The 122,607-nt window shown below is 42.4% G+C and overlaps 4 protein-coding genes and 1 long non-coding RNA gene across 9 annotated transcripts; 2 read left to right on the top strand and 3 right to left on the bottom strand.

Moving 5' to 3' along the window:
* Window positions 1-1,202: 1,202 nt before the first annotated feature.
* Window positions 1,203-26,299, bottom strand: KATNA1 (katanin catalytic subunit A1). The gene is made up of 11 exons (XM_084827818.1): window positions 26,222-26,299; window positions 17,673-17,846; window positions 16,027-16,184; window positions 15,316-15,499; window positions 13,624-13,745; window positions 11,489-11,594; window positions 9,060-9,218; window positions 6,183-6,309; window positions 4,151-4,285; window positions 3,615-3,741; window positions 1,203-1,551 (listed from the first exon to the last, which is right to left on the bottom strand). The coding sequence occupies exons 2-11, from the start codon at window positions 17,841-17,843 to the stop codon at window positions 1,353-1,355; spliced, it is 1,488 nt and encodes a 495-aa protein (XP_084683944.1). The 5' UTR covers window positions 17,844-17,846; window positions 26,222-26,299; the 3' UTR covers window positions 1,203-1,352.
* Window positions 26,300-26,438: 139 nt separating this feature from the next.
* Window positions 26,439-59,707, top strand: LOC146359642 (uncharacterized). 2 transcript variants are annotated; one of them, XR_014786735.1, is made up of 6 exons: window positions 26,439-26,615; window positions 26,935-27,130; window positions 31,257-31,379; window positions 41,573-41,644; window positions 42,767-42,803; window positions 59,626-59,707. It is a non-coding gene; the product is annotated as an uncharacterized LOC146359642 (long non-coding RNA). The 2 variants fall into 2 exon arrangements; XR_014786734.1 differs by lacking the exons at window positions 42,767-42,803; window positions 59,626-59,707 and having other exon boundaries at window positions 41,573-42,128.
* On the bottom strand, window positions 32,701-60,300 carry LATS1 (large tumor suppressor kinase 1). 2 transcript variants are annotated; one of them, XM_084827813.1, is made up of 8 exons: window positions 60,094-60,300; window positions 53,796-54,276; window positions 50,906-51,056; window positions 47,188-48,689; window positions 43,526-44,108; window positions 41,597-41,779; window positions 39,974-40,080; window positions 32,701-34,703 (listed from the first exon to the last, which is right to left on the bottom strand). In XM_084827813.1, exons 2-8 carry the CDS (start codon window positions 54,144-54,146, stop codon window positions 34,197-34,199), a joined length of 3,384 nt encoding a protein of 1,127 aa, XP_084683939.1. In that variant the 5' UTR covers window positions 54,147-54,276; window positions 60,094-60,300; the 3' UTR covers window positions 32,701-34,196. The 2 variants fall into 2 exon arrangements, with proteins under 2 accessions (XP_084683939.1, XP_084683940.1); XM_084827814.1 differs by lacking the exon at window positions 32,701-34,703 and adding an exon at window positions 39,071-39,185 and having other exon boundaries at window positions 60,094-60,288.
* A 3,289-nt stretch (window positions 60,301-63,589) lies between these two features.
* NUP43 (nucleoporin 43) lies at window positions 63,590-74,857 on the bottom strand. The gene is made up of 8 exons (XM_084827819.1): window positions 74,728-74,857; window positions 73,705-73,827; window positions 71,654-71,731; window positions 69,154-69,322; window positions 67,990-68,125; window positions 67,697-67,848; window positions 65,808-65,930; window positions 63,590-65,021 (listed from the first exon to the last, which is right to left on the bottom strand). Exons 1-8 carry the CDS (start codon window positions 74,845-74,847, stop codon window positions 64,807-64,809), a joined length of 1,116 nt encoding a protein of 371 aa, XP_084683945.1. The 5' UTR covers window positions 74,848-74,857; the 3' UTR covers window positions 63,590-64,806.
* Window positions 74,858-77,956: 3,099 nt separating this feature from the next.
* On the top strand, window positions 77,957-104,986 carry PCMT1 (protein-L-isoaspartate (D-aspartate) O-methyltransferase). Of its 3 annotated transcripts, XM_084827820.1 has the most exons (9): window positions 77,964-78,284; window positions 85,734-85,838; window positions 90,121-90,152; window positions 93,070-93,174; window positions 94,470-94,590; window positions 97,194-97,279; window positions 97,786-97,955; window positions 100,292-100,449; window positions 103,255-104,986. In XM_084827820.1, exons 1-8 carry the CDS (start codon window positions 78,020-78,022, stop codon window positions 100,416-100,418), a joined length of 1,011 nt encoding a protein of 336 aa, XP_084683946.1. In that variant the 5' UTR covers window positions 77,964-78,019; the 3' UTR covers window positions 100,419-100,449; window positions 103,255-104,986. The 3 variants fall into 3 exon arrangements, with proteins under 3 accessions (XP_084683948.1, XP_084683947.1, XP_084683946.1); XM_084827822.1 differs by lacking the exon at window positions 100,292-100,449 and having other exon boundaries at window positions 77,957-78,284; window positions 97,786-98,008; XM_084827821.1 differs by lacking the exon at window positions 100,292-100,449 and having other exon boundaries at window positions 77,959-78,284.
* Window positions 104,987-122,607: the final 17,621 nt, after the last annotated feature.

The following is a 122,607-nucleotide window of genomic DNA, read 5'->3' on the forward strand; positions in this document are numbered from 1 at the left end:
TAGTACATCAATCATTACACTGTAGCCTATTCTTTGTCATTTCCTCACTTGGGAATATCGAATAACCACACTTTGTCATCAGATAAACAAAAAGCAAGGACAAATTTTCTAAGCTTGAATACAAAAGAAGTGCAGAGTCTGTATTAACTCTTAATTGTGGATCACCATTAAAATATTTTGTCCTATCATCTGTAAATGGGTGTCTATGACACCAACCATGCACTCTTAGTTGCAATTAATGTGCTAGCTGCATAGGGGAGGATAATTTTTCCCCATAACAAAAGACAGTAATTTCCCACTGCGGACCAGGTAATAAGGTGAAAGATATTTTGATTCCCTGCAAAAACTGAACTATATGTTTACATGTAAAAAAATTTCTAAAATGGCTCTTGGAAGTAACCAAAGAATGAAAGGGAAAATTGTGGCACATGTTGATATTTGACAAAACCAGCAAATAGAAATAAGGCTGGTTTGCCAAGAAATAAGGTTCGGGTGTTTCCAGACAAGGCTTTTATCACATCATTGTCCTGCCTCATTTACAGATGACATCTTCTGCTTATAATGCTTCTGTGTTTTCCCACCACTTCTTCCACCTTTTTTCTTATTGTAGAAAATCCATTAAGGAAGAAAAGACTAATTAGGAGCCCTCTGTCTGGAAGTAGCTTAAGGCTACTAGAACTCACTGAATTTGGGTGCAATCCTATTGAGATAGGCGGCCGCCTCTGAACTCAGAGGTGGCCCCCTATCCTAAGCAGGGCAGGAGAAGCACAGAGGGGATCATTTGCTCTGTGCTTCCCCTGCCCCGCTTTTTTGGCTAGACAGCCAATTGCAGCTATCTAGCAGCAGGAGCACGGAGCGGGGAAGGAGGCTGCTGCACGACACATTGGACAGGAACGCTGCTGTACGACACACGGTCTTGCGAGCACGGAGAACGGGACTGTTCCGCGCTGCCTCCGGGGCAGCATGGAAGTGGAGGGAGGTCAGTTTTATGGGAACCGATCTCGGAGCGCAGGCTCTGAGGTCGGTTCCCAAAAAACGGCATATCCTATGGCTGTCTAGTTGCTGTCTAGTGGCCATAGGATTGCTCTCTTTTTTCAAATACCTTTAAAAGTTGTCTTTTACAAGAAAACATTCAGTTAACATTTTAAAATGGAAACTATACAGAATGGACACTGGTCCAAGATGAAAAAAATGAGCTGCAGTTTAAAAAACTAACTTTATTATTAAGTGTATTGCTGTTATGTGTAATTACAAAAGTTAAAAAAATAGTACTCAGTGCCCTGGAGCACTACTTTTTCATTACTTCTGGAATTGTTTGAAGACTTAAGGCAGATTTCTCAAGCTAGGAAGGCTTAGCATGATCCAAATTCGAATATCCATTTCTCATATTTCTCAATGTCCACAGCAGAAACCGACTTTGAAACCTTCTTTAAAGCCATTTCAAAATCTTCCATTGTTGTTGGCATGTGCATTTCATCTCTGGAAAGATTTCTGATTTCTTCTGGTGTCAAGCCTTCAATTCGCCTTCTCATAGCCATCAGTGAAGCATCCCTGTTGATATGCAAGCATGGTTTTAATTAAATACACAATGCCAAACAACTGCCACTAAATTACAGTTTAATAATAGCCCTAGATGAACACTGGAATGCTTAAAAGATCAACAGGGCCAGTTAGGGAAGTCATTGTTTTGACTTTCAGTACACAACTGGAAAAATATTTGAAGACTTCATATACAGAAGGGGTGAATCTCATTCAGCTAAGTCTAATGCAGTAATTAAATTTGAACAGCAGGCACAACACTCTTTCTTTCCTTCTATACTGCCCCAAAACTGAGGCTCTCTGGGCAGTTCACAACATTTCACAAAGAAATACAAAACTACAACATTACAGACATTATAATAAAACAAGGTCTATTTTAAGGTACAAAATCTAAAACCATTACATAGCTAAAACAATTTCAGTACACAATTTCAGTAACAGACCTGTTCATGACAGCTAACATAAGTGCCCCATCTTATGCCATTAAATGCATGGGAGTAAAGGGCAGTCTTAACCTAGTGTCGAAAAGTGTTGGCGCCAGGCAGACCTGAGTGGGGAGCTCATTCCACAGTTGGGGGGCCATCACTGAGAAGGCCTTCTCTCTTGTTGCCACCTTCCAAGCCTCCCTCACATAACTCCAGTTTGCAGAAACTATTTTCACTCTCCCCTCTCTCTAATCATGTCTTATTCTTTGTCTCTGTAGGAAATGTTACAGGTTTCTGGGGTCTTCTTTATTTAGTACAATCAGTACAAAGTCAAAACTGCCTTCAGGGAGGAAACTCTGAAATTTAGGACTTTGAAATCTGCTAGTCCTTTGAGCAAAATGCAGAAGACTGGGGGGGGGGGGAGGCAGTGTGGGTGTGGAGCAAGCTGCACTGGATACATTTCACATTGCCTGAGGGGCTGATCTGGACTGCCCCTTAACTCTCCCAGGATAAAGATACAAGATGTGTAGATGAGAAGGGCCAGGAGGCAGAAAATGAGGTAGTGAGAGGGACAGGAAAACAATGAAGAGGAGGAAGATAAAAGTGGAAGAAAGAAGGGTGAGAAGATAATTGAGGTGGATGAGGGGAGGAAAGAGTGAATGTAGCCAAGGGAAAGGTTGAAGTAGAAGGGAGAGGAAAAATATACTAGAGAGAGGTATGAATCAAAAAGGAAAACGTGGCAGAGAATGAAGACTAGAGGGAAAACTGAACACATGAGAAGAGGGGGAAGTGGATGAAGGAGGCAAAAGAACAGAAGAAGAAAGACAGAAAATGGGGAGCAGATGGTGTCCTCACGATGGGCAAATTAAGAAATCATAGAATCATAGGGTTGGAAGGGGCCTACAAGACCATCGAGTCCAACCCCCTGCTCAGTGCAGGAAGTCTGATTCCCAGGCAGTCTCCCATCCAAGAACTAACCAGGGCTGACACTCCTTAGCTTCTGAGATCAGATGAGATCAGGCACATTCAGCCCTTTGCTCATCAATGAGCAGGTGGGAAAGAAATTAAACTGGGCAGGAAAACAAGTAGGATAGAGAAGTGAATGAGCAGCAGAGGGGAGTGAATGAAACCACCAGGGAAGGTTGGCAGAGCACCAAAGAAAGACGAGAGGTGGCTTGGAACATGTGGCTGCTTCCCTACACAGAAGAGAACAGGAAGCACCAGGGCTAACCAGCTGAGCAGTCTCCACTACTGGCTGAGGATGGTGGCTGGGGACAACGCCCTGCCAAAGGAGTGCAGCTTTTGGGTTAGGTGGCTTTCCAGGCAGGCAACCTCCTCCATCTTGCCACTTCTTCAGTTTACCAGCCAGGGTACAGCTGATCTGCCTGCTTTGCTAGATGTATGGGAGAGTGAACAGGGAGAAGAATGAAGGTATCTGGCTGGGAAGTTGTTTCACTATAAAATTATAAAATTCAAGTGGCAGCAGTGCTAGCGTATGCCAGTGGTCAAACACCAGTGGTGTAGCAACTTTAAAGCCTCTACATAAACAGAGTTTGGATTGTGAAAGACATCCCAATTAAATGAAATTTCCAAGTATAAGAACTGAGGCTTTAATAAACATTATGTGAAAGTGTTGCAGCTATAATGTACCTGCACACATTCGTAATGTCAGCCCCAGAATAACCTTCCATATTCTGTGCTATAGTGGCAAGGTCGACATCGTCAGCAAGCTCCAACTCTCGTAGGTTTATTCTTAGAAGTTCCTCTCTGCCTTTGGCTAAACAACAAAAATATCCAAAATGTAACACACACACACACCACAGAATATGAAGACTTTTACAAAATGGAAACTTTTTGAATCATGTAAATTATTCATTTTAATTAAAATACTGAGGCTTTAAAAATGGGCTCCTAAACATGCACTTGGTTTTTTTCTTTGCTATCCTAGAATCAATATACATGCCAACATTTACCTGCAGTTTAAGGCTTTGCATGTAAGCCCTATAGGACATCTTGACAGTTCCATTAACTGGGAGTGTATTTTGCCCAGATCCCACTAGGAAGAATTCCTCCCCCATAACCCCCATCGCTGTCCTCCCATAAATGGTAGTTATCAGTACAGGCTCAGTATTCAGAACTCAGGTTATGCAAAAATGCTGGGTTTTCCTGAAATGAAGTCTTTATACCTGATGGTAAAGGAATATAAATTCTCTTCTCCAGCCGACGTCGTAAGGCCTCATCAATATCCCATGGAAAATTAGTAGCAGCCAGTACCATAACCATTTTGGAAGGATCATCATTTTCAGAAGCCCCTCCAACACCTAAAACAGAAGGTAAGAAGAAGAAATTAAGGGAAGAACAGAAGGTTACATGTTCAAGTCCACAATTCTGGAAGTAATCCCAAGCCATTAAAAGTAATGTTTCACCCACATTCATGGCAACACGCTTGCACTTGATAAAGCGTCCCTTGAATACTGAGGCTGCGCCCCTGCTGCTACATTTAATTACTTTTTAAAAAGCAGGAACAGAATTATTACGACAGCTCTGCAAAGAAGGGAACACTTATGAGAAGCCTACCAACCAGTCCGCAAACTTGGCAAACGGTTTAATGATTCCGAGATCAGAGTGATTCAAACACTGATTGTTCATGGGAGCATATTTAACTGCACAAGCATGTGCGTGGAATCTGAAATCTTGGATGTCTAGCTTTGTATACTCAGCATCCTGACAAGTGTAGGTGAGTGGACAAAAAACTGCTGCTTACAAAACATTAAACCTTCTTCTAAGCATTCTAGTGTAGAAATGTGTAACATCTGAAGTGGCCCTGAGACTTGTGGATGGCCACATTTTTGCTGGATAAAATGCCCCAAGATGCATGTCTTGTTGATTGATTGGGCTTCGTTTAGCACTTCCCTGACACATTTCCAGAATACAAGAAAGAAAATGTAATGTCGGAAGTGACCCTTCAGACCAGGGATGTTGAAACTCTTTCAGCCCAAAGGCTGCAATCCATTGAAGAGGTGCTCAGGAGAGGGGAAGGGGTGCATCCCAGTGGTGCGCGGGGCCAAAGGCAAAAGGACTGGGGCCAAAATACCAGCATGCTGTAGGTTCAAGCTCTTCCTGCCAGTTGCTAGGGAACTCAACCTTTTAGAATGGGGAAAAAACTGCACAACAGTTGAAACACTACCAAATGAGTGGTGGTTCGGGAAAGGGCGTGGGGCCAGGGGAAGGGGCATGGCCATCTGGGGAACCCTGGAGGCCAGGACTGGGACCCCAGGCTTGAGGTTCGGCACCCCTATTTTAGACAGGGGATAGGAAACCTAGATGTATATACTAAGGGTGCTGCAGAATTTAGTTTAGCCCATAAACCAACCTAACCCTTACTTCTTAGACTAATATGTGGAACAGATTGGAACTCGGTTGTTCTTTGGATTTCACACTTCTGTGAATTTTGCGATGCAGTTCTCAGCTCAAAAACTGCATACAAAAATATGATTACGGAAAGATACGTACAAAATTGCAGATGTTAGGGGAAGCTGCATATGAAAAGAAATGCTAATTTTCTTTTTTAAAAACACAGAATGATGCCAAAATTGGATAGAATTATGATTGAATACATGCGAAATTGACACTGAGCAGGTACAGATTGATTCATACAGAGTGTATACAGAGTGGGGGTTCCAATAACTAAGTCCTAAGAACTGCTGTATTATTTCTTTAAAATTAAAATGTCATTTAACTTGCACACACAAAAACTGTGTAAAACTTTAATTTTAGTAAAATTGGGAAGTGGAGGGGCAATGAATGACCTGTCCAAGATGCTGATCCCTGCCTCTTCACCTTTGCTTACATCATCTTCTATTTATGAGTTCTACTTTGCTGTACCAATCCATATTCTGGTTCAATGAAAAGTAAATACATATTCTACATTATGCAGGTCAAAGCATATAAATAGGCCACATCTCCATAAATGGGACCCAAGTACAGGAATCAGCGCTAACTAGGCGGCTTTGGGCAACACCATCTCTCAGCCTAATCTAACTTTATGGGGCTAACTGGTCACTGAGCTGGAACAATGGCAAGGTACAAATTCAACACACATGTGGAATTTAGATATTTTAGTGATCAAAGCAAGGCTTTTAACACAGAACTGCTGCTATAATGTGACATCAAAGTTCCTACTTTTCCCTTAAGACATTTCCAGCTAAGCTCGTTTACCATCCATCTGAACGAGTAATTCTGCCTTCACCCTTCGACTGGCTTCATGCTCCTCAGACGTTCCTCGGCGGCTACAGATAGAGTCTATCTCATCTATAAATATTGTTGTTGGTGCATAGAATCGAGCCTGGAAATATGAGAAAGTGAAGGACTATTAGTACTAACCCCAGTTTAGGACACTGGAAGTAAATTGTGCTATACTGAAGAGGGCACTTTGTCAAAAAATGTAATTTAACTTTGAAAATCCATAAAACATATTCAATTTATCCATCTAAGTGAACAGACATGGACTATTTTAATTATTTAATGCATTTCCTAGCATCCTTTCAAGACTGCAGGGTGGTATAAATTAAGGGAAAACAGCAGATTGCTGACGTGCAGCTACTGGCTCTTGGAGGGACCACACACTACCACTGTTCCATAGTCATCATTGACAGTACATATTTTCTGAGTTCACATCTAACCCAAATAAGTCAGTAGGGATAATTATTCAGAAGGAGTGCTCAGCATGATATTAGGTTCAGTACTATGTTTGGTGCAAAAAGTATAAAGAAGCCAGCGCAGACCAAACTGCGTGTTTTTTAAACAGTGTGCTTAGAACCTGCCATGACCCTTTTTAAACCCAAAAAAGCTACTGGGGATGGGAGACAATCTAGACTGGGACCACAACATGGGGAGAGTTAACCCTTCCCCCACTGACATTTTCTCTTTGAAAATCATCCCCCAAAAGGTGTTACATGCAGCAAATAGAGTCTCCCCTCAGGGGTGATTTTCAGCAGGAAAAGGTTAATTCCTTCACCCTGCATCACAGTCCCAACCTGGATTAGGCTCCTCTACAGCTGCTTTTTGGTAAAGGGGAGAAAAAAGAAAGAAGGTGTAGCAGGTTCTAAGTGTGCTATTTAGGGAAAACATAATCAACGCAATGTGTAGTTTAACCTGAGATTTCCTGAGTAGTGTATACAACTTATCACATTGAAATAAACTTTACAAGGCAGCATAAAATGCCAAATGTTAACTTTGTCTGCCAAGCACTCTGCAGTGCCCTAAGGCAGCTTCCATAATGGACAGAATTTTTAAATACAGTTTAGGGAAGGGGTGAAAAAGAGCTTTTGGGGGCTTCATTAACAAAAAATTATAGCAGTTCTAGATTAATTTAGAAGTTATGGAGTTCCTGATTAGAGATTTCACTTCAAACACTTCATTCTATTTGGAGCTGAAAGTCTACTTATATGTAGTAAGTGTGGCTTTGGTTTACTCAAAGTACTGACTTTGCTAAACCAAGGCAGATATTACTATGCATTTCATTCGGTTAAAGCGCTAAGCAACCCATGCTGGCTGGGAGGTGATGAAAGTTGTAGTCCAATACATCTGGAGGGCAGCAGGTTAAGGAAGGCTGCTATAAGGCCAGAGTGGGAGTGAGGCGGAATACACGAGGCCAGATTTTGCAATACAACTGCATCACGCCACGCTGCGAAAGGGGCACAGCATATTGCAGCAAGACAGATTGGTAGTGTATTAAAATGGATACGGCTATGTCAGCAGGAGTCCTGTCCACACTGGTCTAACGCAGGTAAGACTTCAGATTCAGGCCTGCTCACATGAAGCAAAGACCTGTTGATTGAACATGGCAACGATCCCACCAGAGAGTAGGCATGTGCACACCAGATGAAACAGTACAGCAGATTGGGCCTGGAGCCCCTTGACAATCTTGCTACCTGTTGGTAGACAGATGTCTGATAGAGGAGGGGAATGATATCCCTGTGGCATTTCTGTTTATTGCATATTCTGTCCACATACCCCTCAAGTGTCTGAATTCTGCAACTACATTGAGTCACAGGTGGAAAACTTGTCACCTGGGTGTCTGAAAGATTTTTGGCACCTAGGAACTGACCTTTCCTCAGCCCCAATCTTGGATCAGGGCTGCCTCCTAGACTTTTTTTTAAGCCAAGGTTTTTCCCCCTTCAGTCACTGTCCTCAGGAAAGGTGATTTACAGGGTAACCACCGGGTTATGCTAGTGAACAGGGACAGGTGACAGGGCCCCCTGATGTGTTACATTAATCACATTTCTTTGAAAGTATGGTCAATGCTGCCAGTTTCTCAAGTATCCACTGGCAGCACTGAAGTACTGGCAAATAACCAAACCCGTACAATACTCCTAATCTGAGCTGGGGATAACATGGCTATTTTCCACCCCAAATCCCCTCCCCTGGCTACTATTTGCCCCCCAAAGGTGCTGTTTACAGTAAACAGCACCTTAACAGTGGGGGAAAGTTTTGGGAAGAAAGTCCAATCATGGCACCAGATCAGGGCCACGTGGCTCCATTTCCGTCAATAAAAGTGGCAGTGTTTGTCATACATAAAAAAACATGATTAATTTAACACAGGGAGCTGAAATATCAGTTTAAGGTGCAACCCTATGCATGTTTAGAAAGAAAAAAAGTCCTACAACTCTTAGTATTCCCCAGCCAGCACTGGGGAATGCTGGGAGTTGTAGGACATTTTTTCTGTCTAAACATGCATAGGATTGTGCCCTTAAGGAGTGCAGCAGGGTTTCTTAAAATGCAAAAATATGAGTCCATGCAAAAGAAAATTTGTTAACATCAATTATTATACAATGAAGTTATACATCTTGTGCTGAATATCAGCATCCAAGAAGCATAGAGGCAGCAAGGTTCTATGCATCCTTCCCTAGGGCCAGCATACAATAACTTTATATTTTATTTATTTACATACAGCATTTGTATACTGCTCTACATCTAGACAGATTCTGGAGCAGTGAATTCACAAGTTTTAGGATCACTAAAACTAAAGTACCACTGTGCCAGAGTTATATACCTATTATTCCTCTAAAAAAAATAAAAGAACTGCTAAATCACCATTTCAAATAATAGACGAACAAGTTTTTCAGATTCTCCTCTGTACTTTGAAGTAAGTGTTGATGAGGATATGTTGAAAAAGGTTGTCTTGCATTCGGTAGCTACAGCTTTTGCAAGGAGTGTTTTTCCAGTGCCAGGAGGACCAACCATCAGTACACCCTATTAAAAAAAGATAAAAAAGAAGCACTTAGAAAGCCACCTATTTAAAATATCCAGAATATATTTGACATCACAGATAAGAGGTGTTTAGAACTTTTTCTTCAAAAGCATTTTTTCAGTACCATAGTTAAGAAAAACGTATTCCGATTCTTAATGCTAGGACAGCAGACATTCAGCACCTCCAAGTAGGGATGTCGGAGGAGTCCATCTGAGGGTGGAGCTCAGCGAGTTTTCGCCTGCTTGGCCCCTTGGACTCCGGTCAGACATCCACCGGCTGGCCCGACTCGGTGCACAGCAAGGAGGGCCAGCTGGCAGATTTTCCGCCTTTGCACAGTGGCAGGGAGGGTACAGCCCGCCCGCCCTGCCACCACCACCATTGCCGCCGCCATGCAACCCTCCCCCTCTCCCTGCTGGGGTTGGCACTGGCAGGGAAAGTGGGAGGGTTGCGGATGGTGGGTCCACTATCGCCACGCACAACCCTGTCTCTCTTCCTGCCCTCCTCCTCTCTCTCTTCCGGCCCTCCCCCCCTCCATCGCCATGCACAACCGTCTCTTCCTGCACTTCCTCCCACTATCACCACGCACAACCCTCTCTCTGCTCCTGCTCTCTTCCCCCCCTCTCTCCCTGCCCTCCCTCCCTCACAACCCTCTCTCTCTTCTTGCCGGTGCCATGACACACAACCTTCCTTCTCTCCCTGCCAGTGCCAACACCGACAAATGGAGTGGGAGGGTTGCACGGGGCAGTGGCAGGAAGGGTGTTGGCACTGGCGGGGAAAGAGGGATGGTTGTGCACAGCGATGGTGGGAAGTTCTTCTCCCCCAATTACAGCTATAATTTGCAGAAATTGGGGGTTATGGGGATGGGTGGAAGACAACAAGTTCCTGGATTTTAGGAGCAAACCCCCGGTTCGGCTTGCAAAGGCAAGCCAAGTAGGGAGTGGCATGGAAGTCCAATGGGCCCTAGAAGGGCCAGATTCTTGCACAAGAGACATCCCTGCCTTCAGGGCAGTTTCGGGGGTGGGGGTGAACAGGGCAATTGCCTTGGGCATCAATTTCTGGGGCTAGCAAAAGTCCCCCTGAAGGTAGCACTGGCAGCACTCCGGGTCCTCTTAGCCAGTGCCGGGAGCTGCAACCACATGCCCCTCTGCTGCCAGGAAGACCACGCATGGAGTGGCGGGCCAATGCCCAGCTTTGAGGGGCTCTCCTGCTGGAAAATGGCCAGCACAACTCTCCAGAGCGCCACCCCCCCATACCACTCTGAGAACCCCTCAGAGCTAGGTATGGGGCGGGGTACACTCTCTGCGAAGCCCCACCAGCCGCTTTCCTGCTGCAGCAAACTCTGTAGCAGAAAAGCAGCCGGTGAGGCTCTCCAAAGAGCCCACCCATCCAGCAGTAGCAGCCCAAATGCCTCACTGTGAGGGGTCCTTCCTCATAGTGAGGTATTATGGGTGAGGTGACCTTGCAGATTGCCTGTGCTGCTGTGGCACAGGCAATCTCCAGGGCCACCTCAGTCATAATGCCTCTCTAGGAAAATCCTTCACAGTGAGTGAGGCATTCAGGCAGTGGCTGCCGGGGGAACGCTGGAATAGCGGAGGATGGTGGTGGCCAGGGAGCTGGGGAGAAGGGAAAGCAAAGAGGAGATGAGGAGGAGGAGGAGATGGCGGCGGTGGCGGCAGCCAGAATGGATGGGGAACAGAAAGGGAAGAGGAGGCGGCGACAGTACCGGTGCTGCCACGAGTTAGTTGGGTAGAAAGAAAGGGGGATGGGGGATGGTGGTGGCAGCAGCTGGGCGGGGGTGGGGGTGGGAGAAGGCAAGGAAGAGGAGGGCAGTGGTGGTGGCAGCCGCCAGACTGGACAAGAGAGAAGAAAGGGTGACAGTGTGTGGGGTGCCAAAATATCACCTTGCCCAGTTGAGACAGCCCTGAGTACCTCTTACATAACAATTCCTTTTTAATCCAGAGCACTACCTTGAAGCCGCCTCTTGCTAAAATAAAATCTTAAAAATAAAGAGATGAAGGCCATTATAATAAAAGGTCCCCTTGCCAACATATCACATCTACAGAGCTAGAAGTGATTTTACTAACCACTATAGGCAGCAGCCTCATGAAGAACTAACCGCCTTGTTTCAGGCTCATAGCAAACAGTCAACAAGTGAAAAAATCTAGCCTTGAGGTTTTGGATTAACATGAACTCATCTGCCTATCATAAAGTATGTATTCAGTTAAAACATAGGAAAGCCACACTTTCATTGAGGTAACTGAGGTGACCTTACCTTCCAGGGCCTTCTAATCCCCTTAAAGAATTCTGGCATCCACATGGGTAGAACTACTGCTTCTTTGAGTAACTTTTTAGCATCCACCAAGTCAGCTATATCATCCCTGATTAGAAAGAAAAGACGAAGACATTAAACGATGAATGACTTGCCAGAAGCAATGCTGGGCGAGTTCACACGTCATGCTAAGCCACCCAGAAGAAAAACCACGGAGGGGTTTTTTTGGCTCGATAAACCACATTACTCCCAACAGATGATTGGGCACATTCTCCCCACCTTACCTATTCCCAACTAGGGAAAGGAGAGGGGAAAGCCAAGCCAACTGAGCCGTGGCCTCAAGAAATGCTCCTATAGGCAGAGGCTCAGTCGAAAACCACTTTCCCCCACCCTTCTCTGAGGAGGGGCCTCACCTGAGATCTTTGCAGGATGGATGGGCAAGGTACATCATGTATTTATAATGCAAATTATGAATATTTAAATAAACAGCATGGCCATTTACACTGTGTCATGGAGAAACACTGTTCTTACCCACTATGTACAGTCCTTGTTTTTGGAACATCTGAACATGCGTAGGCCAATCCTAGCATTATTTACTCAGAAGTAAGTCCCATTTCATTAAATAGGGCTTACTCCCAGTATTTGGCAAGAATCAAGCACTTCAGCATTTAAGACTAAAGAAGTACTTCTTCAGAAAAGAACAGTAACTATCCAGCTGGTTATGTGTGGCAAGTAATATAGATGATTATTAGCTAGCAAGCCATGTTCAGGGTTTTGCTGTTGACCTACAAAGCCCTAAATGACTCTGGACCAGGGATACCTAGCTGACCATCTTCCCTTATACAAACCCAATTGCCCCCCGAGGAGGCCTTACTGGTCATTCTGTGGCTAATGGAATATTGGCAAGTAGTGGTATGTAAGTGAGCCTTCTTATTGGTGGCACCCCACCCCTCCCGGTACACTCTCCTGTGTGTGGTTTGAGAGGCAGAAACAGTGGCACATCTTCAGCGCCTCTTGAAAACACACCGCTTTGCATCCGACCTGTGCGTAGCAACGGGTGAACGAGCCATGTTCGAGATAGCCAGGAATCTCCGAACATAGGCTTGCTGCTCATCTCTGGCCCGATTCCTGTTCGCATTTGCGATTGCCGCTCGCTCTCTGCTAATGGGAAACTTGTGCAAATCCAGTAGCGACTGAACATGAGATTTGAGCAACTTTCCCCTACTCAATTTGTGCAAATTTCTTCCATAAACTAAAGTGAGGCTGATTCAATCTATGGGGGAAATTTGTGCAAATTGAACGTGAACAGACATCTGTCAAAAATGTTCAGAAATTGTCAAACATGTACTCACATTTGAAGTTGTGAACAAATTTTTTTTTTATCATACATCCCTACTGCGAAGAACTCTGTTTGGTCTCTTAGTCTCTTTTAGTCTCTTGGACTAGTTTCCAAGAAAACATTAGCAAGATGCCATATTCCTAGCTTAGGCATAAAAAGAAGGCCTTATTCAGGTAATTAGCACCCCTAATTACTGTTGGCTAAAATCACATCCTGTGCATGGCAAATGAGGTAGATATCCTGTAAACAGCCACTCTGCTGGTTTTGTATGGTAAATGAGGATCTCTTCCAGGCAACAGTAATCTTATCTTTTTTCTTTTCAGGCCATTTGTGTGTCAAAAATGACTAACATAGATAAGTGTGAATGGGTAGACAGGTAGGCTAATGTAAGTTTTGCAGACAGTTAATTATTGTGGACTTATTTGCAAGGCTGCTTTATGCGCTTTTGATAAGCAATGTACCACTATGTTGCTGTTCCTAGCTGCAGGTTAGATAAATAGCTCATGCTGCCCCTGTTCCCTCCCTATAGCATCAGCTGAACTCTGCAGAGGCTGCCACATCCCAGCAGACAAGATATCCCATTGAACTAAGCCTGCTACTCTGGATCCCATGAGTTGTTACCTTACAATCAAGCCATATGTTCACTGAAAAAGGTTTCTTTATGCAAATCATGTAATCTGTTGTTCAGACTTAATTTACTTTTTACCAAAGTGTTAGATCTTCCTCCTAAAAGCCTCTGAAGCTTATACACAGACCTCCCAAGTTAAACAAAAAGAAGATAGAAATGGCTTACACTTACCATCGAACATTGGGATTTTGGGAAATGATGTCTCTTTCCAAAGCTTCTACTAAGTCTTTATCATACCCAGTACTATCAAATTTCTTTGGCTCAGGTTCTGAAATGTCAGGTGAGGACTTATTCTGCATTACAAACAAAATGAGCATATTAAACATGTGCATTATTTTAATACACACATGTAACCACAATAAACCCAGTTTAATACTTGTATAATTTCAATGAAAGTGGGAGTCCTGCAGGCAAACATGGCCATAGTTTATACAACTTACAGCCATATAAGGAGGATGCAAACTCCAGAAATAACTTATTCAAGATAGAAAATGGCATTGTACAGAACTACTAAAATCCATGATGTTCTTTTGCAAAATAAGTATCCTGAATCATCTTTATGGTGCAGAGAAGGCCAGAACAGAAGGGGACCAGATCGGCCCCTTTTCAAAACCTGAGGATAACTTTGCTAAGGGGCTGATCTGGTCCCTTTTCCTCGCCGATCTGTCAGCTGTCAAAGACTGTCAATAGCTGTCAAACTAGCCTATATGCAATCCCATCTTGTCAATTACCTTGTATGTTTCCTAGTACACTGTTTCCTTTGACAGATGAAACTTACAAGGCAAGGCTATATATAGTTTGACAGCCTTAAGTGTGCACTTTTGCAACTGTGAAAAACTGTGAAAAACTACTACTAATTAAAAAATAATAATGAGGACATTTGCACAAATTCCTGGGGCCCAAAAAATAATATATATTTTTTTACAGACCCATTTGAGCAGATGTTAGGGCCCCCCAAAATAATTTTTAAAAAAGATTGGTGAATGAGTGACAGCCCCTCCAAAGTGCCGTTCAGGCATTGGTGAAGGGGCTGCCACTGCGGCATGGGCGAGATCGCTCAAGAAGAGCAGCACGGGGGTTTGCTGCTCTTGCCGAACAGCTTGCTCGCTGCTTCCTGCAACCCATGATGGGTTGGCTGTCCTGGGTCTGGACATGCCAACCCATCATGGGTTAAACAACCTCAAGAACAAACCATGGGTTGTTACTCTGCGGGAAGCAGTCTTAGTTCTGATGATACGACAACATACCGTGGCTTATTATCCATGATGGGTTGTTGTGTTGTGCAAACCCAGTCAATGTGGGTCACACCATGCCTATTGACATGACGGAGTGTGAATAATACAGTATTTCAACATCTGTTTGTCGCTTTTCCACAGTAAACTCTGTCCAGCATGATCAACTTAGTTATGATAAAAGCAAATTCCTGGATTTCATCTTTTAGTCATATCCCAGTGTGACCAAGAAATGGACTCCATGGTAGGACCGCACAGGTTCAGTTCTAAAGTTCATATGTTCTATGGGAAAAAATAATGGACTGCAGGCAATAAGTTTTGAGGGAGGGAAGAACCCACCTTACCCCCCCCCCCAATGTAGGGCCCCCAGCAAAGACATCACACTTGTAGGTCTGTTAAGACAGGAATTCTATACTGGCCTACCTGGGTATGGGAACTTATTTCTGAGTACACACATATAGCACTGCATAGTTAGTTATGTTTTTCTCTTAGTGAATCTTACCTTAAGCCTTTCACTTCCTGTCTGTTGAGAATAGTAATTAGTGCAGGGCCCAATATTGAGAGACCCGAACAGTGATGAGAGGGGCACCATTAAGAATTGAAATGCTGGGCTCACATGGGTAAAACTTACTTTTTCCTCTTTTCCCTTATTTTGTGGATCCTTCTTTTCCCGGCCACGGACTGCTTTGCCTTTATCATTAGTGTTTCTGGATGAGGGACGGTGAGGGGCTCTAGCTGCTGCACTTGCTCGGTTATTTTGGCCCTTGCAATCACTGCACTGAGCAGACTGACGTTTCCTGGGTCCTGGTGAAGATCTGGTTAGTTAGAAAACGTAAGAGAAAACTGTAAATTCGCTAAGATGTTCATAATTAATTCTAAATTAAGTATTACTTGGAATTCATTATTAATTACATGACTAATTCTAAAACACAGAAGCTTCTCAAATATGGCCCCGTGCACAGTCTTTTTCTTTGGACCTATGAGTATCTGAATAATTTGCATTACGGGGCACTAGATCTCTTGGGAAATTTCCCCCCAACCCAATGATTCTAGGCATCTGCACATTTGCCCCAAGATTCTATAAAGTTGATCTTGCACATAAACTTGTTTCCAACGGAAGGGGCCTGCCAACTATTTACAGTTGAAGACACACCACTGAGTTGTGGCTCTCACATGTGGGCTGCCAGCATGCCAAGTTGTATTCATGGGAGACAGTGCAGAGTGCTTCTCTTCTGGTTTAGGAACTGGAACCATGCACTGTCCGCACAGACAGTATTTAATAGGTGCTTCCCTTTAATATGTTTGGGCTCCCCTGATCTACTTTACCCTCAGTCTCTCTTACCTACGTTCAGCAGGTACAGGCAGTGACCAGACTTCTCCGTCATGAGCTGGTAATTCTTGCTGTGAAGCTTTCAAAGGAGTGCTGTCTAATTTAAAGCTTTCTAGTGTTTTCATGATATCCTTCACATGCTTAGCTTCTACGCTTATCTCCTGCCTAACCTGATTGAAAACATAAAATACAAACACACGTACTGTTAACTTGTAGAAACTTGTCAACTTGGGATGTGAATCTATTCAAATGACTAAATGTACCTGAAGAAATGTTCTGGGGCTTCTTTATATGTGCTAGCGATTGACTTCAAATCACTCTGTAGGAAGTTGAAGAAGTCTACAATAGTTTTTTATTTCCCAGTGGAGAACAAAAGCACTGTAATACTCTTGACCTTTAAACCAATGGGACTTACAAGCAAATTTTATAGCACGAGCTTATCCCAGAAAAAAAAAATCTTCAGTGTTCAGAAACTTAATTGCTTTGAAAGTGTGTTTGCATGTACCCTTCCATATTACTGTGTCTTTTAATAATTACTTCTTTGTTGTAATAATTACTTATTTGCTGTAGCATGAGAGGTGAGCAACCTGTGCCTCTCCAGATATTGTTGGACTTCAACTCCCAGCAGCCCTAGCCAGCATGGCCAATGGTCAGGGATGATGGGAGCTGTAGTCCAAAAACATGTGGCAGGCCACAGTTTGCCCTTGCCTGTAGTTACTTCTTAAAGATCATCCATGTGCTAGATCTCCTCTCATGTAGTTATTCCAGAACAGATCTCTGAAATCAAAAGTTCATAGCAGGAGTGATCATGTATGGCAGGAGGCCTCACTTTGATGTTACCACAGACTTCTGAAGGTGAATGCTTCACCTAATAGTGAAGTATTATTATGTTTATATCCCACCTTTCCTCCAGAGGCATAGGGTTCCCAGGTGGTCTCCCATCCATGCACTGACCAGAACCTGCTTAACTTCAGCAAGGCTGCTACATCATGTGCCTTTGGACAATGATTCCTAGTACTGAGGAAAATGCAGGCCCTAACAAGGTAGGAAGAATTCCTCTGACAATTCCTGCAATAAATTCCTAATGATATACACACATGAAACAATCATATGACCTGACAGAAGGCTTATGTTTTTCTATGAGCAAGGTTGTGTTTTTTAAAAGCAAAGCAAAGGAGAGCCTTCAAAAATACAACTCCACATCTGTAGTCTGAAGCAGCATGCTCCAGGAAGGGCTCAAATATTTATATGGTATTTACAAGAGAACTAAGATGGATTAACAGAGCAGTACTTTTTAGAGCAATCAACTAAAGTTTTAGTTAAGTAGTGGCAACAGATTTAAATTAAAGTGGGGCTGTGAGTTAGGGCACATGTGTTTTTGTACGGCTATTCTAGTGTTACTGTAATAAGTAATAAAAATTTTAGAGATAGCCCTCTCTCCAAGAATGAGTAACAGCTTCTCTTTATTATATGTAAATTATTGTAAGCTCCCTTCAATAATTTAAAAGTGTGCCCACAGGATGTTTTAATAATATGAATATTTATTAAATGAAATTTATTTGTTAAAAGACAAACGATAACCAACAAAAAAATTATTCAGTTCATGGCCGTATGGAATAACTGAAAGTAAGAAAATCAGTGGGAATAGGGTAACCCACCTGCTGCCATTTCTGCTGGAGATAAGCATCTTTGACAGAAGAGAGGTATTTGTTCATTTGATCAAGTACTCCTTGGTAGTAGACCATTGCAGAATCATAATTTCCCAGCAAGGCATATTCACGGGCCAGCTTCACATTCTCGCTTATCATGACAAGACTCATGGTCAACATAAGCTGTGGAGGGGGAAAAGAAGACATGCTGCAACTACAAGATACAAATACTGCTAGGCTAAAAAGCAAACCTGTAAAATACATAGGGTGGCACAATAATGGAAAGGTTAGAAGAAAGGGCGTTTAATATTTTAAAAAATACTGGAAGAGGAAGACTGATTTTATTTTTAAACCAGTCTGGGTCTTCTGCTCTATTTTAGTCTTATGCTGTATGTTAGTTTAACATACAATAGGTAGTAATCTTATCAGCACAGAACAGTTACGTTCTGCCACAGAGCCATATCTCCTCAAGACAAGACGTTCCAAGTTGACAAAATCGATAGCGAACAGAGCAGTTGTTAAACAGGCATGATACATCTATTACACAATTTAGTTTTAACATGTTCCTCAAACTGCTTGACCCTCTAAAACAGGGGTAGGCAATGTACACAACCCAGAGGGTGGCATGCGGTGTTGGGTGGGTGGCCGAGGGCTGCGCACATGAGCACGCAGACACACTTCCCCACATCTGTGTTCAGATTGGTGGGGTGGGGAGGCTTTAACCTTGCCCTCATCCTGGTGCTGCTGAGTGGGGAACAACAGGCCCAGGGTCCAAATCTGGCCCTCTGGAGTTCCCCAGATGGCCACCCCCCCGACTGCCAATCTTTTGGTAGTTTTCCAGGTATTGCACATCCCCCCCCCCAATCTAAATGGCTGAAATGCCTCTCCGAAGGCTTAGCTACCGGCAGTAAAAGCCTTAAGCTAAAATATGCAGGCATTTGGGCCCTATCCACCACTGGAACACGGCCTCCAAGAGCTTCTCTGAAACTGAATTCGGCTCCTGGGCTGAAAGAGTTCTGCCCCCTGGGTTATAGCCTGCCCTCCACCCCAGAGATTCTGCTAATGATTACTGGGAGGAGGGAATGGCTCTAAGCTTGCCCTCCCTGCAGCGATCCTGCTCGGACAGGTGGCCCACAGGGATGACTCTCCTTGCACACCTTCTTTCTCAGCTGTCTCAGCTCTGCTCAGAATGAGGCTGCATATGGAGACTCATATTCACGCACCTGTCCCCCAGCAGATTTGGGTTTCTGCCAGCCCACCAGTTTGGTGGGCTCTCTGGAGGCCAATTCTGCTTGGAACAGGTGTGATCATGGGAAGCACGGGATCCCAGCATGTTGACAGAGGAACTTGTGGAAATGAGCTATTGACATTTCCCAATATCCCAGGTACAGAGTCTTAAGAGGTGTGAGAGGGGAAGAGATAGAAAGAACTCATCAAGGGGAATTCTCATCTGACATTGGAAAGCTGTGTGAGCTACATGCCAGATAAAATAATCTGCAATGAATATTCTAGCTATTGGGTCAAAGAGAGGGAAGATTTTTAATGGGACATGCACTATTTTCTCAAGCCTCTCCACATGCATTAGGGTTTTCAACATGCATTAGAAAAGTCTTCAGTTGTAGATATTATACAATGTTATGAGACAAAGTCCAGCTAAACACTCTAAGTGAATATAACAAGCACACTGAACCTAGTGCAGAGTCTCTAGTTGCTAAACATATATCGCTTTATTTAGTATGATGAAGGCACTGGTTCAGGGCACAATCCTAAGTGGGTGGCCGTAAGCCTCTGACCTTGGAGGCATATGGCCATCTAGTGCAGTGCGGGGGGAGTGGTGGAGGCGATTTTCCTCTCTGCGGTCACCCTGCTCTGCATTTTAGCTAGATGGGCTTCTTCGCCCATCCAGCTGTGGCGGTGGGCAGGGGGAGAGAAGGAGGCTGGAAAAGGCTGGGGAGAGCTCATATCCCTGCTTCCTCAGTCCCCTCCCCTCCCATGAAAGCGCCCCTTTACAACCTTGGAGAGGCAGCTGGTGTGGTGCTCTCCACGCTGGCAGGGAGGGAGCTCAGACTCCTGGGTTCAAGATTAGAGCGCTGTCTCCAACCTCAGTTCCAGGAATCTGAAGTATCCTATGGCCCGCCAAGACTACCGGGGGCCATAGGGTTGCTTTCTTAATGTACGAACACTTCTTATGTCACACTCTCTTCCCCTTGTAGGTTCCTTGCTTAGTATTATTACAGTTCCATTCAGTATCATCTACTTTCTTTTCTGATTGCCCATTTTCAGAACATAGTTAGGTGCCCTCTCCCCACTCTTTCATGCTTTTACTCCAAATACAGAACTCTGCTAATCTTTTCCATACTGGAATCTAAGCACCTAGATCTACTTTATGACTTGCCATTACTTGTTTAATGGTTCTCATCATGTTGCTAAACTTGTAATTTCAAACTTGTTTAGTCATCAGTTCATCATGGTAAACAGGTGTCTCAGGTATGGGAACTTTTCTTACCTATCCCAAACAACTACGTGAAAGCCTGTTGAAATCTTGGAAATATGTTTTTTCATGTAAGTTATACACCAAAAATAGATTTATTAACCTCATAAAAGTTTCCAAGACTACTTGTGATTTTGATAGAAGTACTGACAGAAGCTCAATTAGACAAATTGTATTAGACAAATCGTAATTCTAAGGCCCATCAAGTGTACTTCTAGTTATGATCCAACTTTACCATACCTTTAGTTACGGTTTTTATTCAAACCAACTATTTCAAAACATTTTTAAAGCTGTGTGTTCTGCTAATAAATGAACCTCTCCCAAAAGAATACTACAAAAGATTGTTTCTTCTGACATTACAATTACCAAAAAGGATTCAGCTATCTAACTAAAAAATTCCAAAGTTAAATTGCAGATGGCAAGATCAGAATTAGACAGAAACATTGCCTATTTCTTCTCTTCTCCTCCCATATGCACATTACTTTGCTCATTCTTTTATTCCAGAAAACCAAACACATTGGGTTAGATCCAGCTTCTTTTCACCAGCAGGAGCAGAATTCTGTTCAGAACATTCACAGTGGCAGAAGGGGAGAGGATCTTTGCCATTTCTCCACTCCCTCTGCTGCCCCCAGTGCCACCTTCTGCACTGTACGCAGACCTCTGCAGCAGGGTTGCTCTTTGTTTTGGGGTGAGGGAGGGGATGGGAACCGCAGGGGGAGGGGAAAGCAGGGAAAACCTTCCCCACTTTCTGCCAGTGGGAGCGTTCTGAATGGAACTGTGCTCATGGCTCCAGCAGGCTTACTAGTGCTTGCATTCCAACATGGCAATTCACCATAATATGCTTAGTTTTGAGATGCTAACGTTTGGGATCATTTATTGCTGGAGTGGGCAACATGGCCCTGAAGGTGTTATTGGACCATTGGCTATGCTAGCTAGAGCTGATGGGAACTGCAGTCCAACAACATCTGGGCAGCCACACATTTCCCACCCCTGATTTATTGTATTCTGATACTTTCTTTAGTACAGGGGTTGGCAGCTTGTGGCCCACCAACTGTTTTGACCTGCAGTTCCATCAGCCCTACCCAGCATAGCCAATAGTGAGGGATGATGGGAGTTGTGGTCCTCCAGATGTTTTGGTGTACAACTTGCCCACCCTGTTTCAGTAGAAACAGAACACTTTGCTGTTATTGTCGGTTGTCTATATGAGACAGCTGATAGGCACTATCTAGTTCAGGTTCTATTTCCATTTAGAGACAAAATGTCTCTTTCCTCCCCACCCTCCCCATTCATTTTTTAGAAATATAACCTTGGTCCTTACTGACTGTGCGGTTTTTTCTCTAAGCAACCACCATAGCTCCCTATTTTTGATGCTCTTGTTTTAATGTTACCAGAAGTGTCACTGCTGCCTTTTATTATTGCCACGATACAACTGCTTCAGCTTCTATGTATAGTAAGGTACAAATAGCAAATAAAAATATATTTGTTCTTGAGCTAGTTCCCTCAAGAAGTCTTGGGAAAGTTTCATCTTAAGTTCCAGAAGATCACTACATCAATTTGCTTTATTCAGACTGAACAATGACCACTATTTGTGCACCATTTCCAATACTGCAGGTAAGCAGATCTCGTATCTTTCTTGTGTTAAAATGGCAGGCTTTGAACAGTATTTCAACTCTTCAAAAACAGACGAGTTATCCAACATTGTCTATCAATGGGCAAAATATCAACAAGTCAATTTGTTAAAGCATAACACAACTCAAAACAGGAGCCCGGTTGGGGCAGGGGGGAAGCAAGCATTCTACTTATCAGAAGTCTAAACCTAGGATATGGCCACCATGTTGCATGTGGAAACATTTCATGTGGCATTTTCTAGAATGTAGTTGTGTAGTTAGCCACTGAAAATAAAGCAAACCCCATGGAGACCATCACCAGAAGTAAAGTGAATGTGAATTAGGGAAAAAAATCTGTCTTTCAATCCCTTTTGAAAGACTGAATCACTGAAGAATGATCCTCTATGGTATAGAGTAGCAGTGTAGATTAATAATGAGTTAGATATGCATGCGCTCAAACACTGAAACTATTTTCAGTCTCCAAGTTAATTACTAAAGCAAATTATTAAAATGATCAAAACATCATGTGGGCCTGAATGGAAATAAAAGTTTGGTTTCAAGCCATACTACTTGTGTTAATTAGCTTACACGATGTAAGGGTGTCTGTGTTATCAGCAACTGTTTTATGAATGACCAGTTAATGTAATTGTCACAAGCCATGGGTTAACCGCTGGGTTGTTTAGCCCCTAAAAAACCCACTGCTCCAGGTTTGGATGACATAAGCAACCCATAATCAAGATGAACATGGGCTGCTAAGGAAAAGCAGTAGTGGCGGGCACACTGCAGGCAGTGCATCCACTCTCTCCCACATGTGCACGACAGCCTGTCGTGTCGGGTCAACCAAGTCACTGTCTGTACTTCCTGCATTTCACTTCCTTCTGACTTCATCCTCCCTGCTCCCTCCAAACCATGTGTATAGGTACCTGCAGCTCAGGAAAATATTTCAGGCATCTGATGATCTAGACCAGCCTTTCCCAACCTGGCACCTTCCAGATGTATTGGACTACAGACCCCTTAATCCCCAGCCATGCTGGCTGGGGAGTTGTAGTACAACACATCTGGAGAGAGCCAGGCTGGGAAAGACTAAAGTATACTGTTATCCATGAAAGTTTATGCCATAATAAAAGTGTTTGTCTTAAGGTGCTGCAAGAGAATAATACAGCTACAACTTAAGAACTCTTTTTATGGTTAATGAATAAACCTGTTTTCTGTACTATGATATTCCATACCGACAGTTGTTCATACCAAAAATTAGTTAATTCATTACATAAGATCTAGATTACAGTGCAAGGTTATTGCAAAATCCATTTTGCCATTTGTTTATTTGTAATCAGAATTTGCAACAAAACCAAAATTTTGGCATGTAAGGTCTTTTATTTAGGGCCCTCAAAATGGTTTTTTGTTTCCTCCTTCAGCACTCTCCATGACAAACAATCTGATCCAACCATTTGGAAAAATACAAATCACATTTACACTTACAGTGATTGTCAGAATTTGTTAACACTTCCATAAGTCCCCGCCATATATATATATATATATATATATATATATAATTTTTATGTCAAAAGCACGCTTTAATTCATATCAGAGCAGCTGAAGAAGGCAGATGCCAAAATGCTTGGCTTTAAGATTTCAATGTTTCTATTTTGTTAGTCACTCTATTAAATATAAATAATATAGTGACTAAGGGAGCAATCCTATGTAGATAGGCGGCTGCCTCTGAACTCGGAGACAACCGCCTATCCAAAGGATCGTTCCCTCCATGCTTCTCCTGCCCTGCTTTTTTGACTAGACAGCTGATTGCGCTGTTTAGCCGCAGGAGGACGGAGCAGGGAAGGAGGCTGCTGCACGACTCTAAGGATGTGTCATACAGGCGGTTACGTTCACCCAGCACCAGAACGCCCCTAGCCATGCCCCTTTCCGGCCGCTCTGTGCTCCTCTTGCGAGCACGGGGGATGGGGCTGATCCGCGCTGCCTGGGAGGAGGTCGGTTCTCCGGGAACTGACCTCGGAGCGCGGGCTTTGAGCTCGGTTCCCGGAAAAAACATATCCTATGGCCGTCTGGCAGCCATAGGATTGCTCCCTAACACATTTATATTTAATATATGTCTCTTTTCACAGGTGGATGGAAGAAATCTGCTACCTTCCAATTATAATATACTGCCTAACTTACAACTGTTCCCAACTACATATCTTTGAATTTAAGACCGTGGTCCTACGTATACTTACTTGGGAATAAGTTCCACTGAATTCAGTGGTGCTTACTGCTGAATGAACATACGAAGATTGAATATTAACAGAGGCTCTGTTGAGCTAATTTTTACTGACAGAAAAACTTAAAAGCTTCAGTATCACCTCATTCATTCTTCAGTGCGCGGAAAGCCTATTCCCAAAATTATCCTGGTGAATGGATTTTACAAAGCCTGGTAATACCCAAATGAGGATATTCCCATCAATAGCACTGACGACTACAGTCAGAAAGGCTTTAGCCGTTGTTTCTGACTCTCTTCAGGAAAACATAACATCTAGAATAGGCCTTTTGCTGTTTATGAAGGTGATCCACTTTCACAAACAGCATAAAGCCTACTCAAGATATGATTACTGTATGGTAGCCACCAAAAAGCATCACCAGTGTCCTTCCACATCAGAAAGCATCTATGCAAACAAATTCCTACATGGTTTCATCAATCCACTGTTGTTGTTTTTTGCTGATTTTGCTAGCATGGTTAAAGCCACATCCAGATGGGAAGCAGCTTCATGCAATTGGCTTCCACACAGTTCTGTTTTTTAATGGCTATCACAGCACACAGATAGTATCTGAAGCAGCAGGCTTTACATTCCAAAGAAGTTAACTATATTAAAGCAGGGATGGGCAACGTGTGGGCCTCTAGATGTTATTGAACTGCAACTTCCATCATCCCTCACTATTGGCTATGTTGCTTAGAGCTGATGGGAGTTGCAGTCCAACAACATTTGGAAGATCACACATTCCTCACTCCTATATTAAAGGATACAATAGAATTGAATGCTCACAACTGTTCAATACATGCATATGTATTGCAGAAGCAGTTTCATTGTTATTTAAGTATGGCGTAGGACCAGCTCCAGGATTCTGAGAGCCCTCTCACCTGGAAGAGGTGAGATGTGCCAACTAAAAACTCCGGCATGCTGCCTCTGCCCTTCTTAGATGCTCCATGCCAAGCAAACTTGGTGCAAGGGCTCCTTAGGTGCCTACCAAATGCCCACTCTCACCATCTTCAGGAGCAGACTCCAAGTGCTCATTACACACTAGTTCACATAGAATAAAACAACAATCCTGACACTACAGAGATGTTACATTCCCCACTCCTACCCTGTACTACCTATAGCAGGGATACACAACCTACTACCCAACAGATGTTTTAGACTACAACTCCCATTATCCTTGATCAATGGCCATACTGACTTGGTATGAAGTTGTAGTCAAAACAACTGGAGGGCACCGGGTTGCCTCTCCCTGGCTTACAGAATAAAACAGCCTCCCCCCGATTTGGTACTGTCCAGATATTTTGAACTTCAGCTCCTATCAGCCCAAGCTAACATTCTGGCCAGGAATGCTAGGAGTTTCCACCCACAACATCGAGAAGACACCATGTTGGGAAAAGCTGGAATAAAACAATGAAACATATTAACTCCAATTAAACACCAGGGTATTCCCGTCAACCCTTTGAATCTTACATACTTATCTAATAAAATGACTCTGCTGCACTAGAAGGTAGACAAAACTGTTGTTTCACCCTCAACCATGCAGGAAGAGATCACTTACTCTAAGCAGGTGTTATTTACTCCAGAAAGCATTCCAAGCAATGGACGGGAAAGTAGCTGGGCAGTGGGAATAGCACCGTCTCCTTTATCACTTGAAATCCTACGAGAACACGTAGCTGGGCAAACGTTTCCTACTCATCGGCATGACAGGTTGTTGACAAGAGCAGTGGGGAAGGAAGGAGAGAAAGGAAGGAGATAGAAAAGAAGCAAGACAGCGCTCAAAGGTGCACTCAGGCTGCCCCATCCTGGTGCCTTCCACATGGGTTGGCCCACAACTCCCACCATCCTGGCGGGGGATGGTGGGAGTTGTAGTCCAACCCATCTGGAGAGCACCAGGATGGGGCAGGCCGGTGCGCTTGGAGCAAGGCAAGGAAGGAGACGCGAAGGAAGAGGCAGAAAGACGTCTGGAGCTGTAGGAAACTACAACCCCCCCCCCAGCGCGGAAAGGCTCCGACACACAAAGTCCTCCCGCCAACTCCATCCAGCCCCCGAGCTATGGGCGGCATCCCTCCGCTCGGGACGGGGAGAAGCGCGTCGAGAAGGCAGCGAACAAGGGAGACAGGCACAGGCGCCGCGGGTCGAGCGGCGGGAAAGGGGGCGCCGCGACCGCCCCCATTAAAGCCGCGGATGACTCGGGGAGGGGGGAGGGGCACTCACGCTCCTTCGGTGCGCTCAGCTCGGCAACGGCGGCGGCGGCCGACTCATCGCGGCGGCGCCTCCAGCCCACTCCGTGCTGAGGCGCGAGCACGCAGGCTCCCGCTGTGGCCCCGCCCACGACGTTCTGACGCCTCTATGCTCCGCCCACGGTTGCTGCCCCGCCCTCGCTCTGTTTTTACATGTTTTCTATCTGTTCCAATCAGAACTCGGCAACGTCACTGTCAGGAGGTTTGCTCTGCGTACTCTTCCGCCCGCCCCTTTCGCAGCGAGGGCTCGTGCGCAGCCGTGCACCCTGTCCCTCGGGAATGGGCACGCGCTTGGGAGGGATCGCTCGCTGGTGGTTTGAATCCTCGCCTTACCTGGGTGGACGCTCCCCTAAACCCTTTGTTCAGAGGTGAGCAACTTGTGGCCCTCTAGGTGTTTTGGCCTGCAATTTCCATCAGCCCTCAGCACTGGCTATGTTGGCTAAGGCAGGCGGGAATTGTGGCCCTCCAGATGTGTTGGCTTACAAGTTACCCACTTGACGTGAATACGGCTGGGGTTGCAATTCATTTTTCTGACTCGAATCCAGCCTTTCCCAATCTGGTGCCCTCCAGATGTGTTGTGCTACAACTCCAAACATTCCCCGGCCATGCTGGCTGGGAGGTGTAGTACAAAACATCTGGAAGGCACCAAGTTGGGGGAAGCTGCTCTAACCCTTGCATCTTTTCTAGCTAGTGAATGAGCAGCAGAGAACATAAGAAGAGCCGTGCTGGAGCAGACCAAGGGGCCATCTAGTCCAGCATTCTGTTCACAACACTGGCCAACCAGCTGTCAACCAGGAACCATAAGCAGGACCTGAGTGCAACAGCACCCTCCCACCCATACTCCCCAGCAACTGGTGTACATAGGCTCACTCTGGCACTGGAGGTAGGACATAGCCATCAAAACTAGTAACCATTGATAGCCTTTTCCTTCAGGAATTTGTCTAACCGCCTTTTAACACCATCCACATTGGTGGCCATCACTACATTCTGTAGTAACGAATTCCATAGCTTAACTATGTGCTGTGTGAAGATGTACTTCCTTTATCTGTCCTGAATCTCCCACCATTCAGCTTCATGGGATGACCCCAGGTTCTAGTATTTTGAGGGAGAAAAATGTCTCCATATCTACATTCTCCACACCATGCATAATTTTGTACACCTCTATCATGTCTGCGCAAACACCAAAAGCTTTCCACCACCCTTGCACACTCATGTTTGGGAAACCAATACTACTTTCTGCCTACCAAGAAATACATATCGCAATAGGAGGTAGAGGTTTGTGAGTGACCTTGCACTGGAAAAAGCAAGTGGGAAAAGTCACGGTGTGCAGAATCGAAGCCCAAATAAACTAGCCCTTTTCCTACTTGAAGAATTAAATCTAATTGTATGGTTTCTGGCAGATAGCACGCTGGAATCAGGATCACAGGAAGCTGCCTTATACTGAGGTCAGACCATTTGTCCATCTAGCCCAGTATTGTCAACACTGACTGGGCGAAGCTCTCCAGGGCTTCAGGTAGGAGTTTTTCCAGCCCTACCTGGAGATGTCAGGGATTGAACCTGGGACCACCTGTATGCAAAGCTTGTGCTCTACCACCAAGTCACAACCCCTCATAATTAGGAAAGGGCCTCAAGTTCCAGCTTCTAACACTGTCAGCCACCCACTGGCATAGTAATGACTTTACTTTTTCTCCACTGTGAGCTGTAGTAGAAATAAGCACCAGTGAGGTTGGATGGTATAGAAAGGAACATAGGCACCCTCCAAAACTGGTTGCAATCCTATATCCACTTGCATGCTTCTGATTAGATCTGTATAGGATGGCACTGTATTCTGGCAACACAGAAAAGTCCTGTCCTATTCAGTACTCTAATAGAAAAGTTTGGCCCTCAAGTCTGCTCTTAACCAGATTTGCATATCCCCACCCTAGAGTATACATGTAAATAAGATAGTTTGACACATGCCTGCACTAGGGATTCATCAACAGCATTGGGCCAGTAACTAGTTTACCAGAACACTATAGTCATTCAAGGCTCCAGAATCCACTCTCCAAAGTAAACTGGCATCAACTCCTTTTGTGACAAGTGCCACCTGCTTTTCCGATACTGATTAGGCAAGTGGGGGAAAGGGAGAATAAAAGGCACCCAGGGTGGGGTGGATTTGGCCCAGGGGGTAGCAGTTGATCTTTAATCTTTCTGTGATCTGATCAAGCTTTCCACTTGTCTTCTGCACAGGTTGTATTTTTACACTGCACAGTAGTTGGCACCGACAATGGTGTGTAACCTGTGAACTAGAAGGCTCCTCTTTCAAATCTCAGCTCAGCAAAGCACCAGGTGGCTGCATTTGGACCCAACACCTATTTTAGTGTTATGGAAATGACCCTCTTGGACTTTGGAGTCCCCCCCCCCCAAGCACCGCTGCAAGAAGGGGATGAGATATTTGGCTTCCATTTTCAATTAACCACCTGTTGCCCTTATATGCAAACCTCAGCAAAGTGTTGTTAATCTTAACTATGTTTAATTGAAAGTACAAGTAAAAGCTCAGTATGGCTGGAGGGGGAGGGGAGAGCCCCTGCAGTCCTTTGTTCATCCAACACTAAACCATAGTTTGGCTGGTTCAGTTGTAATGCTAATCAGTGGTCTAGGCAAACAACTGGCTCATAGGCTTCTCCATCCCTTCAAATCTTACACAGGGCAATGATTATTTCCTATTAATACAAGAGTACTATATGGGTTTCCGAAAAGATGAAACTCTAAGCAAACTATAATGCTACGCATTATTATAGGCACTGACAATGCACCCTAAACAGAATTACCTGAGTGCAAGTTCCACTGAGTTGAACAGAATCCACATTCAAGTAAGCGTTGTAGAACTAGTTATAAAGTGATTATCTGAGGAATACTGTCAGCACAAACAAGATTTCACTCAGAAATGTCATGCTTCAAAGTACTTTGTCCAGAGCCCAAGGTCTGATCATCATGTACTTAATGCTACTATTTAGAACAGCCTTCTCTAACCTGGTATCCTCACAGATGTGTGGGACTATGACTCCCATCATTCTCAGCCAGCATGGTCATGTTGGGGAAGGCTGATGAAGGGCACAATCCTACCTTGATAGCTGCCGAGTATCCAACTTAGGGTGGTTCTGGCCACCCTGTATTTTGGGCGACATAGGTGATTTTGCCTGCCTAGCCAGGGAGCTTCGGAGTGTGTGTGGGGTGGTGGTGAGGGGGACCATGCTGCACATAGGAAGCTGCATTAAGCAGCTTCTGCAATTTCCTCCCTGCCCCCAGGACCACCCACCTTTCCCCATTTCTGAGCACGGAGACGGGAAGAACCGTGCCAGCTACAAGGGGGTGGGGAGCGCAGTTTCTGGGTGCCAAGGTTAGAGCCCTGGTTCTGAGGCTGGATCCCAGAAAGCAAAATATTATGTCCCCCAGACGCTGTCTAGGGGACATAAGATTGTGCCCTTAGAAACTGAGGATACCCCCAATCTATGTTTTCTAAGGCAATTTAGCAAGGGACTGCCAAATACTCAGAATAGCCTTACTCATGGCAACAGCCAGGGTTGGGCATAGTAAGTAAAGAACATAGCAAAATCTCCATTGGTATCCAAGTAGCTACTAGACCTACTGTCTGATAACCTAGTTATGAACACTGTTCTATTCCAGACTGACATCCCAATTTTATTTTGCTAAAATGAACTAACAAAGTAAACTGCTATGTACTTTGCTGTGAATTTTATTTTATGCTGGATTTTATATATTTTATAGCACTGATATTTTTGAAAGCCACACACACACACTAAACCATGTCTATTTTCCTTAGGAAATAACCAAGTTGTTTGTATGACTATGGGCATTTCCTATTTACTTAGTTAAAAAACATGACTGAGTCAGGCAACCATGGCCCTTGAAATAAATACAGCAAAAAAGTAAATGATTAGGAATTCTATATTCCCATTCACTACATAGAAGATGAAAACCAAACAAAGACACGTTTAATCAATATAAAATTATATTTGATTAGCAGCTTATTCACTGGATTTAAATTTTATTATCCTAGCAAACGGTACACTAGAGAAAACTGATTTAAAAAGTGGAAACAAATCCATAAAACACTCAAGGAATTTAACAGATTACCAAACAGTTATTACATGCAGAAATATGCAAAGATGATTCAGTTATATTATCTGTGAAGGCACTTATCTCAAGCTACCGTTCATTTTTTTAATAAAAGTATAATGTTTATCAGCAGTGTGTTTACAGTATAAAAGGCATATATACAAAATGCAATATAAAAGTAAACTTGAATAGTGCCTTTCACAGGAGGGTATCTTACAGTTCAATCCTATACGTGTCTACTCAGAAGTAAGACCCACTGCACTCAATGGGACTTACTCCCTGGTAAGTGTATACGATTGCAGCCTGAAGTTGTTCCAAAGTTTTACTATCAGATGTTGAACCAACACTGCTTTGCTTTGGTTGCATTAAAGCAAATAATGTCTCATTTCAATACCAGAGGTATTTTCAGCCAACATTTAATTGGTACCTTGGGTAACAGCAGCAGCATCTATTAACCCATTCACACTGCATTTTCTAGCACATGTACAGTATCAACAAAGTTCAAAGAACTCATTCTCCATCACAGCTTTGTACAATGCAACAGCAGATTTTTTTTACATCTAAAAAGAAGGAAGTTTTAGTCATACATTCTATAGGTTCTGTTACAAAAAGGGTAAAAAAAAGTTCCAGCAAGAGGGCCTGCCCTAGGATAGAAAGTAACTGAAGAGTATAGCAATATTTACAATACAATTACATGGTTATAGAACATTTATAAATACAGTGCATATGTGTGTGTGTGTGTGTGTGTGTGTGTGTGTATATATATATATATATATATCGAGGAGGAAAGCAATGATGTTTAAAATATTTAAGTGAAAACAGTTTATTCAGAAACCAAATGTGTAGCAATTTTGTATTTTTTTCTATTTTGTTTGGTCCCAACTGCAAAGAAGACTGTTGGAACATACTGAAGACTTGAAACATCCACACAGAAAAAACAGATTGTGCAGACTACAATATATCTTGGATGCACACTAGAGATTACTTTGAAACAGACTGACAACTGAAAAAGGGTAGGTTCACCAAAGGTATGAGTAAGCAAAATAGAAATGGGAACTCAAGAATATCCTTCAGATTTGACATTCTACATTTGAGGCCTCTGAAGATCTGAATCTTACTTATTTTGGTCTAGCACACTCCTCCACCATAAAAGAATACCATTCACTTGAACGTTTTGGATGGCCAGTAGAGAATAAGTGAGGCAGAATTTTTTTTTTTGGTAAACATTCCAAAATGGCAGAGTTACATCACATACATGACTCTCTGCATATAAATACTAACAAGCTTAATTAAAGCAATTTGGGATATACATTTGTGAACATTAAATCACTACTCCGTAGTTGAAAACAGTAATAGGCATAATGCAGAAAAGAGAAGTTTGCTCAAGTTCCATTGAAAATTAATGGGCCTCAAATGTTTACCTCCTGTGCACTTAAAACGTATTGGTCTCAATGATGTGCACTTAACTTAATTGATTGCACGCAATGAGTTTAGATGATGAAAATTTTGTTTTGAAATTTACAAAGCAATTTGACATATGTATTTACCTGCAAATAGATTAGATTTATCTGGCTTTAACCAGGAATATATTATATTTTATTGCAGGATAAATATAATAAAAACTTGCCAGTTTAACTGGAACTCCTAATATTAATCAAGGAACAACCCTCAAAATCCTCTTTAAAATTGGACTTATTTTACAAAAACAAATCTAAAAAGTTAGAATAACTATACACTGCATCCTCCTTTATAATGCTAAAGTTAAATATTCTGAGGTCTGGTTCACACTTCGGCTCCGTACATAGAACCTAAGTCTTGCTCCCAAGTACTGCAAAACAATCTGACTGTGTACGGAACTGGGCATGAACAAGATGCCCTGATTCACACTAAAAGCTCTACGTACACTGGGGGAGGGTCCATAAGCTGTCTCCTGTACCCACTATATGTAGAACATATGCATGGGGCCAATGCATGAAACAGAACTTAAATGGTGGAGGCACTGGAACAATGCGCTTCTTGAAGACAGGTACATACTTAGGTATTTTGCATTAGTCTACAAAGCACTAATGACTTTTTATAGACTAATGTATGTTTTCACATGAATATCTGGTCAAAAGACAAACAGCTCAGAGATTGGTTTGAAGGTGCATGATGCAGTTCTGCTGCTGAAACAAAGCAGGTTTGGCCCTGAAAAGCTATCTGCATGGAAGGTTACTTGGGAGCTACTGGTGAGCCACTCTGTCTTTTTCAGTGGAAAAGCCGGGCATAAGCATAACAATAAATAATAAATAAGTCGTTGCAAAGGAGTAAGTGAAGATTTTTGAAACACAAATGATCTTCCAGAACCCTAGAACTATATACATGCTATGATAGGAAACTCAGGATGTTGAGCTTGCAAATTCTTCAGGAACAGGAATGCTAGAATATAGGCTTTAAATGGCAGATCAAAGAATTGTTAATTATTTGTGCATCTCTGGGTTAGAAAATTAGGAAGTTTATGATCATCATTAGGGGGGAAAACTGAATTTAAAAGCAAACAAGCAAAATATGTATGATCTGCAGTTTTGAAGAACTATTTATCTTGCTCAATGTTTTGAAGTAACTACAGATTTTGCAGGTAGAACAGTTTCCTGCAATAGGAACATGGACCCTCCATTCAAAAGGCAAGTATTCTCTCTTTGTCAAGATGCAAGCAGATCTATATAAGGGTTGCCTGAATACCATAAAAAACAGGATTTAGCATCTTATGCTTGTGGTACAGATACGAGAGGCTGCAACTTCAAAAGTATCACAGAATCACTTTACAGGAGAGAGTAAGATATACTTAATCCCCACTAAACAGGGGTGTGAGTTCATTCCAAAATAGTTAATATGGGAGTATAGGGCAAAACCACCTGTTTTACAAACAAGGCCTTTGGATCGGAATGATTCAGCGCGAGGATAGCAATAATGGAATTACAGATAACCTAACTATGACTTTTCTCACTGATTAATGCTGGGATAGTGTAAGAGATCTTAGCAACTAAATATCACAGGTGCCTAAGCATTTTCAGAAGCTGCAGGATGAGGGCAACCAGCTAAAAAGCCCAACAACCCCCAGCTTCAATATTTAAAGATTTTGTGATAGGCCAATACCATTTCATCCCCACCCCTCCACACCCACCACAAATCCAGTTATGCTTCACAAACTATTAAGCAAAATTAAAATAAGCAAATATATGGACATCATTTACTGTCAGAATAGTGCAATCCTATGCACAAATTCAACAGGGTTTCCTCACTAGTGAGTGAGTTTGGGATTGCAGCCATACACTTTCTTGTTTCAAAGCTGGAATCCCTAGGAGATCAGTTTACTCTCTCCGGTATCATTTATAGTGGGACTTAGTAAGGTGAGTAGCCAGAGAAACCATTTGCCAGCTTAGTAAATACAAGGTATGTATAATATTTGGTCAATGCAAGGTAAAATACCACTGCAAAATTCTGGGAGGAAATAAACGCATGTAGTCTATGTACAAATACACAAGCATCTCATTTCCTAAAGAAATCACTATTTCCTACTTGACACTTTACAAAAAACTTAATTTTATAATTTATTTTCCTAACATTACTGTATTCTGTATTAATTACTAACAATGCTGGAATAAATTAATGTTTGAAGAAGGACTTGTTTTTGATGGGGGAAGTTACAGCGGAAAAATACTGGACCAACAATGATCAAACTTCCTTTCTATCCCACGTGTGCACAAAGTCAGCTTTCCAATAGTATCTCATGTTTTCTTGCAGCATAGATCTGAGAAATCCCAAAGGATGGTTCAATTTCACCTTCTCTACTAGATATAAACTAGATCACGATTTTGGACCTCTCTACTGGTCCTCTCATCATCTTCATCTGACTGCAACTCCAATCTATGAGGATTGTTGTATTCATATTCGATAGGCTTTGGATAGCTGTATGGGTACCCGTTGTCATCAAAAAACCTTCGAAATGTGAATTCATAAAAAGCATGTTCAGGATGTTTGCCATTTTTATACCACCCATTAAGGGTGTCATTTACATTCCCTTCCTTATCCTCACTCCATAATTTATCTGGGTCAATCGGATCAAAATTTGATGTGTCTGTGGGATGTGTAATTTTAGGAATGTAGGAAGCAGGCTGCTGCCGCAGATCACTTGAAAAATCAATAGATCTAAAAAATGGATGCGCTTTTATTTCATCTGCGCCATTCTTGCCTAAGCGGTCTTCTGGCCCTCGACAGAGCTTTATGATAAGGTCAGATGCCTCTGGAGTTAGTTGTGCTTGCAGTGGGATATGCAGGGATGTTTTCCAATTGATAACCTTTATTTAAAAAAAGATAAAGCACAGACATAAACAAAATTAGAATATTATGTATTTATTACGAACATTATAAACACACACACACACACACACACACCCACACACACACACCACAACAACCAATGAGAGGATAAACAAATTTAACATCATTGGTAAATGAATTTGTCAGCTACTGGCAAATGCACAGCCAAAGGTAAACATGTGGGTGCTCCTATAGCACCATGACCATGTGTGTGAGGAAGGAGCCTAAAGTATAGGAAAGAGGACTTCCATGTTCTAGGTCAGCGGGGCAGAAGAACAAAGGGTTAACTCCAACCTGTAGAAGGCAGACAAAAAGAAAAAAAATCCTTCCCTGGGAGGAGAATTCTCTTAGTCTTGGCTCTGCCATCTACATCATCTGACTCCCTTCTCTTCCTCCCTGCTCTTTTGGGTTGCCAGAGTTGGGAAGTATGGATTGTGGGCCAGGGTGCTTCACTCCTTGAGCCCTGAAGCGCACTGCTGCTGCTGTCCTTTTGGTGCTCCCCCTTGCGGCGGCCTGGGAAGCAGCAAACACAGCTAGCCAGTGCTGCACACCACATTGCTGCACTCATTTGGCTCTTGTCCAAGGGAAGGGAGGCCAATGTTTCAGCATCAACACCCACACCTGGCAACCGAGGCCTAGTAATGGGTAGCTGGCAGCAAGACAGGATGTCCCTCTAACTTCAAGGAAAGAAGCCTGCACACAGAAGGACTGAGCACCATGCCTACTCCAATCGTTAGTCATGGAAGGGGCAGAATTTACCACTGGTCCGCCAACGAGGAAGGCATAGATAGCAGGAAGGTGGCGAATGGGCCCCCCTAACATATTCATCAAGCTTTCCCCACCTCACCATAGAAGGAGAATCCAGAACTGTTTTGGTGGATAAACAAAACAATGGTCAAGGAGACAGACACTTGCTTCGCTTGCCAAAAAGCAGCTCCACCATTTACACATGAGAAGAGAAGGGGACATCACTGATTTGCAGATCAACTGTTCCTGTTCCTCATGGTCCCGCTACAGAATCAGCAAAAGCATAGAATTATACTAATGTCTATCATTGGAAGTGCTCCCCTTCAAGGGGAATTTCAGCTCAGATGCAGGGATTACCCACACACCCAGCCATCATTAGCAAAACCTTCCCCAGGTGGGAAAGGTCTGGCTTAGGTGACTGAGACATCAGGTATTCACACCCACCTGCCAATACCATCCCCCACCCCCAATCTCTTGGTTCTAACAGCTATATGCAGACCAATCAAGGACAGAGTGGGGCTGCTCTGGGATGCACTCTCTCCACAGGGGTCAGTCCCATCTAGGAAGAGAAATTATCTGAGGGTGATACTAAAGAACTTTACACTCCCCCTGCCTTCACAGACACACTAAAGATCCCCTCTGTTGACAACCTAGTGGCAGCAGTTACCTCTACATTTGGGGTGCCCAAAGGTGTCAGGGAATCCCTTGACAACCTCGGAGAGAGGGAGGATGACACAGCAATGCCAATTCCACGGCTGTGTCATCATCCCTCATCTCTTTCCATTAGGGTAGCAGCAGCCCTGTGTGTTCCTGCCTTAGCAAGAATCGCTGGTTTTAACTCTGATTAACATCCTGGGAGTTAAGGGTGCCCCTTCACTCAGCTGACACGACCACGTTCAAAGATTCCTGCACGAAGACTCTCTCATTTCTCCTACCCTTGCCCTTTCATAGATTCCCCAGCTGGGACCTCTAAGCACCCTTTGAGAAAATATGGACAGTTCCACTAAAGGAGGTCATGTGGAAAACCACATTTCGCATGGAGGGTGCCCTGAGGTCTTCTATATCTGACAGCAGGTAGACGACCTCAGGACATTCTCCAACAGAAAAGCACCGTGCATGATCTGTGACAAAAGGGCTGGATTACTCGCTGATCTGGCCTTCATCCTTAAGGTCAACTTGGTTTTTCCCAAAGCCCAAGAGATTCTTCTGTTTTTTGCCCAAATCTTTCCCACTGTAAGGAAAAGGGATGGCACCAGCACCATGTCCATCATGCCCTTAGGGTCTTTCTACAATACTCTAGGGAGACCAGATGTTCAGGCAGCCTGTTTATGTCTTAAAGATAGATGCTTACAAGAAAAAGGAACACAGGTCCCCCACCAATAGGTCCAGGAGTACTTTGCCAAGGCTCATTTCCTGCTAGTGGGATCGCAACCTATTCTGTATGTGGGGCTGCCACTTCCACAGCCCTGGGCATCAAGGTCTTACTTGAGGATATCAGCAGGATAACCACGTAAGCTACTTCCTCCACATTTGTGTAGCACTAAAATAAAAATGGTATCCGCTGAGGCCTCCTATTTATTTATTAAATTTGTACCCCACCTTTCTACCAAGCAAAATGGCACTCAAGGCAGCTTACAATCATAAATAAAATGTGATTAAAATTATAAAGCAATGTATTAAAATGCAATAAAACACAGCAATAACAGAATAAAAACAGTGCCCACTTACATGCCAAAGGCTTCCTTGAATAAAATGGTCTTTGCCTGCCAGTGGAAGGACAGCAGAGACGGAGTGAACCTAGCCTTCCTCAGCAGGCAGTTCCACAGCCTGGGAGCAGCCAATGAGAAGGCCCTCAGTTGTATCACCACCAAACATGCCTCTGAAGGCAACAATATCAAAAGAAAGGCCTCTCCCAAAGATCTTAGGACTTTGACAGGCTCATAAGGGAGAAGGCAGTCTTTCAGGTTGTGTGGTCTCAGGTTGTATAGGGTTTTATAGGTCATACTCAGCACTTCAAACTGTGCTTGGAAACAGACTGATAGTCAGTGAAGCTGTTGTAACAAGGAAGTCACGTGCTGCCTGTAACTGTCAAGGGCTCCTTGGAGGCCTCTCTCAGTCTAATCCAGTAGCCAAGTCCAGACACAGACAAAGGGATTCTTTTCAAAGCTTTATTCCTCTTTTACAACTTAACAACTCTACTGTTAGCAACTAGATATGAGCAGCAGAGTACCTATGCCCTAAGTTGGAACAGTTGGTCCCCGTTTGAAAGGAAATCACTGGCAGACCCTGAACTTAAGGGCTAGGGAGAGTCCCTCCCCTTTTCCCTTGGATCCTCTGGGCGCAACCGTTGCTTGCGCGCCAACCGGGCACTACGCCTCCTTTCCACGCCCTCCATTTGGCGCCGCTCTCTGCGTCGGCGTTGCGCGTCCATCAAGTCTGCTTCCCGCGCTCTGTCACTCCCAGGACTGCTATCTAAGCTAGGAATGCTGGTGGGAGGAATCTCCGTCAGCTGTTGGCCCTGGGAAAGATGAGCGCGCTCGTCTCCCAGGAGCGACTCCTCTTCCTCAGAATCAGAACTACTCTGGGATTCTATGGGCTCAGTGTCCACCCTGACAGTAACTGGCCTCGGTGAACAGTCTGGCTGCAGCATTCTAGACTAGCTGACCTTTCTGAACAGTTTTCAAAGGAAGCCCCACATAGAGCACATGTCAACGTCCAAACAGGATGTAACTAAGGCACGTGTGATCATGGCCAGATAAGACATCTCTAGGAATGGGCGCAGTTAGCACATTAGCCTCAGCTGCACAAATGCATTCCGGGCCACCACCAAAACCTGGGCATCCAGGTTCAGGGCCGAGTTCAGAATTACATCCAAACTGTGAGCATGAGTCTTCAGGGGAAGTGTAACCCCATCCAGCACAGGTTGAATCCTTATTCCCTAATCGGTGTTTCAGCTGTCCAGGAGTATCTCAGTCTTGTCTGGATTAAGCTTCAATTTGTTCACCCTCATTCAGTCTATTACTGACATTAGACACTGATTTAGAACTAGAACAGCTTCCTTGGATTTAGAGGGAAAGGAGAGACAGACTTGGGTTTCATCAGCATACTGGTGGCACTAAACCCCAGAAGTCTGGACAGTCTCTTCCAGTGGTTCCATGTATATATTAAATGGCATGGGCAATATGATGGAACCCTAAATGACACCACGGACCAACAGCCACGGCATCAAATGGGAACTCCCCAGCACCAACTTCTGAAATTGCCTCTCCAAGGACCAGAGCCAGTGTACAACGGTGCCTCCCAGTCCCATCTCAGACAGACACCCCAAAAGGATACCATGATCGATGGTATTGAAAGCTGCCCAGATGTCTAGCAGAATCAAAAGGGACACACTCCCCCTGTCCAGTTCCTGAAATAGATCGTCCACCAAGGTGACCAAAGCAGTTTCTGTCCTATAACCCAGCCTGGAGCCAGACTGAAATGGATCTAGATAATCCACCTCATCCAGAAACCCCTGGAGCTGAGAAGCCACCACACGCTCCAGCACCCTGCCCAAGAATGGAATATTGGAGACCCACCAGAAATTGTTCAAGTACAGTGGGGTCCAGGGAGGGTGTTTTTTTTTAAAACAAAAGTTTTACCACCAGCTCTTTTAAGGAAGATGGAATCGTACCTTGTCATAAAGAGGCATTCAGCAGCCAACAATAACTGACCTAGAATAGTGAGAAGGAAAAGCATTTCCAGCATTTGGAAAGCGGATTAGTAAAATACCACCCCACATGCAAGGATGGATGGAACGTCATAATCTAGTGGATGTTACCTCAAGATACATGGAACATCCAGCTCTGCAGAGCTTTTTATAGTTGACACAAAGCAGGACTTCAACACCATATGTACAATACAGATTAATTCATCTGGACTGCTACATACCAAATCTGTCTGTGCTGTCCTCAATATGGATTAAAATCCTCACTTGATCCACAGTCCTTCACTGAAAGACTGAAACAAACCATCCTTTTATTACTCTTTAATCACCCTGACTGCAATTACAAAAGGGTGTTTAAAGTGCATTAAGAAATGACACTGAATATGTTCCCCAGGCTAAGAAACACTGCTATCTAGAATGGTATCGGTGTTCTGTACCGATGGATCGTTGTAGCACAAGCACCTGATTCTTCTCAGTGATTTGGTTGGGATGAATCCCTATGACAGGGAAAGAAAGTGAAGCAGTTTGAAGCCCTGCAACTCTGCTACCTTTCTAGAAGGAAATAATGCAATCCAGATACAATTTCAGGTCACAACTGAAATGACAAATAAGCTCTGAGGAAGAAAGCACGACACAGATGTTCTTCTAATTTAAATGTACAGTAATGCTTGTAGTGTGTGTGTGTGTGTGTGTGAGAGAGAGAGAGCGCGAGCGCACAGGCACACAAGCGAACACACACGTGATTTTTTTGGAACCATTTCTGAAACAGGTTTGACACCAGATTTTCTCACTTACTTTCATCTGTGTTTCCAATGGTGTTTGTGCCAGGAAAGGAGGCTGTCCCACTAACATTTCAAAAAGAATCACCCCAACACTCCACCAGTCACATAGCTGTGTATATCCTGAAAATGGAAACTCAGTAGTTAGATGCATCAATGAAGGTTCTAGATCTATATTAAGAATCCATCAGCTATTTTATTAAATTGTAATATTTTTCATATTTCTGCTATATGTAACCTTATTTACAGCTCTCAAAAAAGGCACTGTCAAGGATTATTTTCCAGAAATTAGTCCAATAATAAGGAAACTATTAATGAATCAGAGTACTAGGTGGGTCAGACTGACTCTGGCTGGCATTAAGGGCATGGCCATTTCCACTACAAGCTGGTTTGTACCAGCCTGCCCAGCTCAACAGGATGAGACTGTTAAATGAGACTACCAGTACAGAGGATGAGGTTGCAATTCCATTTAGTCCTAGGATATGAGAGGTAATTGCTTATGACTCTGAGAATGCCCCTACTGTAAATGGGGAGGGACAGGATGGTGTGTAGGTCTACCCCAGGTGAGTGATACGGGGAAAGCAACCTGGGTGTGAGGGAGGTGGCGAAACCAGCTTGTTTGGTTTTTTAAATCTGCCATTGACTGTTTCTGATGCTGCTTTTGTATAAGGCATTTTATTGTCTATGCAGAATTTTGCTTGATTTTTTAAAAGTGGTGTAATATTACATTTTTTCTATAAATTGTTATTGAAATATTATTAAAATGTTAAGTATTCTTGAAATAAGTTGCTACTGATTGACTGAAATGCTAACTGATGTTGGTTATGTTTTATGTATTGCTACTATTGTTTCTGTTTGAACACAATTTCTTTTGTGGAAAGGTTGCATACAAATTAGTCTAAACTAATCACTATGTAGCAGGACTATTAAATTCAACATTTCTATTACATATAGCACCATGATACAAAATTTAAGACCATAGAGTGTCACAATATATTTTAAATACAATGTATCAATATGATGAAAGCTTTTGGGAAGTCATTTTGTCCCAGAAAGTGCAAAAACTTTAATAAAATTCAAGTGGTTCCTTCATTATCCATCAATCTCAAATTCCAATAAAAGCAAAACTTGAGTAATATAATATTGAGTAATATTTATGTTATATAAGGAGATCTATTGAAATGAATGGAACTTAAGTTAGTTGTGACTAATGTAAGTCTCATTCAATTCCATGGGTCTACTCAACATAGGAGTAACAGTGGATACTAACCCATATGTTTGCATTCTGGATTTGGGTCATATTTTGCATCAGTTGAATCTTTAACATTTTTGAATGAGACCTAGCATCCCAATGTGGAATTTTAAAGATGTATATTTTTGAGCTACAGTCATCATTATTATGTAAATTATTATTAGGCTCAAATGATAATCACTGATTGGCAGGAATGTTACAAACTATAAGCCCATAAACTATCATTTGTATCACTGTGTTAAAGACACAGCAAGAGTTCAATGCAATAGTCGTGCAGCATAGTGGTGCTTCCTTTTTATTAGACTAGTTTGTTTTTTAGGGGAATCATTTTAAGAAACTGGCAGCCAATTTACTTTGTTGCAGGGAAGAAGAAATGGAAAGACCTACCTGTTCGTAACAATACTTCTGGTGCAATATAATTCGGCGTCCCAACAAGTGAGTGCGCTAGACAGCGTTGGTGTTGACGTGCTGCTCTGCGTTCAAGTGGCTTTAGCCTGTCTCCACATCTACAGCTTGCTGGATCTCCCCATTCATTACTGAAATCCATGCTGTCCTGACGTGGGTGATCACCTACAATGTAGAAACTCAAGTGCTAAGATTATGTTTAAACCTCAGTTGTCAATCAAGCACCATAGCATCTGTAAAACACCCTTTACATGTTCTTTAAGAAAAAAAGAGTCAAATTAATTCTAATATTTCTGTAAAAAAAAAAATTAGGTCTGACAGCATTTTACTTTGACAAAGAATGCTTGGGAGTCATTCATAAGGATATCATGCATGAAGGGGACAAGAGCAAGTAAAATATCATGCTGCAGTCTTGCTGTCTTCTAATAAGTCCACACAAGTTACAAGAGGAGCCTTTCATTGTTGTTTTCCCTTCACATATTCTAACAAAAATAACAAACGTTCTCTTTTGCCTAAGCTGGTACTTATTTAAAGCAAAACTGTTCAGGGCACTGCAGGGAGATATCTATCTCTCACCTCTCCTCCCCATCCAGCCCCTTTAATCTGACAGAGAGAACTCCTGCCAGAACTTAGTTTTACTGCCATGGCTCAGTCCAAGAACATGGAAAATAACAGATGTAAAAGTCATTAGCATAGTGCGCTTTTTACTCAGTGAGTAACCATAAGTTCTCCCTTCTTTCCACAATGGAACATCTCATTTGATTAGCATTTCTTAATTCTACTTGCTCTTCCTCTCTTTGCTGTCTCCATGTCCTGGTTAGTATCTGTGCTTCTCTCACTTTATCTGCTTTGAGAGCTAACTCATCTAGCCACTCTGCTTTTTCTGTATGTGAGAATCAAAAACTACACCGGCATGGCTACAGTGAGGATGATGTAGAACAGATGACAAATTCCTGAAAGTAGTTTTAGAAAGTTTTAAAGTGTTTGTTATTCATTTTCACCGATCCTTCTGTGTGTGTTTAAAATATGTATTCTTTACATCTAATATGTCACAGTAGGGCCTGTACTTGCCTCCAGCTAGAAATATTCACCTCCAAGTAATCAGGTAGGGCAGCTTTTACAAAATGGAAACTTTTTTTTCCCCCTTTTCAGGTCACCAATGTACCAGGAATGACTAACAAGTATATAGGTGAGCTAACGCAATTTTTTTGTGGGATAGTAATTTGTAGATGTATTGCAAAGCTGCATTTACAAGCACTGTAATTTTTAAGGTAGGCAAAAGGATGTGTATCAGAGTAGCTAATTCTGACAAAAGAAGTTAAAACATTAGCCACAGAATAAAATTAAATACATTATTTCAAGAAAATGCTAAATAGATAAAACTTTAGAAATGACAACATTCATGGTGTGTGTGCATGCGCTCACGTGTGCCCATGTACGTACACAATCTTCTTACTTCTTAGCCACTGTAACAAGTCTATAGGCTGCATTTCTATAAGGGGTTAAATGGGCAAAAGATGCTTTTATGTTGAAATTGTTTTTTTAAGGTAATCAAGAACAATTTGCAAGCCAAAAGAACCACTTGTGGTGGTGGTGGTGGTGGTGGTGGGGATAAAACAGCCTTTTCTCCATCTTTTGCTGTATGTTTCTAAAACTGATGTGATTTAGCAATACACATTAGTATTTTTTGAAGAGGGGCATAGTTACAAAGTTACATCCTGTCTTCTATAGTGAATGATGGAGATGTTTCTTGCTGTGATCATTACTTCACAAAAACACGTTACGGTGCTCAGCCAACCAGCAATGAGCTGGACTTGCTAGAAAATACTTTAAGAAAGTAAACACTTTATTGTTATATATGTTAATAGTCTAGCACAAAAAGGCCATTTTGGGACAAAATGCTTCTCTTACCACTCTGGTAGTATTTGGAATCATGGGTCCACCGAAAGCCAGTACAAAGCCCAAAGTCAGTCAATTTGATGTGGCCATCACGATCAATTAGAATGTTATCAGGTTTTATGTCCCTATGAATGAAGCCCATCTTATGAACACTTTCAACTGCGCAGGTCAGTTCTGCTATGTAGAACCGGGCCATATTTTCTGGGAAGACGCCCATTCGAATTAACAGGCTCATCATATCTCCTCCTGGAATATAGTCCATTACAAAGTACAAATTGTCCTTATCTTGGAATGAATAGTACAAACGAACTACCCACTCATTATCAGCCTCTGCAAGGATATCCCGCTCTGCTTTAACATGAGCAACCTGGTTCCGAAGCAACACATCCTTTTTCCGTAGAGTTTTTGTTGCATATAAAGCATTTGTATCCACCTTTCTTGCTAAGCAGACTTCGCCAAATGCCCCAATTCCAAGGGTCTTAATTTTAACAAACATTGATTTATCCATTTTAGCCCTTTTGAGACGGATATAGTTGGACTCCTTTTGGCATAGCATTTTCCTCATTTGATCCTGGGCCTCTTGGGATAACCCAACCTATGCAACAAACATGAAAATTTGAAGTGAAAAAAAATGATTTGTTTTAGGGAATGTTTAGAAGCTCAGGTTTAGGACAAGCAAATATAAAACACTGGTCCTTATACAGGGAATGGTGCTTCCCTTTTTATTGTTTTAGTTTTTGTACTGCAACATGTTAGGATCAAAGAAAATAAAGTACAACACAAAATATGGAGTCTTCAGGGATGGTTAAAAGGAATGATTATAAATTATTATAAACACAGCCATACACGAAGAGCCATGCACAATAAAGGCTCAGGATTTAGGGACAATTGTTTTGACAGGGTACTTGGTTGGTGAAAATAGGCAGGCTGAACGTAAAGCCCTGTCATCCCTAGAAGCCACACATTTGTGGGAAAGGAAGGCTCTGCCTAGTCTCCTTCATATGAACATTCCCATATGGTCCACTAAGCTGAATCTGTCACATTTGTTGTATTTACAAGAAGAGTAAAGTCTTGACAGTCTTCTCCTGTCAAGACTGACATCTACTAAAGAAGAAACACAAATTTCTTCCCAGCTGACTTTCCACTTTCTATCCTTCACTCCTACAAAATCTGATTTACAATTTCACTGAACACAATCTCCAAACAAAATAAAATGTGCCGTGAGTAAGTGTCTGGCAATAGAAATAATACAGGTTGTAAATAAACCAGCCACTTAAGTAGAATTACACAGAACATAATTGTGTAATTGTATCATTGTCCCTGTGCTACTGCAGAGCACAAACAATAAAATGCTATAAAACAGAAAAAGGAAAGCAAGGTTAGTAATCTGATATAAAGATATCCAAGTACAGTGAAAGAAAACATGCTTAATTTAAATGCAGGTAAGCATGCAGAGCCCCCGAAAAAGGGTCCATGCTATTCTTTAAAGATAATACTCGTCTCCAAAATTTTACTTGCCTACCCAGTAACGAAGGCTACAGATGTCAGGAAAGCTTCCAACACCTTAATAGTTTAAATCAGCTGTTAGTGAAAGTGAAAAGGAAAAAGACTAAGAATGAACACATAGAAAGAACAAGAAATTGAATTCAATTTACACATCAGTTAGCTTACTATTTCATAAAGATACAAATTTAACAGGGAGAGCTTTTTGAAAACAATTAAAATGGCACTTCTAAAGAATGGCACAGAAGCTGAGAAAAGCATCATAGATTCAAGAGAAACTGCGTTGTAAGCTAGAAAGAAATGACATGAGGTTGCAGAAAGAAACTTGTAGAATGGGACTAACGCATTCTCTCCCCTCCCTTGCAGCGCCCCCCCCCCCCCCATGTGCCCTCCAGAGGACAGGGCATGCAAGCAGTATCCTTCTGCTGGCAGGACGAAAGATTGTGATCCAACCTCATGTTTGCCAGAAGGCAGCAGGTTCTACTTCTAGTAATGACCATTTGTATGTCGCAAGCATGGGCTGCAAAGATCATATTCAGAAAGAGCATTCTGGTGGAACCTAGCATTGCTTGTGTTTGGCAAATGGATGCTTATCTCCCTGGCACAGTTCTGTGGAAGCAGCCTGGTTCTGCCTGCACTTGGAATTCTGCCCATAGCATGCCCTTGCTGGCAGAACGTGGGTGGGCAAATGTTGCAGGTTCTCCCTTCAGCCCTGTGAAAATCTGTTTCAGAGGGTTGAGGGACCCTCCAGAACATTGTGGGAGGTGGCACTGGAGGTTACTGGGGAAAATGAGCAAATATCATCTCCCCTTCCATCAGCAGGAGCCTCTGCTGGATTAGAGTCCCTTCTGTGACTCCATGTACATGGAAGGGCTACTCAGGATCCAAGCCATTGGCTGAAAAACTGTAATAGTCATTATTAGTTGGCAAAAGAATAACTATTTTAAAAATGTTGAAAAATATACCCAATGGTACATTCCTAGAGACAGAACACCATTTGAATCAATCATCTGTGCTCCTGGAAGAGAGAAGTTAGTAGCCTACCATAATTTAGGCAAGATAGCCAGAACACATTTAGTTTATTCATTTGCCACAGATAATGGAATGTATAATTCCAGATAATGCAAGTATTTAGATTTAGATAATAGAAATATTTTGATTGCTTGTGTAATGTACAGGCAATGGACCAAATTGTCTTTTGTCAGCAAACCTCACATAAATCAAACCTTTATGAATTGTTACTTTATGAGTAAGACTCTGAATGTGGGTTATCTTGATGCAACTGGGAGATACATTCAGTGTGTGAATCTATATGTGTGATGCTTATTTAGTCCAATCATTTATAATCTGCATCTACAGTGATGAGTATAGTTTGGATTCTTGGTTCTATTCTGTGAACAGGGTGAATAATTTTATGAAACAGGGTTTTCCTATGTCCACTGTTTTCCTGTAGTCCCCTGCAAACATGCATACGCACCACATCCCGGAACCATTCCTGAATGCTGGAAGAACCTTTCAGAAAAGAATGGCATCAACTGCATTGGGAAGGGAAAATTACCAAAAAAACCACTACCTTGCAAGAGCCAAAGTGCCTTCTACTTGTGCAATCTCACTTTTGGATTCAAGTCCATGAAAGCATTTATTTCTTAAACTTTCCCTATTATTTATAATAAAAAAATGACATTTACAACTAACATCGCAATCCCATATACACTTACACTGGGAGCAATGAGACTTTCTTCTGAGTAGATGTGCACAGGATTGCACTGTAAATTCCCTACTATTGCTAGATATAAGGTATCTAACATATCTTAAGATCTGCTGTATGATACATTATGTAGCAGGAAGCATAAAACAAGTACATCAAATTATCGATGCATTAACTCTTAGTGGCTGTGACAAAAAACAATTGTATTGGATCTGCACATGAAAGAGCTCAGATTAGAAGTGTTTGGACATTATTCAGGCTGCAATCCTAAACTTACTTACCTTGTAGTAAATCCCACTAGACTTAATGGGACTGACTTCTAAATAGACATGAATACTATTGCATGGTAAATCTCTGTTGGTCAGCCTAATGTGTCTTACAAGGTTTTTTGCAAGGTTAATATTAGAAGAATTTTAAAGCATATTGCACACAGATAGAAACAATAGTAATTAAAAGGCTTTACCCGCATCATTTCATTTTCTAGCTGTTTCTTACGATGAAGTCGTTGTTGATGGGATTTGAGTATGTTTTCCACATGCTGCTCCATAAAGAACTTAAAAGCCTGAGGAGAATAGCTCTGAATGCGGGACTCCCTTCTTTCTTCATCTCTCTTGTTTTTTCTAACAGGGACAGGTGAGGTTGTTATTTGCTTCTTTTCTCTATCCATTGCCTCACTGCTCTCATTCTTTTCACTCTCTTCTTCTTTAGGGAAACTGGATTGATCTTCTTTGCCAGGCTTTGCCACAGATTCATATGGCATGACAGATGGATTTGAGTGTAAAAGGTGCTTTGGATAAGGTGGTGGTGGACCCTGATAATTTGGAGCCTCTGCTGTAGGTGACATGACTGTCATATTGGTACATGGTCCCTCAGAAAAGGAGATGGGCTGGACAGCTTGTATTGGTTGTGAAATCCAAGAAGGGTGAGTAGGAGCTAAGGCAGTTTGCAGCTCTGGTTTTAATACACGCATGCTTTTTACTGGTTGCTGTATAGGAGCAGGAGTAACAGCAGTTACTGTGGTGGCAGAAGGCTGTGAATTAGTAGCATGACTTTGTCTGCTTCCAAGAGGGTTATTGAAGGAATTTGACCTTACTGGAATATTGGATTGCCATGTTGGGATTTCATGTCCATTGCCAGATGGTGATTGGGGCCAGGACGTTGGAATTCCAGGAACATTTATATTATATAGTTCCATATTATGGCTGTTTCTGTTTGGCACCATCATAGATTGAGGAATGTTCCCATTAGGATATGGTGAAGGGGCTAGAGGTCCTCCTGCTTGCATCTGCAAAGGTGTAGGACTTTGCCGGTTTGTCTGAGACATTGGGTAAGGAGGAGGTTGACGATTTGCTGAGTTTCCAGGTACAATATTTTGATGAACAATATAATCAGACTGACAATTGCCATTTTGTATTCCAGCCCTTCCAGAGGAAAAACTAAATTTGCTGTTAACTGAACTCTGCATGATTATAGGTTGCCTGCCAACAGGAACAGAGCTAATGCCTCTTTGTCCCTGTGTAGGAGGGTTCATAGATGATGGATTCATAGGTTGGGGAGGATAGCCATCCTGCCATGCTCCTGGTGGTACTGGAGAAATGCGAGAGATCATATATTCCATGCTACCAGAATACCGTTTTGTTTGAGAATTTGTTTCCCAGGAAGAGGGAGGTGGAGTTGTTCCTCTGGGAGGTGGAGTTGTTCCTCTGGGAGGTGGTGGAGGAGGGGTAACACTCCTTACTTGAGGTGGGGGTGGCGGATTCACTCTTTGACCATTGCCAGGATGAGCCTGAACAAATGCTGCTATTCCAGAGCCAGATAAGGGTCTTCCTACATCAGCCTGAGAAATAGGGCTTTCTGAATGAAAAGCTAGGCCATCTCCCAATGCAGGGCCATGTCTCTGGGGCACCAAGGATTCCTTAGAACCTTTCCAGCTCTGCCTGCGGTTAACTGATTGCTGCACTCCTCCTGCGTGTTTGTTTTTTTTAATTAAAGAAAACACACACATATTACAATTCTTTTACTACTGATTGCACTCTTATTTCAGATCAGAAATTTAAAGTTAGTAACTAATATGTTTGATGGAACAGAGACCAACTTCAAATATTAGTAAATCACATCAAATATTAATCTGAGGATTAGAAAACATTAATTTAAAATAACTATATTTCTAGGAAGAAAAGACATGAATAAAACCAAGCTTATACATCAGAAAAGACTGGAAGATCCTGGAGGGTTTATAGCAATTCCAAAAACATTTAGATTTTTGGAATTCCTGAACTAAATCACTAATTATATGCCAGGAAGATAGACTTTTCTGACATATATGCACTCAAGAATAAGCCGATTTAAAGTCACCAGAATGACAGAGAAATTTAAATTAATTTCCCCCCTGTGTAATTCATTTATTTCCTGAAAAAGGATGCAGACTACTTGGTTGTTATAACAATTAAACTAAGTGGTTTGCAACTAACAGCCCTTCTCACAAACCTAGAAATAAAGGGTTGGATCTAGAGATCCCATGAGCAGAATTCCACTCACAGAATGCTTCTATTCATAGAAGGGTGGAGGAAGAGGCAATTTTCCTCAATTCCCCCTTCAGCCCTGTGTCCCTGAAAATCTGCTCTGAAGGAGTGGAGAACCCTCTGGAACAGCATGGAAAGTGATGTAGAAGAGAAATTGAGTTAAAGTCACATCCCTTCTCACTCTCATGAGCAAAAGCCTCCACACAATCACAGTCCCTTCTGAGAATGGAAGGAAGGGTTATTTTGGATCCAAGCCATAAGCACAAACCATTGGACCTTCAGTCCACATGGCACTCCAGAGTATCTGCTTAAGAGAAAAGATGATACACTGTGAAGTGAATGGATTTCTGTTTGGCTCTCTTTGTATGCCTACAAAGATACCAAGCAAAATCATTTACTTGATAATCGCTTGATGCCCAGAACTTTCCAAAGTAGGGCTGGTACTTACTGCACAGAACAGCGTTTATCCATGAGATGGAAGGTAAGGGGACAAACCAGCCATAGTTAATGTTTATCTCCTATTTTTTAATGGAAGAGTGATGGCTATCTCTCTCAATGGAGAGTTAAGACAAAGGGACTTAAAATTGCTCAAAAAGTTGGATTCTGCCCTAAATGCCAGTTTCATTTTGTTGAGTCCTACCTAAATGGTCATAATTTACCACAACACGACCTACTGTGTCATATTTATAATACATTACCTCAAAAGTCAGACTTTCCCCCCTATGATTCTTCTTTACACAGAAAGGTGGATGATGCATCAGTATTTCAGTTTTTAAATGTTACGTGGGCCCTTTAACCCATTCCTTTGGATTAAGGTCAGATTAAAATGAGAACTGATTTACCAGCGTGGTTAAGAGACTGGTAACGCAAGCCTCGGAAGCAAATCTCACAGACCTAGTTTGCATATCACAGCAACAAACTGTGGGTTATTTAACCCATGATGTGCAGGGATATGCACTGCCTGCAAGCTCCTTTCAGTTTCTGTAAACAACCTCTGATCTGAGGTTGTCAGCATGATGTGTGAACCTGGACCAATGTGTTGCTTAGGGGCTAAACAACCCAGTACTTAACCCATGGTTTGTTGTGGAGTTAACTGCTAGGTTGTTTAGCCCCTAAACAACCCATCAACAGGTTTCATATGTCACACTGATAACTGCACTGATAGGAGGTTGTTTACAGAAAACAAAGGTGGGTTGTGCGCAGCACATGTCCCCACAAATCGTGATTTGCCACGGAATGCCACCATGATATGCGAACAGCCCCACTATTTTCAATATGACTTACAACCAGGTAAGCATACATAAGATTGCAGTCTGAGTTATACCAAAAAGAAAAAGGTTGTATCTATTGGTCTTTAATTAGTGTTCTGAAGTTAAATACTGCTAGTTCCCTCCAACCCAATGTCAAACACAAAAGCTAAAAACGGAGTACTCAAAATAAATTGAGTTGCAGGAATGTTTTTGAAACAGTGAATATTTTGAAAGTATTTGTGACATATACCAGTGAAATTACCATGTTTTATAACAGTTTGTCGTTACTGTTCGGTTGCTATATCTTGCTTCAGCTTATTTCTCTCTTCCCTGCCACAATTTTTCTAAGCACAGGGGACTTAGCTATTTGCATTTCTCTTATCCAAGACAATATATTGGATACACATACCTGGTGGTTTTGTGCCTGCATTAACTGGTCTCGCTGCCGCCGCTGCCATTTGTTCACGCCGAGGATCTTGGTAGCTCATTTTACTTATGAATTCAATTGCTGCTTCTATGCTGCGGCTGTTTGTTTGTCTTAGAGCTTGTACAACCATATCCTATTTGGGAATAGGGGGAGGGAGCATATGGAATAAAAGTTTCAAAATAAAACATTTAATAATTCATGATGAAAAAATCATCAGGAGCATCACATTCAAATATTCAACACAGTGCAAAACATTTATGCCAGGAGATTATTCTCTTTAAATGCTCACAGAATACAATTTGCTACACCCTTCATGTTGGATTAAAAAAATACAAATATATTCATACTGGATGAAGTACAACCATTCCTTCTAAAAGCTAACTCAGTGCCCCTGTGCCAACAGCACTGGAGCTAAAATGGGGCCATAGAAAAACAAGAGGGGGAAGGGAACAGCATACTCAGGTGAAACCAAAGGTATGCAGAAGCACAAACTAAAGTTTTTTTTAAAAAAAATCTCAATCTCTTCCACAAGAAAAAGGATATGTCTGGATCCAAACCAATAATGTTTCCAGTTACAGAAGCCCAGCACTGAATTCTCGTTGTTAAATGTAGACCCAATCTTTCAGCCATAACAAGTCCTACAGGGCACTTACTGTCACAACAGAACATACTAACCTATGTTTTTAAAGCAACAAAAACATTAAAAGATTAAAACCACCATAACGTTCACAACAATCTGCAGCAAAATCTCTACAATCTGATACAATGAACAGCCCAAGCAGTCAATAGCACCTCAAAGCTGTCTGGAATAATAATAAAAAACTTAAGTAGTTCTGTGAAATTCATTGGATTTTAGCTTCCTAGTTTCCTTGTGCTAATTAAACACATTTAACTCTGGTGGCTATATGCTATAACTGAACAAAGGTGTTCTATTAGGATAGCAAAAACATTATCTTAAAGTTCAAGATGTAGTTACATAAGAACAACACTCTTGTTTTAGTCCTGTTTGTTTGTTTGTTTATTTATTTCAGCTACTTCTCCCTGTTTGGTATGCATATGCTTTAGAGCAGGGGTGGGGAACGGGTAGACTTCCAGATGTTGCTGAACTGCAACTCCCATCAGCCCCAGCCAGGATAGCCAATGGTGAGGGATGATGGGAGGTACAGTTCAACAGTCTCTGGAGGGCCACCCACCCCTGCTTTAGAGAAAATCCATGCTTCTCACTGCCCTGGGACAAATAAGGCACCTGAAACAAAAGAGAAACAGAAAGGGCAAATTAAGAGAGGGCATACTAAAAATAGACTGGGCGAAATCCAGTGATGCACGAGCAGAAGTCCATTCACACAATGGGAATTTATCCTCTTCTACCTGCAGCCCCTCAGCCCCCTGAAAACCTGCTCTGGAGGGTCTCCCAGCCCTCCAGGGATTTTGAGGACGCATGGGGGGCTGCAAGGGGGAGGGTGAATCACCCCTCTCCCCATTCTGTTGATGGAAGTAATTCTATCTGTGGGAGAACTTAACTGCATACCATGCATTTTGACCACATGAAATTCTACACAACCTCGACTGGAACGCACTGAAGTTACAAAAGAGCAGACTGTTGCATGGCAGGCAAATGTCTGAAATGCTTACTTTATCAAATGTAGTTTAAAAAAAAATCAAGATACTTTAAAAGATTCTTTGCACCCTCTTGACAAAAAGACTGCTATTACAACTTTGGAAGGATAAACACTCGCTTCTTTAATGTAATGGATTGAGGACCTTCTAACACTTTCAACATTTGAACTGGTGGCATATAGATGCCACCTTCAAATGGATACTTATTTGGATATCTGGTTCGCTTTTGTTGATGCCTATATATAATTGGTAGTAAGTTGTATTTTCATATATATGCATTTCACATGTATTCATTGCTATGAATATATACACAATTACGTATGTATATTTTAAAAATTAAAAAAGCACTTTAAAAGCATGATTTAAGTACTAAAACCATTTATAATGCAATCCTAAGCATTTATACTCAGAAGTAAGCCCGACTGACATTTTAAAGCAGGGGTGGGCAACTTGTGGCCCTCCAGATATTTTGGCCTACACCTCCCATCAGCCCTAGCTAGCATAGTCAGTCTAGGGCTCATGCCAGCCAGCACTGCCAATACTGAGGGCTGATGGGAGGTGTAGGCCAAAACATCTGGAGGGCCACAAGTTGTCCACCCATCTCAAAGACTTATTCCAAGTATATTAAAGAATGCAGCCTGAAAATCACGAACTTATTTTAGAAATATGTAGATTGCCATTTAGAAAGTGAGCAAGCTGGATAATTGGACTAATTCTCTTCACAATCTAAGACATCTGAATTTTATGCACTAATGAGACCAACAATGACAAACACACACACAGAAAATAAGAGCAGTAGTGTAAGAATTTAGCACTGTATTAACATTTATGACATTAACCACAGTCATTTAGGAGGATGTCAGCAATCAGAAATGTCTGGGCAAAGGATATGAATCACAGCCAATATAAGCAAGCCAATCCTTTCTAAAGTCAATGGGACAAATTTTCACATGAGTATTAGAAAACCACATTTAAGCATTTTAAGTTGAATGTTCCTTCACTGAAGCAGTGAAGGAATATGGTTAACTTAAATGTGTATAACTAGGTATGACTGAGCCAGTGTGTTTAGGACTTGGTTCCTGAAAGAAGTGTTAAACTTATATTACAAATGCACATAGGAAACAGCAAAACTTTAATTTTGTGAATTGCTGTGTCCCCAGTAGATAACAAGGAAAACATCAACTAGGATTTCAGATTAATGTTTTTGTCATAAGCCATTTGCATGATCATTGGGACAACTTCATTTTTATTTTACCTCATCAAATCCAGCAGCTTGTAGATCTTGCAACATCTGTCGATTCACTTCTGATGTTCCTCTTGCTGAAGAACTTGTTTCATTTGCAAAAGGAAGAAGAGAATTTCGGATTTCTTGCAAAGCTTTATGGTAGGTCACAAATTTTGGGGGATTTCGACCTTGTCTGGGATCTTCAGTTGATATTTTACCCATATTTTGCTCAACTTTTACAGCATCAGAGGGCTTTGGCAAATTTCTAAGGCTCTCTCGTATTTCTTGCAACATTTGCTGACTGCTGCCAGTGTAATTACTGGCAGGAAAAGTTTTAGGCCTCATTTGTCTATATCCTTCTGGCTTCTCACTTCTCTTCATGAAAACGTATAACCTCTAACAAAGATGCACCTTCAATATACTCAACAGTAAGTTAGATGGAAACTTAAAAATTCACTGTAGACCTCAGTTCCAGTAGTACAAACATTCATCCAAACCTTGTTCCGCCAACCTAAATAAATAAAATCCATTGTTACATCATTGAAAAAATATTGTAATTTGCTATTTAGCCTTTTAACCTCTAATAGCATAATCTTGTGCATATTTAGTCAGAAACAAGTCTCACAAAGAATGCATTGGATTGCAGCCATAATTGTATTTACATGTCCATTTCCAAACAATATGACCTGACAAGTTTAGCAAAGTGACTTATCTTTTACAACCTAAACCTAGACTAAAGGAATCAGGCATGGAGATGATCTGCAAAGAAACTGTGACTTATCAGAGATGTCTATGCCTAACTCACCTTTCTGATGGAGGGTTGGGAAAGACTCGAGTTCCTGTTGGCATTCCAGCATTGATCAGTAGACTCCCCCCAAAAGCTAGCTGAGTCAAAGCCTTTTATGCCCAATTGCTAGTTGTTGTGAAGAATTCAGACCTTTTATTTTGTTTGGAAAAATGTATTTAACTTATTTAGAGGCAGAGTACTCTCCACCTGCCATGCAGGCAAAAAAGCTCTCATTTAACCATTTTAAAAAGTTCACACATGCTCCAGTTAGTGTTGCCAAATTCAGTATGAAAATGCCCTTTTATACATTTTAAATAGGTACAGCTTTTTCTGTTAAAGAGATAGTGAACACAGGAACATAATAAGAGCCATGTTGGACCAGAGCAAAGGCCTATCTAGTTAAGCATTCTGTTCCTACAGTGGCCAACCAGTAGGCAGCTCATAAGCAGAATAACACAATAGCACCCTCCCACTTAGGATCCCCAGAAACTGTATTGACAGATATATTTCCTCTGATACTGGATGATACATAGCCATCATGCGTAGTAGCCACTGATATCTGCTATTACTACTGGGAGAAGGTGTCACGATTAAATATTCCTTTCTAAACACAGGAGTCGTGTCTTATTCTGAGTCTAGTGTCAAGATGACAGTGGTCATAACTGAACCATTGCCTTCAAAGAACACCACTTCCCCTCAGCCAAGACTCTGGATCATGCTCTCATCATCTCCTGCCTTGATTATGGCAGCACTCTCCTCTGTGGCTTCATCACAGTTCATCACTATTGAGTACTCTGTTGCTTGAATCATGCATCATATTTATTGTGAAATAGAGGTGAATGTATCACATGAAATCAAGAAGTGAATTACCACCTAACATAATATAACTCGTGTAACAGCACAGTCAAATGTGTGCACTGTAAAAATTAAGTAAACTTTCCTTGAGATAAATATATATATTGCAACAAATAAATATAATTGGGAGGGGGGAGCGGGATCAGCATGTGATGGTAATTTATAAAGGAATCGGGAAACACTTTTCAGACACGGGCAGCAATTATACACACCCTTACTTGGAATGAAGTCCCATCAAAATCAACAGGATTCACTCCCAAGTAAATGTGATTACAATTAGACATCCAGCACCCTTACAAGTTCACCATTTAGACTTTAAAAAGGGGTGGGTTGACTTCAGTCTTAGGTGATCTGCTTAATTTTTAACAAGAATTCCATGATTCATTGACATGTTTTAAATTTACAAAGCAGGAGTGCACGCTTAGGACCTCTTAAGACATAACTAATTTGTGCTGTGAATAAATATAGTGAACCTGATTATGCACTATTGTTTGTTTGAACACCCAAGGCCCATCTAGTCCAGCATTTGCTGCTAAAAACCCAGCAACCAATAAACACAAGGTTGCCCACTAGAAATTGGCCACAGATCAACTCTAGTCTACATTCTAGTATCAGAAAACCCATTGTGTCAGCAAACTATCAGTGTTGCACTCGAGATAACTTATGCTAGTGTAACATATTTTATGTAAGAACTAGTGCTGAATAGGATACTGTCCACAGTATGTACAACAGTAGGGATATGGATATGACCACCACCTGTAATTGTGCTGACAATATACATAACCTTGTAGAACAATGCAGAACAGTTTGACATGCTACATCAGAGTACAAAAAACTATACTGCAAGTCATTCATGCTGCTGAGAGTCTAACTGCCAACAGTTCAGTGGAAACTGCTGCAAAGCACATTGTAAGCCACCATAATCGACATATAGAACAGTAAGTCCCTGCACATTAACACATCAACCATCAGAAACTGCAACCCTTTCTACTTTGAATGACAGTTGGTTCAGGTTGAACCATCACTGTGGCCAAGACTTCAATTCTCCAAGTTGTCCTATCATTGTGGAAACCAAATCATGCCTTTATGTCACAGAACTCTGTATTATTTCATTTTGTTATTTTGTGTGCAAGTATAGTACATGTAGATACATGTTTGTTATTAACTATTCTGGATTACATACACAGGGTAGAATCCACATCCCACTGAAATTAATGTCCAAGCATCCAATGATTCAAAGTTTGCACCCAACATTATTCCCTATCTTTATTTTTAAAAGTAACAGTCGAGACAACAAAAAAACACATTCAAACTACTTCAGTTCAGATCACTAAACATTTTCTCCTTAGATAGGTAATCTGACTGTGAAAGAAGTGCTTTAACAGAATGCCACATTTTTTCAATGTTCAATCCATAGTATGACAGTATATGGCCTTGGAGGTACATTATATCCAGTCTAACACAATATAAAGGCAGGATGAAGTTTAATGAATACCTCCCAAGGAAGGCCTGTTTACACCCCGCTGAGATTACTTTCTGCTGACAGAATTTCTTTGTGTTGTTTTTAATTAGGTACTGTATTATTGACTTGTTTTTAATCAGCTATGATTTGATATGGTGATATAACACATATGATTGCCTTTTAATATCAATTTTATTATTGATAGCTGCCATGGGCACGTTCTTGTGGAACGGCAGGATGGAAATTTAAATAAAGTGAAAAGTGAACAAGAAAGCAGGCAGGATGTCAGGTGCCATCTGGTCCATATACCACTTATCAGATTTACTACACAGTCCCTTCTTGTTGCACCATCTGGTATAGTTTAACTACTGACTTTTGAAAATGTTAATCTCACATACACGGCAAGAAAAATAGTTTCCTCGTTAAGAGAATATACTTCCCTTCACCCTTAGAATTCTTTAACGTAGATATACACCCACTAACTTATGTTTGCCACAGAAACTACATACTTTGCTTCTTTCTTTCTCTTAAATAAAAGTTGTATTTCAGTTTCAATTAGTGATGCACTTGCAGTAACCTGAAACTGATCACACTTTGCATACTATGCTAAAAGAGACATTGGGCTAGGTCACATGATCAAACAGCCTACTGTGGCTTATTAAAGCCATGGTGGGCCGTAGTGCATGCAGGCAGCTATTTTGAATATTCAAAGCCCAGCCACATCTTGTTGTGTCATGCAAACCCAGGGGCCACAGGTTATGCAAGGGTTGTTGGTCTATTGTTGGGTTACGCGAGGGTTAACCCTCACAAAACAGTGGGCTGTTCTGATCCTATGAACCACGTCATTGTAGCTTAAGCTTAATTGGCTTTTACTTACCAATTATTTTCAGAGGTCAGAGCTTCTCCATAGTTAAAACTGTGCACTTGAAACTATTTTCAGATCACAAACAACTAAAACTGGCATCACAGACTGACTTTCTTGGGCAGCTGCTGCTGAGCCTATGCTTCAGTAGAGTGTTCAGTGCCAACCCCTGGAGACCAGTGGCCCTGCTGCTCCTCTTCCTTGTCGCCAGTGTCTCTTCACCTGCTCTCTTTGAGTGAGCAAGCAGTAGCAGGAGCAAAGAGAATGAACAACAGCTTCTACTTACCTCTCCCTCTAGAGAGAAAGAAGGCAACCAGATGAGGAAGTGGTGAGGAGATGCACCCACTTGACCCCCAAAATGTAACAAGCATTATACATAACTGTTTCATCCACTAATACCAAAATGGAATTAGAGTAGTGGTACAGATCAAGCCTATCCATGCTTGTTGTTGTTCAGTCGTTAAGTCATGTCTGACTCTTCATGACCCCGTGGACCATAGCACACCAGGCCTTCCTGTCCTCCGCTCTCTCCCGGAGTGTGCTGAAGTCCATATTCATTGCATCAGTGATGCTATCTAGCCAACTCATCCTCTGCAGTCCCCCTTTCCTTTTGCCTTCAATCTTTCCCAGCATCAGGGTCTTTTCCAGTGAGTCTTCTCTTCGCATTAGGTGGCCAAAATATTTGAGCTTCAGCTTCAGTATCTGTCCTTCCAATGAGCAGTCAGGGTTGATTTCTTTTAGGATTGATTTCCTTTAGGATTGACTGATTTGACTTCCTTGCAGTCCTGGGGACTCGTAAGAGTCTTCTCCAGCACCCCAGTTCAAAAGCATCAATTCTTCTGCGCTCAGCCTTCCTTATAGTCCAGCTCTCACAGCCATACATTACTACTATCCATGCTTACTTTAACTTAAATCAGTTAACCAGAGCTTACTCCCACAAGTATGCATAGGATGGTAGCCTTAAACAGCAATCCTATACACACTTACTGGGGAATAAATTTAACTCCATTTAACTCCATGAGACTTACTTTTGAGTAAATGTGTATAAGCATGCACTTAGAGTTATTAGAATGACGCAATTCCAAAAATGTAGTAGTTCATAAATGCCAAAGCAATACCATGAACTTTGGGGACAAAAGAAACACTTTACTTTTGTAATGGTTATAACCAGGACTTCTTTCCTTGAAACAATAATTATGTCTGCAAAACGAACACCATATTATTCAGCCACATTGTTAAGCAATCACAGGCACAAAAAAGAAAAGAAAAAACCCAAACCCTAATATGTTAGATGCTCACCTTTTATAAATATAACCTATTCTCCTAAGTAAAATGGATGTTCCTAAACTGTGCATTTTCTTATTTTCCCCTCTTCCCTACGCCCTGTTACAAAAACTTGTCTGCTTTATTATTTGTAGAACACATAGGATTTGAAGCACTTAATAAATACTAATGAAAATCGTTGACACCAAATACTTAAAGTGGAGCTATGGTTTAAATACACATTTTTCAAAAAGCCAACTGCAGATTGTTTTAGCTTTTTTTTTTAATATACCAGTTAGGGTACATAGATTACAGATTGTTAAATTCAAACATACATATCAGCAAAATAACGTACGTAAAGTTTTTTACCTGTTATATCATTGTACATAAATAAACCAGAGGAAGAAAAGCATGTCAATATGTTGGTTACAAAATATTCTGTATAAAATTCGTATTATCACATTAGCCAATAATCCCAACATCAAATCAGTGTTGCACTTTAACACTTGCTCTTTCTTCTTCACCTCGTCTTTATTTTGAAAGTTTATGGCAGACATAGAACTGGCTATAGTAAAGAATATTAGGAAGGTTCCCAAACAATTCTAACCTTCCCCCTTCTTCTTGAACAAAGGAAAGCGCCAAGATCAACAAACGGAAAGAATGAGGTCTGACTTGAAAACTGGATTACCGAACAGAAAAATGGAAGAGAACAGCGAAATTACATAAAAGTTACAATATACTACTCGTGAGTACGATATGAAACTAGAACAGGGGGCGGGGGCGGAAAGAGGGAAACCGAAATACGGTAGGGGGGATGTCTAGGTTCAAAGGAGCAGATACTCCATTATAAGGAACGCGTAGGACACCTAAAGGCCGGAAACAAGACAAAGTAGGGAACCTGCATAGAGGCGAAAGGATCTTTAAAAAAAGGGGTGGGAGGGGAGGCTTAATATACGTGGGAGGTAGAAACATTCTTGTCACGGCGACGGAACGTTATACTACCCCAGGCCAAGGCGTGTTATGCGCAGGGCCTTCCCCATGAACTAGCCACCAAGTTTCCTTCCCTGAGGCGGAGCTGGAGACAACCCGTCCTACCCACCTGCCTGGAGGAAAGGCGGCGGTGACAGCGCCTCAAATCCGGGAATTTTCAGGTGGGCGGCGGTACGTCCCTGCGATGGCTACAAGAGTTGGGTCCCCAGCGTTAATGGCAGCGGTTGCTCGTCCCTTCCCCCCCGCTATTTCTCTTCCACTCCCCCCTTTTCGGGGTTCAGTTCCGGGCCGCCATTTTGTCGGTGGGCCCGTCGCCCAAGATTCCCGGATATAAAACCTTTTCCCGACTTCCTTTGCGCGTTTCGCCGGCTCCTTCTGTTCTCCTCTTGCTCCACCCAGCCACCCCCTTTGGAATGCGAGTTAATTAGCCGAGAGCGGTGCGCGGTGGGCTCCGCTTTCAAGGCGACTCATGTCTGCTCAGGAGTGCCACTGAATTCAATGGGAATAGGATTGTAGCCTTCAGGCACGCCAGGGCAGTGCGGGCGAGGATGGGCGCATGGGAGCCCCAGGAGGAGAGCGGCGCCTCCCCCTTTCGGAATGTCTAAGGCGCAATCCCATGCGTGTTTAGACAGGAAAATGCGCTACCGCGCCCAGCGTGCCCCAGGCAGCTTTGGGATTGCGCCCTGAATTGCCCATATGAGAGGCTGTGGGTGGGCTGATGGGCCGCCGCACCTCGATGCTGCGTTGCTGTTGGCCACAGTAGTAGCAGCGCTGGGCGTGGCAGCGGCTGCCCCGCTTCCCGCTCTCACCCGGAGGAGGCGGGCGAGTGGCCGTTCCGAGGAGGAGCCACCGCCGCTAATTTGCCTGGAGGGATCAGCCCCAGCCCCACCGCCCCTGAAGGAGTGGGCTGGCGAGCGAAAGTGGCTGCGCAGGCGGGCAAACAAGCCCGTCGCCGTGGCAAGGAAGAGGAGAATCCAGCAGCATCATTAACATGCTGCCTCGAGAGGAGCGGAATCAGCAGCTGTTTCTTGCCACCGCCTTCGGGGCTCAGTTGCCCGATAACTACCTTTACGGCTGAAATCCTATTTACTTGAGAGTAAACCCAACGGACCACAGGGGGAATTGCTTCCAGTAAACACGCATGGGAACGCGCTACTCCTATATAGCGGCAGAAACATTCCTGTTCTCTTCAGGTAGCTAGTTCTGCCCTTGCAAACAATCCTGCATGCAGATGCTTGTGTATGAACAGTCCTAAATCAAAGCTTTAAAGAGTAACACTATTCGTTTCTCTATCAAGGCTGTTTTAACATTCAGTAAGAGCACAATCCTATATTCAGGTTTCTCCAGTTGAGGAGCTTTAGGAAGTGGTGTAGCTAGGCCTGGGTACAAAAAAGGGCCACAGCTGTAGAAACCGATAAGGAATTAGTGAACAAGCACACAACTGTAACACCTGACCCATTTACACTTGTGTGCTTGTTCGCTAATTTCTTATAGGTAACTAGGACTGGACCTGGGGCCAAAGACCAAGGCCCTCCAGCCCAGCCCTGGACCCCATATCCACCTGGGGCATGGCAAACAGCATCAACAGGGCCAGCATAGGCATGATGGGATCGACCAAGACTGCTGCTGTTCACTGCAGCATCTTTTCCTATTAACCCCCCCCCCCCAAAAAAAAACATTGTATAGCCAGGGGTGGCTAACTGGTCATGTACATTGGGTTACAGATACTCATTTTCTTATTTTTATGTTTAAAATATAGTACCATTATATCAGAATTGTGCTTATTCCCAAATAAATGTTTTTAGCCTCAAGGCAGCAGAATCAAACACCATTTTAGTCTGATAATCATGATAACGCTATTTGAGTTTAAAATGAAAATTTGCAAAGCTCAGAATATTTATCATTTTTGGCAGTTGTTTTTTGGTCTAACGTATCAGGAATGTAGTAGCAGTTGTAACGCATGGGGTGGTGAGAGAAATCTTAACTGTGTGCTAGTACACAGGATTGTCTCAAGGGGACCCTGTAAGACCATTAAGTCCAACATCTAAAATTACTTAGCTGCAGCACTGACTTTAGGAAGCAGTGGAAGCCCTGCCATTCCACTGGATCTTGGAATACACCACTGGCATGACATTTATGCAAGTGGAATTCCACCAGTATACCAGCAGAGTGGGAGGAAAACAGATCAGAGACATGTATGGGACTGGGGAGGAGCACACATATGCTAAATCTTAAAACCCTTCATTTCATGGCTGCGCCTACATCAATGGCGGAACTTTACATCAGCCCCAGACATGGTGTAAGGAATTTTCCGACCGCTAATGTCAATGGAAGGGGGGAAATTTAAGAAGTTACTACCACCACATCCTGTCCCATCCATAATAGCATGACAGAGCATAAAATATGGTGCAACTCAGCACTCACAGCACACCACAAATATATAAACCCCACATTGGGAGACCAGAACTCAGATAATATACCTCTCAAGCCTCATGTCACACACGCAACTCACAGAGGAGCAAGCATACATGGAAACTTGCGCACATCACTAACACTTTTTGAAACCTAACTGATACTCTGTCAGGACTCGGGGTACAAACACCCAATAGCAAGGTCTTCCATCCCCAAAGCATTTGAATAAAGGCTTTAACTTTATCATGTGTTGCTTCTTTTAGGTAGTAGATAGGGATATCTTTTCTCCATCCTAGTGTGATCTGGCTTTGGCTGATCTCAGGATAGGATTCCAAAGAGGAGGGGGAAGGACAGTAGCCTCTTGTCTCTGTTTACTCAGGTTCCCTGCACTCTATGGAGACGGGCCTCCCAGGGTACACAGGTGGGATAGGTGCTGCTGCAAGCATGTGTCAGGGAGTGGGAAAGAATGAGATTGCAATAGAATGCTTGATGGGCTACCTGGCAGGGCTGTCGTATCAGGCAATAAGGGGTGGTGGGTGTGCAATGGGGCTGGTTAGCACATGCTTGGGCCAGAGCATTGGTTCATACTGTGCTGCTGATTGTGCAAGGTGTGAAGTCCCCTTCCCACTTTTTTAGAGTGGCCTCATCTTCAGGATTCAGATCAGGAGCCTCTAGTATCAGGAGCCTGAAGTGTAGGCTTAAGTCACAGGAGCTCCATCCCTCTCTTTTGGCTATGGCATGCCCTTTTTTCTTAGCATACAAAAAATTAATGGGGCCTCTTGGGAGTTTGAACTCCCATCTCCTGCCTCCCGAAGCCCATACTTTAAGGAGTGAGCCACAAGAGCTTGAATGAGGGCATTGTGATGTAGGGATGTGCACTGGGGGCATACCCAGGTCATTGTGGGTTCATTACTTCCTTCTGCATCTTTGTTTCATGTGGGCATTGTTGCCAGCACGATCCCCAATTGGTGGGCTGTAACAGTATTTCTAGGTGTACTATGGGCGTGTTGTTCCACTGCTTTGCATTTTCTTCTGTGGTATTTCCCCCCTCCCACACTGAGCAGGCATAGAATTTGGCAGCTGTTTCCCCTGGCATATTTCAGGACAAGGGTAAGGTAAGTTTAGGATTGCTCAGTAAGTTGTTCACATTTTATAGCATTTCGCTAGCTTTTTGAAAACAATAAAAGAACACGAATGTTTAGTGACATTTTAATAAAAGTATGAAATGTTTCTCATTACCAAGAATATATGAAATCTATGATTTGTTGACAGTTTCAAAGAGTTTGGTGTTTTGTTTTGATTCAAAAAAACAGTTAAACCGAAGCACACTTAACCAGAAATAAAGCACCACTAATATCCATGAGGCTTACTTTCAAACACAAAATCTTCATTAACAGTGCTAATCTAAATGAAATCCATAACTACAGGCCAAATAGTGATCTTATTACTAGAAACAGTAAGTACTTAGAGATAAGCAATGTCACATTAAAGCTGCTCTTAAATACATTTCATGGTTTACTGTAATGTATATTTGTACAGGATTTTATACTCAATGATACTATTTCTGTTCTCCTTTGCCAACATTACATTTTCTTCCACCACCAGTGAGAAGTCTCTTAAACCTATCATACTGCATTTTTATCAAAAACAATTCCCAGAAGCAAGCTTTACCTGTCACCATCATATTCGATACAAGAACTGCACTTCAATTATATTTGTTATTGGAGAACTGTTAAAGTGGTCACACTATCCTTTGTTGTATTTTTGAACTTTAGGGTGCAATCCTATCAAGATAAGAGGTGACCGCCTATCCAATGCAGGGTGGCTGAAGCATGGAGGAGAGGATTCCCTCTGTACTCCAGTTGCCCTGCAGTTTGCCTTAGACATCTAAGTGCAGCTTCGAGGAGGGGGCAGGGGCAGGGCTGGAGCCCACACAGGAAGCTGCCTAAAGCAGCTTCTGTGGTCTCCTCCCCTCCCTGCCCCTGGGAACTCCCCGTTTTCACCCTCTCTGTGCTCCGAGTTAAGAGCACCGAGGGGCAGCCACTGCAGTTCTCTCCACACCAGATACGAGAGGGAGGGGAGCACAGTTTCCCGGCTTCCAGCTCGTAGCACTGTCTACGAGCTTGGAGCTGGGAAACCGAAAAATCCTATCACCCCCAGATGCTATCTAGGGGGCATAGGATTGCTTACTACAAAAAGCAGTGACCAACCTATGAACAATAATGAAATGCCAAGTTGTTTACATATGAATTACATGGTTAAAGAACTAAAGCTATAACATGAGTTGTATTCTATCTGCCATTCCAAATTATGTCCCTAGTTTAATAATAGCTCTACAAAATGGTATGGATTCCAGTATTTAGAAGCTTATTCTTCTAAATACTGCAGGACCGGTTTTAGTGAAATAACATTATGAAAAGAGGTTTTTCTTAACATAAATAGATTCTGCATCTGTTCCATATACAAGACATGATCCTAGAATATCTAAACTATTAACAGATAATGTTGGATTTGAAATTAAATTTGTAATGTCCATGCGGTCTTTAGTTGGATCATTGCTTAGCCATGCACTTATTACAGATTGATTAGCTGCACTGTGAGGCAGAAATGTCGTACTTCTCCCACCTACAAAGAAACACAAAAATAAGTTAATGTTTATCTTAAATTCAGAAGTGAGAAGCATATATGATGGTTGACACTTGTCCATGTAATAGAAAACATGCTTGAGTTTTTTGGCTTTGTTGCCAACATCGAGAAATACACTCTGCACCTCCAGAGCCATTTCAGCTGTGGCTCTTGACTTTTTACTTCATGAGAAATTAGTACAACAAGCATTTTAATATATGTATCCATATCCTTCATGCATCTGAAGTTTCCAGCCAAAACAGTATGTAGCGGTATGCGTCTCAATACAAATTGCTGGGAACGTGAATAGGAGGGTGCTATTGTACTCTTGCCCTGCTTGTGGACTTCCCAGAGGCATCAGGTTTGCCCCGCTTGTGGACTTCCCAGAGGCATCAGGTTTGCCCCTGCACTGGACAGAACACTGCACTGCTTTGGTCCAATCCAGGACGGCTCTTAAGGACATCTTCCCACACAAACACAGACGGGAGTGGGGAGAAGGAAGAGGATCAGGCTAATATTTGAAATTTAAATGTAGACTGTACCAAATTTTATTACTCTATCTTAATTTGGCAAGGGGCTTATCACATTAGAAACAAGCAAAACATGCCAAGTTAAAAACACTGCAACATTAGAAGAATTTCCTGAAGGTAACAGTGAACAAAGACATGCAGCCACATCTGAAATGCTCATTGAGTCCTTGCTTTTCTCCTCTACAATCACGCCCTCATCTGCCATCATCATCAAGTATTCTCATTCAGCTACTCAATACTTTGAAGTACGTTTTACCTGTATGAAGAAAAGATTTTCTTTCAGACACATCAGTAGAAGCATCCCAGTGCCACAGAGATCCATCCTCTGAACAAGTGAACAGATGATCAGGATTGGAAGGATGAAAGTGCACTTCCCATACTGAACAAGTAAACACATGACAAGCATATTATATAGCATACATATTTAAAATATTTTATTCCAGTGGATAGTTATGAACACTTCAACCTTTGGTTGGCAGGATGCCAGTGTGCCTCCACTGTATGTCCCCTTACAATCACCTTAGTTCAACTCTCCATTTTGTCTGGAAAGGTTAGCTGGCAAGTTCTAGCAGGCTAGGACAAAATGCACATGGGCAAGGAAGTGTTTCTACACTGGCATGGGACTTCTTGGAATTGTTAATGCTTAATTAATGCTTAACTGATTAATTGAATTCCTAATTCAATCAAATCATCTATGTCCTTTTATTAAGCAGGAAGACACAATTGTTTTTCTTTGTGTTCACTTGGAAATTGTCCATTCCAGTACCACGCCACTCTCTTGTGAGTCTTTTTCTAACACTACACCAGTCTTTGAGGCCCTAAACCAAGTGAATCTTTTGTCTTGTAGCACCTTAGATTAACCAATTTACTATGTCATATGTTTTTGTGGACATTGGCCACTTCATTCACATCCATTTCAGTGAAGAGTTTTCAAAGGGCGCACACTCTGCCTGACTAGCTTTTGGAGCTCCTAGCTGGCTGCCCATTCTTATACTAGTGAGCCGCTGGACTCAAGGCGATTCTAGAAGAGATCTTTCTGGTGGAAATGTAGACTGACTGAATCTGGGATCAAAGTTCTGCATGTCCTTTTTCTCCACATCCAGTGAACTCTGTCCATAAAGACTTGCCATGGCTGAGAAATGTCTTCCTTCTACCTCTTTTGGATTTACCCAGACATTACAGTCTCACACACACACACACACACACACACAGCACATAAGGAAACTTCTGATTCTCTCTCTCCTGCCAGTCTTCCAACTTAACTTCTGGAAAACCCTCTCCTATGAATGCTGAAGAATCAGCACACAGCCTCCTTAGCTCACAGTAGCCTCATTTCTCATTCCCCCTGCCCCTTCCATCTCTAGAACAGCCATTTTGTTATGCTCTCTCAATAAAACTCCTTTTCTGCAAAAGCTCTAATCTCATCTGTGTTACTCCCGCCCAAGTGCCTCATAAGAGGGTACTTGCTACCTAGACAATATCCCTAAATAATGGACACAGTGTTCTTGTGTATTTTGGAAAAGTGCTGGTTTCTGGGCTGGCTTTCCAGGACAGACAGCAGCCTGTCCTCTGGCAAGAAAAGAAAACCAGTTGAACTAGAAAACTGTTCCTTAGCACATCTGAGCTTGATTCCCCTACTCTTTTATGTTCTTGAAGGGCTTATTCCCTAAACATAGAGAAGTAGTTTCCAGACATGTAGAGAGATACATGTCTCATGGTAACACCTTCCTCAGGACTTGTTTGTTTTTATTATTGTAAGTTCTGTGAGTTGTGCAATGGGTAAATGCCAAAATGTATGGATAGAGTCCTTCCCCACACAAACACAATTCCTGGAATGATCTCCATCGGGTTTGGAGCCCAATTTGTCCTTTACTGCTCAGCATACACACATGGACTCACACCATAACGGGAGCTGGAGACCTGTGCATGTCTCCCATATGGATGGGGATACGAGAGGTGAGTACAGACCGCCCAAGCATGTCTCCAGGCACATGTGTCAAGGAGGAGAGAAATGGGGCTCTGTTGGGCCCTCTGTGGATTTCTTGAGACACAGGTGCTGTTCTCATATGTGGAAGGATCATACCCCTAATTGTTATTATGACACAAGAAAGACCCAACGTTACACCTGCTTGTTTAGGTACTTACATTCTGCTTCATGAGCATTTAGCAAGGAAACCGGCATGCTGCCTTGTCTTACATCCCAAATACTCAACATTCCATCTTGGCTACCTGTAGCTACAATGTGCTGTTGACTGGGATGCCTATCAACACAGTGTAGTGGTACTCTTTCCCCTGTCCTACAGATAAAGAGGAACACACACTTTAAGAGGAACTCAGCAAAAACTATAGACAAAGCACTAATTGAACAGAATGTCATATAGGTGTAATATAGTGTTTGGCTTTTAATGGTGCTTATTTTCTGAGAGTGAAGTGCTTACAATGAAAATATTTGTGAAGGCTCATTTCCTTGCTGTCTGAAATCCCATATTTTTAGCTGACCAATGGAATTGACAGTCAGGATCTCTGTTGTGCGGAGTTGAGTCACTGCATGGAGTGTACTGCTGTCAGCATTGTCTGTGGGAAATTAGAAAAGACATTCACACCAAACATTTTGTTTTTAAATGTGTTGTTCTTAACAAGCATGATTTGTTTACATATCAGAAATGCAGTGAGCAGATATATCTTAAGAACAGCTGTTATCTAATGGGCAGCTGTAAGATCCCCCCAGCTGGTTGACTGTTCTAGAAGCCGCTATTATACCTCTCATTAACAGTACACTTGGGCACTATTCCTCTCTCCCCTCCACTCCCCACACCTAGAGAATGTGATGTTTTAACATAACGTTAAGCAAAGTACAAACAGCCCAGTTAGAAACTAGTTGCACAAAAGTCCCCGGTTAGAAATTAATTGCATTTTATAATGCATATTGCCATATCAATGTTTCTACTAAACGACAACACTACAGGGACTTTTGCTCCATCAGGGTACAAGAGAAAAGTGCTGCCTCCATGAAAAGCGTACACTGGTAGTAAATTAGTTCTATTACTATCAAAGGAGAGCAGTTCACTGTACCTTATGCACTTGATGCCTTTTACTCCAAATAATCATACTAAGATTAGAATATACATATACTGGTTGCTGCTTTAGCTTTCAGTTTAGCCTTATCAGATTTAGTGCAGAATCATGTGAACATGCTTTCATTAACACTGAACACAGCTCTGAATACAAAAATAACCCAAATTCAATTAGGTGACACTACCCTGTAAAAAAACACAATATTCATAGGTGTATACAAATATAAAGAACCTTTATATATTGTCAAGCACATTCTAGTATTTCATGCTGATGCAAGTACTAGAGCCTACAATTGTCTATCCTATATTCTAAAACTGTATTATTTTTCCTATGGATTGCCCATGTTTAAGTTTACATAAAAAGGGCAGTAATATACTGGCATTGCAGTGATGCTACAACAATTTCCCAGGCAAGTACAATTGATTTCACTTTTATCCTGAGCTTTTTAAGAAGTTCAGTAGGGATGTTTACAACAATATTTTGAGACAAGTGTTTATGACTTGAGCACAAGAGTCTTAATCGCCTACCTACGGTACGTACAACTTCCTTATGGTCAGCTGTGAACATATTTATCCTGCCGTCTTCACCAACAGTAAAAATATCAGGGCTGTTGCAGATGACCCCGGTGCACGATGCACTCCCACAGGATGGATCATAATGATGTGCATTTTCCCATTTCTGGCTTATGGAGAGAGTCTAAATGACAAAAGAAAAATAATCAAACAGCCAGTTTGTGAAAAGTGCACTGTCTGAAGTTTAGAAGTCAGACATCCCCCTTCCGCCCCCACACACACACCCAAGTTCAAACTCTGACAGACATACGTTTATTGAGTCTCAGCTTTGGGAGACTTCAGTCCAACCCAATTCACAGGAGCGTTGTACGAATGCCATGAGAACTGTAAAAAACAATTCACTCCAAAATGCTATAGAATTGGTAATTGTGAACTTTAGAAACTAATGTTTCAAGCGTCAGATTCCAATCTGTGTTGTATAAAATTGGTAAAGTATTTCTTCCAGTCTGCGAGCAGACACATATTCCTGGCTATTGCCCCATTCTCCAAAGGATTATTAAAATGTATGAAGAACCATGCATGAGTGACTTACTCAATTTTCATGGATACATTCATGGCTGCTATATAAAGCCTTCCATCACTCAATCTTATGCTGTTTTTTATACATACATACATACATATATATAAAGGCAGGAATCCCACAGGCCAAAATTCCATCACATATGTGCCATCCCATTTGCTGGATGGGAAGCTGTTGTGGGAAAATGCCATTCAAGTGCTTCAAGGAATGGAGTTAGAAGTGTTCCGTTTTCCAACTTTCCTAGTAACTAGGGATTTTGAGACTGTGTGTACACAAGTTTTAGCTTTTTATGCACTGTGGAAATACCCTAACAATTGCAATATCCTTCCGACTGATGCCTTATCATTATTATCCCGCTTTTTCCCCAATACTGGGACTCAAGGTGACTTTACAACATTCAAAACTTGTACAATTAAAAAAGTTATTTTTCTTCTGATATTATCTATACCACACTGTTCACACCCCCTTTTAATCACCTGTCTGTTAGCGTATGCATACATACAAGGATGTATTTTTTTGCATTCAGCAGCTGAGCAGTGGATAGTTAATGTTAATATGTTGGACTGCCCTATTCTATGCATATGTATTCAGGAGCATTTTGTGTATAGTACAGGGCTAACTCTCATATAAGCGGAGAATAATATTACTGAATGGCTACCTGTGTTGTTTAATACATTTTGTGATTCATTTTCCCCACTTTTCTAAATTATCGTAAGGCAGAGATCCAGTTGAAATTGTGTCTGTCTTCTAAGTTCGTAGTTTCTATCCCTCAGGACAGTCTGGGTCACAAATTTAAATAAGTAAAACTACATGGAATAAGATTAAATTTTATTCAGTGGTTCAAAGACTTTACATAGCCACTACAGCCAAGTTGTTCTCTCAGTGGAGTCATCTTAGTCCACAGTATTATATGTCAGTGCTTTGCACTCACCCAACATGGGTACTTAACTCCTTCTAGGAAAACAGCTTGTTGAATATACCTCTCAAACCATCCTGCAGGTTTTGTTTTTACATGGAATCTGCAAGGCTGATACCAAGACACACATCATTTGATTTGCTACCAGTGGCTGTTCAAGAACAAGGACCAAATCATATTTATTTTAGATTCATATTCTACTTCCCGATCAAATGAGCTCCAAGGCAGTTTACAACAGACTAAATATACAACCCCCCCCCCCCGAAAGTTTCCCAGTAGCTCTTGTTACTCTGACTAGTGGCAGAGACTGGAGCTTGCTTCTACAGTTTCAGGACAACTGGGAGTTGGAGCGTAGCTTTCAATGAAATCCCAGACGTCTTTCCAAAATAAGTCCTAAAATAAGGATTTCCTTAACAAAAACAAAAACCTTCTGATCAACTTAATATTTCATCCTCCCCCCTGCCCCCCCCAAGATTTAAGATGTAATTCAGTAGCCAGATAAGCCGTTATTGTAACTCTCAGCCAGTTTAAATTCAAATATTTGTGGAATATATTATTAGTGTAGTAATGGAATACTACATTTTGGATAGCCTAATCCTACTCAGGGTTACTCAGAATCAAATTCCACTATTATCAATCGTAAGTGCGCTTAGAATAGCAGATTACTGTATGGTGCTGGTTTGCCAACATTCATGTATATTCAGCTAACATACATCAACAATGTTGAAAACCTTCACTGCTGCAGTTAATTCACAAATCTGAAGAGATGTTGCGTATAATTCCCAGAAAAATTCTAATGATGCATAGGGACTAGCTTCCCAGTAAGTGAAACACCCAACTTTTTATTAAGCTTTAACCAAGCAAGCATAAGGGTAAGAATTGGTCAGTTCTATAGTACGTATTTTTAAGTTTTCAAGATGCTCATAGTTAACTTCCTTATGCCTTGTTCATTCCTGAGACTGAAAACCCTAGAGCTACTGACATCCACAGTCAGAGTAGTTGAAAACAAAACCATTTACCTGATTATTTTGATGGTGCCGGAATATGGTCACACTTCCAGCAGATGAAGCAGCCACAATTCTCTCCTGATCCAAAAACTAAGGGAAAAAAATATGCAGGCATGTTAATACATGAATCCCTATTTAATATTTCATGAACAAAATACATGAGAGTCCCATACATAGGTTTTCCAAATTGCAGAAATTAGAAGCTTCCTTTCCCATTAGGGTAACTGCAATACATTGCAACTTCCATAACACAGAAAACACTAGACACTCTTGAATGCAACTGATTATCTAGAGCCATTTCAATCGGGCTTCAGGCCTGGTTTTGGGATTGAAACGGCCTTGGTTGCCCTATTGAATGACCTCTGGCAAGAAAGGGATGGGGGAGCACAACCCTGTTTAAGACTTTTCAGCATCTTTCAATACCATTGACCATGGTATCCTTCTGGATAGGCTGTCTGGACTGGCTGTTGAATGGCCTATTCCAGAAGCTGATGCTGGGTGATTATTGTTTTGTGCCTTGGCAATTACGCTGTGGGGTTCCACAGAGCTCTATTTTATTTCCCATGCTGTTCAACATTTACATGAAACCACCGGGGGAGGTTATCCGGAGATTTGGGCCGAGGTGTCATCGATATGCGGATGACACTTAGCTCTTTCTCTCCTTTCCATCAAATCCAGGTGAGACAATGGATGTTCTGAATCAGTGCCTGGGTACAGTAATGGACTGGATGAGGGCCAATAAACAGACTCAATCCAGATGAGATAGAAGTACTGTTAGTATGTGGTTCGCCTACCCAGCTGAGTGGTGTTCAACCTGTTCTGGAGTGGGTTACACACACACCCAATCAGATTTGTAGTTTGGGATGCTTTTGGTCCTAGCATTGTCACTGGAGGTACAGGTAGTCTCCAAGGCATGGACTACCTTTTATCAGCTTAGGCTCATATATCAACTATGACCCTATCTGGACTAAGCCTAGCTTGTTATCCATGCTCTGGTAACCTCTTGTTTGGATACTGCAATGCATTTTATGTGGAGCTGCCTTTGAAAACAGTCGAGACATCAGCTGGTCCAAAATAGGGCAGCAAGATCACCAACAAGGACTGATCGATATGATTGTATTATACCAGTGCTTGTGATTTGCACTGGCTTCCAGCGCTTTTCCAGACCCAATTCAATTGGGCTTTCCAGACCCAATTCAAAGCGCTGGTTTTAACCTTTAAAACCCTAAATGGCTTGGGGCCAAGTTATCTGAAGGACTGTCTCCTTCCATATGAACCCTAGGATCATATTTAAAGGACTTCCTCTGTATGAACCCTAAGATCATATTTAGAGTACTTCCTCTGTGGACTCCCACCAAATGAGGTAAGGGCCTTGTCAGTGGTAGCACCCTGGTTGTGGAATGCCTCTCCAGAGGGTCTCACCTGGCACCTACATTGTGGTCTTTTGCCACTTAGGTGAAGACCTTTTTATTCTCACAAGTCTTTTAGTTCTTTAGGGTTTTTTTTAAGTCTTATTGTGTTTTTACATATTTACAGTGCTGTTGGCTTTTACTTCAGTTTTATTCTGCTTTAAACTTTGACAGAACAATCCTATGGTTCCTGGAGAGCATCCCAGGGCCCATAAAATTTTTCTGATTCCCCCTCCCAAAGCCATAGTAATTCCTACGACTTTGGGAGAAGAACTTATAGATCTGATCCCTCCCGCTGCCCCCTTGCAGTCACTATGGAAAGACCTGTGGTGCTTGCTTTCTGAGGTCGCAAAAGTGGCCTCTGATGACCTTGTAGAGGTCAAAAAAGGGTGTTCTGGTGAGTGGGGAGGGGAGAGGTCAGGATATGAAAAATCCTCTGGCATCCCCAACCCCAGGTCTCCTCTAGATGGACTCAGAGGCCCATCTAGAGGAAACATACAAAAAGGAGGATAGAGAGGTGAAAGTTGCCTCTGTCATTCCTCCCACCCTGCCAGCAGCAGCCTAGCAGGGCACTGGATACTTGGAAGCCTCTGAGAAGGCTTCCTTCTAACGGGGCTTGCAACCTCTTAAAAGCCATTTTAATAGCACTTTTACCTGCATATCCATAACATCACCACTGTGCTGGATATCACATAGCAGATGTGGTTCTCCATGATATTCTCCATTTGGATCCAAACTTCCAAAGTCTCCAACAGACCAGACAGAAATCTTATTTTCCTGTAAGTTTACAATACAAACTCTTGCACTAGGATAAAGAAACCACACTTGCACAGAAACCTATTAATCACTACCAACGTGTACTAGTTTTACCTACATTTTGAGATGCCAAGCTAGAAAAGTGTTCAAAAACGTTAATAAAGTTACCATACCATAATCTATAAATCCACATAAGGTTGGTATAAACGTACATTCGTATAGAACGCTACATTTTGCATGCAACACTAAAGTGATAAAAAATATAAACACCAAACCACTGGATTTGTTCTTTCATGCAAAGAGTACCTATTCACTCGTCTAGTCAGTTTAAGACAATTTTGTATAGAAGCTTGCAGAGATAATGTGATCTCCTGGGATAAAGTGTAACAGAGCAAAAAGAGCGCAAGCTTCTATTAAGCTACTTTTCCAAAGCAGAGCTAAATGAGAATTACTATGTGTCCATTACTTCTGGTCCCCCACAACTATGCCCTGGATGGTGTGTTTTATTTTGAATTTAGTTCTGTTTTGAGTGATTATTCAGTCAGTCCCCAAAGGCTCAAGGCGGCTAATAGTTAACAAACAAAAAGACACAAAAACACTCGCTTAAATGAAAATTGCTACACACGCTCTTAATATCGCTCTGAAGCAGAAAGGTCTCTCCCACCCACCCCACTCCGAAAATATGGGGACTGAGATTTCCAGAGACCAGTAAATGAACGGTGTTCCACAACTGTGGGTCAGTCACGCAGAACGTACGTTTATAAACTAAAATAAGACGAGAAGGTGGTGCGCCATCGTTTCCAAGGTAGTTCACGCTGAGAACAGGCGACCCTTTTGTGTGGCGGGGAAGGCTAGAACGAAGCTACCGGGAGTGGAAACGGGGAAAGAGGGGCGAGGTAGCCAGGCAGATATACGTGTTACCTCGTTGTCCCACGAGCCAGTGGCGAAGACCTCGGGAGGCTGCAAGGCAGCAGCAGGTACGGGCTGCCAGCGGGTTTTGCTGACTTTCTGGGACACGTACTTGCCCACTACGTCCTCCATTCCGGAAGAGACAAGCCCGCTCCCGCCGTAACCACCCTATCTCCGCCGGCTTCCAAACGCACCTTCTTGATTGGCTGGCGCGCGTCACGGGAGACGGCAAAGCAAAAAGGACAAAAGCCTTTAAGATTACGGCTGCGCTCAGAGAAAGGTGCTGTTCTGTCATAGAGGGATTGGATTCCTGGGGCTGTGAGAGCTGGACTATAAGGAAGGCTGAGCGCCGAAGAATTGATGCTTTCGAACTGTGGTGCTGGAGAAGACTCTTACGAGTCCCCTGGACTGCAAGGAGGTCAAATCAGTCCATCCTAAAGGAAATCAACCCTGACTGCTCATTGGAAGGACAGATACTGAAGCTGAAGCTCCAATATTTTGGCCACCTAATGCGAAGAGAAAACTCCCTGGAAAAGACCCTGATGCTGGAAAAGACTGAAGGCAAAAGGAGAAGGGGACGGCAGAGGATGAGATGGCTAGATAGCATCACCGATGCAATGAATATGAACTTGAGCACGCTCCGGGAGAGAGCGCAGGACAGGAAGGCCTGGCGTGCTATGGTCCATGGGGTCACGAAGAGTTGGACACGACTGAACGACTGAACAACAACAACAACAATTCCTGGGGTTACTGCGAGAAATTCTTTTAGCGGGGCGGGCTCCACCTTTGGATTTTCCCTACCTTCCTTTCCGAAAAACTAGAATGATAGGGAACGTTGAGACGGAATGAAAAAGAACTCCGCGCGTCTTCGTTGACTCCAGGGTATGCTGATGTACTTCGCATCCGCAATAGTGATACGCAATGAATATGAACTTGAGCACGCTCAGGAAGGCCTGGCGTGCTATGGTCCATGGGGTCACGAAGAGTCGGACACGACTTAACGACTGAACAACAACAAAAGCTGCACAAACCTTTCCATGACTAACCTGGAAAGACCTATCTCACTATCCTTCTTGGCCATCGTCCTGTTATGCCCTAAAACTGCATTCCTAAACCCACTGGCACATACTAGGGAGTAAGACCTATTGAACAGAGTGGACTTACTTCTAAGAAAACATATTTGGGCTTGCACTGCATGGTCCTAAACACATTACTAGGGAGCACTGCATGGTCCTAAACACATTACTAAGGAGTGAGCCCCAATGAACTAAAAAATAAATCAAGTTATTTTTAAAGACTCACTATTTCTTTTAGCAGCACGCTTATGCTGGTGGTAGGATTTGTATCCCAAAAGGTGGGAAATAAATAATTGTAATAAATAAATAAAATCATTTCAGTAATTCACAGATAACTTTGCTGAAAGGGGGATCTCCATCAGTGGGGTAGTGGAGCCAAGATTTATAGGGAGGCAGCGACAGCACCTTTTTATTAGCCGAGATAGCCAGGACGTGGATGTCATTGCTACCCAGACTTCCCTGTTCCCTCTGGGCGTAGCTGCAATCCTCACAGTAGCTGGGGGCAAATGAATTTTCCTAGCAGCAATATATTGTTCCCTGGTGTAATGAAAAGTATTTTCATTACTTGGTCTGGAATGGGCAATGGGCAAAACCCATGACATTTACAAAAGATCCGCTCCTGGTGGAGGTGAAAATTGCTAGAACTGGTTTGTTGATAGGGATGAACAGGCCTGCCAGAATTTTCAGACTGTAATTGAGGGCTATGGAGACTGTGACGATGAGCACCTGCACTTCAAAAGGTACCACTATAACACTGTTCTCTATGCTTCTTTTTGCTGCATGTAAAATATGTAGTGGGGTGGGGAAAATACAGCCTTGTTAGTGTTACCCACTTTTATTTTCTTTTTAATAAGAGGCTATACAAGTACTCACACAGTTGAGTGACACTGCTGAGAAAGATGTACGAAATACCTTTCTAAAGTCACAACACGGCATAGACATATTCTCACTTGTCTTTGGTTGAGTCCCTTTCTCTTAGCATAGAGAAAGGCCACACTCACTGCCATCATCCTCTGGGTCAATTTGGCCCCCAACCGAAAATACTTCTATATCCCTGCACTAGTGCAACCACAAACAGAATCCACACAATATTCATAGCTGGACACTAGCTCGTGGGGGGGGGGGGGCACACACACAATCCTAACAGGAAAAAAATATTACATATGGAGGGCTGGGGAAATGCGGTAGTCCCACAATAAAAGTGCCACCCTGGGAAATAATGTCTGTATGCCCTGCAAAATGAGTTACAATTGTGCATTCACAGCCTGAAAAAAAAAATGGCAAAGAGTCTTTTGGCACCTTACCGTTGAACAAAAGTATTTATTCTGGCATAAGCTTTTGTGGGCACTATCCACTTCATCAGATGCACGGTGTCCACGAAGCTTAAGCCAGAATAAATACATCTGCTAGCCTTTAATGTGCCACAACTCTTCGTTGTTTTTGCTGCAACAGACTGACATGGCTACCCCTGTGGAAACTGGGGGGGGAAATGATCAGAGAATTCGATAAACTCCCTGAATTCATTTGAAGACACTGGCGGCGTTTCTAAGTGCTCTGGGGACACGTCTGGCATTTTAAAGGCTTGTTTAGGGCATTTTCTAATTGTGTGTTTGGCCCATCCCCGGGAGCGGCGGGGTGTGTGCGGCGCACGCATCAGGCACGGCGGCTGTTCTGCCGACTGTCCGAGCGGCCGCGTATCCCAGTCCCGCCGTAACGTGCACCCCTCGGTACAGTCGCGGGGTTTTAATTCCAGTGTTATTCCTACTGAGCGTAGACTCATTGAAATGAACGGGCCTCAAGTTAGACTAACGTTGGGTACAACCCACAGGATGGGAAGTGTAGGCGTCTACTGGTATCTACACACATATCTGTGTTGCCAGCGAACTTCAGGACTTCGTAAGGCTTTTCCCCACACTTGTGTTGCTCTGCAACGCCTACTCAGAACTGCCCTGCAAATGGGCCTTTCACACTGTAGCATGTCGCGGTTATATATAGACAGAAACGAGAGTCAGCCGCTTAAAGGCACAGGCCGCCGCCCCCATCTCAGGCACCCTCACCCTCCTCTGCCACCCCAAGAACTCAGCCTCCCACCCCGCCCCTCCTCTGGTCACAAAGAGGCTCTCTCCACCCCTCACCCAACCCAACCCAACCCAACCCAGGCCCCTTTCTTCCGTGTACCACGCCTGCGCTCACCGCCGGCCGCGGTTGCCGGGCGGCAGCCGTTCAGAATGTCGAGCGCGCGGGGGGGCGAGGGAGCGGTCCCTCCCTCCGGCGGACGCGCGGCGGCGGCGGCGGCGGCAGCTGCTGCTGCTGCGGGAGGGCAGGAGGAGGCGGCGCCTGTGTCGGCGCTGGAGGTTGTGTCCTTCCTGGGGAAACTACTGTGCGCAGTCGCGGCGCTGAAGGCGGCTCTCTACCTGCTCCGCAGAGTCTGTCTAGCGATGGCCTGGAAGTCAGGAGGCGCCAGTCACTCCGAGCTCATCCACAACCTCCGCAGTGAGTGTGTGTGTGTGTGTGTGTGTGCGCGCGCCGGGCCCGGTGGAGAAAGAAGGGGGAGGGGGAAGAGGCAGAAGGAGGGGCCAGGGCGCGTGCTGTCCATTCAGGTTACACACGCGCACACACACCCCGTCGCTAGGGAGTGACCGTTAATGGTCGGGCCGGCCAGGCCCTCGGCGTCCTGCGGTGGTTCCCTGCGGTGGGAAGAAGCCAACTGTCACTGGGCGACCGCTCGAGAGCGAGAGGGGGGGGAGGGGGGACTTCATCTTCCTAAGGAAGCGCGCGCGCGCACGGGGCCGTTGCGGGGGGGGGGAGCAGTCGTTGCCGCCGCAAGGCGGGTGTGTCTCTTTTGCTGCGTGGAGAGCTTGTCTGAGGGCGGCGGCCGCCGCTTCTAGACAAGGGCAGGGTGGATCCCTCGGCTGTCCACGGAGCGTTGCTGCTGGGCCCGGCAGCAGTAGTAGCCTCAGCCTCCCTCCGAAGCAGCAACCTGCCCACCGAGCAGTTGGGATTCCTTCACCCCGAGTCAGAAGGCGGGGGAGGGGAAGGCGGGTAAACCCCGACCCTCAGCTTTGAGGACCTTTTCCTCGGATGCCTAGAAATCTTTATTTAGACACGCGCGTGCCACAAGGCTACACAATCGTTGTTTTCCGACCACGGACACACACCCCAAATCGGGCGTTCATACAGAAGTTGAATGAATGCCCGATTTTAAGCCCCGTGTTAGGATTCTAGTCTGTAGTTGCGAAGGAGGTTTTTCTTTTCTTTTAAATGTCCCTTGGAGAGAGTGGCAGCTGCTGTCCCTTCACTCTTTCACCAGCACATCATTATGCAACTATCTAGGCCCTTGGGATGATTCTCATCACTTTTGTTATTATGATGATCTTTGTTTGCCTGGGAGCCACCACCCATGCTAATGTCTACTGGAAACAAATGTGTAGTTGCTGTGCAAGTCCCATAATGTGAGAGCTGGATGGAATAGGTGGTAATGATAAATTTTGGTTGAGTCTGTGAACTTTCATGTTGTACCAGACTTCTTTTAGAGCAGTCTTTCCCACCCTGGTGCTCTCCAGGTGTTTTGGATTTCAGCTCCCCATCAGCAGCCTGCATGGCAAATGGTCAGGAATGCTGGGAGTTGTAGTCCAAAACATCTGGAGGGTACAAGGTTGGGAAATGCTGAAGATGGCCATTGCATTTTTTGCTCTGCACCTATGTCTGTCAAAGATTCTTGTTTGTTTCTAAAACTTGAAGATCATCTCCAAACTTTGTTTTGAATTACTAATGTTGATTCAATAAAAGTTAAGGTTTTTGTTTTGGGGTTATTGCTTATGAAAGCACTAGGGGCTATCATTAAATTATGTGGAATTGAACAAAAGTCAATGGGACAAATAAGCTTCAGACTTCAAAGTATCAGCCAGATAAGATTTTTGAGCTTCCATTCTTGCTTCATGAGTGTTATGCAATTTAAGGAGGACCTGGCAGAAAAGGATGTGCCCTTTTTATAGGCCTAAGTTTAAAAAAAACAGCTGCAGGAGCTGCTCATAGCAAAGCTACTGCTTTCATCTTACCACTAAGCAGTGGCTTTAGAATCCCTTTCGTCTTGTTTATAAAGATACAGGAATGGATAGACATGTATGCAAGCAGTTTTAAGAGGTGTGTGGTAGATGGGCTTTGAGGGCTTTTTGTTTTATATTGCATTCTTTTAATACCTGTTATATGTCAATCCTATGCAGTTAGGTATGGCTAAGCCCATTGAAATCACAGGACTGCATCCTTAAACTGTTTTTTGGGAAGTTTTAGTATGTACCAGCATCACTGAGAGTTGGTGGGATAAGACTCATAATTGGAATATAGTCTTTGAAGGATATACTTTGTTCGAAAGGAATAGACACAACAGGAAGGAAGGAAGAGTGGTAGTGTATGTAAGGAATGTAAGTAAGTACACCTGTATGGAAATTCATGATTCTGAAAATGGAAGCCCTGTTGAAAGCATTTAGGTAGAGATAGGGGGAGGGAGATATTGTTGTGGCACTTTACTACAGACTGCCCAGTGAGCTGGAAAACATGGGTGGTACTTTCCTAGAACAGATGACAAAGCTTTCACGGAGGCAAGTGATAGTAGTAACGGCGGATTTCAACTATTCTGACATCTGCTGGAAGTCTAACTCTGCAAATAGTGGAATATCCAATAATTTTTTGACTTGTCTTGCTGACAATTCATCTTACAGTGCATGAAAGAAGGTACAAGGCAATCTGCTGTTCTGGACTTGCCAACAGAAAGAAATGGTAAATCAAGTGGCCGGAACCTTAGGGGAAAGCAACCATGTCATCTTGGAATCCATGATACAGAGGGCTGTGAAAACTGAGCTTAGTCAGATGCGTACCTTGGACTTTAGGAAAGCCAGTTTCAAAAAGGTCATGGAAAAGTTGGGTGGGGTCCCATGGCCTGAAATTTTGAAGGAAAAAGGAATTCAAGAGAGAGGCAATCCTGAAAACTGAAACACTGAAGGCACAGTCACAAAATATTCCCATGAGAAGGAAAAACAGGAGACATTTAAAGAAGCCTGTGTGGCTGCACAGGGAGATCTCTGAGTTGAAACTCAAAAGGGTCATGTATAGGAGATTGGAGGGTCATATTACCAAGGAGGAGTACAACAGAGTTGACCAAACCTGTAAGGATGATGTCAGGAAGGTAAAGGCATAGAGTGAGCTGAGACTGGCGAGGGATGGTAAAAACAACCAAAAGGGCTTCTTTTGCTAAGTTAGGAGCAAGAAGAAAATCAAGGAAGGGGTCGGTCCGCTACTTTGGGAAGATGGTGAATTGTTAACGGGTGACAGAGGGAAGGCAGAACTACTAAACTATTTTGCCTCAATTCTTCTCCCGCAATGGGAGTTTCGTTTGACCTGGGACAAATAGAACAAATGATATGTGGAGGGATTTGCAGGCTAGAACAAGTAAGGACATGGTTAGAGAGCACTTAGCTACTTTCAATTACTTCCGGTCTCAAAGACCAGATGAACTACATCCCTGAGTGCTGAAGGTGGGTTGTTCGTTGTTTTTACACCATTTTTGTGTTTTCTGTGTGTGTGGTGTGTGGCCTTCTGTGATTTGTGTTTTCTACTTGTATCGACTAGGCACACATTGGATATGGCAGCTGTTCCACCGGTGTAGCCGTGGTGTATCCCTGGTCCTGATGTAATGTGGATTGCTCTGAAAATGTCACCACAAGATGTAGAGCAAAGATGACTTTGTGAAAGAGGGCTTCTTTGCACGCAAAAGGTCCCCAGTTCGATTTCTGGCATGTTAAGGATGAGGTAGCAGGTGATGCAAAAGATCAGACTCAGACCTTGGAGTTACCAGTCAGAGTAGACAGTGCCCTGGGATATGTGGTCAGATGGTCTCAGGCAGCTTCTATGATCATCCTAGGTGTTGCCAACAGGGTGGATAAAATCAATGATTTAAAAAAAATGAGAAAAATCATTTTTTAATTTAAATCATATTTTTAAATGTTAAAATAGATTATCTAAGAAATAATAGAGATAAAATACTGAATTTCTCTCACATTTAAAAATAACAGTTACAATTAATTTACATCATAAATATGCTAAACCTGTACTTTTCATCTCATGAAAATGGGTCTATCCAGCCTAACTACCAGGTTGTGCTTCTTGAAAGTTCTGGGCTATTTCTCTGACTAAGTTACACAGGTTCAATAAGATTGTTGTTCTGTGCATATGTGGTGGTGGAACTGGATCAAGCAAGGCTGAGGAGTTAGTTAAGATAGAAAGATGATATAGAATGTTGGATAAAATTGATGAATGTTTTAAAAATCGGAAAAAATTATTTTAAACAATTTAAATTAGATTTTTTTATTATTTAAATGTAAATACTAAGTTTCTCTTAAATAATAAATAGGTTAACATTAATTAATCTGGATATAAGCATGTTAACCATACAGTTAATCTCTAAACTGAATCAGTTTGTGCTGTTAACCTCAAACTGTTGTGGGTGCTGGTCATAAGGCCCTATATGGGAAGATTTTAAAGATGATAAATGATGGGCCGGTTCACACAACATGACAGCCCATTGTGGGTTTATTTACCCATGAGGAACTGTAACATGTGCCGGCCACCATTATGAATATGTAAGTCCTGGCTGGGGGGTGTCATGGCTTGTCATATTGTCTGAACCTGGGTGGCAGACGTTATATGAGAGCTAAAGAACCCTCACATAACCCTAAAACAGACTGTGGGTTATGCAGAGGCTGTTTAACCCTCAAATAGCCTCTGCCACCTGACTTCAGATGACATAACAAGCCATGGAGACACCCAGCTGGGGCTTGCAGATTCATAATGGCGGATGGCACATACCGTAGTGCCCCGAGGGTTAATTAACCCATGGTGGGCTGTTGTGTCATCTGAACCAGGTCATTTTCTCTGTTGGTTGGTAAAAAAGGGAAAGCATGCAAAATCTATACAGTGAGACAAAGATGCTAAGCCTGCTTGCGAGAATGAAACAGTGTAAATAATACTGTACTTAGTTGTAAGTTAACATAGTTTAGTGGTCAGGTTTATATAATTGTTCAGGAACTACATGAAAATGTTTCAGTGGGAAAGCCGTTTAAATCAGTGTTTTAAAAAGTATTTTTTCTTTGCTCATTTAAATTGTCTTGATTTAAATCAGCTCACTCTGGTTGCAGTTTATTTCTTGAGGGAAGATTAATCTTAAGTGCAGTGTGAAAGGTGGTCCAAATAGAAAATATTGCTGAAACCTTTATGTTGCTGTATTTCCAAGATAAGATGCATACAATTATTTTGTTTAGTTTTTATAAACTAAACAAAACTATATTTAGTTTAGTAAATATGTTTTTGAAGGCAAGATGCTGTTGCAGCTGTACATTCTTGATGTACAGAGTTGTACATTGTAGTTCTTAATTTTAGTTTCACATGACTTCCTCTCTGATAATTGTGTTGATGTCACAGTGACCTGGAGCCCATCTACACCAGGCTTTTACTCCGGGGTGGGTGTGAGTCGAGGTCCCTCATGATAAATGACATAGTTGCGACTTTGCAGCCATCCGTGGTTTTCGCCTGGAAAATGCAGAGTTCCAAGGAGTCGTTTTACTGTGATTTGGGGGGGGTTGCTGTGGGTTCCCCCGCAGTTGTGGCCGTCTGTTCCTTCCCCGAACCGCATTTTACAGTGGGTGTGTTGTAGGTGTGCATAGTGCCTGTGTCACTCTGTGATGCCCCTTTACCCCCCCCATCCCTTCACAGCTGCGCAGTTACAGAGGCACCGAGGGGTGTTTTAATATATTTAATCACAGTTTTGCACAGTTTTGCAGCTTCGTATCCTCGCAACAGTTGTGGACTCAGTACCCAAGGGCCGGGGGGGGCGGTGTCTTGGGGAAGGACCAACATCGCTCTGGCCACCATTTCGGAGCAATGGCTAGGCATGTAGTGCTCATGCTTGTGAGTGCAAACCGTCGGGATAGTCTTGGGCGGGGAAACTGACAAACTGATGGGGCAGCAATGAAGCAGCACAAAACACTCACTTTTTACCTAAAAGGGGACGCAAAGACACAGCAGAGCTGTGCATTGCAAATACAAAACAGCCACTGAAGTGTCATACCCCCACACTCATGGGACTGCACAGCTGCGCATTTCAGTAAAATGGGGGGGAAAGGGCACAGTGAATCTGTAAGGGAAGCGCTCAGTACATCGCGAGTGTATTGCAGGGCATGCTGACTTGAAGCCGCATTGCTGCACAGTTGCGATGGGGTGTGGGTGGTGTCAAAACGGCCCTGGTTCTCACATAACGAGAAGCCACCATGGATTTAATTTTCCTGTGGTGTTTTTTGTTGCAGCAGCAGCCACCATTTTGAATATTTGGGCCCACACAGGGGTGCACCATAGCTTGCCGTTACATCCAAACCTGGCAATGGTGGTTTGTTGAGGTGGTTAACAAGCTACCTGTGACCCTAAAGCCCATGTGTTCTGGGTGGCTTGTCAAGGATCCCAACAACCCACCCTCACCATGTTCACACATAACGACAAGCTACGGCATGCCCCCATGATGACTGGAATATTCAAAATGGCAGCTGCCGCCACAAGGAGAAGCCTGTGGAGAAATTCACCACAGTGGCTTTTCGTTACATGCAAACCAGGCCATTATGATACAGTCTCAGGATAAAGTCCCATCTACAGTTCCCATGCCTTATTTCAGCTTTCCCCCAGCCTTGTGCCCTCCAGATGTTTTGAACTACAACTCCCAGCATTCCAGACCAGTAGCCATGCTTGCTGAAGCTGATGAAGTCCAAACAGCTGGAGGGCACCAGTTTGGGGAAAGCTGCCCTATTTGTAAAAGAGGCATATTCTTCAGAATGCTGAACTGAAGAAGTTAAGAAAGATTGATGTAGGTTGGGTTCACCAGGCTTACATAACTCAAAAGATTGCACTGTTCTATTTTTTGCTGCAGCTAAGTACTAGTATAATAGCTAAAGTTTAGTTACGTATCTTCTGTTCTGCAGTCACAATCCTTCCTGGATTTCTATCTTCACTATGCTATCTGCTTCGCTGCCTCTGCCAAAGCAGAATTTAGGATGTATTTCACATAACTGTAGCAAAAAAGGGTTAATCCAGAAGCTAAGTCAGTGATAGGCCGAGGTACCAGCAGAGGAATTTGTCCAAAGGAAGTTGGAACAGGGAATATAAGGGAATAGCAAACAGAAAGGCAGGCAGTGATCAAGGAAGCTGGGGGGAAGGGAGACTCAAAGATGCAAGACCAGAATCTGCCCATACAAAACCCAAGGGTGCGCTGGGAGGAAAATCTTGCTCCTTTCTCTGCAGCCACAAATGCGAGCAAGGCAGGCAGGCAAAGACCACCTCAGAGTTTACTCTAGCTGGACTGCCCCCACCCCCGCCGACATCTACAACCAGCTGCTCTATGGAAAATATCCTGATAACTCCTTACTTTTTGATAGGGATTTGTTGATAAAATAACAAATAAAATAAAATTTGAGATTTTATTAATTTGATGTTACTTATAAGTTGCCTTGGAGGGATTTGTATGCTGAAAGGTGGGTTCAGTTCCTGATCTTGACGGTGGGTTTTAAAAGTAGTTGTAGGTGATATGAATTTCTTGACTTCTATATTTTACTGAAAAACTAATCTGGAAATAATGAATATGATTGCTGCAGGCTGAATTTTCAAGTTCCATAATTATACAGATTTCATTTGTCTAAAAATGCCCTTCTCCTTCTTGTACTGACTTACGTTCAAACTACCTTGTATATAGATAATATACATAATCCATTTTTACAATTTAGCATTACAGGTAGTACATAACACCTTGTGGATTTTCTAAAGGCTCTGCAGTTTCAATATAATATTATTGTAGAATAATACAATAAAATTGTCACCTCTAATTTTGACTAAGAATTTCCTTTCTTTCAGAAAATGGAATAATCAAATCAGATAAAGTATTTGAAGTAATGCTTGCTACAGACCGTAGTCACTACGCAAAATGCAACCCATATATGGATTCTCCTCAATCAATAGGTATGAGAATATGTATCCAACATCGTTAATTATGTAAACGCTTTTTTCCTGAAGACTTCAAGTTTGTTCACTGTAATATGGTAAGCTTCTGCAAAGAACGCAAAGAAATATATTCATGGACTGGAAAAATGCAGCTAAAATTATCAGGGTTGGAGCATCTTCCCTATAAGTAAAGGCTCATGGGGGGTGGGGGAGTTTAGAAAAAAGACAGCTAAGGGGGAGGAACATGATAGAGATTTGTAAAAGTATTAATACAGTGGAGAGTATGGATAGAGAGATTTCTCCTATAATACTAGAACTCAAGTCACCCAATAAATTAACTGGCAAGTAAGTTCAGAGCAGACAGACAGAAGTATATCACACAACAGATAATTAATTTGTGGAATTCATTGCTACCAGAAGGGGTGATGGCCACTATCTTAGTTGGGCTTTAAAAATTGATAAACGAATTTATGGAGGATAGACCTATCAATGGCTCTTAGCTGTGATGACAAAATTGAGTATCTATGCTCATAGGCAGCATATCTGTCAGATACTAGGAAGATACATCAGAGCAGATTATTGCCTTCATGCCCTTCTTGTGGGCTTCCAATGAACCTTTTGCCAGCCACTGTTGGAAACAAGATGCTGGACTGGAAGGATTTTTGGTCTGATCTAGCAGAGTTCTTAGGGTTTTTATGGAAGTATAATGAAGAAGAGAAGTTTCTGATTCTTGATTTCAACTGCACTAGAGGAGAGGGACTCAGCCACTGCCATCCATACCCATGTAGTCTTGAGGATTGACTGTTGTATTGTGCTTTTACATGCAGCCTTAAGAAACTTCGGCTAGTGCAGTATTCTGTGGGCTATCTCCTTACTTGGTGTGCATTTAGTTACATAGAGAGCTTGTTTTGAGAACTGCACAACTGCCCATTAGCTTCTGAACATAATTCAAGGTGGTTCTATTTATATATAAATATTGTTATTTATTTAACAGATTAATAGCCTTTTCATCATTTAGATTTTCAAGCTGCTTACAGTCTCGGAAGTGGCTGGGTTCTATCCTATCCTAAAACAAAGAAACGAACTTCCTCACTATGCCTTATATTTACTCAAGTTCTAGTTGTTTTGGCCTTGGCAGTGGGGCAGAGAGCAGGCTGCTCCCCCAGACCAAATTCAGGAGCAGAACGATGTCTAGGGTAGGACAACCTCTGCTACGCTATTCTTCCAGTAGACAATTGGCTTTATGGGCTTGGCCCTGCATACTTCAGGGAAGGCTTTCCTCATATGAGCCCTCCTGCTCCTGAGATCAGTGATGGAGGGCCCACTACAAATTTTGTTGTTCTGTCTTAAATCTATGAGAACATGAATCAGGGCTTTCTCTCACAGGTCCCCAAGTTTATGGAATTGTTTCCTTAGAGAAACTTGCCCGAGCCAGATTCTACTTTTTATAGGAAGTCACAGTGTTTTTGATCACTCGGTAGATGATGCTATCATGAATTTTTATGGATTTGGGCTTTTTACTATTTATTGCTTTTTCCTTGGATAGGTATGAAAGAAATTTTATACCACATACAATTATACAAACACAGTCTACAGAGATTTCTATAGTAATGGAGGTTGACTTCTACTTTACTTTACTTTTTTGATCGTGCCTATTTCAGAGGCCTCTTAATTAAAGTTTTCAGATGGTTTTTAAAGAACCATTTTTAATTGTTTCTATAAATATTTTTTTGAAATTTAGAATTCTTTTGAACTGACTGCTTTAACCCGTTAATTGGGTCTAATGGGAAAGCAGTCATGTGGAGAAACAAGCTGTATTTATTTGTGTGAACTATCCCCCAGACTGTATATTTCCTACAGGGAAACATGCATGAAGCAGCCATTGGAATGAGAGTTTTAAAAAGCATGCTTAAATATTGTTAACAGTTCCTACTTTCCTAGCATTCACATTTGACAGTGGTACATTGCATGTTAAAAAAAAAACCTTCAGCAATCATGGTTTACTTCTAATTTTAAATCATTGCAAAATGCTAATATATACTCTAGGACATTCAGTATTAATCTCTCTCTAGAGAAGCTGACGTCTCTTCTGCCTTTGTGATCTCAAATTTCTGGTAGACTGCATCCTATGTCAGCGAAGCACTGTAATGCAGCTTGGCAGTTGTCCTGACTGTCTCTGGTTATCTGCTCCTGAGCACACATTCTTCATCATAAATTTAAGTGCTAGAATTTATTTTTAAGCAGCATAGGTTCTTGGAGGAGTGTGTGTATTATTGAACTCCTTGGTTGTGAGAATCAGGTATGTTGTCATACTGAACATGTGAGGAGAAGATTTGTGATGGCATGTGGGTTTTCAGCAAAAGCTTTGCCTTTGTAATGGTTTTGTACCTGGGAGAAGCCATTCTTAAAAACTGTATGGCAGATACTTAAAAGGGAAGAATGGTAGCAATTAAATGTGAACAGCACAGAAGTGAAATATGATGTTAAGGCTGCAGTATGTACAGTTAATTTAGTAAGCCTCACTGAACGCAGTGGGACTCATTTTGAGTAAAATTGCATAGGATTTGGTTACAAGTCTAGTGTAGTTATTTTTTCTCAATAAAAATGCTTGTTCCTGATACAATTTTTCTTAAGAGAAATTAGAATTGACGTATGCTAGTTACTGACCTTATTAAATGTATGCAACTTCTAGTAGTCATTATACAAACATGCTTGTTCACCTGCATTAAAAGAGGTCTATCAGAACAAGTTGCGGATTGTGTTGGGGCTATTTGCATGACAAGACAACCCACCATGGGTTATTTAACCCACAGTGAGGCTGTTGTGCGTGTGGCCACCAGTTATTTATTTATTTATTACATTTCTATACTGCCCCCATAGCTGACACTCTTTGGGTGGTTCACAAAAATTAAAACCTCAAGGTACAGCATAAAACAATATAAAAGATAAAAGCTTAAAACTACAATATAAAAGTACAACCAGAATAAAATCTAGCAGCAATGCAGAAATTTAAAATACAGATTTAAAAAAACAGAGCTGAAAGACTAGAACTGTAAAATGCTGGGAAAAGAAAAAGGTCTTCACCTGGCGCTGAAAGCAGTACTGTGTGGGTGCCAGGCAAACCTCTCTAGGGAGCTCATTCCACAGCCGACGTGCCATAGCAGAAAAGGTTCTCTTCTCGGTAGCCCCCCACCTCACTTCCTTTGGCAGGGGCTCCCAGAGAAGGATCCCTGAAAATGTTTGGCAGGGTCCAGGCAGGTACATATGGGAGGAGACAATCCTTTTGTTAACCTGGCCTCAAGCCATTTGGGGCTTTGACTGTTAATACCAGCACTTTGAATCAGGCCTGAACATCGACTGGCAGCCAGTGAAACTGGAAAAGTACTGGCTTAATATGATCTTGTTGTCCAGTCCCCATTAACAATTTCACTGCCCCGTTTTGGACCAGCTGAAGTTTCCAGACCATTTTCAAAGGCAGCCTCACATATAACACATTGCAGTAATCCAGATGAGAGGTTATCAGAGCATGGATAACTGTAGTTAGGCTATCTCTGTCCAGATAAGGGCGTATTTGGTATATTTTGGATATACAGCCCCCACTTGGGTGCCATATTCCGCAAACCCAGCAAATGTGGGGTTTAACCCTCGCATAACCCATGGTCTGTTTAAGTCATGCGAACTCGCCAGATTCGCATGATATGACAACTCTTGGGGTTGTGTATGTAACCTGGTGCCTACGGGCACCGCAGCTCATCCAAACCCGTTCATTGAGTCAAAAGCGTATGTGATCCAAAGAAGTAGAACCAGTATATGGAATCGGTTGTTGGTTATGTAGATATTGCTTAAGTGAACTAATTGTGAAGATTGTTAAATAGACAATTACACATCTAGACCCTTGTACCCCTTGAATACAAAATGGTGAGATGAAATGAGAGGGACAGGTCTGGAAATAGTATTATGTAATACTTAGGACTAGAGATACTAGTGAGTTGCATCATTGCTGTCTAGAGAGAATAGTATTTTTTCCTTTCACGTTAGGTTATTGATAATTATGATTTAATATATTTCCCACTTTTCATTTTTGTTAACCGTGTTTGCTTTTTATGACATGATTACTGTTCTGAAAAAAATTCTTTAGACATTATAGCACTTTAGTCTTGATCTCTCTCTCTCTCTCTCTCTCTCTCTCACACACACACACACAACACACACACACACACCAGCTAGCAAAAAGTACTGCTGCTCAAATGTTTGGTAACTGAGTTACGTTACTCAGACAATTTTTTCTCTTGGCTTACAGGATTTCAAGCAACTATCAGTGCTCCACATATGGTAAGTATTAGGTTTATATACTGAATGCCAGCCTTCTTTGACAACTTTTCTCCATATAGCATTCATTAGTATTGGAGATGTGGACATTGTCATTGCACAAATTGCAGGATTTCAGAAGACCAAGGAAACCTCTGCATTTCCACTGCAGGAAGTTCTGCTATACACAGGGAAGTCTTGTTAGTGTTTGCATTTTAGTACAAGGTACAAAAACCTAGTTTGTTGAAGAATTGATGTGCTTCTATATAAGCCTTTTTCTCTGCTGTTGACACCATTTGCTCACCCATGTATTTCAGAGAATATAGATTATGTTCCTTCTAATCCATCATAATTCTGTATTTTTACCATTGTCCTCTCTCTTTTTTTCAAGTTCTACTTTATTGTGGTTAAAACAACAAAGGCTGTTTCTAGACAAGGCTTTTATTGTGCCCTTGCCCTGTTTCATTCACAGAATTGTACAGGGTTCCAGGCAACATCTTTTACTTTCAACCATCCTGTGTTTTCCTATCGCTTCTTCAGTCTTTTTTCCTTCCACAAAAATATCTATTAAGGAGGAGAAGATGCAATGTCTTTTCAAGACATCACAGTGTCTTTGGATTGGTAGCACCAGGCGCCTTCTGTCAAGAAGCACCCAGAAGTCTTGTGGCACCTGAAAGGCTAACAGATTTACTGTGGCATACACATTTGTTTATTAGATTCCACTTTTTCTGATGATTCTAATTCACAAAAGCATATGCTGCAATAAATCTCTTAGGGCGCTTCCAGATAACACTTTATTCATTTCATTGCCCTGCCTCATTCAGAGTTTTATGGGAGGTCCAGGCATCATCATCTTCAATTTGTAGCCTTCCCATGATTTTCCATTGCTTCTTCCACCTTTTTTCTTACCACAGAGAATCCTTTAAGGAGAAATAGACAGGGTGACTGCACAGTACCTTCTGATTGGTAGCATTAGGAGCCCTCTGTCTAGAAGCACCCTAGGTCTTTTACAGTGCCATAAGACTTCATTTTTGCTGCAGCAGATTAACACAACTTCTCCTTTCAGTGTATTTGTAGTAAGGTGTTCAGGTGTGACCTGACTAGCACTGTTCACTAACTTTGATTGGAGGTGTGTTTTTTAATATGGTTGGGGAGAGTGTGCCTCTCTCTGTTGCCTGCTTGTTACTCCACCATTTCCTTTACTATGTCATCCTATTCCCCACCTGTACCTGGTTCTTTGATATTAGCAAGGTGTGGGGAAACCTGGGATGCTTCCTGGGACACGACCAGTCAGAAGCTGTTGTACAGCTATTCTGCCTTTCTTTCAGTGGATTTTTGGTGGTGAGGATAAATCCAGAAGAAGCAATGGGGGAACATGAGAGGGTTACAAACAGAAGACAATGACATCTGGAAACCATCACGGCCCCTAGTAACATTTCATGAATGAGGCAGGGCAATTGCACAATAAAAGCCTTGTCTGGAAGCATCCCTTATCAATTTCACCTATATTTTGTGGGGTTTAAACAATTAAAGTATTATTACTTTGTGCATCAAGAAGGTTTACATATACCTTCTTGAAGGAAAAAGTGCCCATTTGAAGAAGGGGAAACCCAAAATATCCCAAGGGGCTTAAGAAAAAGAGGAGGGCAAGGGAGATGGATGGATGAGATTATGATGATGAAAGGAGGGAGAAAAAACAGGAGCCAAGTGCAAACATGAAGGATGGAGGTCAGGGTAAAAGTGCTTCCGAATCTGGGGAGAGCCTGGGGGGTAGAGTGCCATTGAACTGCAGGGTGGCTCCCAAGGGCTGCCACTTCCTGCTCTTTGCTAAGTTCTGCTTGCAGACTCTCCTGGCTGCTCAACAACTCTGAAGCATATATCTTTCTTCTTTACTATTATTGCTCTTATATTATAGCAACAGGATTATATTAAAGAGTTGCTTGGATAAGGTGGTAACTTCCTATACTGTTTTTGTTGCTACTGCTTGTAGCAAGTTCATTTTGCAAGTATGGAGTGGAAAAGAGAAAAAAGGAATAGCCGTTATCTTCTGAAGAATCTCTCTCTTTTTCACCCCACTCAGTCTCTTGTTTGGATAATATTAAGATGGTAGTGAATCTCTCAGCTTTTCAAAATAATAGCTTTGCTACTTTTAGTGAGGGAAGATGAGAAGAAATGGGTGTGGAGGTGGGGGCTGTCTTGCAAAACTGTGTTCTCCCTACAACAAATGAAAGTTGGTTCCAGATGACAGTGAAGAAGCATTTCTTTGTTAACAAGCGGAGACCAGGTAATTCATAATTTATGGACAAAGGGATAGTATAATGCTCAACAATAACAAAAAAGTTTTTTGTTGTCTTTGGAAGCACCAGTGACTTAATATGAAAGGGTCTTAATCAAGTGGGACCTGCAACCCAATGTGTATCCATACCCCAATAGGAGTTTTCCTTTTCAGAGCTTCAGGCTGCCTGGAACAGGAGTACTGTAGTACTGTTCAGGCCTCTTGGGGGTCTGGAGTTTCAAGAGTTGAGAAGGAGTCTCATTTACTCCCTATATGACTGTGCCATATAGTGCTAGAAAGTTACCCACCCCAAATTTGAGTGTTTTATATCTATCTATCTGAGAGGGAGAAAATGCAATTTGGGAGGACTGAAGGGGGGGGGGAAGTACCTGTTTGGGGGTGGGAGGGTTTTTTTTAAACCTCAGGGCACACATTTAGTTATTGACAATTGAAAACCTGATTTTTATCTGTGTAACTTGAAACTTTAGTCCCTGATGTGTGGAATTGTTTGAAGTTTCCAGTTGCTTGCTTGAGTTTAAACACTGGATTCTCTATGGCATTCTTTCAATGAATTATATAGCTTAAAGTCTTCAGAAAAGAGAACTTACACTGGGCCAAACCAAAAGTAAAATACTAACATCTCTTCCTTTTTTTTCTTTTGGTCAGCATGCATATGCTCTAGAACTCCTATATGAACAGTTACATGAAGGAGCCAAAGCTCTTGATGTAGGATCTGGAAGTGGTATTCTTACTGCATGCTTTGCACGGATGGTGAGACAATGGTTTTTAATCACTTAAAGAAATGTATCAACTTCTTTGTCAACTCTATTAGTTACAAATTTTTTAATGTTTTTTGTATCTTTACAAGATAATTGCAAGGGCTTTGTTTAAACAAAATTCTGATATTTTGCACTCTTAAAAAGGAAATATCACTTTGACTAGCCATGCAAAGCTTATCTTACCAACGAAGCACAACTATATAATTCAGAAAATAACATTAAGCTATACCAATTCAAACCAGCTGATCTGTTTGTTTTTGTGTTTAATGTCACCTAATAGTTGGTTGAATCTTTTAGTTGAATAGTTGAATCTTTTGAAGAAAGAATATCCTATGAAATAGTAGGGAAACATCAGCTAATTTATTCTCTAGAGCAGGATTATTTAAAACCTTTTCCAGCTATTTATCTTACTGCATGCATATTTTTAAGCTTGAAAGCAAGCAGGGATATGGGGGCACTATCCAGTATATTGCAGAGAATGTCACATGTATGACAGTCTGTCTGTTCATCTCCTGTGGTCAGTCTTCAGACTGAATCCATATTTAACCTTAGCTGGCAATATCAGTCCCACTCTTAATTTTTTTTTTAAATTATAGCTCGCTATTTCTCCTTTTTTCTATCTGTCCTCCTTTCTTTATCTTCTCCCTTCTCCTCTTGTAAGACAGTCAGTACTGCCAAGGTCCATCCCATTCAGCATTCTGTTTCTGGGTACTTCTCATCTTTCCTTAAAAAACCTATAATCCTCCTTTGTGTGTGTGTGGTGGGGGGAGGGGGGTGTCCCTAGAAGACTGGTACTGTGCAGGTTACATTGTACTGCATTTCAAAAGCCAATAGAAATGATACATTAAAACAGAACTAAAGTTCTGTGCCTGACAAAATAAGCAGCCATTCATGCACTTCATAGCAAAACTGCTAACATGTGCCACTGGTTGGAGGTCTTAAGATATTCATATGTTCTAGGCATGTTAATTAAACATATTTGTATGAAAGCAACACGATACTGGAAAAATGTTTTATCAGTATGGACAAGAGAAACCCCAAAGTATTTATGGCAGAAACAGAAGTAGCTTAAGTGCCAAACAGGTTCTGAGGCATAACAGGTATGCTTAAGCTGGAGCTGGACATATATCAGAGAAGTGGATAGGCAAATGGTAGGAGCCATCATGTTAGGCTTCATTCATCTTTTGTAAACTTTGCGTATAATTTTAATTTAAAAGTACAGTTGTGGAACGCAATACATAAATAATATATACAGCACCAAAACAGAAACCTGGTTTATTGTTTTAGGTTGGCTCCAAAGGACAAGTTGTAGGAATTGATCATATCAAAGAGCTAGTAGATGACTCAATAAATAATGTCAAAAAGGATGATCTTCTATTGCTGTCTTCAGGAAGAGTCAAACTTATTGGTAAGTACTAGAGTATATTAACAATAAAAATAGATATAGGAATATGCTTCCTCATTTTAAATTATTTTGTGCTACCTTTTTTGTAGTAAGGTTTATACCCAACTCACAGGAGAGTCTACCAATAACTGTCAATTTCACTGTAACTTGATATGCTTCAATTTCCCATATTTAACATGCCACTGTGCTCAGTGACTAGCTCATAGGATCTGATGTAAGGATTGTTATGCTGGCATGATGCTTTATGTGAGGTTGCCTTTGAAGACAGTTCAGAAGCTGCAGCTTGTGCAAAATATGGTGGCCAGATTGATGGCAGGGAGCAGAAGATCTGAACATATAACATTAATTCTGGCCTGCTTGCACGGGCTGCCTATACGCTTGCAAGCACAGTTCAAGGTGCTGGTTTTGGCCTATAAACCCTTACACAGTTTGGGAATGCAAAACCTGATGGGAGCAGCTCGCCTGGTATGAACCTATGCATATACTACAGTCATCATCTGAGGCCCTCCTACAAGTGCCTTTTTGGAGGGAGACTTGGAGGATGGCTACAAGGGACAGGGTTTTCTTAATGATGGCCCCCTCAATTATGGAACACTCTCCTAAGTAAGGCCTGCCTGGTGCCAACATCGTTGTCTTTTTGGTGCCAAGTTAAGACTTTCCTCTACTTCTAGGCATTTGACAACATATGATGGTTTTTAATGGGTCCTGGAATTTACTATTGATTGCTTGAAATTGGTTTTCTTGTACGTTGGTTTTATATTATGTTATTTTATTGTATTTTTAGGGTTTTAATCTTTGTAAATTGCCCAGAAAACTTTGGCTATTGGGCAGTATAGAAATGTAAGAAATTAAATGATGGGTCTAAGCCCCATTCTACTGTAAAGGTGCTTTGTATTTATAGCATTACTCTAGCATCCCCAAACAGAGTACTTGATCTGTCAAGGGGAGCGCAGCCTCACCCAGAGCGGGTTGAGGAGCATTGCTCAAGGCAGAAGAGCCACCTACCAACGGTGTATCTTTCTGACCAAAAGTCAGAATTGGGCTTCAGTTTATTGGCTTTTGTACAATTCATTGCCAAGCCCAGAACAATTCCGCACTACCACTGCCTCACCAGAATCAGATGTAAAGGACAATAGTGCAGAGTATTATCAGCATATTGGTAACACCTCATTCCAAAATCTTTGGGTGACCTAATTTAGAGGTTTCATATAGATCAGGGTGGGGAACTTGTGTCCCTCCAGATGTTGGACTATGACTCCCATCTTCCCTGACCATTGACCATTCTGGTTGGAGCTGATGGGAGTTGGAGTCCAACAGGTCCCCCATCCCTGTTGTAAATACTAAAAAGCAGAAGGACAAAGTAGAACCTGGTGGCATTCTGTGGCATAAATGACACAGAGCTGAGCAGTAGCCTTCCAACTTCATGTTTGGAATTGACTGTCCAAGTAGCAGCTGATCCACTGTAAAATAGGGCCCCTGATTCCCAGCCCAGGCAGCCTATCAAGATAGATACCGTGGTTGATGGTAGTGAAAGCTGCTGACAGATCCAGGAGAATAAGCAAGGTTTCACTTCCACTGTCCTTCACCCATTATAGGTCATCTATCAGAATAACTGAGGCAGTTTCATTGCCAAAACCAGGCCTGAAACCCAGTTGAAATTGATCTAGATATTGAGGCAGTTTGCATGTCACAGCAGCAAATCTTTTGTTAACCCACAATTTGTGGGGACATGTGGAGTGCATGAGCTGTTTCTAGCTTGCCTAAACAACCTACGAACACCCTGATTTCCGAATCTGGACACAGAGTTAACCAACAAACCATGGGTTAACTCTGTGTTGTTTAACCCATAAACAACCCAGGGTGTGGGTTCAGTAGCAACCTACAGACAAGGTGTTTGTAGGTTGTTTTTTCAAACTGGAAATGGCTTGCACGCTCCACACATCCCTGCAAATCGTGGGTTAATTAATTAATCAATCAACCCATGATTTGCCACTGTGATGTGTGAACCAGGTCAGTGAGCCTCACCCAAGAGTTAAATAGCCCTGAGGTTAAAAAAAAGTCACCACCTACTTGAGCACCTTGCTAAGGAAGGGAATATTGAGAAGCAACTAATAATTATGCTGTTTCAGGCCCAGGGAGGGTTTTCCAGGAGGAGTCCCACAACTGCCTCTTTAAGGGCATCTGGGACCACTCCTTCTTGCAAGGAGAAAATTAACACCTACCAGACCCAGCTGGTCAGTCCCTCCATGCTTGGTGTTATGAGCCAAATTGCAGAGTATACAGGGCAGAGCAAACAGGTAGTCAACCATACTTGTCCAAGAATTTTGTTCACATCATCTTAGGATAGAACTGAATGGCTATGTTCAGTGACATGCTTTTTTTTTAGTTCTTGTTCTTTTGAACTCAGCTCATTCATTCCCAGTAGAAATTCCAGTCAGGAGTCTCATCAAAAGTTAGGGTGCTAATTTTAGCTACCTTTGACATTTCAGTTCCAGCTATTTTTACACCTTCCACATAAACGTAGATCTCAACAATGAGTTTAGTGCTTTAAATAAACTGACTACAATATTTTAAAGTCAGCTATTCCTTGTCTTTTTTTCTTGCAGTGGGGGATGGAAGAATGGGATATCCAGATGAAGCTCCATATGATGCTATTCATGTAGGAGCTGCTGCACCAGTTGTGCCACAAGCAGTAAGTGATTTGTATTTGTATGTAGTATATATCATGTGCTCTTATTAACTGAAACATTGCAACTATAGAATTACTTGACTTGGTATACCAATCTTAATAAGTGATGTTAGTGACTTTTGGATTTGGATTATGGTGGTTTGAAATAAAAAGCTTTTTACAGAAGAAGCTCATGAAATCCTTTTGAATTTTGGCTAGGCTCATAAATAAGATAGGACTCTTCCAACTTATCCCATCCCCCTTCCCATTTTCCTGTTTCCAAAACTTACCACCAGTGATGGGGATGGGAGTGGAGCAAGGGAGGACTCTTCCTTTGGCTTCCTTAGACCTGAAAAGCCCTTCCCATCAGGATGTTCCTAGTGCAAAGATCTGAGAACTATAGTTTCCCAGGGTTTCTAGGTCCTTACTAAGGATTGTATATTGCATGGCTATTCATTTTGTCCATTGTACAAAGTAAGGATCTTAGAAGTACATTTGCTGTGAATAATTAACATTTTAAAAATTTATAGCTTATAGATCAATTAAAGCCCGGTGGAAGACTAATATTACCTGTTGGCCCTGCTGGAGGAAACCAGATGCTGGAACAGTATGATAAGCTAGAAGATGGCAGTGTCAAAATGAAGCCTCTGATGGGAGTGATATATGTGCCTTTAACAGATAAGGAGAAGCAGTGGTCCAGGTGGAAGTGATTTTCTGTTCGACTTTCTTCTTCCACATACTTACATATACAAGGTGAAAGGGTCTTGATTCTTAAGAGGGTAGCTTGCCAAGGCTGCATTTGCTCTCACTGCTTTCTGTTTGACTATACCACCTGAAGCAACCCCTTGCGTTGTTACATCACCATGCATGAGTTTTTGAGTGTGTCACATTAAATGCTGAAAAAATACCATTGCATGGATTGCACTTTATTTCATTGTAATGTATGGATTCTTGAAGTTCTGTAGTGTTAGCTAAAACTATAGCCTCCATTTTGAAACTATATATTCCCTAAACATAAAAGTCTTATTGCTATCTTATTTTAGATTTTAGTAAGCACGCATAATATGGAAGGTGAAATACCTCTGCAAAGCAGACTGTGTTTCACATCACTGTTTGGTTTAATCAATCACTACTGTAGGAGTTCAGGAAATAGAAATATATTTCCCAGTTATCAAAAGTGAAACATTGTTTAGAAACCTTTTTAGAGGGAGCATCATAAATACTGATATATTAAAATCTTAATTGTCCAGGTTTAAGACAAGTACATTATGCTCAATCAAAAGTAGCCCATGACAAATTCTTTGTATTTGGAATTATCTAAATATTGGACGAGATATGAAATTTGTCATACTTTCTTCATGTTGACAGACTGGTCTTAATGTTCAACAAGCCAGATCACAGCAATTCTAAATCACTAATTTTCAGATTTGTCAGAGTTTGTTGGTTGCTCTGTAGTTCAGGGCAGACATAACCAAGTAGCCAGCACTAAACATGCGAGTCATTAGCATACAAATGAGTAACCCAGCAGTCCCACCTTACTGCTTGGATAGAAATGCTTGTGTATTGGTTTCATTAACTAGACAGCACACATGCACACTGAATTCTACAAATGTTTAGCACTTTTGACTTCAGATTTCTAACATTTAAAGTGGTAGAAATGTCTTTGCAAAACTAAACATTAATTTTTTCACTTGCTTTCTGTTGAAGGCCAGCTGTATTTTGGGAGCAGCATTGAGCTACCATGTCCAATACAAACAATCTCATGAGTTTATTACAGCCTACCAAAAACTGGCACAGAAAGCTGTTTCAGGTTCAAAGACCTAAATTCTGCTAGGGAAATTAATACTATTTTTGTGATGTTATTACATAAAGCTATATAAGGGTGCAATCCTATGGCTGCTAATCAGCGGCTAGACAGCCATAGGATAGGTCGGTTCCCAGGAATTGACCTTGGAGCCCGTGTTCTGGGGTCGGTTCCCGGAGAACCGATGCTCAGCCTTTCTCATGCTGCCACATAGGCAGTGCGGATTGGCCCCACACTTCGCGCTCATAAGACCAGCATGGAGTGGCAAAAACGGGGCGTTCCTGGGGGTGGGGCGGGGAAGTTGGAAATGCAGGTACGGCACATCCTATGTGTCGTCTGGCCGCCGCTTTCCGCACTCCGAGGTCCCACGGCTAGACAGCCGAAATCAGGGCGGGGGGAGCGAGGAGGAGATTGCCTTCTCACCACTCCTCCCACCCTGCACTGGATAGGCGGTTGCTCCCGGGGTCGGAGGCAACCATTGATCCATATAGGATTGCTCCCTCCAACTCTTATTGATGGGTACTTGGCTTTTTCCTGTGCTCTCAAAGGAGATTCAGTGGAGACGCTTAACTTATAACTTGAAAAATTAGCACTCACCTTGTTACCTCTGGCTGAGTGTATACTTCCTCATTGTCATCATAATTGTTCCTGTGCTGGTAGTAGGTACACAGCTCTTAAAGCTTTATGTGTGCCTCTTAGCATTAAAAAGCTACTGATAACAGACGTGGTCCTCTCATACTCCCTTCTATTCGGTAGACATTGTATGCCTGTTATATCCTCATAGCTGATTCTGGGTAGGAGTAGCACTTTGGAAATGTCCTACTATGATTTTGGACAGTAATTAATGATGATGGCTGTAGCATGGGGGAGAGGAGTGGAGAGAGATAACACTGCTGGAGTAATTATTTGGGAGGCTAATCTTGTGTATGTTCTCTGATCTCTTTACAGACAAAATGATTACCTATTATTGTTGTTGTTGTTGTTAGGTATGTTGAAAAACGGTGGATTGAGGAAATATGGTGTACTATATCATATAATAGAGAGAGCTCATTTTCATAAAAATCTCATGATTGGACTAGCTTAGGTAAGGGTCTGTCCATTATCTGAAGGCTAATTGAAAGGCCCCAGACAAAATTTCAGTGGAAATGTTTCTAGATATTCACAGTGATACATTTTCGTAGCCAGCTGAAGATGGTTAAATCATGAAGGTGTCGCAACATTCGTTAATACAGATATTGCTTAAAGGATTTAGAAACATCAGAGCAGCAGGAAGAAGAACCAGTTTACAAAAATGTCAGCTTGCACTCCTGGGAAAACAAGCTAACAGCCAGTGTAGTGAAGAAAATGGGACAGCTGTAACGCAGAAAGAAAGTGTATGACTATTTCCTGGGTAAGCTGGTCAGTAGGTTTTATGCTTACATTTCATTGAGACTCCAGTAGTAGTGTTCATGCCTGTAGGGATCAAGCCATGTGTAGCTGCTTGCATACTGGACACTTTGCTATGAGAGAAGGTACATTTGGGCTAATTTGCGTGACTACATTTTCTTCCCATGCCATGATTCAGCCTTCTCCAACCTGGTGCCCTCCAGATGTTTTGGAATGCAACTTCCAACAGCCCAAGCCAGTGTGATCCATGTTAAGGATTGCTGGGAGTTGTAGTCCAAAACATCTGGAGGGCACCAGGCTGGGGAAGACTCCCATAATTTCTGCTCACTATTTTGATGATACATAGTTTTCATCACAGGGTGATTGCAAAAATCAGCCCATGTAAACGACAGGCATCAAAATCTTTCAGAATGAGATCACAAACTAAACTGAACCTGTTTACCAAACCATAATGTAAAACTTTAAGTATTTTAATTGATCTACAACAAATATAATTATGAGGAACTATGATAAAATTTTGTGCTTGTATTTATCCATTTTTAAAAAAAGAATAAGACATTGGTTTACAAAGCAAAGCTTCAAATGTATACACAAGAAGTAACAAAGGTGCTTAACCCACAAAAATGCAAACCTCCAGAAGACCATGACCACAAGACACAATCCCACCTCAACTGTTGTGGCTGCTATTACTTTGCCATACTTTACCAATAATTATGTTTCTCTGATAGCCTCTTCCCTGGCCCTTCTTGTACTTCCCTCCTCCTTCCCTAACTCCTTTCCCTTTAGCCCTGAGTCTGTGTAATTTCCACATGTCCCACAATTTGGGAGTTTCTTTCTCCTTAGTTGTTTCTCTAATCCAGGGGTGGGCAACTTGCGGCCCTTCAAAATGTTTTGGCCTACAAGTTGTCCACCCCTGTTCTAATCTCCCTCAGGTCTTTATTGCATCCCCATAATCATGTATATTTGGCAGGAATATCAATTCCCTTATTAACTGCCTGGGAGTCACTGCACATCAACCATCAAATAACTGTAATTTCTACTGCTTTATGTGTTGGCACTGTTTTCAGCAGACCATCTGAAAGACTCCCTAAAATATGGAATGTTACTACTGTACAAAATCTTCAAGCATGTCTGCACAGTGTTTTGAAAGTGTTTGTGTGTGTGGGGGGGTATCAATTTGTGGATTCTGTTCATTTAAACCATAGCCCAGGGGTGAGAACCTTGTGGCCCTCCAGCTGTTTTGGCCTACACTTCTTATCATCCCTCACTATTGACTCTGCTGGCTATAGTTGAGAGTTGTAGGTCAAAACATCTGGAGGGCCATAAGTTGCCTTTCCCTGTCATAGAGCTTTTTAGTACAGCATCTGCTGATTCCTTTGGTTATGGGCTTGGCAGACAGTGAGAATCCAGCTGGTTGAATATAAGCATGTGGCAGGGAAGCACAAATTGAGCATCCCGTAGTAACCTTTTTAGGCACTGTTTCTCACTGTCCCAGTTTTCCACTTCAGTGCAGATACGCCTTTTAGAGTTCAGTTACGTATGCTGCTATTCCATGCTAGATGCTACAAATGTAAGTGCTTTTGGATATGGATACTTTGTGATTTGTAGGCATATTCTGTGTGCTGGTTGGTTCAAGTGGGTTGACTTAGCATGTTATGCCTAAAATTATATGGGTATGCAAGTATTTAGTTGATATCCTAAAGAGACTTCATTAAAGTAAATGCAGCAATTGACAGAGTACCAGTAGTACAAAATCAAGCATACATTTTCTGGCGCTAATATATCTGCTTTTACTGTGACTACACAGTACAAAGGTATTTGAATGCTGTGGGTGGCTGATTCTTACTGATAGAAGAGAAGCTACATGCATCTATTTCAGCCTGAATCTTTGTCCTTGGTTTCAAGCCTGTCAGATATTATTTAGTCCTAGTCTGATACATTAAAATCTGGTGAGGGAACTGGTCTGCAAAACTAACAGTATTTTATCATTTGCAGTTCACTGTAATTGGCCAACTGCTTTGAAGCCCTGCCATTCTTTCTGTTTTGTGGATAGTAAGCTACAGCTGAGGCAAAGTGACTTTTCAAAGCCACGTGGTGACTTTATGACTTGAACTGAAATACCTGAGACCACCATTCTGAGTTTTGAGTCCACCATTTTATTCAGGGCAAAATTAGAGAAAATTCGCCCCTGACAGCCCATCCTGTCTTGTCAAAAAAATAGTGTTAGGAGGCAATGAAAAGCATCAGGGGTGGCAGTTGCTTAACCCTTGTTTGCTTGCTGCTTCTCCAAATCAGTCCCTGGCTGTGCCCTACTCTGCACAAGGATTTCCACACATTTTATGTATAGTTCAGGCCACACTGGTCTCCACTTGTATGGACAGTACAAGCATTACTCAAGGGAGATTATGTTACCGGCACTATAAAGTCTAATTTTGAACTCAGGTTTCACATTTTGCAGCCTTTCTTGCGGGTACCAAGAGTAAGTGGACCATAATCACAAATGAATCTCTACAGTAGATGATCTACAGAGAGCTTAAAGCATTCACTACTTCAGATAAAAAGGTAGCCATATAACTTTTAAGTTAATAGCATTTTGACTGACATTTCATTGCAACACATGAAGTAATGGATAGGGACTCATCTTTCATTGAAGAATCATATTTTGTTTTGGTTTATGTGGCACTATTAATTTGATACTGACACTCCTTTTGGAAAATGCTATAATTTTTCTGCAGTATCTGAGAATGAATTTAGGTTTAAGGAGTAAATGTTAAAGGTAGACTTGTAATTGTTGTTTTTCTTTTTTCAGGGATGAAATGTAAAAGCTATGTCATCTGACCCAAATATAGTGTTAACAGTGGACTGCTCATCTCCAGTTCTTAAAAGTTTTTTCAAAACCAACAGCATTGCAGCTTGTTTTGGACTTCGTTACACTGTTATCAGCATGGAAAAGTGTGGTATTTTTTTATTTTCTAGAGGTTTAATGCAAGTTTGATAATGAACTGATGGAAGGTTTAAATTTGGGCAAATGTTTCTTTTCAACATGCCCTTATTTTCACCTGTTTAAAGAAGTGAAATATGTCTGCAGAAATGCAGATAAATCTGCAATTTGTTACTTTTTATTTTGGATTGGGAAACTTTTTGAACACTTATTTCAGCTCCAGTTTTCATCCATCGAACTGCTTATCTGCACTTTCTGACACTACATGCACACTGTAAGGTTCTTTGTGTTCAGCTATCTTCTAGATGCAACTAAAATGAGATGAAGTACTTCAATGCTATCAATGTGGTGTCATAGACTAGCATGTAGTATATACAATCAGCTTCTTTCTTCCCTTTCAAAAATCAGACATCATGTATATAAATTTCAAGACATCATAAGTGACAGCTCTTATTGTACACACTGCTGTTCAGGATGGACATAACTGACATAGTGTGCGCATGCGCACGCGCGCGCACACACACACACCTTTCCTTGTAGAATAACGTAGAGATTCATAGTTGAATATTGTTTCTAGCTGACTTGCAAACTTGATGTACCTGAACTTAATATAACAAATACTATGTAAGCTATGTCCTAATCATTGAACAGTTTATGCAGTGCTGCTTTGCCAAATAAAATTAAAAACAAAGAGGTATTGAAAATACTGTTTTGAATGGGGAAGTTCTTGGGTAGTCGAGCAGTTGCAGAAAATCAGAAAAGACAGATAACTCATTTCCAGAAATGTGGAAGTGCTCATGTTGCACTAGAAACACATCTTCAGTTTCCCCTATTGCACATGTCACTGATAAACCAGTTTCAGAGTTTCTGTGGTGTCTCAAGAAGGCATCTGCTAAAATCCCCCCCCCCAACAGACCCCTCACCTTAACAGAAAAATGATTTATATTATCTGGAAAGAAGCTGGCATTCTATTTGCTATTGTAACAGGTGTGTGTTTTGTGTGCAGCTGGCATCTATTGGATAGTATCCATGACATGGCTGATTAACAATGACTGGGTCTGGACAATCATTGGAAGAAAAGATGCCACCATGGTTTCTTTTCCCCACCCTGTGTGAGCCCCACCATTTCTCTAATTACCCTTGCTGTGGCACAGATCGCCGTGTTTGAACCTAGCAAGACGCATGGCAGGGTGGCTTCCAAACCATCCTGTACCCCTGCAATAAGCCATGGGTTGCAGAGTGATTTGGAAGCCACTCGCACCTTGCTGGGTTTGGACGACATGGCAACCTGTGCTGGAGTGAGGGTAATTAGGGAAATGGTGGGCGTCCGAGGGGTATGCACGCGCTGGGGACAAGAAGCCATCGTGACTTCTTTCCTTGCTGATTGTCCAAATTTAGCCAATCTCTGCTTTCCCCTATCCACCAACTATGCCTGTACAGTTCTTGAACTGTTTCTGAAGAGTTGTGTTTTAGTTCAATACAGGGTGAATGCTTACCCATTCTGTCATATCAGAATAAGACCCACTTGTACAGATTTATCTAGGAATAAAAATAGTGCAAGGCTACCCCTTCCCCCCAGCATTAAACTTCTATTTCAAAATGTTTTCTTTTGATGTGTGTTAATTGCAGAATGTGAATTTCCACAAAACATAGGCATTTCTAATGCTATTGTACCACCATGGTGCTAATTAGCCTAATTTGGAAGTAATTCCTATTTTAATGCCTTAGAAAAAAGAGTCTATTGGGGTGACCAGAATAACTTATTTGGGCGGAGCAAGAGTGTTTGTTTTTGTTTTGCTACTACCCTAGGCCAAGTAGCTGGCAAGGATGCACTGGCCTTAGGCTTACAGAATGAAAAGCAGAGTCTACCGCCTTTGGATGTCTTCAGATGGAGGGATTCTAGAATGGGCTCATTCATCACACTAACGCTAATGATCAAAAGGCATTGTGCACCTATTACATCTTTTTTTCCTCACCAGTATTTTTCCGGTAAGAATAAAAACAGAAAAGGCTGTGGGAAAGCATCAGAGGGCTACAAATTGAAAATTAGATCATCTGTACCTACCATAAAATTCTGTGAATGCAGCAGTGCAATTGCACAGTAAGAGTCTCATTTGTAAGCATTCTTATTCTAATCGTGGAAATTATGACTATCTTGATGGTCTTTATAAAATGTGAGCTAAAAAACCAGACTCATTGAGGAGTAGTGGATAGCTCCCAAAGATTTCAGCATTACAGAAGCATATTTTTCATATGAAATAAGCATTGTCTGTCCGGTGGTCTTATGCAGTTTTGAAGAGATTCAGGACGAAAAGAGAAGTACTACTTCACACAGCACATAGTCAAACTATGGAATCTGCCACCATAAAAAGTAGTGATGGCCATCAATTTGGATGGCTTTAAAAGGGGGTTAGACAAATTCCTGGAGGAGGAGGCTGTCAATAGTTAGTAGTCCTGATAGCTCTATGCTAGCTGCAGCATCAGAGGCAGTAAGCCTCTGTACACCAGTTGCTGGGGAACATGGGCAGGAGGGTGCTGTTGCACTCATGTCCTGCTTGTGGGTTTCCTATGCCAAGCTGGTTGGCAACTGTGTGAACACAATACTGGACTAGATGGTCCCTTGGTCTGATCCAGCATGGCTGCTCTTATGTTCCTATGATCAGGATATTTGCTGTTGCTGATCAGAAATACTTTAAAGGCAAATAAAATGCTAGCTTGTCTGTCTGTTTCCCACCCCCCAGCTGAGCAGAGCAGAGCAAGCTGCTCCAGCTGGTCCAGGGACTACAGAAGCAAGCAAGCTCCCAGAGAGCGAGCGACCAGAGCGAGCAAACAGGGGGAGCAAACAGGAGTTGGCCAGGGGAGTGGCAGTGGTAGAAGGCACAAAGGAGACAGAAGCAAAGAGGTAGGTGGGCTGCAGGAAGCCCAGGGGGCTGCCCTTTATCCTTCTGAGGGGCTGTGAGCTTACCAGGTGCTCCTGAGAGCTTCAACTGAATTGGGGTGTGTGGCCTGAGTACTCCCAGCAGCTGAGTGGGCGGGAAGCTTCAGTCTGTTTCCCGTAGGGGTGGATGAAAGTCACTTACCTGTCCTCGAAGGACGTTCGCGGTGGGGGGGAGGCGCTTCGCTGCTCCCCCCGCGAAGTTCAGGCCGGGGGGGGGAGGCTTCCCGCCTCGCCCCAGCTGAAATTCAGGCCGGGGGGGAGGCTTCCCGCCTCGCCCCAGCCGAAATTCAGGCCGGGGAGGAGGCTTCCCGCCTCGCCCGGCCGCGAACGCGAAAGTTAAAAAAAAAAAAAAAACGCCCCCTGATAGGCTACGTGACGATTCACGTAGCCTATCACGGCTAGACCTGCAAAGTCAGCCGTGATAGGCTACGTGACGATTGACGTAGCCTATCACGGGTGACCTTAAAAAAAAAAAAAAAAACGCGTACGCTAATGGCGGCCCCCATGGGGAGCCGCCATTCGCGTTCCTTATTTAGTCGCTGTAGTCTACGTAAATGTTAACGTAGACTACAGCGACCAAATAAGGAACGGGAATGGCGGCTCCCTATGGGGGCCGCCATTATCCGTACACACTTTTTTTTTTTTAAGTCACCCGTGATAGGCTACGTGACGATTGACGTAGCCTATCACGGCTGACTTTGCAAATCTAGCCGTGATAGGCTATGTTAATCGTCACGTAGCCTATCAGGGGGCGTTTTTGTTTTTTTTTCTTTTATTGCAATGGCGGCGGCCGCAGCCGGTCAAAAGACCGGCTGCTGCTCCCGCCCTGCTCGAACACCCGCCGAACCGCCGGCCGGACCCGCCGCCGGGAGGGACTTTCGGCAAAGGTAAGTCCCGTCCCGGGGGGGGGGGGGCCGTTCGGAGGATTTCTCCCTGAAACTTGTTCAGGCCGAGCTTGTTCGGCCCCCCGAAGTTTCGGGGAGAAATTCTCCGCCAACCCTAGTTTCCCGCCTCCCAGCTGAGCAGAGCAGAGCAAGCTGCTCCAGCTGGTTCAGGGACTACAGAAGCAAGCAAGCTCCCAGAGAGCGAGCGACCAGAGCGAGCGAGCAGGGGGAGCAAACAGGAGTTGGCCAGGGGAGTTCGGCAGGGGAGGTCAAGGGGGAGCCCCCTAACATTTTTTCTTCTTTTTTAACAAACATTTGTTTTTATTTATCTTGTAACACACACGTCCACACCAATGGGACTCTGCTTTTAACCTCTACTGAGTAGAGGAGCAGGCACAGGCTAGTCTAGAACAATCACAAAGCTAGACTCAAAAAGGGAATAGAGGCTATGGAAGGACAAGACACTCCAGTCGTGGTGACCTGCAAGGTATGTGCCATGTTTGTTTTCTTGCCTGAGAACAACATGGGCTACACCTGCAACAAGTGCAAGTTGATCACGCTGCTGGAAGAAAAAGTAAGAGGACTGGAGCAAAGAATAAAAGGAACCTGGTGGTCGGAGTCTACTACCGGCCACCCAATCAAGGAGAGGATGAGGATGAAACTTTTGAAAAGCAAGTAGCCAATGTTTCAAGGAAGCATGATGTAGTAGTAATGGGGGACTTCAATTTCCCTGATATTTGTTAGGAGACAAATTCTGCAAAACATGGCCCTTCCAGGAAATTCCTGACTTGTGTGGTGGATAACTTCCTCCTACAGAAGGTAAAGGAAGGAATTAGAGGATCGGCTATTCTTGACTTGATCCTAACCAACAGAGATGACTTAGTGGATAAAGTAGCAGTTACAGGAACTCTGGGGGAAAGCGACCATGTTATACTTGAGTTCTTGGTCCTAAGGGAAGCAAAAGCCAAGTGTAGTCAAACGCGCACCCTGGATTTTAGGAAAGCTGGTTTTCATAAACTCAGAACAATGATCAGTAAGGTCCCATGGCAAGCGACTCTAACGAGAACAGGAACACAAGATGGGTGGGAGCTTTTAAAAAAGGAAATTCTCAAGGCACAATTACAAACAATTCCAACAAGAAGAAAAGGTGGAAGACAACAGAAGAAGCGAATGTGGCTTCACAAAAAACTTCGAGATGACCTGAGAACAAAGAAGGACACATATAGGAAGTGGAAAGAAGGCCAAGTAACAAAGGAAGAGTACAGGCAGGCAGCACAGAATTGCAGGGATGGCATCAGGAAGGCTAAAGCTGAGAACTAGCTGAGGTTAGTGAGGGATGCTAAAAGCAACAAAAAGGTTTTCTTCAGCTACGTGCATAGTAAAAGACAGAGGAAAGAAGTGGTTGTTCAGCTATTAAATAAGGATGGCAAAATGATAGCAGATGACAGAGAAAAGGCAGAGGTGCTCAATTCCTACTTTGGCTCCATCTTCTCCAGAAAGAGGGTCTATGACCCCCCTGGCAAAGGCGAAGTACAGGCTGAAGGGCAGGATTGCAGCTTGAGATCGATAGGCATATGGTCAAGGAACACCTAATTTGAATGAGTTCAAATCTCCAGGGCCAGATGAACTGCATCCTAGAGTAATAAAGGAACAGGCAGAAGAACTCTCAGAACTGCTGTCTATTCTCTTTGAGAAATCATGGAGGACAGTTGAAGTGCCAGATGACTGGAGGAGGGCTAATGTCCGTATCTTCAAAAAGGGCACAAAGGAGGAACCTGGGAACTACAGACCAGTCAGTCTGATATCAATCCCTGGGAAAATTCTGGAGCAGATTATAAAGCAATCAATCTGGAAGCACCTTGAAAACATTGCAGTGATTACTCGAAGCCAACATGGAATTGTCAAGAACAAGTCCTGCCAGACGAAGCTGATCTCATTTTTTGATCAAGTAACCTCCCTTGTGGACCGTAGGAATGCTGTGGACATAATATACCTCAACTTCAACAAAGCTTTCAACAAAGTGCCCCATGATCTCCTGATGAGCAAACTAGCTCAAAGTGGGCTAGATGCAACGACGATCCGGTGGATCCACAGTTGGCTACAGAATCGGACTCAAAGAGTGCTTATCAATGGGACCTTCTCAAACTGGGGAGAGGTAACGAGTGGGGTACCGCAGGGTCAGTCCTGGGCCCAGTGCTCTTCAACCTTTTTATTAATGACTTGGAGGAGGAGGTGCAGGGAATGCTGATCAGATTTGCAGATGACACAAAATTGGGTGGGATAGTTAATACCCTGGAAGACAGAAACAGAATTCAAAGTGATCTTGATAGACTGGAGCACTGGGCAGAGAACAACAGAATGACATTTAATAGGGATAAATGCCACGTTCTGCACTTAGGAAAAAGAAACCAAATGCACAGTTACAAGATGGGGGATGTGTGGCTCAACAACACTACAAGCAAGAAAGATCTTGGAATTGTTGTCGATCACAAGCTGAATATGAGCCAACAATGTGATGTGGCTGCAAAATGGCAAATGCCATTTTGGGCTGCATTAATAGAAGCATAGCTTCCAAATCCTGGGAAGTACTAGTTCCCCTCCAGTCAGCACTGGTTAGGCCTCATCTGGAGTACTGTGTCCAGTTCTGGGCACCACACTTTAAGAAGGATGCAGACAAACTGGAGAGGGTTCAGAGGAGGGCAACAAAGATGATCAGGGGACTGGAAACAAAGCCCTATGAGGAGAGACTGAAAGAACTGGGCATGTTTAGCTTTGAGAATAGAAGACTGAGGGGAGATATGATAGCACTCTTCAAGTACTTGAAAGGCTGTCACAGAGAGGAAGGCCAGGATCTCTTCTTCATCATCCATCCCAGAGTGCAGGACACGGAATAATGGGCTCAAGTTACAGGAAGCCAGATTCCAGCTATCAGGAAAATTTTCTGACTGTTAGAGCAATACGACAATGGAACCAATTACCTAGGGAGGTGGTGGGCTCTCCCACACTGGAGGAGTTCAAGACGAGGCTGGACAGCCATCTGTCAGGGATGCTCTGACTTGGATTCCTGCACTGAGCAGGGGATTGGACTTGATGGCCTTGAAGGCCTCTTCCAACCCTATTATTCTTTGCTTCTTTCCCAGGTAATTCAATTCATTATGCAAATACAGTTTTAAGGATTAATATTGTGGCTTTCGAACTGTGGTGCTGGAGAAGACTCTTACGAGTCCCCTGGACTGCAAGGAGGTCAAATCAGTCCATCCTAAAGGAAATCAACCCTGAGTGCTCATTGGAAGGACAGATAATGAAGCTGAAGCTCCAATATTTTGGCCACCTAATGCGAAGAGAAAACTCCCTGGAAAAGACCCTGATGCTGGGAAAGACTGAAGGCAAAAGGAGAAGGGGACGGCAGAGGATGAGATGGCTAGATAGCATCACGGATGCAATGAATATGAACTTGAGCACGCTCCGGGAGAGAGCGCAGGACAGGAAGGCCTGGCGTGCTATGGTCCATGGGGTCACGAAGAGTTGGACACGACTGAACGACTGAACAACAACAACAAAATTGTGGCATTATTGTGTCTGCAGGCACTACTGCTCATGTGTTGGTGTTTTAATAAATGCTCAACCTTCACTTGGCAACATACACAAAGCAGTATGAAGGGGGTGGGGATCAGTTCATGTAGCTTGCCCCAAAACTTTTGTAGTTGTTCAAACGCATGCTGTTAATGCAAATAGAAGTCCTTAATTTTAGGTAAAACCTGTCATCTGCTTCAGACCTACCTGAGCTTATTTGCAAAGTTATTACTTGACATTGGAAGGAGCTTGGCAGGAGTCTGTGAGGAAGGAGTGTCCAGTCTGCTGCACCTGTGGAGCCTGAGCCTGTGTTTGTCTCTGTCCCTGCCCACCAGGTATTTACGGCGGGGCTGCCAGAGGCAGTGCCTCGGCGCATACCTCAGCGACGTGCCAAGTGCAACGCTAAGTGCACACTTAGCATTGCACTTGGCGTCGCACTTGACGTCGCACAGGAGGCTACCTACGTCAAGAGACTTCTCGAACTCCACTGGTCCCTACATTACATTGGAACATACTGTGGCATGACGACCCATTGTGAAACAGCTGAAGAACATTCCATGGAATCTGGTCTCACCACTGTTCTGTTCTAGCAAATTGGGTGCTACTCTGTGATATTCTACTGAGGACTGGGAGTTATATATTGGTTGACGATCCAAGATGGTGACGGAGTAGTAGCTTGTTTTGGCATTCCTCCCTATCTGCGAATTATTGGAGAGTCACTTGTGGCCCTCCTATGGATTAAGGACCCTTGCCCATGGTCTCCTCCCTGTGGCAAACCAGAGCTCCTGGCAGGATCTGGCCCTTGAGTCCTGAATTAACAGCTGCTGACAAGTTTTACCTGCTCCATTTCCTCTGCAGTTGTTTTCTTTGAAAACTGTCCATGTCTATTTAAGTTAGTGTGTTTGTGCTTATGTGTCTGTTTGTGTGCTTGTGGGGTTGAGTCTTTTGAATGAAATGAACTGGTGAACTCCACAGTGCTGGCAACTACGGTTGTATTTTATTTTAAGGTGCTTGCTGGCCTAGCTCAAGCTATTTTAATTTATTTCATTGTTAATTTTCTGCTTTGTCTTAATTTTTACTTATTTTAATTACATTTATTTTAATTATCAAGTATGGTTCTCACAACACAAGGGTGTAAGGCCTTGGGGATCTTCTCTCCCCCAGTGCTTGACCTTCCCCACCCCTAAAAGAAAACAAACAAAAATTCTATCCTTTTTTGCTTTAAAAAAGAAAGATGGCAATAAGTCTTGCTGTTCTCATTCCACCTCATCAGTCTGCCCTAATATCTTGGATTGGCCTGTAAATTACCTCCCTTGTAACAATTCTACCGCACAGGATAGGGAAGGGGAAATTGATCTTGCAACAGTAATTGCCCAAGCCAACATCACACATGCTGCAAGTACAAAAGAGTCCCCTCCTGTATGGCTGGAAGGTAACCATAGGACCTCTGTGTTTACTTTTGAATCTTCCCCTATCCTAATGGTGGAAATTCTTCCATTGGTGAAGAGTGAGCTTAAAGTGGGAATGGATCCCACTGATGGTTTAAACCCTATTGCTCACTTTAAGAACCAGACAGATTTCATCATTGAAGACCTGGACTTAACAAAGAAATTTTTGGCAGAATGCTACAGTTTGTTAACTACCATGGCTGAACTATATAAGAACTTGGAGGCCTCAGTGAACACCCTCTCAAAAAGCAAAGTTATAAATGATGGACTCCCTTCTAAAATAAGTCAAAAAAAGGGCACAGTTAACAAATAGCTTAATAAAGAAAAACCGTCAGACTACGAAGATAGATAAAAAAGTCTAAAAATGTTAAAACCTTTAGGAACTGTAAAAAAACACACACATCCCAACACTAGAATAAAATGAATTTCCACAAATTTTTCAAATTATTAGATGACCTCCTCCCAAAGTCACCAAAACAGCAGCAGCAGCAGTAAAGAAAGAAGCTTAAGATATCATTATCTAAAAGAGCATCTGCTGCTGCTAATGGATTATCGAAACAACCTTTAACTGAGACCCCTGAGAGCAGGATTCTTAGTGTCTCTCCTTCTGCACAAGCTGTAATACAAGATCCATGGCAGCATGTACTTGTCCTTGAGACAGACTTAAAGATCAAAACCCCAAATGGAACGCATCAAAGAATTAAGCCAAGGATAAATGAAAAATGGTGTTTAGTTCTAAGCAGCCAAAAGTTGTTTTTTTCAAATTTCCCAAAGCCCAAAGGCGCACTTTCTCAAATAGAATGTAAAATGCACTTCCTTCAATTGGTTGATAAGGTAACTCCGCAACTCATTAATTTTGATACTAAATATAGAGTATTTGTTTTATGATTACCGTCATGTGACGATTATCGCTCTGTGGTGACTTTTAGTTCTTGGCAAGTTTTGAAGAACATATATGGTAAAAAAGAGGATTATCTAAAACTGAGACTGTTTGTGTCTAGATTTTTCAAAAATAATAACATAATGGCTATATACCATAAGGATCCAGGATCATTACTCACCACTTGTAATACTGGGAAGTTAATCTGTTTAGATTTTTTGTACCAGGGCCATTCTCTTTACCCAAATACATCAAATATGTTAGAAGAACACTTAGCCCTTTGAAAGCAGAACGCCCCCGTAAAAGAAGTGTTCCTTCCTCACACCCAAGCTCCGGATACAGCTCCACCAGTATGGGAAGAGCTACCAGAGATAACACATAGTCAGCTCCATCTTGACCTGCAGTGCAGGAAGGGGGATACATCTCTATTTCCTCTAAATGAAGAATGTAAATTTGAGGAGGAACTCTTCCCTGAAGAGTGTAGGCTGTTCCGGGGTGAGATCAACAGGCGATTTTAATGAGACTATCCTCTTTACAAAAATCATTAACATTCAAGCATCATCAGGGCACAGGGACTTCTCTGAGTAATCCTCTTCCAGTTGGCCATCCCCCACAACAAGCCGAAGTGGTCTCAAGCAAGAGAGAGACTAATCCCTCTAAGAGGTTGTTCATAATGGGAGAATGTAGGCCCCCTTCCCCCAATCTCCTGGAGGACAAATGTGGGGAGGAAAAGCCAGCACATTTACAACCTTATCAAGAGGATTTATTCAAACCATTCTCTGGTATACGTGATACAGATATTGCCAACTCTGCCCCTTCAAAGGGTCCAGATTTAGTCCAGCAGGGCTATTTTTAAAACAAACTCCAAAGTGTTGTGGCAGAAGTTAATCCACTGCCTATCCCTTTTGTACCTGCAATAAGAGATAAAATTACTGCCCATTTACTGACTCCCAATTATATTACATGCTGCTCAAAATTGTATAGTTGAAGACCATACCATAGGAGTAGACCCTCTATGTGACTATCACCAGCCTGTACTTAATAAAAGTTCATCAAAGGGCAGAAACTATAGAAAAGACGCCACAGATGTTCAGCGTAATAGAGAGATACCTGATAAACCCGCCCATAGCATGTCTGCAGAGGTAGAGCAATGTTGACTACCCACCCATCCTCGCTCTAAACAGCCTGTGTTGATGAAGATTCTCTCCTGGAACATTGCAGGTTGGCCCTCTAAACTAGCAGATGAGAAGTTTAAAGAATTCTGTGCCCAATTTCAAATCATTCTTATTCAAGAATCCTGGGTCACATTAACAACTTTTCCCTCTATACCTGGGTATGTTTCCTATTCCTCGTCTGCAATTAAAGTAGAAAATAAAGGGTGTCCAAGAGGTGGTCTTGCCACCCTGGCCTCAGTTGACTTTAACCCAATTATATAATCTGTTGATATAGGCTTTACTAGCAATATCATAACCCTCCAAATTGCCTGGACATCTGATTTAAATTGTTCTGATTAATATTTACTGTCCCCCATATAATTTAAAGCATGAGGGATCCCAAATTTGGTCAGATTTAGATCATGTACTTACTTTTTTGACACTAATGTTGACCCTCTAATTATATTAGCAGGAGATATGAATGCCAGAATTGGGCAAAATAACAATAAGATAGGAGAAAAGATGGGATTAAGCCCTGAAGAGCTCACCCATCTCCCCATCAGGAACTCTAAATAGATTCTGGGATTAATAAAGCCGGCCAATTATTATTTGCCCTTGTTCTTAAATTCCATCTACATATTTATAATGGGAAGGATGGAGATTATGATACTGATTCATATACATATGTTGGACCGAGGGGCAGGAGTGTGTTGGATTTTATGATCCTCTCTCAACCAGTTGCAGACCATTTTCTGAACTTCAAGGTTGCCATCAGGCCAGAGAGTGAACATATGCCAATCCAACTCTCTCTTTCTTTGACCATGGGATCAATTCCCTTACCTACAATACCATCAGAAAATCTTACTGTTCAAGGCGAAAGACATATACAGTGGAATGGAAAGATCCAGGAAGAGATATCTCAATTCCTGGTGTCCCCTGGAATGCTGTTACTAAGAGATAAACTTCTGACTGCCGGAGATCCCCTGGTAATCTTTGAGGAAATGGTTCAAATGATTAGACCTTTATTGGTCACCTCTAAAGCTATCCATTCACTGAAACCTCCTAATAGAGGTTGGTTTGCTGATCAGTGCATATCCCAGAAGTGTACTTTAGCAAAGGCCATAAGAAAACTGAGGTGTGAGGACTCTGTAGAAAATTGTACTTGTTTTATATTTCTCCAAAGAAAATATAAAGATTTGTTGCGCTCAAAAAAGAATGAATACATGTGCAAATCATGGATGGAATTGGATCTGGCGGCTATGGAAAGGGACTCATCCCGATTTGGGGCTTTAGTAACCAAAGCACTCCATGGTTTTAGTAGCCCTGTTGACAATCAAATTACATTGATGCAGTGGCATACCTATTTTTCTGCCCTCTACAGTCACTCCTCACCATGGACTGCTACAGCCCTACTATATAATTTGAAACTCACATTGTCCCCTCATTGTCTTGAATGGGATCATTACTCCAGATGAGATAAAAGGCTTAATCAACTCCCTCCCTACAAAAAAAGTGCCCGGTGAGGATATACTCCCCGGAGAATTGGTCAGAGCAAATACTGATTGGTGGTGTCCAGTCCTCGCCACCATATTCACTTTTATAAATTCTCATGGGAGAGCTCCTCAGGGCTGGGGGGTGAGTATCATAGTCCCAATTCATAAGAAAGGCTCCAAGTCCGATCCAAAGAACTTTTAGACCACTTAGTCGGCTAAGTATCATCTCTAAATTATACACCAAATATCTACTACGCAGACTAGAGTCTTGGGCTGCTGAAAACTCAATCATTGATGAACAGCAGGCAGGATTTAGAAAGGAAAAGTCCACAATAGACCAATGTTTTGTTCTTCACCATCTTATTCAAAAATACTCTCAACATGGTAGAGAAAAACTATGCACTGCTTTTGTGAACTTCAGCTCAGCTTTTGAGCTTATCAACAGAAGTTGCCTATGGGAAAAGTTATCTACCACAAATACTGACAGAAGGTTGCTCTATTTAATTAAAATGCTCCACTCTAACACCTCTCTCAGGGTCAGACTTGGGGCAAATGGCCTGCTTTCAGAAAACATCTTGACCAAAAGAGGTGTACATTAGGGCTTCCTTTTGGCTCCCTTCCTGTTCAATTTTTATATAAACCATACCATTCAAGAACTGAGCAGCTTGGAATTCTTTCCTGCCACAATTCTGGATGTAAAACTCTCAATCCTTCTGTATGCTGATGACATCGTCATTTTTTCAAGTACACGAATTGGAATGCGGAGACTATTGACTGAACTGAACAAGTTCTGTACAAATGAACATCTAATAATCATTCCAAAACTAAAGTGGTAGTTTTTGGAAAGAAGAAAAAAATACATACATGGAAGCTGGATAATAAACCCATTGACCAACAGCACAGTTTTAAATATCTAGGACTTGGGTTTAATGCTCTTCTTTCATGGAAATGCCACTTGGAGGCTGCTAAGTGGAAGACCTCCCATTCCATATATTCTTTGATGCATTTCTTTAAATCTCAAGGGGGAAGCCTGGTTACACCAGCAATTGAGATATTTCTGAGGAAGATATTGCCCCAGTTGGTGTATGGTGCAGAGATCTGGGGATATACAAATGTTTATATCCTAGAGGTGGTGCACAACTCCTCCATGAGATCCCTTCTACCTGTCCCCCAAACTACACCAGCCCCCATATTGCAGGCAGAGGCAGGGATACTCTCTATTGAAACAGAGGTGCATGCTGCACTTGCTGAAGATGTCGTGCATGCATGACTCCCGCTTACCTAAAAAGTGTATTTTAGAACAACTGCAAACACCAACACAAAATTCTTGGGTAAAATCTGTAAAACACATTTTATATAAGTATAGGATTAGTAAATATGTTTTACCCTCTTCTAACACTGACAGAGTAAAACAACTCTACAAGGAAAGAATTTCCCTATATGCACAATGTCGAGATCTACATTCCATCTCCAATATGTCATACTTGGGCTGGTTGTTGTTCAGTTGTTAAGTCGTGTCCGACTCTTCTCCCCTGTATAAAACAACATATGGCTTGGAGTGCTACTTCACTCTGCTCACTGTTGCTCCCCTAAGAAAATCATTTACAGCCCTGAGAGTACAGAGCATGGCTTCTGCTTTCCTGGATAGAAGATTTTAAAAAGTCATATTCCATCTACGACTTTGTACATGTGAGTCTGGTGAGGTTGAGGATATTGATCACTATCTCCTTTGTTGCCCCCTCTAGGAGTCCCTAAGAGCCAAATTCTTCCAGTATACTCTTAATTCTTTGGAAAAATAGATCCCCTATGGAGCAGGTTTGCTCTTTGCTGGCAGGTAATGATGATTATATTATGCTACAAGTTGCCAAATTTGCTTGTGCTGCCAGGAAGCTAAGGGCAAGGCATTTAACTGCTCTTGCCAGCCAATCTTAGGGGAAGGCTTGTGCGTATGGTATTGTCCTGGGGGGAAGTGTCATTTTCTTGTTTTATTATAAATATTTTAATTCTCCTCCTTTGTATTCTTACTGTAATGTATTTTATATGTTTTTTTCTTCTTTTTTGGTCTCTTACTCATGTATTTTAATTGTTATTTTAACTTGAAATTGTGATGGCCTTTGGCTTTAAACAATAAAGATTTGTGCTTGTACTATTACTTGACACTAAGGGGACGGGTTCCATAAGAGGCATGCAATGTGTAATGACTCTTTTATTTCCTTTTCTAATATTTGCAAAAATGTTGATGCTGCAAAGGACAGCCTGCCTAGAAAGAGCCTGGGAGGCCTTCTGACAGGTGGAAACAGAGTGGGTTTGCACAGTCATGGAGGGAAAATAAGCCATGGTAGCTTATTTTCCCTCCCCGCACATGCTGGTTGTGAGCTGCCTAATTAGCATAACTACCCTTGCCAGGTGCGAGTTGTTGTGACATCCGAACTTGGTGAGGGTGGCTGGCTGGGTGATTTACAAATCACTCTGAAACTCGTGGCTTGCTGTAGGGTTTCAGGGTGGTTTATAAACCATCCCAGCCACCTACCGTCTGTGACTGTGAGAACCCACCGCCCCACAGTTTAAGGAAGAAAAAGTAGGAACTGGGGTGAGATCTTAAACACAGATCAATGTTGTCTTGCATTTCTTCTTAAAGGTTTGGGGCAATAATAACTCAGAGTAGAAAAAGTTAACCCTTCGTGCATTTGATGAAGTCAGCAGTGTCCACGAAAGCTTATACCAGAATAAATTAGATAGTCTTTAAGGTGCGAAAATACTGTTGGTTGTTTTTGCTGTAACAGAACAACGCAGCTATCCCCAACCATGCAAGCTTTTCTAGGCTAGGTTTTATCTCTTCAGTTAAGTAAACCGGGATAGGCCATGGGCAGGACAAGAGATGGCAGCTCCTGCCATTCCCTTCCATCTACCTTTTTATTGATTTAGCTATGTAGCGCAAACTATCCCAGTGGCTCGGGGCAGGTAATCTAAGTGATTAAACTCTCCTCTTAATGTAGCCAGCAGAAATCAATTTGAATACAAATATCTTACGCTGACCTGGTTGGCATGATCAAAAGAAGCCACCAAACCCCCCACAATAACCCATGGGTTATTGGAGGGTTGTTTCCCCCTCCAGCAAGCCACCTATGTTTGGACAACACAACAAGCTGTACCTAGGCAGTGATTATGGAAATTCACAATTTAAATAAGCCACCATGGCACCATGATTTAAATAAACCACCATGGCTTATTTTGATTATGTGAAGCAGCCCATTGCTTCTAGAAGATGCATGACAACAAGCCACTTAAGATGGGACTATGGGCCATAATAACCTAAAGAGATGTTTGGAACTGCAGCCTTTACCTTGGTGGATTGTGGTAGGATAGTTATGGAGAAGGGGCAGGAGTGGTAGCCTCCTACAGGTTGGCTCTGGTGTGAGGTTGGAGCAGGAGTTTCTTGTTAACATGTCAGTGCAGTGAAAATGTGATGGAGAAGAAAACAAAGAGACAACTAATTCATTCATGACAGCATCATCTTTGGTTATTGCCCCTGCTCCCACAGAAAATTATAGAAGTACTTTGTAAACGCCTAGTATGTAGATTGAAACACTAAGGTTGAGGTTGTAACTTTCCATACCATTAAATAAGGAAAGGCAATCAATGACCGGTCAGAGCAGTGCAGATTGCCATCCCCTGTGTCTTTTCCTGACCAGCAATTCCAAGTTTCTGAATTGCTATGCTCCTGTGGGGTGGGAAGCAGATACAAATACAATACTATAGACTAGCTCCATGCACCTAAAAGTATGTGTCATAAGTTTACTAGCAAAGTCAGAAAACATTTGTTGTAATTTTGTTATAGTCATCACTACGATGTACACATGGTATTGGTTAGAGAACCAACAGCACAGCCTTAACAAAAAAGTTTATGTTTATCAATTAATGATACAAAACAGTCAACAACAACAGATATGTTACTTTCAAACTCTGATATTTGCCAAATAAAACTTGTCTTGCCTTATCACCACTGCCCTCATTTGGAAGTCTGTACATAAATTCAGCAGCTGACTCATAGATTTCTTGGTTAAGATCACCTTTTCCTGGATTTTTAAGAAGACTATGATCTGAGCAAAATGCTTTCCAATCTGTTTTGTGTTTTTTTGCCATGTCCAGCAATGTGGGACACAGTATCGCAGCCTGTAATTGCATGAAATTGAATGATGTCAGATCTTCTGCTGAATGGGACAGCTTGTCACAGACGGTATGCAGAGGAATATACTTAGGCTTTGCTTGTGTGCCTGATTTCATCCACAGCCTACCCAAGTCATTCTGCTGAAATGAGACACTAACAGTACAAGAACATCAGTGTCACATGCTGATAACGCAACAGTGTTGGCATTTGCCTGCATACAGTGCAGTACAATTCTTTTCTGAAAGGAAACATGCAAGATCAGCCTTATTGTTTAGAAGAGCCAAGAAATTTGGCCATTTGGTTGGAAATGGAACTTTACTGTCTTCAACAAATGTCCAAATTGACTGAAGTCCCTTTGTGTCTTGTCCTTCCTTCGATAGAACCTGACCTATATCTAACAAATGTAATGTCAATCCTGTCAAAATGTTGACCACTATGAAATACAGATTTCACAAAATTGTCAGCCAGGTCACCAGGAGTGCTACTGCCAGAGGGATTCCCTACTGCCACCACGCTTGCTTGTCCATCAATCACAAGACACGGAAGCACCTTCAAGTGTGACCTGAGGAGGACAAAGGCTGCCATTTGTTAAGATATCTCCAAGGGCTGATTTCTTTCCCGCTCTGAGGTCTCCATTCACTTCTGGGAGTGCAATTGGCACTGGCATCAGTTCATGTTGCAATATTTTTTGTAGTTTAGGGATGTACGAAAGTCTTACCTGGCTCCATGCTGGGCAATCTGCAGTGGGTGGGAGGTGCTCCATCCCTCCCCCTGGAATCCTCCCCAGCCGGCTCTGCTCCACAGCGGCTCCGTGGAGCCGCCAACCAGGGTCAGCCGCAGCCGGACTTCTGGCCGTGGCCAGGCTGCTGCAGCTGCAAATGGCAGCCGTCGTAGCAGCCATTTGCGTCCTTGCAGTCAGCCGTGATAGGCTACGTATTTACATAGCCTATCACGGCTATGCAAAGAGCAGGGGCGCAAATGGCATAGCGGCCACCATTTGCGTCCCTGCTCTTTGCCGTGATAGGCTACGTAAATACTTATGTAGCCTATCATGGCTGACTGCAAGGATGCAAATGGCAGCCGCTACAACGGCTGCCATTTGCAGCCACAGCAGCCCGGCAGCAGGCAGCCGGGAGACCAGCTGGAGCCGCTGCCGCCACCACATCCACCACCAGGTAAGCTCTGTCCCGGGGGGATTCCACGGGGTGGCGGGGGCCGTTCCACCACGGATTCCGGGGGGCCGGATTCTAAAGGCCGGCCTCACGGTCCGTGGCAGAATTCTCTGACATCCCTAGTTCTTTTGCTCTTCCAGCTTCATAGGCTATGATTAAGCGATGCAATATGTTCCAATCAGCTTTTATAGTGACTTGCTTTTTGTTAAGTTTGTTTCTGCACCATGTAAAGACATACAAATATTCAAGCTTTTACCTTCTTTAATGCAGCATGGAATTTCATTTTCAAAAGTTCCCTTTGTCGGCACCATGAATCTTTCCTGAAGAAAGACAATCAATTGCTTCTGACCCAGTTGAGCAGAAACTCTTATATTGCCTCTGTAGCCAATATCCATTGTTGCAGTAGCGTGAAGAGTTCTAATGTGTGAGGCAGGAGACAGTACATTGAGTCTTTCGAAAGTCTGGACTGCTTTACATTCCTCAATTTGATCTCTCCATTTTCTTGCAGTAGTCAACTCACTGCAGATCACTTCATCATAAAGTTCAAGTGCAAACATTGCCCTTGTTTGGGCTGCAGTGTGGGCCTGTAAATTGAATGGAAGAGCTCACCTGGTAAGTGCTGAAATTCCTCCTCTCTTCTTTCCTATGGCATTCAGTCATTATTTACTGTGGTCAGGATCAACCTGACTCAGTATTTCATTTGAGCCTTTTATAACCCAGTTGCCCTGCTGGAATGGATGTAGAACCTCCTGGGGAAACTGGTGCATTTGTGCAAGTTCTATGGCTCCTCAACTAGCATAGTTGTATGATTGTATCTGTGAAAAGATGGCATCATTCTTCTGAACGCATACAGATGCAAGTACCAAATGCTCTCTCTGTGCACTTATGAAGAGCAGAAGGACTGAAACCATATCTATATACTGCCACCAGAACTGAAAAATAGGATTGTTGGAAGTGCTGCTTTGCAAAAAGCTGCCATTACGTCACAAAGTATCCATGGATAGTGTTTTCACAAGTTCATCACTGCCATCAAACATATGTATTTCTGTAACACTCAACAAATACTAGCTAAGATCATTGCCATATTCTTCCATATAAGTCAAGAGTTGTGGCAGAAGCACTCAGTTCTTGTAGAGTGATCTTGTGAGCACGAGTTCCTTTTCAGACTCCTTTCCTGTCATAACACATGTAGCAGGGTTTTAATCTAACAGTTCACTTTCTGCTCACATTTGGATCAATCCAGAGTCCTGCATATGCTGGCCTATCATTTTCAAGACATTCATGCACGTGTGTAGGCCTCCCTAGCGTGGAATCAGCATCTCCCTACGTTCTGCTGCTTTCCGCTTCAGAATCATAATTGAGGAAAAAGAGCTTGATCAACAGTTAGTACTATGGGTGTCTGATTAACTGAGTTTGCAATATGCCTGATGCATCTCGCAACTGTATTTAAACTTTCAATTTCATGGTTAACAAATGCCTGAAATTAAAAGCAATAAAAATAGATATGAGTT

The sequence above is a fragment of the Heloderma suspectum genome, chromosome 1, assembly GCF_057233095.1.
Source record: "Heloderma suspectum isolate Gila_16-S chromosome 1, 16-S_ref, whole genome shotgun sequence".
Classification (NCBI taxonomy): domain Eukaryota; kingdom Metazoa; phylum Chordata; class Lepidosauria; order Squamata; family Helodermatidae; genus Heloderma; species Heloderma suspectum.

What these genes read in the sequence shown, in the direction of transcription:
- KATNA1 (XM_084827818.1), bottom strand. Translation starts at nt 17,843, where the DNA reads ATGTTGACCATGAGTCTTGTCATGATAAGCGAGAATGTGAAGCTGGCC. An exon ending in ATAAGGGAAAAGAGGAAAAA is followed by an intron (nt 13,746 to 15,315) that starts GTAAGTTTTACC and finishes TTTGTAATGCAG; the next exon opens with AATAAGTCCTCACCTGACAT. An exon ending in GACATTACGAATGTGTGCAG is followed by an intron (nt 1,552 to 3,614) that starts GTACATTATAGC and finishes GCATATCAACAG; the next exon opens with GGATGCTTCACTGATGGCTA.
- LATS1 (XM_084827813.1), bottom strand. Translation starts at nt 54,146, where the DNA reads ATGAAGAGAAGTGAGAAGCCAGAAGGATATAGACAAATGAGGCCTAAA. An exon ending in AAGCTGCTGGATTTGATGAG is followed by an intron (nt 51,057 to 53,795) that starts GTAAAATAAAAA and finishes ATTCCCAAATAG; the next exon opens with GATATGGTTGTACAAGCTCT. An exon ending in TAGAAAATGAAATGATGCGG is followed by an intron (nt 44,109 to 47,187) that starts GTAAAGCCTTTT and finishes TTTGTTGCATAG; the next exon opens with GTTGGGTTATCCCAAGAGGC.
- NUP43 (XM_084827819.1), bottom strand. Translation starts at nt 74,847, where the DNA reads ATGGAGGACGTAGTGGGCAAGTACGTGTCCCAGAAAGTCAGCAAAACC. An exon ending in CTGGCTCGTGGGACAACGAG is followed by an intron (nt 73,828 to 74,727) that starts GTAACACGTATA and finishes GTAAACTTACAG; the next exon opens with GAAAATAAGATTTCTGTCTG. An exon ending in GGAAGTTGTACGTACCGTAG is followed by an intron (nt 68,126 to 69,153) that starts GTAGGCGATTAA and finishes AATTTCCCACAG; the next exon opens with ACAATGCTGACAGCAGTACA.
- PCMT1 (XM_084827820.1), top strand. Translation starts at nt 78,020, where the DNA reads ATGTCGAGCGCGCGGGGGGGCGAGGGAGCGGTCCCTCCCTCCGGCGGA. An exon ending in GCTCATCCACAACCTCCGCA is followed by an intron (nt 78,285 to 85,733) that starts GTGAGTGTGTGT and finishes CCTTTCTTTCAG; the next exon opens with AAAATGGAATAATCAAATCA. An exon ending in CTGCATGCTTTGCACGGATG is followed by an intron (nt 93,175 to 94,469) that starts GTGAGACAATGG and finishes TTATTGTTTTAG; the next exon opens with GTTGGCTCCAAAGGACAAGT.